This window comes from Cucumis melo, chromosome 9 (assembly GCF_025177605.1).
Source record: "Cucumis melo cultivar AY chromosome 9, USDA_Cmelo_AY_1.0, whole genome shotgun sequence".
Lineage (NCBI taxonomy): Eukaryota > Viridiplantae > Streptophyta > Magnoliopsida > Cucurbitales > Cucurbitaceae > Cucumis > Cucumis melo.
Window position 1 is genome coordinate 7,200,379 of NC_066865.1, and position 144,179 is coordinate 7,344,557.

Below are 144,179 nucleotides of genomic sequence, written 5' to 3' on the forward strand. Positions count from 1 at the left end.
TTTTCCATTTTATGCCATTTACTTTGGATGACTGTTGAATCAGTCGGAACAGAAGTTATAGATGTGGAGGAGATGGTTTCCATGTTCCTGCATATATTAGTTCATGACGTGAAGAATCGAATAATACAAAAGGAATTTGTACGGTCTGGTGAGACTGTTTCTAAACATTTCAACTCGTCTTGTTAGTGATTTTACGGTTACATGAGAAGTTGTTGAAAAAACCTAAGCTAGTAACAAACTCATGTACGGACCCGAGATGGAAATGGTTTAGGGTAAATACCAATTGTCTGGATGTTAGTTGGACCTGCCTATATATGCGTACGACTAATTGTAATTTTATTATATCATAGAATTGTCTTGGTGCGTTAGATGCCACATACATTAAGGTAAATGTCAGTGCGACTGATCGTCCAAGGTATAGGACACGGAAGGGTGAAGTTGCAATAAATGTACTAGGTGTTCGCGATACAAAACACTACAAGAAGAAGGGAGTATCCCGACACAGCTCTATGTCGATAAAATCTCAAAATGTGTCCTTAGAAGCTACGCTGACACCGAAACCAATGTCGGCAAGGGCGTCGTAAAAAAAGGGTTGGTGTCACCTCTCTCGACGTGAGAATGGGACAACATTGGTAAAGGTTACTACCGACACACTCTTCGTCGACATGGTCAATACGTCGATAAAGGTTACTACCGCCACACTCTTTACACATGCTGTTCATGTCTCTATGATCAAACTAGCTAAAATAATGTTCAACTTCCCTTACTCTGTTTGAGTTCCTCCATTGCACATAATGCTGAAATACACAACAAGTTCGATATAAAAAAATAGATACAATTCACATACAACTGAACATACATTTGTAGGAAATAAATGAATAACCATCAATATACATTCAAAAGCATCAACATACATACAACAGACAACCATCAACATACATTCAAAAGCATTAACATACACACAACAGAACAACCATCAATATACATTCAAAAGCATTAATGTACATCCAACAACATCAACATACATTCAACAACATCAACATACATTCAACAACATCAACATACATTCAACAACATCAACATACATACAACATAACCCAATGTCTAGATTTGCAATGTCCTCAATGTTCAGATTTGAAATGTCCATACAACAGCATCCCATTTCTGTCTCTCTTACACTCTTGTGCTATTTATTCTAGTGTTGGTTATTTATCTTGTTACGACATAGTGTGTGACTTGTGGTGTTCTATGTTAGATATATCGTCTAACTCTTATTATTCTCATTCAGACAATAAAATAAATATCCTTAAAAGCATTCTAAAGAAGTAAAGAATGATAGGGAAACGCCAATATATAAGAAAAGAGATAAAATTTATATATTTGAAAGGAATAAGAAAATCACCTGTTCCAACATCTAAAAGAAATTAATTGGAATAGTTTGAAATTTACCAAAAATGGAAGAACGATGACGGGGACAAGGCACGACGGGCACGACAAACGTATTCTCCTCTTCTCTTTCTTCTCCTCTCTATGAAGACGTTGAAGGGTGACAGATGGACGACACGCGCTAAAGATCGATCAAGACGCAGATCTCCAACGACAGTTGTGTACAACGAAGATAACCAAACTTGCGATATGGATCGTGAACAAAGAAGAACGATTTGAATGGAAGAATGGAGAATAACGAAGAAGGCACAGATCTTCAAAATTTCAGTTGTGTTTTAAAGAACTGAAACGAAATATATAAGAAAACTCCCGATGTCATTATCTATTCGTCGAAAATAGTTAGATAAAGTCTTGACGAATCACTAATGTCGTCGAGAGTGGGGGAACCATTCCCGATGCTCCATGCATGGCATCGAGGATCGTGCTCTGACACATAATTAATGTTCGAGTTTATCCTGACGTCTCATCCAACCCATCGGAAACTATATTCCTATTTTCGACATTATGCATGGAGCATCGAGGATCTTACTCTGACACATAATACAAGTTTGAGTTTATCCCGACGTTTCATGTAACCCGTCGGGAACTGTGTTCCTATTTCCGACTTTGTTTGATAAGCGTCGGGACTATCTTCTTTTTTCCCAACGTTTTTCATGACACGTTGGGCAAAGATGATATTAAAATAATGTTTTTGTCGTATCCCAACGTATGGATCCCGACGTTGGGAATAGTCGTTTGTCCCAACATTCCATCCTCGATGCCATTTTGTGCATTGAGAAAACCCCGATTTCATGTAGTGAAAGGTGATTTTGTGCTTGTTTTGTCTAGGTGGGAAGGATCAGCAACTGATTCCTAAATTCTTAAAGATGCAATATCAAGACATAACAGACTAAAGGTTCCGAAGGGTAAATAGCTAGATGTATTATCTCTTCATACTATTTATATTCATAGGATAGGAATCGAAATATTCGAGTTATGAATAGGGTATTATTATCTATGTGATGTTGGGTACCCAAATGCTGAGGGTTTCTTAGCCCATATAGAGGAGAAAGATATCATCTTTCAGAGTGATGTGGAGGAGGTAATGCGCCAATAACAACACGAAAGTTCTTCAACATAAAACATTCTTCCATATGGAATGTCATCAAAAGAGCGTATGGGTTGTTGAAGGGTCGTTTGGAAATTTTAAAAGGAAAGTCATTATACCCAATTGACATTCAATGTCGAATTATCATGGCACGTTGTCTTGTACACAATCTTATCGATGGAGAGCTGAGTAACATTGAAATAAATGAGGATTTGGATTAGGTTGATTCAACGTACGCTACAATTGGAGGTGTTGAGATTAATTACATTGAGGCTTCAAATGACTGGAGTCAATGGAGGGATCAATTGGCTCATATAATGTTTAGTGATTGGGAGTTACGTGACCAGTAGTGCCTTAATATTATCAACGTGTGAAATTATTTTGTCATTTTTTCTAAACTGCTAATGTGTTGTGAAGAATTTATACAATAGAAACACTCTTCATGTATGCTCTTATTGTGATGTTTACTAAATACATAATTTCGATTGTTTACAATTAATTATGTTGAATACTAACACCTCTTGTTTCACTTTATTAAATTGTGTACGTATATACGATAGAATGACAAGTTCTTCAAGAGCATCGAATCACACATGGACTAAAGAGGAAGGAGCAAAACTGGTTGAATGCTTGGTGGAATTGGTTTCATCTAGTGAATAGAGGTCGGATAATGGGACATTTCGACCTGGGTACTTGGCCCAATTACAACGGATGATGGCAGAGAAGTTTCCCAACATTAATATCCAAGGATAGCCAACTATAGATTGTCGTGTGAAATCCCTTAAAAAAAACCTACCAAACAATTGCAGAAATGGGGGGGCCATCATGTAGTGGGTTTGGATGGAACGAAGAATATCAATGCATCATTGCAAAATGAGAGTTGTTTGATAGTTGGGTCAAGATATTAATTTGACAGTATAATTTTATGTACTTTTTATAACTGTAATCATTAACTAATTTGTCTAAATTATGTTTGTACAAAGTCATCCTGCAGCTAAAGGTCTTCTACACAAATCATTTCCATATTATGATGATTTGTCCCACGTCTTCGACAAAGATTGGACAATAGGAGCACGTTTAGAGACCTTTGCTGATGTGAGATCTAATGTGCCAAATAATTTTATGACAGTGTTCCCCTTGGTGATTCACATGATCTAGACATTTTGACGATGTATAGCCAAGGAGTGGATATGTCACCAGATGAGATGTTAGGAATATGTGCAGGTTGATCAAGTGAGGGAAGAAATTGTTCAAGTGGAAGTAAGGGAAACAAGGTGGCCAACATTATGAAACAGTAGAGGTGATCAGGAATGCAATCGAATCTGCAAATGATCAATTAAAGGCAATTGCATATTGGCCAAAACAAAAGCGTGCAACAGAGGTCGAATTGCGTGCTAAAGTCGTGAAACAGTTGCAAGATATCCCTGCACTACGGAGTCGATGGAGGGTAAAGCTTATGCAAATCATATTCTGTAGTGTAGATGGCATAGAAGGATTCTTGTTGTGTCCAACAAAACTTAAATTGGAGTATTGCAATGTTCTTTTGGAAGATAATATTTGACCAATTGCGGATTTTATGACTTTCTACTTTTATTTTGTGAACTTGTTATCTTGGTTTGTATTTTCCCAAGATTGAATTACAAATGTTACGAAACTTTATATATTTATATTTCACTAAGCACATATTGAAAATTTTAATTTTGTGTTGTTTTCTTATCTTTTAAAATTCGTCCACGGTTTGTAGGGATGTATCTCTAAAATAATTTAAAACACGATCACATAAACAAATGAGAAATTTTACTTTATAGAGATTAAAGTTAAATTTATTAAATGAACAACATAATTTACAAGATTGAATAAAATAACTTTGAAAAATTATGTGTATTGTTAAAAAGAATAGTGAAAACAAAATCACTTTTGATATATTCTAGATTAAAATAATCTGCACCCCAAACACAGATTACAATAACCCAGATTATAATAATCTACATTCCAAACAAAGACTATAATAACCACATGTTATAATTATCCACTTCGCGCCCCCAAATGCTCCCTTAGTTGGAGGTGTATGGTCGGGCTTAGATCCCTTAGATCCCAATCACCCAGTGATCCACACTTCCAACAACAAGAGAGTTTAGTGTTTTGGATTTTAATATTTTGTTAAAATTTTATTTTTCCTTTTGGGAAAATCGTGAAAATAGCAAATTTATGGATAGAAAAAAGAAAAATAGCAAACTGTTAAATTATTTTGATTTATGGCAAAACTAATTGCCAGAATAATTTTTCATTTTTTTTTTTTGCTCGAGTTTACCCTCTACGGATGACAATTATCCATATACAAATATAGCGTATTTGTTGAGATAAAAAAATCAAACAAAATATCAAATATCACGAATAAAATACAATGTATTTGTAGACACACTCACTTATGATAATTCTTAACTAAATAAAAAAAAATATTATATTGTTCCAACAATCTCTAAATATATGTCATTCATTTCAATTTGCTATTTTCGTCAAAATAGCAAAATATTGAATTGCAAATAGAAAAATAGCAAATCCCAAAAATATTTTGATTTATGGCAAAACCGTCTGTTAGATATTTTTTTTCAATTTTTTTTTTTTTTTTGCCTGAGTATACTCTTACAAAGTGAAATTCCTCGCATACAAATACATTTATTTGTATAGGTAAAAAAATCAAACAAAATATCACAGAGTACGAATACAGTATATTTGTAAATATATTCACTTTTGGTAAATCTTAACTAAATTAAAAAAATATTCTCTTGCTGTCGAAGATTTCACCAACATCCCTTAAAGATATAACTTTAGTTTCAACATCCCCTAATTATTAGGATTTAAATCAATTAATTCACAATTTTTTATATTTCGTATTATTTATCAAAAATTTATTAAATAATACATATTGCAAAATTTTAATAACAATTTGCAATTTTATCATCTCCTAAAATCGTCAATTTGAATTTAAATTTTACCTTATATCCCTAAAATAACACAAAGATAAATTCAACTATTTTGCTTTTTTTATTTTCCAAACTATTTATAAAAAAAATAGACATAAATAATACATAATACATATTTGATATTTATTAACCTTTTGAGTTTAGAAATATGTACCTCACCCTAAAATAGTTAGTTTTACTCTCAATTTTTAATCTTATTTTTAAATCCAATTTTTACACTTTAATTTTAAATAGTTAGACTGAATCCCTAAAATTATGCTAAAGATACTAAACTTAAATTTAAGTTAGATTATTGTCCCTAAAATAATGCTAAAATAACAAACTTCATTTACAACATTTTCAACACCAAATTTTACTGATTTAACAATAATTTCATAAATAATACATAATACGCAATTGTTATTTTGAATTCAAATTTTATACACTATCCCTAAAATTTTGCAAATATATCTAAAAAATTCTAGGGTTTGTTATATTTTAAACAATTTATTAATAATATTGGTAATTATTACAATTTCTTAAATGACCTTAAATATGCCTCAATGGTATTTTTGTAATTAATTGAATCTTGTTTCTTTTAAATTAAATTAGAGGAAAGAAAAGAAACATGAAATAGTAAGACGGAGCAGCCACAAGTTGAAAAAGCATAGCAAAGAGAGTTTTTCTTTTACATTTATTTCTTTATATATTTATCTTTGACTTTTTTATATTTAGCATTTTTTATTTAATTGTTTTTTCTCTTCATAACATCACTTATTGTGTATTTAATATTTTCTCATTTCTATATGCTATTTAATATCATACTCTTTTTCTCCGTATTTGCTCATTTTTCTTGTTCTTATTTCTCCATTTTTCTTTTCTTATAATTATTTATTTATTATCTTATTTCTACATTTTCCCTGTTCCATATCTTGTTTATCTTTTTTTTCTTCCTCATTTATTTGTTCTCACTTTCTTTCTCTTTTTTTAGTAATTTTGCTTTATATTTTTATTTTACTTATAGATTATTGTTTCTTTTATATTTTTATTCTTGTAGATATGCTTATTTAAGCGCTTGTGTTTGCTTTATGGTCCATTTAATATATTCTTGCTAATAGTTGTTTAATTTTTTTAATATTTTAAATTAATTTTCTTTAAAAATAACATTCGACAACGGAATCTAGAAAATTTGGAAGTCAAATATTCTAAAATTCTTGGGGTGATGAAATTAATTCTTTGGAAGTCCGTGATCGATTTCCAATATGTTCTATTAAAATTTCAATATGCTATTTTATGTTTGATTAATTTATTACGATGCTTCTTTACTCTTGTTTTTACTTATCTAATTTTCCTATTAAGCCTCATTTTAATTTATATTTAAAATTTTCAATATTTTAAAATCCTTCTAATTTAAATTTTTCTAAGTTTAAAATCTTTCACAACACTGTTTTTTTAAATCATTTAGAAAATTTTTCTTTAAAAGTTATAATTTGTTATGTTTTTCAAACGTTCAAAATTAATATATGATTTCATAGGATTTCCTAATCAATTTTTTCTTATAACTTACACTGTTTTCCTTAAACAAAATTCTACGACGGAATGTAGGAAATTTGGGACTTCGATTTCCTAGAATTTTTAAGATGAGAGATCACATCTTTGAGAGTTCAAGATTTGAAAAAATGGTATTAATTAATGTTTTAAAAAAATCTCTTTATTAAAAGACTATTCCTATAACGAATTTTGAGAAATTGTACTAAAATTTCTCACTTTCTTGAGGTGAGAAAATTTTCTTCTATATAGTCTAATTGATAGAATGTTCTCCACTTAATGAATATTTTCAATTCAAGATTTGAAATTCACCCACCATTTGCTAAATGGGTGTTATGGGGTGCTAACACCTTCCTCATACACAAATGACTCCCGAACTCAAAGTCTAATTTTCGCAGACCATATTTTTTTATAATTTTATTAAAAATTGTTTATTTTATTTTGGTGTCCAATCACACCATAAGAAAAGATTGGTGGTGACTCCTTTTTTATTTTGTTTTAAAACTAACTATTTTGAGGACGTTGGTTGCTTCGCATTGTCTTGAGCACATGGCAACAGACACGTGCTGATGTTCATGATAGATTTAAACAAAGTAATAAAACAGGTCTTGATGATGATAAAACATAGGTTACTCGTTATCTAGATGAAGCTCGTATAAAAGAGGAATATTTAGATTTGCTAAATTAGTGGAAAGTGAATTTCTCTCGATTTAAGATTATTAGCCAAGTAGCCAGAGACATCTACAGTATTTCTATATCAACTCTACCATTTGAATCAGTCTTTAGCACTAGGACGGGTGTTAGATCGTTAAACTGTAGAGTCCCTCATTTGTGTGCTCAGAATTTGTTTCAATCTAAACCTTCGAATGACATGATTTAAAAATTTGACAGTGCTAAAGAAATTGTCGAAGGTAATGTTATGTATTAGACCTGACATTGCCTATTAAAAGGGATGGATTGCCATTAAGAATATCCTAAAATAGTTTAGAAAGATCAAAAGACTACGTGCTTGTGTATAGTGCTAAGGATCTGATCCTTACTGGATATATTGATTTTGATTTCTAGAGATGCTAGAAAGTCTATATTAGAATCAATATTCACTCTAAATGAAGGAGCAATAGTGTGAAGAAGCATCAAGTCAAATTGTACTATCTTATTCGGATAATTATGCATCATGATGACATTGTATTAACCAAGATACTTGTTGAGAAAATCATGGTTGTTTTATTTACAAAGTTCTTCATGACTAAAGTGTTTGAAGGTCACCTAAATAGTTTAGGTCTACGAAGTTTGTGCACTAGGGACAAGTGGGAGAATATTTGGGTGTATGTCTCTAGTTTATTGTATTCATATGTTTATTGTACTCATATGAGTAATTCTCCCATGGTTAAATTCAATGTTATTTTATCTCATTAGGAGTTTTAGTCCAAGTGGGAGTTTGTTAGTATTTATGTCCCAAAACTCGTAGTTTGTAGTTTAAATTATATTATAATCAATAAAGTGGTTATTGAGGACTTATTAGTGAAAATAGAATACTATAATCTTGAATCCAATAAACTAAGGTTCCAAGGCTATCTAGTATAGACTTAAACTTTATGTAAAGACATAAACGTGGATCAAGTTCAAGTATATAGTCCAAACAGTCTATATTGTATGAATAAGGTTGGGCGTCTTATTATAGGGACAATATGGATGTGGCTTGCTTTGTAGTTAGTACAAACGATGTGATCCTAAATCGTTCATGTATAGAAATGGAAGTGAGAGCATCCTATGTAAAGAGTTTACATAAAACTGGAACCATTAAATAATCACTTAAGTTATAACATTGGTGACTGTATAAAACTGACGAACTATGAACTTCTGTTCATATAGAATTATCCTTAGATTTGCATAGGTGAGGACAGCTCAACAACGCTGATCCAATAAACCTCCCATTTTAGGGGTAAGACTGGGTGGATAGCTAGAGACATAGGGTGCAATATGAAATTCGCTTTTACCCGCTTTAAGGTTAGTAGATAGGTTGTTCCCTTAAGGACTGAATCCAACTCTTGAACAAGGGGTCCTACCTCTCATTGCCCGAGAGGGATTCGATTTATAGGTTGGACCTTAAACCAATTGTTCAATAGTAGATCAATGGAACTTAAAGAGCAAGATGTAGTCTCAGGGGTAAAACGATATTTTTACCCAGTTGAAGTTACGAACAATCTGTGAAGGATTAACTTATTGATCATGGTTATATCATATAGACACAAATATATCTATAGTGAGGGGAGTGCAACTACGAGACTTTAGTGGAATGACCTGTTAGTTAAGAAATGTTGATTAGCTCAATCTAAAAGGATTTAGCTAGTTAATCTCGGATCGTTGAAGCCCATGATTTATAAGTCCATTAGGTTCCCCTGTTAGCTTATATGGAATTAACTTAAAACAATATGTTGCATTAATTCGAATTGTTCGAATTAGGAACAGAGAGAAACCGATGTAAATTCATATTCAGAAGCTCGTAATGCAACATGATGAAAATGGTCAAAGTGGTAAAAAATCAAAATATTGACTTTTGACTTTGACAAGTCAAACTTTAACTGACTTTATATTGAAATGTGATTTGAATTTCAAAAAAAGGAATGCGGGTTCATAATCGGGAGGTTGAAATTAGTTAAAACGGACAAAATTATAAAAATTGAAAATGTCCACTTTTGACTTGAAAATGTCAAAGTCAAGGTCAAAGTTTGACTTTGACTTGAACGGTTAAATGTGACCATGTTGCCCTTGGACTAAAGTTAGTGGAAAAATCTTACATATTTTTGGATATCCCATTAACACTTGGTGGGATAACTAACTACATAAGATGTAAACATCTAGCCACTAAGCTCCACTAATAGTTAATAGAATGTTAGGTGTCGAGATTTTGTGAACTAATTTCATGCTCTTTTTTTTTTTTTTTTTTTTTGCATGTAATTAGGTTATAAATAGGCATCATTTCAAATGAGAGAATTTGTTTTGCCAAATTTGTAATTGTGAATTACAAAATTATACCAAAATATTTTCTCTCTTTGAATTGTCAACCTAAAATTTCACCTCCAATTTCTATATCTATCTGAATTTCGTTCACTTATCGAGTGCCACAACTCGGTTCTAAGTCCAGAGAATAGAGAGTCAACACTAATGGTGGTCTTGGGTTTGTGTTCGTGAGGACATTATAAGTAACGGGAAGCTATAAAGGTATGCTATTCTTTTAAACCCTAATTTTTCATTTAATTAGGATAATTAAAGCATGTTAATTACTAAATTGTTTAGTTGCATTCAGGGTTAAATTGATCTTGTTTTTTCGCTGCGGATGTATCACTTTCCACAAAGTAATATGTAATGACACCGTAATAAGTACTTTTATTTATTTCATTATTTAGCAATTTGCATTTAAATTATCTCACTTAAACTAACTATTTTTTAATTTATTTTGATCTAGAATTCATAAACATATGAAAGGAGATCGAAACTGCATTTGATGATTTGAATTATGATTCTACGGTCTAAGTTACTACTCTCAAATCTCTATTTACATTTTTTATATTAATTGTTGACTTGCTAAATATTGAGTGCTCTTTTTTTTTATTTTTTGTTAGAGTCTTAAAGTACAATGATGGAAGCGTAAAGTGTAATGGCGTAATGATGCAATAGGTAAAATGAGATTGTATTGGTTTTAACTTTAAAAATGTAGATTGGAGACTATTTCGACGTTGCAATCATAAAGAAATTTTGATTATGTTGAAGCATGCTGTTTTTTAGTAGATTGAATTTGGCGTCGTTTGTAGTATTGATTATGTTCTGGATTTTTTATTTTCTATATTGAGATGTCATGTGAGGTAGAAAGAACAGATTGTATTGGTTGTGAATTTTTATTCGATCATCTGATTCTTGTACGAATCATCATTATTTAATAACCTTTTATATTTCCCCAAAGTTTGTATTGTTAGATCTCTATGTATAAAGTGATCAGACAGGTTTTTGAGATATAAACCAACTCACCTCCCAATTGAAATATATAGTTTTTACGTCAAAAAGTTAAGAGAAGCTTATGCTACAAATGGCTGCAAATTTATGAGCTTTTTGAGCATTTGATATGTAAATTAGGGTTTATGAATTAAGTTAATTATTTGAAAGTGTCCCCAAACAAGCTTCTTCTTCAATCAGATTGCTCCATATTCCACTAAAAAAACGACCCAACTCGAGTTGGGTCAGATCTCGTTTGTGCAGAGTTGTGCAATTTCGAGTTGAATAGGAGATTTTTTTAAGGAGAACCGACCTGACTCAGCCTAATTACACCCCTAATATTTATTAAATTTCTTTCTATAACTTTTGTATAGAAGGTCCTAACTAAATTATCAAATTTATTATCAGTCGACTAGATATTTAAATTCGATAAAAAGTGATTTTAATACTTTCAAGATTCCTATGAGCCATCGAATGGTGTCAAATTCTTGAAGGGATCAAATAATGTTTCGTTCCTCAGTAAATATGTAGTTTTCGAAATACATATTGAATCCATGAGAGTCTTTGTGTTTCTCATATAAAATGCTTATGATTCTCAAGTAATTGAATGGATGGTTTGATTTGAACTCAAAGAAAATAAAATGTGAGCAAGAGAGATTGAGACTAGGGATGTTCATAAATAATGTGAAAACCAAACCATTTTGCAAACTAAACTGAAATCGAATTCGCAGCTTGGTTTGGTTTGTTTAAATTTGAAACCGCTTCTTTTGCAGTTTGGTTTGGTTTCAAAATGGAAACCTATATTAAAACCAAATTGAACCACTTTATTTAAAATTAAATTAAAAAAATTACACACACACACACACACACACACACACACATATATATAATTAGAACTTAAGTTTTTTTTCTACAATCTCCCTCCACCATCGTGGAAATGGGTCACCCATGTCATAAGCATGCTTGTCCAAGACATTGTTTGCCTATGGCCTCATGCCCAAAAATCCTCACACTACCTTATGTTTATGCTTTTGTACTTAGCTTAGCTTCTTTCCTTTAATTTCCATGTTGCTTGCTGGTACAATTTCTCACTTTATTCATGCAGCTTGGTTTGGTTTGTTATCACACTTTTCATATGCAAGTCAGTCATATTTGAAAATGTTAAAACGTATTATAAGAGAACCCACTAGTCAATCCCCTGACCAAGCCTTATTGTACTCTTTGCAAACCAAGCTTTCTTGCAATTGTCATTCTTCGATGCTTTCTTTAATAATGTATTTAATGCTTCTCTTTCTCTCTCACGTTTTATAAAACCATTTTCTCTAAAAATAGTGAAGGGAGCCTATATCATACTACAAGTTTGCCTATGATTTTCAAATTTAGTATGGCTGACTTGTTCACCGAGTTAGAACAAGTTTCGCACAATCGCTAGCTCGTTCCATAATCGAAAGATTGTGATTGTGACAAGTGGTATCAGAGCTTTGTTAGCTCCTTAGCTAAGTGAGACACAATTATGTCGGTAACGAAACAGCTGTCAAAGTCGCAATCTCAGTGACTGACTGAGATCAAAGAGCACTTCTTGTATATGAGAGAATTGCCAAATGAAGTGATATTTCTCTAGACCTGGCTGGATGGGTTGGACGAAAAGGCTGGAGAATTAGACGCATTGAATGCCTGAATAGATGGACTACATATAAATGAATTAAAGTTTGAGGTTGATTCAATAGAACATAAAATCGCACAAGCGGGTAGTTATGAACATGGGAGTAACTCTTTAAGTTATGTCACACACATAGAAGAGCATGTCGAAGAGCTTAACTATTCTCAGAAGACCATGTCAAACGACTTTAGAGCCATGATAGAGACAATCAAGGCCAAGATGGCCGAGATGAAATTTTAAGTGAATTTAACGATGCAAGAAGTGGGAAACTAGACCCCAAATCAAGCATGTATTGTTTCGAGCAAATTCAGGATCCTGAAATATAAATCCTTCAATAGGAACTGCGATGCTAAAGAGCTTGAAAAATCCATCTTTGATATGGAACAATACTTTAAGGCTAGTGGAACCATCTCTAAGGAAACTAAGGTGACATTAGCCTCTATGCATCTGTCTGATGATACAAAGCTCTGGTGGAGGTCGAAAGTGAACGACATCCAAAATGGTCAATGTGCCATGGAAAGATCTTAAGAAAGAACTAAGGACTTACTTCTTTCCCGAGAATGTTGAATTTATTGCAAGAAGGAAACTGCTGAAACTTAGATAGATAGGAACCATTGGATATGTAACGACCCAACTCCTTATGCTGAATCGAAGTCATTACTAAATATAGAACAAGTGGTTTAAGTCTAAAAATTTTATTAAAAGCATACGGTTCAAGAAATTCATTTATAAAAACATAAACAAGGTAGTCATGCAAAAATGTAAAAACGTTCTGAAATCCTACTCGGGCCCTATCTACATAAAAGATAGTGAAAAATAAAAAGTACTCAAACTCAAATGCTAAAATCTGAAATAAGAAATAAGCGGAAGCGGTAGTCCCTATGGCCCTCCTCGGTCTCACTTCGGGTCGCTCGCCAGCTTGCCCTTGCCCTTGCCCCGTCCTCTACCTGAAAACATAAAATGGAGAGAATGAGTATAAAAATACTCAGTAAGGGACCCACTACTAGTCCCACTAGGTGCCTGTTAACTTCCTGTTAGAGTCCTGATAACTGGTACCCAATCTCTGGCACGTTCCCGAACACGTGCAATCATGCGCTCCCGTAGGAACGTAACTCTGGTCTTCGGTGCCCGGGGACACCTAGGACAGTCGGGATGCGAGGACCCCGTCGAGTCACTCGAGTCATGTCTATATCATGCTAGACTGGCGTCCCGTCGGACCACACAGTCCTCAATAGGTGGTGATCCCGAAGGACACCCATGCAGGTACGACTCTAACAGAAATCAAGCTAACAGGTACCCTAATTGCAGTAAACATACACATGGCATCAGCATATAACATGTCACATAAATCATTTCTACACTCTCCGTCCCGTCATTCGTCGTAACCATAATAGATCTTGCCACACATAACAGGCTATAGCACAACTATATCGTCATTTGCATCATACTAGCATTTATTTCAGGCATCATACTGTCAAATCCTCAATATGCAACATAGGGCATACACAGTCTCATACTTCAAACATGAAACTAGTAGTAGAATCTCTTACCTGGAGATCTACTTGTCGAGTCCTAACCGCGAGGCAGTACGTTTTCCAAGCGACGAAGTCCTAACTGTTTAATAAGTCAAAATTCGTAAATAGGTCGCCAACGACCAACGGTTCGAGACTCAATTGAATTTAACTTACCCTAGAAGGAGGTTGCAGTGCTCGAGCCCCTACTGAAGGAAATCCCGCGCTGCAGTAATTTCTTGGTCCAAGACGTCCCTTGAGGAAAATAATATAATTTAGATCCAAATTAATTTAACTAACGTCCGAGCATGGAGTCTTACCGGAAAAACCACAATAATTAATTAGCTTACCAAAATATAGGTGGATGGAGCCAATTTAGTCCTGGCGGCTCGGCTGGAAGAAGACAGGACCGGCTCGGCTTGGGCAGACGCGGCTCGGCTCGGTACAGGGATTTCGCGTGCGGCTCGGCTTGCAACAGGGGGAGACGCGGCTCGGCTTGCAACAGGGAGACGCGGCTCGGCTACACAAAAGCGCGCGGCGCGGCTTCACACGCGGGCGCGGCTTCACACGCGGGCGCGGCTCACGCACGGGTGCACGCGGGCGCGGGTCGGGTTTCCGGAGGGTGGCGCGCGTCGGTTCGGGTCGCGGGGCGGGTCTTCGGTCGGACCTTTGCGCGCGAGGCTTCGGCTTCCGGATCTCGGGTGGCGCGGCGGCTGCTGGTGGTCCGGCTACCGCGGCTTCGCTCGGCGACGGCTACGACTGGCGTTTCGGCTGCGCTTGCGTCGGATCGGAGCGGCGCGCCTCGGCTGGCTGACGGGTTGGCTGCGGACGCACGGAGGCGGCTTCGACTCGGCTTCGGCGTCCGACGGGCGCTCGGCTGCGCAGATCGGCTTGGACGATCTCCCGGCGCGGCTGGAAACTCGGCGACGGCTCGGTCGCGATTGCGGCTCGGCTGCGCTGCTGAACAGAGAAGGATGCTTGGCGGCTCGGGTTCGCGGCGGCGGCGTGCGGCGGCTAGGGTTTCAAAAGGAAAATTTTTTTTTTTTTTTCTCCCTTTTTCTTTCTTTGAAAATTTTCCTCTTCCTCTTTACGCACGAGTCCCAAGGCCTCTTTTTAAAAGAAATAAAAATAATAAAAATAATAAAAGAATCTTTAAAACCCTCTTTCCTCTCTCCTCCAATAACCACTTTTGACCCTTTCCAAGGCCATTTATTTGTTAAGCCAATAATTTATTTCACCCCCCTAACTTCATAATTAAACCATAAAAACTTTAGTTTAATACCAATAATAAACACACTTAGGATTAATATTATTAGTGGTCCAAAATAACAAAGGAAACCGAAAATGTTGGGCGTTACAGGATATTATGTTAAACAGTTTTCTGTCATTGTATTGGACATCCAAGACATGTTGGAAAAGGATAAAGTATCCTGTTTTGTAGAAGAGCTCAAACGATGGGCTAGGACTAAATTATACGAACAGAACTTGCTCCCTAAAGAATAATGTGCCTACACTAATCCTAGGAATATGATCTACAAGCTTAATCTCACAAGAAACTTCACGAATGATAAGAAATCGCAAACCCAAGCACTAGTACTCCTCAAGGAGCACATCAGTCAAATTCAAATTAGATAAGACCTATTTTCTGATTCTTATGTAAGGTCCTCTATCGAGTAGCCGAGTGTCCACAGTAGGGCTTGCTGACAGTATTATAAGCCTTCTTACAGTGTTCTAACGATTTTGAGACAAAAAAAGAAGTGGAAAAGGAGGATGAGAGAGAGACCTCTCAAATGGGTGCGTTAAAATTCTTAAAGAAGATCTTTCACCAAAAAGATGCTTTCAAAAAGGGACTCGTGTTTGTCAACCCGATCATCAACTTCAAACCCACAAAAGGCACTATGGTAGATTTAGGTGCAACTCCTAATTTCATTTTAGAAGAAGAGACACAACGGTTGGAGTTGAAAATCGAAAAAGACACAGACAAGATGAAAGATGTTTTGAAGCTTTGCTAATTGTTGGATTATTGAAAAGGGTATCTCTAAAATTAGGTGAATGGAGAGGAGACGTTGATTTAGTTGTAGTTTGCATGGTTGACTTCAATGTTGTACTCGGTATGGATTTCCTCTTGCAACATAAAGTCATTTCCATGCCACTGGCTTCTTGTCTGATAGTAATGAGCAATAATCTGACAGTGGTTCAAGCAAAGATCAAGCAATCGAGTGAGGTGAGAATGACTTCAACCTCGCAACTGAAAAAGGGGCTCAGATGAGAGGAGCCGACTTTTATGATTGTCTCGCTGGTGGATGAGCTATTAGTTTCTTATGCTTAACCAAATTAATTAGAGAAACTAATTAACCGACTTAATTAAACTAAATAGCCTAAAGTGAATAAATGAAAAACATGTGTTTATCCAAATGTCCTACTTACATTAAGATCTAGGTCAATGTTAAGTTGAACATTCAACCGAGAAAGTTTGATTAAACATTAAATTTGATTCTTTTCTAAGTGGAATAATGCTCATCATCATAGACAACAATTCACAAACTAAATTGACCTTTTGCTTCTTATAGATTCAGAAACTTAGGCAAGTATAAACCAAAATTGGTAAATCATACAATCACAAATAATTTGTCAGATAATTGCAAGATAATATGATCATAATCTTTCGAATCAAGACGGAAATCAACAAACAAACATAAATCAAGTTCCAATCCTCACGAGTTTTACATTAAAAGGGAGAAAATCCTACAAATCCAAACTAGAATGAATACCTTTCCGATAAGCGTCTTCATAATCAATGGTGAAAAGTTCTTAAGCATTAATACAAACCAAAGAAGGAAAATGGAAAAAGGAAAAGTGTAGATAAGTTGTTGGGGCAACTCTCCCCTATCCTAAAATGGAAATGAGATATATATAAAAATGTCAAGGCTCTAGGATGTAGCACTGCAAAGTTATGCCTTTAGGTTCCCAACATCATGTCACAATGCCTAGGTGGTGTTGTAATGCCTTCATGCATACATGCCTCTGTCAAAGTTTAGATTGTAGTGATGCTCAATGCATCTTTGCTCTAAAAAATTAACGATGAGCCTTTCGAGGTTTTGGTCATTCTAACTCATTCTTTTTGAGTTGAGGCATTTGAGCTATGTCTGGTCCATTTTGACACCATTTCAACTCTAATGCTTCGCCTTACCTCTTAAATGCATGATGCTATAAAATCATTAAATAAACAAATAAAACCTAAGAATGACCTTAAATTAAATAGAACGAAACAATGCTATCAATCTCTCTCAAACCATCAAGAGTTGACCTAGTGATAAAAAAAAATTAGTCTCAATAAAGGACAAAGAGGTCATGGATTTAATCTCCTACGAGTTTCATTAACACCTAAACGTTTTAGGGTTATGTGACTCATGTGAGATTAATTGAATTATTTGCGAGCTGACATGAACACTCACAAAGAAGAGAACAATCTTTAAATATACAATAAATGATAATTGATACTAGAGGTGTAAACGGGTTGGGTTGGAAACATTCACAACCCAACCCATATTTTCGGATTGTTTGGGTTGGTAACCTGAATAGTATTCCCACAACCCGGTTGGGTTGAGTTGTCGGATTGTGAAAAAAATAAGAAAAAAAAAGTATAATATAACATGTGACCTAAATTTATCTTTACTGAATTAGTAATAAAATATTATATATATATATATATATATATATATATATATATATATTATGTATATAGGGGTCTTTTCAAAAGTATCACAAAGTGGTAAAGTATGTACACTCCGAAAACAGAAAAAGCTCAAAGGTCCACCGTGTAAAATACCAAAAATGTCCCGTCAACCATGTCGTCAACAACGCACACGTAATATATTTATGATCATTTAGATTTGGTTATTATTTGGTACGCGATCGTTTAGATATGACTACAATTTATCTTTTCATTTATATATCGTCTAATTTTGTTAGACGATCGTTTAATTTGGTTACTAAACGATTTTTTTTTTCAAAATTTGGTACATGATTTTTTTAATTTTTTCGCTACACGATCGTTTAGATTTCTCTAAACATAATTTTTTTACACGATCGTTTATATTTGGCTACTCCAATCTAAATGATTTTTTTTTCAAGAATCTTTATACACGATCTTTTTTTTCTACACGATCATTTACTTTTTTTACACGATCGTTTACATTTGGCTACTTCAATCTAAATGAATTTTTTCAAGATTCTTTATACACGATCTTTTATTTTTTTTTCACGACCGTTTACTTTTTTTTACACGATCGTTTACATTTGGCTACTCCAATCTAAATGATTGTTTTTCAAGATTCTTTATGCACGACATTTTATTTTTTTTACACAATCATTTACGTTTTTTACGCTATCGTTTACATTTGGCTACGGTCGTTTAGATTTGGTTACCCAAATTTAAACGACATAGAAAAAAGGAAAAGAAGAAATACGATGGAAAGATTAAACGACATAAGAAAGACGATGAAAAGAAATCGTAGTAGAAAAAAAAGGAAAAAAAGAAATACGATGGAAAGAAATCGCAGCAAATAAAGAAGAGAGAAAGAAGAAAGACGATGGAAAAAAATTGCAGCAGAAAAAAAGAAGGAAAAGAAGAAAGATGATGAAAGAAATGGGAGGAGAAGAAGATGAAAGAGATCGCAAGAGGAACAGAGAAAGATGGAAGGGCAAACCTGAAAATTTAAAAAATGGCTAACTTGGTTTTATTGCACGGCTATAAATAGTTTGGTATTTTGTTACATTTACGAAAGTTTCCCATATATATATTATATCATTTATTCGAGTTGGGTTGAGTTGAATTGAATTTTCAACCCCCAACCCGAGATCCAATCCAACCTAAAAAAACTAAAATCTAAACTAACCCAACCCAATCCTTAAAGGTAGTCCATGTCGTCGGATTATTCGAGTTAGTCTTGCATATCTAATCGATACATCCTGACTAAACACACTCTTGGCTTAAAATTAAGAGATGGTACTTTTATAAAAATAAAAATTTAAAAAAATTAAAGAATTAAAAGATGGAAAAAAATTCAATAAAAAAATTTATTATATTATTATTTTGAAAAGTTCAGTAAATAAAGATAGTCGACAAATACAGTTTTGGAGAAAAAACAAGAAAATCAGGCAGTAAGGCACACTATTGAAATCGGTTCGAGGGACCTTCACTGACTAGACTAACTCACTGAAAGATCACCGTAGATCGCTCTGCCAGTCTCAACTTCACTACCCTTAAACAACCTGGTAATTCTCTCCTTTTCTTCTTCGCTTTTCTACTTTTGAGCTTCAAAATTCTACAGAAATTGCACTGATTTCTCAGTTTGCTATAGTAGGATTTCTTTTGCCTTCTGTTTTGTTGTTCTGTTACTCGAAAAATGTAGCGAACTGCATTTCGCGGATCGTTTTTAGGGAGGAAATGGGTGCTTCTCGTTAATTTTTATATTTTATGAGGGTTTTTAGGATGTAAACGTCGTGCAATCCTGCAAGTTTTCGTGAGTATACCATTTCTCGGTCAAATTTTGAAAATTTTGCTGAAGTTTTCTTGTTTGCATCTTGAGTTCAATGTAACGTGGAAACCTTAGTAGAGGTAGAAAACTACGATAGATCTTTTCTTATTATTTTCTTGTGAAACCAAAGATACAAGAGGGAGAAGATTAATAGGCAACAAGAACTTTAATAAAAAAGGAAAGAATAATAAACATATTGCATTGCTATTTTGCTCCTGAAGAGGCAGGTTTTGCCAAGGCTTACTTTTAGGTGTAGCTTTATCAGTGGAGGTATGTGATCTTATGTTGGAATAATGGAGGGACCTCACAAGATGCATGTGGTACTACTCCTATTATCAATTGGTTTTGAGTTGGAACCCCATGTTATCTTATATGGCATGAGAGCACATAAAACCTAGACAAGTACTTGGTTGAAAAAAAAGATCCGATCCAAGATTGATGAACCCATGAAGAGGTACCGTTTTGAGGGCATATTGAGGATCCCATATTGAAAAAATGGAGAGACTTTACAATGTTTATAAGATATATGTGATACTCCTCTTATTGCTAATTGATTTTGAGTTGAAACTCCACGTTATTTGATAGTCGGGTTTAGTCATGTGAAGTATGGGTGTAAGAATAACCCGACAACCCAGACTACCTAACTCATATTATAAGGGTTGGGTTGGGTATCGGGTTGGAGGGTTGAAAAATTTACAATCTACAATCTGACAACCTAACTGATATTTTACGGATTGAGTTGGAAAATATGGGTTGGGTTGAGAATGTCTCCTAACTCAACCCGTTTACCCACCTAATGTGAAGGTGTTAGGCCACCAATCCTGATTCAACATTGATGGAGGAGTACAAAAGCTAGTTTGGGGCTGGAGTTGGTTTTGCGTCAGGGAGGAGGGAGAAACCACCACATCAAAATGTTTTGAAAGTGAGGGTTATACATTGGTATATATGGGAGAGTATGTTGTTATTATGTTTTTATACTGTCTGTAGAGAATTCTCAGAGAAAAGGGGAGAGCTTACTACCTTCTCGAATTGGCTGGTAGCTTTGCCCTAGCTCAGGGTGTGTGGATAAGGTTTATATTCTTAAAGTGAGTTTAGAATTGAGTGCGTGATGTTGCTTAAATCAATACTGATAGAATTTTTTGATTTGATTTTTTTTACCGACCATATGATGATATTCTCGTATTGAGTTACCTAAAAATTCTTACTGTCAATGTTCAACATGTAGGTTGTATGGAGAACCCAGGTCTAAATCACCGTCCTGATGTAGATTCACTGTCAGATGGTTTTGTTGAAAGCTCTGCAGAAACTCAAACACCTTCGACACAGAATTTTGAAGAAGCAGAGCCATTAGATTGCCAACAAATTTTGTTACCAGAATCTGATCTTTCCAATGATCAAAGGCATGAGATCATGGAAAATGTTGAAACTGAGAAATGTAGTTCAGAGAATACTCAAAAGTTGGAAACTTTAACTGTTGCTTCATCTGAAACGGAAAAATTCAATAATTTGGAGAGTTTAGAAAAGATAGCTGGTAAGGGTTGTATGGAACTAGCAGAAACTGACATTCTTAATGTAAAAGAATCTTCTGATGAGGCTGCAATTGACGAGTCTGGCTGCCGAAAATTAAAAGGAGAAGCTCAAGTCGAGTCTCAAAGTTCAGACAAGGGTGCGTTTATTTACCTTGCAGCACACACTCTTTGTTATTATTATTGATCTTAATCAGAATACTGATGAACTAATATAAACATGGCCTTCCTTTGTTTCATCCTTCTTTTTGCTGGATAAGAAATAATTTTATTCAAGAATGTGGTAGGGTGCTGAAAATTGTTTGTGGTTAGGGAATGGATGTTCATGTGAATAAGACCAGAAGAAGTAGAGAAATGCAGCAATGCTGAGACTAGCATGTGGGAAAATAAAATTTGAAAAGGATGCCAAAAGAGATCATGTCCTTCATGTCTATGAGGCAGTTATCAATTAGCAAATATTAGAAAATTTATTTTTGATTTTCCAATTAACAGACTTGGAGGAGACGAAGTTTATGATTATATCTGTATTATTCTACTTAATCAGAAGAATACAGAGAACTCTCTTAAACAGAGCTTAGAAACAACTGCTTGACTGTTTATTAATACAATTGAGATTAATTAACTGACATATAAACTAAACATAGCAATTACTGGTTACAACGAAACTTTCTCTACTTTGTAGAGTTGGAGTCCCTACATTTAGGTGGACTCCTTTGTGGGTTAGTTTTTTGTATGCTTATGTATTCTTTTATTTTTATCTCAATAACATTTTCATAAAAATGAAAAAAAATGAACTCTCTAATACCAATGACATAGTAGAGCATTTATTTTGTAACATCAACCCTTGTTGGCTTCTTTCGCATGGGTGCCAAAAAGTGGCTTGAGTCTTTTGTTTCAAATACAGGAAGGGTAGGCACTATCACCTACTGTATAAAAAAATACACGGCCTTGCAATAATTAATTTGTTTAGTCTTGTTTGCCGCAATAACTGTGGACCCATTGGTCACAGGAGTAAGCAAAGTGTAAATGCTGTATTTGAGGTCACGAGTTCAAAAAGTCACCCATCTAGAATATGAAATGTTCTGGAAGTTTTTTGGATGAGTCGATTTCTGGAAGATGGTCTGAGATGTGTAAATAAGCATGGAGCTCACATTTTTGCTATACATGTTACCAAAATCTATTTATTATTATTATTATTATTATCTTTTATTACTTCTTTCAGCCACTGGTGTCGGGTTAGATGCATCGATGGCACATGAGAAGGAAATGTCTGTGACAAAGGTTGTTCAAACTACGAAAAATGTGAGTAATTTGCATTGCTTCCTTAGTTACGTTGCATTTTAGCATGTGCATTATTTGTTTTGATCTTAATTTTGCATTTGTTAGCTTTCTGCTAGATCTAGGAAATTAATGCATCCTGGTCACTTCTTTGATAAGCGATACTGATTCAATGTGCCACCCAAAGTACTATTAAATATTCACCAAAGTGAGCTTAGTTGAAGGATAATTGGCATGAACTATCATCCTTGAGGTAGTGGGAGGTTCGATCTCTCATTCCCACAATTGTTGTACTAAAAAAATTGTCAAATTAGCTCTTGAACTTGATATGAGGAGTAGCTTCTTTTTTTTTTTTTTTGTCATCTTCTTCTTATTATACATATCTCTCTCTTCCCCCTCCCCCTACCCATCAATAAATTTTCTCGTGCATCAATGTGAAAAGACCTTCGATAGTTTTATTGTTGTAGTTAAGAATGGCCTTTTCATTGGATTGAAATGTGGGTCGCTTTTCTCCCCATGTCTCCATTCTATTTAAAGGCCAGAAATTTCATTGGGTTACTAAGTTGCAATAAGTTTCAGGAAAGTGCTGAACTCAAACGAAAGAATCCAAAGCGTACATTTAAGTCAGAAAAGGAGTTTCTTGAATTTACTTTAAAGTATCAGCAAGTTCTTGCAGAAAGAGATTCAGGCAAGTAAAGAAGTGAACAAATGAAAAGTTTCACTTTTTCAATACTGTCTGTTTTTCAAGTTCTTTTTATTATTCCAGATGATGATTCATGTGGGCTATTCATTTTGTGCAAAAGGTTGGTGCATAACAACAAATTAAGCGCTACTGTCTGTTTTTCAAGTTCTTTTTATATTTATTCCAGATGATGATTCATGTGGGCTATTCATTTTGTGCAAAAGGTTGGTGTATAACAACAAATTAAGCTCTATACCTACCTGCACGCTACAAGACTAGACTAGTATGAACTTTGATTGCTATTAGATTTTCTGGATGTTTGTCAATTGTTTCAAAAAGTCAACAAGGATTTTTCATTTTTAAAAATTCTAAGCTGAGTGAGTCCTTTCCCCCCTATATCTTGAGTAAAATCTCTGGCTTCAGTTGGAATTGGAAATGAAAATTTTCTTTTTAGCCAACTGCAACGAAAAGTTGCTTCTATATTTCTTTAAAAGTGTTCACCTTTTTGTTACTTTGTTATAGTATCAAGCTGAAGATAATTCACAATGCTGCAGTTTATATCGGTCTTATGTTTGGTCACTGAACAGTTTCTTGCAATTTGTCTTTGCAGATGCTTTTTTTATAGTATTGTAATCCCTATATTCAATTATTTAGAGGTCAAGAAAACTTTGTGGGATTTAATGACTCTTTATTATATTATTATTTTATTTAGGTGAAAGATTTGAATATCCTGATAGCAAAAGAATATTCTGTCATCTGTCATCTTTCTCTCTCTCCTTAGAAAAAAATTGTGTTGTTCTTTCATATTCAAATTGGATGCATTCTGGTCGATGCTTAGTTTTTTAATTCCATGCTATGAATTTATAATGTCCTCATCTTCTATGCACAGCTATTGTTGTCCGGGACAAGCTGGAATCACTATGCAGGGAGTTGCAACGTCAAAATAAAATGCTAATGGTATGATCTACATATTTAATCCATGCAAAAGTAACTTTTAATTCCGATTCTAGCCTCAGTTTTGTGATTTGGAATGTTTTGGTATTGGCGTATTGTACTACTATTTTTTTCTATTTAGTTATCATGCCTTGATAAATTTATAAATTTGGTTTCCGCATGTTAATTATTTGGTTAATTTGCAACGAAAAACTAATGTCACTGTGGAAGTTAACGTGACACTTGTGTTGAGTATTGTAACTTGAAGTGTATGGTATTGGCCAGGCATGTACGTGGAAGTAAGCTTGTTGCCTCTTGTAGTGGGCGAACACAAAAATAGCAATCAGGAGCAGGATTTTGTTGTTTGGACATGTTCTCTTTGATTTTCTTTGATGTCATGTTATCTAAATTATCTGTTTAGTTTAACTTAAATTCAATAATTAATTTGTAGGAAACTAAATAAGGGGGCGTCTGGAACGTGGAGTGAGTTATCATAATATGTGGGTTATTATAGTCTGTGTTTGGGGTGCAGATTATTATAGTCTTGGTTATTATAACCTGTGTTTGGGGTGCAGATTATTATAATCTGGTTATTATAACCTGTGTTTGGTGCAGATTATTATAATCTGGTTATTATACTCTGTGTTTAGGATGCAGATTATTATAATCTGGGTTATTATACTCTGTGTTTGGGGTGCAGATTATTATAATCTGTGATTAGAGTGTAAGTTATTAAAATCTGTAAAATATCAAAAGGGTTTTTTTCTCTATTCTTTTTTGCAATATACATTTTTTTTCCAAAATTATTTTATTCAATCTCGTTAATTATGTAGTTTGTTTAATAAATTTAACTATAATCTCCATAATGTAATTTTCTCATTTGTTTAGGTAATCGTGTTTAAAATTATGTTACACATACATCCCTACAAATCGTCGACAAATTTCAAAAAAGATTGGTCCCACATAATTAAATTTTTGTTCTTTTTAAAAAATTATATTATATAATGTATTATAAATGATATGATGTCACAATAACCTAAATAGTATTGATTAAATAAATTTGTTTCATGGTTTATAATTATATCATAAAAACACTTTCACAAAGGCATTTCATTTATCCAAATCCAAATGGCAGAAAAAGTATATAAATTCATGTACAACCTAGAAATGTGACAAAATACCCTTCTCTCTTAAGTCCTATCATGATCTTTAATTACTGGAAACAGAATAATAATGTTGTTGATCTAAGTAAGAAATTGCAACAGCAGCATGAAGAGCAGCTCCAAGTGGAAGAACTTGTTCATCCAAGATAAGGTAGGGCGAGTGCAACGGTATTCCGGATTCCATCATCGTTCTTCGCTCTGATCATGAAAAATACTACAGGAATGTGTTGGAAGTAGAAGATGAAATCCTCTACTCCTATTGTGTTAGGAAGAAAAAGAACATTTGAAAGGCCTCCAAGCAAATGTTGTCCAACATTGTTAACATGGTCGTATAATGATTGGTCATTGATAGTTGGTGGGTAGAACCTTGCCTTTTCTTCAAATATTAGGAAACAACAGAAAAGCAAGCAAAATAATTCAGCCTCAAATGTTCAAATATTAGGAAAAAAACAGAGACCAATTCAATACAACAGATGAAATACATTGGAAAATTAATTACAATACAAGACCAAGAATCACATTGGTCACACAATACAGAGAAAAAGAAATCAAAAGAAATCAGCCTCAGATGGTCACATATTAGAAAAAACAGAAATCAATCGACTTCAACACATGGAGTAAAAAATATACCGTAGAAGACCAAGAATCACAATGATCGGAAAATACACAATTGAATCACAAAATTTCATGAACAGATTAGGAAAAACAAAAGGACCTCATCATCAACTTTTATAAAATAACAAATAAGGGATACAAACCGTGAAGGGATGGGAAATCTTCATCCTTACCATGTGCAATTCGAACCCTAACCTTGCTCATATCCTTGCAAAACCCATACCAAGCTCAAAAAAAAAAAAAAAAAATCCACAAACCCTAACAACCAAGTTCTGGATCAGTGAATGATGGCCAAAAGGAAAATATTTTGGGTAGAAGATTGGAGCGGAAAGGGGGAAGAATGAGCGGTAAGGAGAAGAATGTGCGACAAGGAGAAGAATAAATGATGAAGGAAGAATGAACGGCGAGAAGAAGAATGAGCGATAAGGAGAATAACGATAGAACAATACCCCCATAAATGATTCGGAAGAAGGGAGACGAAGTTGATCGTGAAAGAAGGCAGACGAAGTGGGGAGTTGAGAGGGAGTGGAGAACAGTGAAGGCTTAGGGTTATTTTGAAATAACCCTAATCCATGGTTATTTCTTACATCATGGGCCAAACGTCTTCACTTCACCTCACTTACCGGGCCTAACAGGCCCTAAAAGGTCATGGTTCAATCCATGGTGACTATCTACCTAGAAATTAATTTCCTATGAGTTTCCTTAACACTCAAATGTTGTAAGGTCAGACAGGTTGTCTTGAATTAGTCGAGATGGGCATAAGTTTGTTCGGACACTCACGGATATTAAAATATAAAAAAAAAATATGTAGGAGAAATAAAGAGCGCAAGATTATTAACAATTTGAGGGCTTTTATCGTTTAGTTTTTTTTTCTTGGGGGGGGGGGGGGGGGGTCGCTCAACCCCTCACCCTAGGCCGTCCTCTGTTTGTTGCTTATATATAGATATATAGATCCATTTCTTATAAAAAAAAAAAAGTACAGCAACAAAAATTATCTTTTTAATAAACTTAAGTTTTATAAGATTAGTCTATCCAAAGCAGTTTTTAAAAAACAACATTGGAAGGTCATTTCAACAATGGCTTAGTGAATTAGTTCTTTATTATCTTTAGAAAGGTTGAAGCCTTGATGGTTGGATCCGCAATCTCAAAACTAGAAAAAAGAAAGAAAATCAAAATAAATTTTGAAATATACCCTCAAATTTGGTTCATCTTGTTTGGGTTTTTGCAGTGATCTTTAGATATTTAATTCATCAATGAAATGGTTTTTTGTCCAAAAGAAATTTATGCTCAAACTGTGCCTCAATCACCGTCTCTCTTCAATTTTCTCTGAATTTTTCTTGTATACCTTTATTTTTTCCCATATTCTCCCATATCCTTCTCGATTATTACTTTCCTCTATTTCATTTAGCTTCTAATAATTAATAATAGCTACGTGAATTGAACACAGGACGAATGCAAACGGGTCTCAACTGAGGGACAAAGCCTCAGAACAGAGTTGTCAGTTAAGTTTCAAGATGCAATCAAGGTATTGTTTCCTTTAAATAACTTGATAAGGAACTCCATAAAATAGTTAGAAAATCTAATGGCCTTAACTCACCTTTCCTCCAGTAGAACTGTCTGATGAATTTGAGGCAACAATTTTAAATTCTGATTTTCAATTTTTTGCCAGCTGCAGTTGGTTACAATTTCTCTTTTGTCTAACAATTTGGAATATTTCTGCAAATACTGAAACACGTGTGTGCAAGAAAATCTTGAAAACTGTCTCTTTGATTTCTTTGATATTGAATTTTTTACTAAATACTAAGTATTTATACACTGACCATCCCTTATATTTATATTAAATGGAAAGATTTCTTCAATCTCCCCCCCTCCCCACCCCCCCCCCCCCTCCCCCACAAAGAGAGAGAGAGGAAAAAGGAGTAAAATGCTACACTGGCTTTTGATACCAATTCAGATCCTGTTCAAGAAAGGACACAGATGTAAAATGAACTCAAGGGCTTTTGATACCAAGTTAAATTTAGTGGAATAAATTATTTTGTATTCCAATGCATAAGTGTTGCTTTCATATGTTGGAAAAAGACTCAATACATGAAAGGAAAGAATAAAATAAAATTACCAAAGATTTTACAGCTAATTATCTAACTTTCAACCAACATAAACTTAAAATTATTCTTGGCCTAGTAGGGGAATGTGTTTCTTGAATTGCTTGAGATTTCAAGTCTGAGGAAAAAGTTAATATTAGTAGGATGAGTTGAGTGCTAGCAACTTTACCAGAAAATGATTTGCAAGGAAAGGAACTCAATAATGGTATTGAGCGTGTTGGGATACCATACCTTCTTTCTTCTTTCTTTATTTAGGGTTCAACCTTTCTGTTTTCCCTATCTCCTTTACACTTTGTGTTCATAAAATTGATAGTGTTTCCTCTAAAAAGAAATTTTAATGATAAACAAGCATTTAGGGTTTGTTTGATAACAATTTTGTTTCTAGTTTCCTGATCGTAATTTCTCGTGATAATTGTTACTTTTTTCTTTTTCTTATAAACCTTACAAATTTAAGGCTTCATTTGCTAACAATTTCATTTTTAATTTTTAATTTTTGAAATGTATACTTTTTTCATCTCAATTTCTTCTCAGAGATTTCACATTTATTTAAGAATCTTTTGAATTCTTAGTCAAATTCCAAATATTATATATATGAAAAATAATTTTAAATGACAAAACTCTTGAAAACTTTTACAATATATTGCAAAATATCATAGTCTATCTTGGTCTATTGTTGTCCATCGTAGATAGACTGTAATATTTTGCGATCTTTTATAAATATTTTGGTTTATTCTGCTATATTTGAAAATAGTCCTATATTTTAAACTACTTTCCTTAGTTTTCATATCTTGCTTTGGCTTTTGAAAAATTGTGAGAAAGTAGATATCAAAACAAAGAAACGTACGGGTGAGAGTAGTTTCTAAAAGTCTTATTTTTAAAAACCACATGTTTATCAAACAAGGCCTAAGTTTAAAATGCATAATAAATATAACATTAAAAAATTCATATCTAACTTTAAAAACTTATTTTCATGTAATTTTTTGCATTCTTAGTTAAAAAAAATTACAAGAAGAAAGAAAAAATGATTACCAAAGATGCTTCTTCTTAATGTTATGAAACACAGTTTCATTTTTTTCGTTAAAAGAGACTTAGGGGGAAGGAGTGATTTATGGGAGGGTTAGTGTTATGATAATCCTAGTATCATAGTAGTCCTAGTGTTATGATAGTATGTATTTGGGGGAAGGATTATGATAGGTAGTGTTATGATAGTATGCGTTTGGGAAAAGGATTATGATAGTAGTGTTATGATAGTATGTGTTTGGGGAGGATTGGGAAGGAGCGGAATAGTGAAAAAGAGAGAATGGAAGAATTATGAAAAACCTAATCCCTAGGTTTTCCATAAGTCTTCCCCTAAATGTGGAGTGGGTTAATGCCCCATAGTCTTGGGGCCAAACGTCCCTTAAGAAACAAAAGTGGAAATGTTACTGAATGGGCCCCAAGTGTGCACGTAAACTGATATTGATGAAACTTGACAGGCAAGTCTAAAGTTGGGTTAAGAGAATGACATCTTCTCTCTTTGTGCTTGTTATTATTTGTTGTTATATTGCTCCTATTGATTATATTTCTGTCCATTCCTTCGACAGGATGTTAGCAAGAAGCTAGAAGAGCAAAAGAATGAATGCCTTGCACAGCTGAAAGAGAATGAAACGTAAGGCGAAGTACATTGCTGAGAATATATTTGATGCTAAAATAATTAACATAAACGTATTTTGTCTCTTTTTATTTGTTTTTTTATAAGAAACCAGTATTGTGCTTCTTGTTTTATTATTATTATTTGCTTCTTATTTGCGCGAAGGCAAACCTAGAATAAAGTGTACAACCATCACCTGGAATTACTGCGTGTCATCTTCATCTTAGTATTTTCTAAAAGTGACAGTGGCGTTAACGTACTGGAAGAAAGTAAAACTCCGTCAATATTTTTTCCTTTTTAAAATAAGAGACTACACTCTCGGAGTAAGGAGAAAAGTATGATAATTGTTGGTGTAAAGGTATCTATAAAAGTTGAACCGCATGAGAGAATCTTTTAGGACTCAAAGGACTGAATGCCCTGGTCTGTTTGCCCATGGGAAAGGATTGGGATAACTCAATAGCTCTTATTAATTGGAAGTTGACAGAATAAAATCCACAGAATCAGGAAGTAATAAAGCAACTGAGGCATTTTTTAGGGAAAAGATGTTTAAGACTTAAGAGCGAGGCAACATTATTTGAAGAAGGCTTGAGCCTATCCAGGGGCTTCTTGAAACCCACGATGCTCGTTCCTATCCAAATTGAAAATGAGCTAGAAATCAGTTAAACAACGGAAAATGGAATTTCTAGGATTTCTTTGAGTGCACCTAGACTCCCATATTTGTACAGACCATTTTAGTATTCCCCTTTATAGTTCTATTTCTTCTTCACCCATCTCTTCTTCGGTCAGAATCAGAGATAGATCAGGGTCAAACGAAGTCCTAAAAATCAGAAAGCAGTGCGTCCTTTCATTACTTTCCCAAAGCATTTTGTTAGAAGGAGAAGGATGAAGATGGCCAAGAAGATCTCTTCTAAGACAAAGATGTTTTCAGATTCTAATCTATATGTTTTAGGAAATAATGTGCATTCTCTTTCATCATCTTATTCTAGTATCTCTAAGCTGTTTTTAGAGTTTAATCCAAATTTATTGAAAGTTAGTTGCACCCAAACTCAAGCCCCAACCTGTTCTTCTAAGTCAATTTCTCATCATCCTAACTCTACCCAATTTAAATACTCTTGAGGGTAAAATTTCTGATGGGCTCTCCGTGCAAAACCCCTCTCAATCAATCCAGCAAGAAGGGTGAGTCTTTTTTCGACTCTCATTTCAGTGTTTGTAGTGAGGAATTGGAGCATTTGGATAGGTCAACTAAGCTTGAAAGTGAAACATTTTGAGCCTCTAGAAACATATCAATGCCCTCTTTCAATGCGAGGAAGAGCTAGGTTCTGCAAATTTGCCTTTTGTTACTCGTTCTTGTCCCCAATCTTGCGAAATACCAGATCATTTTTTTTTAATTGGAGACAAAAACTTCTTCATTAATAAAAACTTAAAGTACAAGAGATTTATACAAAGAAAGTAATAAAGAAGTAGTAATCAAGGGAGTCCCAGTTTGACACACTTGGACATCTCAAATAGGTCGACACCCTATAGCTCCAAGCTTCATATCTCGAGTACAAACATAAATGAACCTACAAAGAAACAATAATAAAAGCATCCAACTTGTTACAAAGGTTCAGAAAACAATATGGGACTGGAAAAAACAGCAAGAAACAAATGGGGAGCCCAAAAAAACAATCTCAAAATGAAAGACTAAAATAGGGGCAATCTTTCAAGGCTTCAAAAAGCAATAGAGGGCTTCAAACTGTGTAATCTGCTAAAATTGAATCTGATGTAGCAACAATTAGGCAAGTTGAGAAAGAAAAGCAGCCCAGTTAAGGTAAATGTCTTAGATGATATAATTAACGAACTCCTTTTTAAGGGAACACCAAGCTGCAGCATTAAGATCTGCTGCACGCATAATTTCTACCCTTGGTCTTGCTTTATCATGGAAGATACGTTGATTTCGTTCAAACCATAATTCTGAAAGTAAGGCTTTTGACAAATTTTCCTAAATGATACTTGATTTTTTGGGCAAACTGGAACCCATCAGAAGTTGAGCCACACTAGCACTTAGTGAACGGTTAAATACCCAAGCTAAATTGAACAAGGAGAAAATGCTTACCTAGCAGAATGAAGAGACAGGACAGTTCAAGAAAATATGAGAAAGATTCTCACTAGCCTTCAAACATAGAGGATAGATCGAGGGGGAGAGACTTTTATTAGGGGCTTTCTTTTGCAAGATTTCTGAGCTATTGAGGGACCCGAAGACTATAATCCAAATGAAAATATTAATTCTCTGTAGGCTGCCTATTTTCCAAATTACTGAAAAAAGATGTTTATTCATTGGGGAGGCAGATTTTAAGTGAGCCGAAAGAGACTTACGGGAAAACCGGCCTTGAGGATCAATGGACCATGATCTATAATCATCAGAGTTACCCACTTTCATAAGAGAGGAGGGAAAGTAGTGATTGAAAATCTACAATTTCATCATCCTTCAAACTTCTTCTAAAGGCCAATGACCAGGAAGAAGTATCGTCCCAACGTGCTGCAACTGAACTAGTGGGCAAAAGAGCAATTCTAAAGAGCCTAGAATATTGCTCCTTGATGGGGGCATTATCAATCCAAGGATCTGACCCAAAGCCTCAATAGTTGCTAATTGTGGAATTATTCTAATTTGATTCTTCAGTCGTTTAATGTATTCCTCCTCAATGTTGGACCAACTTCAGTCTTTCTCGGATTGCCCTTCATGTGGATGGCAAGTAAAGCATTCACACCGATGCTGAAATAGTGGAAGACTTTTTCGAGCTTCCTCTGGATTCTGGAATAATATGGCAAGGCAGCTTCGAGGCAGCCGGTTGCATCTTCTTGCAAATTTTTAGTTTCAGATTAGCTCTTTATGAGAGAATTTTTCATTATGCTTTGTATTTAGATTTCTACGGTTATGGTTTTGTTTAGTTTGATCTCTTCTGTTTTGAGTTTGTTTTTTAGCTTTTGTTGTAGTTGTAGACTAAATTTTTCTCTTTTCTCTTGCTCTTAGTATAATACTCCTGTACTTTGAGCTTAAGGCTCTTTTATTAATAATAATTTAAGAGGTTTGTCTTCGTTTAAAAAAAATCTAGATGCTTCAGAAGAAATTTGTTCACAGATTCAAGCTACCAGCAAAAGTAGCAGATCATAGGCCTAAAAATCTCTCCCTCCACAATTTAAGTGCTCTGTTTTATCATTGTTTTATCATTCCTCAACGCAAAGGTGAAACATCAAAGAGACATTCTAGTTCACACTCCAATCCATCTGAGAAGAAAAGAAAAGCTGAATTTGTCTCCCAATTCAGTGTAAGTAGCGAGGAATTTGACCAGTTTGAGAAATCAGATGAAACAGAAAAGCAGAGATCAAAGGAACCAATAGAGGTTGATTTGAATGCTCTGTTTTAGTGTGAAGAAGAACCAGCAGTTGAAAAACAAAATTTGGATTGTTTATCTCAAGCTCAGCTTTGTGAAGTTCCAGCCCATCTGAAGTCATTGGTAGTCACTTGCAATCTGATTCTGGGCTAATATACAGCAGCATTCTTTGTTAGGGTTGTCCTGATTTGATGCCAATTTTCAAATATATTTTTCCTAAGTAATTTTTACTACGTTATTTTTGCAAATATATTTTTCCTAACAAACCATATTCCTAAGTTATTTTTGCAAAGTGATTTTTTCTAATTTGTTTTTCCTTACAAAACTCATTAGATGAATTTTTTTGTGGCATAATTAAAATTTGTGAAATATATAATAACCCTTGATGAAGTGAGGAATAGTGATAAAAGGAGAAATGAGGGAGTGAGAAATAGTGTCAGAGAAGAAAATGGAGGAGTGAGGAATAGTGACAGAAGAGAAATAGGGGAATGAGTATAATAGTTTTAGTACTAATCCTCGGGTTATAATAACCCTTGGATCAAGCGTGGAGTGGGATTTTAGCCCACTCCACTCCTTCATAATCTGAGGGCCAAACAGCCCCTTAGGCTCTAGTGAATACTAGGCAATTTGTTTTCAATATTTTTTAGAGTGGCATTTTTACAGTCCTTCGATGAATATCTCCTTGCTTAGCTTCCTTTCATCCTTATCCTTGGACCTGTCTTTGCTATCGTTCAGTAGTTAGTATACGATAGTTTCTGTAGTAATTGATCAATGCTTTAGATTCTCCCTAAACAAATGATTTAGTTAATAAGGAATTGAATTATAAATGTGGCTTTTTTTCTCTCTTTGTTTTCCAAAATTCTTGCATACCATGTCCAGCTTAAGGAATAAACTGAAGCAGCTTGTTGATCAGTTTTCTCTTTCCGAACAGCAATTTGCACAGAAGGTAAAGTTTACAGTTTTGCGGCTGGGCTATGGCTTGGATGTTTCACTATTATTTTGTACGACTGAATTGATTCATAATGTTTTGTACATTAACACACAGTTGAAGCAGAAAACGCTTGAACTTCAGCTTGCTGATCTGAAAACTAAGCAATGTGAGGAGAAATTGATTCAGGAACAAACTCAAATGAAAGTATATGCAGAGCAAATTTCACATTTATTGTCAACAGAAAAGAATCTGCGTTTACAACTAACAGCCGATGGAGAAAAATTTCAGCAATTCCAAGTAGGGCTTTAGTTAAGTAGTGTTTTTAAAAAAATTAATTTAGAAATATATATTATATAGATGACAATGACATCTTGTTATGGCATTTATAGAATGATTTACCAAGTTAACCTAATCTTAATTTATGTATTGATTAATGTTGCAGGATGCATTAGTAAAGAGCAATGACGTATTTGAAACCTTCAAACAAGAAATTGAGAAGGTATTCAACGCTCACCCCCCACCACGAACCCAACATCTTTCTTTCAGGGCATAGATCTCCAAATGTTTGGTTATTGCATGATACACTTAATGAAGCTGCTATTCTACATGTGCTCATCTCCCCTCAATTCTTATGAAAAATATATGCAGATGACGAAATCCATCAAGGAACTCAAGAAGGAAAATTCATTCCTGAAGAGCAAATGTGAGAAATCGGATGTTACTCTTATTGAGCTTCTTGATGAGGTATGTTTACATTCACTATAATTTTATCGTACGCTTCTTTGGCAACACCAAACAGTAATAATGCCTTGTTTGGAAAACAGTTGCTTGTTTCTAATTTAAATAATAGATCAAAGAATTTTGGTTAAAGCACCTGGTAAAGATTAAAGCAATTGCATTTGAAATGACTATTCATCACAAGTTCATAATTTTGGAAGAAAATGGTATTAGCTCTAAAGTACAAAACAAACAATTTAAAATGAAAGAAAAAAATTTAAAAGATAGCTATCTAAATATATGTTCGTTGGATAGCCATCCTGTAAACAAACCCTAGGAAGTCAGTCGATTCATCATATGCTTAGTTCTGTTTTCAGCTGAATTTGTACAGATATATATTTGTATTATTACCGTATTGAGTGAGTTTGATCTTATTTCCAACTAGTTGTTTTGATATTTAAACCTCTAAACTCGTTTCTTGTTTGAATGGTAACAAATTCAGTTTTGACTTCCATGGTTCATTAATTGAATAATACGCTTCATCTAACTGCCCTCCGGGCATAGTCAGATTTACGTGCACTGAATCACTATATAGACTAGTCTTTACATCAACCATATTGTTGGATTTTGAGTGAACTCTGGTTGAGCAGCGGGAGGGCTTGAAGAAACAGCTGGAGAAAACGAAGAAACAGAAAGAAAAGCTCGAATCCTTGTGTCGATCGCTTCAGGCGGAAAGGAAGCAAAGTTCCATGGGAAGCAATACCTCTGATTCAACTTCTTTGTGAAGTCTAACCTATTCTGTAAAATATGATTTGCTTGAGAGGATTTCAATACACTAACTCTTATAATTTACTGTCTTTAAGCTGAGGAATTAGTTATGTTATTATTTTAAGATTACCATGTCCATCACTGTCAGCTTTTCTAGGATTAAAAATGAATTTTATTGTAGAAAAAAAACGAAAAAGAAGAAGAAGAAAGTCTCTTGTTTCTAATGAACTTGGATTGAGTTGAAGCTGAGGAGAGTATGTTGAAAGTAACATTTTGTAAATTTCTATTTGAGGCTTGACATATTGAGCTCCTCTCTGTGTCCAAGTTTGAACTTGTGATGGCAATTTATTTTTTTTATTGAGAATAATCTCCAAATTTGAACTTTTGGAGGCTAAATTTTGATTTCTTTACCAAGGAAATAATGTGTTTATCATACTGACTCATTTCATTGATATATTTGATGGCTTTATACTATAAGATTTTCAAATTCTAGTTTAGAAGGATCTTAATTTATTGTTCTTTTAGTTTTAGAGGTGATTGAGTGTTTTTTTTTTTCCTATTTAAAATAGGAATTGAGTATATTCGTGCCTAGTGTTAAAATTGAAAATGGAGCAAATTATACAACTAAGTACTTCATAATTCTTTGGCTGTTAATTGTCGAATGAAATTTGTGAATTTTACAGTAATTTATGACACGTTATGTGGAATAGAGTAATGTAAAGATATTAAGTTTTTGCTTCCTTTAGTTTAATACAGTATCAGAACTAATAAGGCAAATATAGTTTCTTTTACTTATACACTGCTAACTTGACATATAAAAAGTGTTCTTCAACATTAAAAATTATATACATATAATTCTTTGGTTAATTGATTATGGTAATTTTTTTGTGTAAGACAATTGTGCAATTGGGGCATTTGGAGATTCTCATCTACGTGTACAAATTTTGAATTGTAATAGTACCATACCATAAAGGTACACACATTTTACATATTTCTTGGAGCGTTTGTTTTTTATAAAGGTAGATAACCAAAATTGTAGATGTCAGAAATTATAGATATGTCATAAATATAGATGTTTGACATTTTTAGATTATCATACTTGCTTTGTACAATGTTTTTATAGATATCTAGGAATATTTTGATTGTTGTGTTTATTTCATAGTATTTTTACTTGAAAGTTTCTTAAATTTATGTAATGTTTCTAGAATAACTTGAGATTATTAATGATTAATTTGATATAATTTAGACTTATATAACATATTTGCTTTTATCAATTGGATTTTTTTAAAAAAAAGTTAATACAATTATAATTATTTTATACGTTATTTTTCTCAACCAAATAATATCACGATTTAAGATTTTTTATAAAATAAATATTATTTTAAATTTAAATGTGAATACCTTGTTAAAAATAATAAGAATTGCAATATAAAAAAACAAAATGATATATATAATTAATTATTTATTTTAATTATATAATGCAAATAAAGATATATACATATATAATAAAAAAGGAAAAAAAATATAAAACGGAGATGTCCACGATCTATAAATCCATATTGTAGAAAGGACATCTAAAATTCTTTAGATGTTCTCTATTCAAGCATCCTAAAATATCTATAAATCTCCAGATTCTAGGACATATTACAATACTTCGAAACAAATATGATAGTCTAGATGTTCACCTCATAGAAATCTAGGATGTTTGAGAAATAAATGACCCTTACCATTTTTATTTACAAATTGCACCAAACAAATCCTATGTTTTTGTAACAAGTATTGGGATCACATTGTCTTATATAAAACTCATTGGATTACACTATCTTATATATAACTTATATAAGAATCTTATTCTTGTCACTGACTTGGGCTTCATCCAATTAGTTTAAATATATATCTTTTATTAAAAGGTTAAGAGTTGAAATCAACTAAAAAGAAAAAATGAAACAGAGTTTCATACCACTAAGTTAGGGTGGGATTTGCATAAGATCACTAATTTCACTGTCATGAATAAATCCTCAAAAGTTGACAAATTAAATTTTAGACTAAATTATAGAAAAAATTTTTGTGGACAATTTGCCCATTGATTGAAAAAACTGAGACAGTAATAATATAACATTCATCAAGAACGATGTAAGGATACATATTTTCTATTCCAAATTACTATGTTCCATGATAACATGAGCTAGCTAATAATCAACATTCTTATACTAATAATCGTTTTGAGAAAGATCATGTATATTATTGAAACTTTAAAAAAAAATTAGTATATCTTAATTAGCCTCAAATTTATAATTCAAAGTAGGCTAATTTACAAACTTATTCCTATTTAGTTCCTATAATTTATAATTACTTTTGAGTTCTTATAGTTAGATGGAACCATTAAGAATTTTATTAAACATTAAAATTATAAAGATAGAGATCCTAACTTTCTCTAGCTACATGAAACAAACTTACAATTTGGATGGAAATATTCTTTTGGTTAAATTGAAAATCTAATCCCTATAATTTGAAACTAGTTCATATGAATTTTTCAGAAACAAAAAAAATGTAGTTCACATTAATTAATAAAATATTATAAATAATCCACATGATTTGTAGTGGCGGCGAGAAATCTCTAATTAAGAGTTATAATAACTAAATTCTAATCATTTTCAAAGGTTAACCAAATTTACTATTTAACATGCATATATATAAAGAAAAGAGGCAGGCCAGGTGTAGCACATTGAGGTGAGCGGTGGCACCCCACTTTGAGCGCATTCTTGCATTGCAATTCGTCTATATATATAATCCAAATCTTTGAAGTTGAACACATCCACGTTATTGTTGGTTACGGAGAAAAGCCTTTCTAACAAAAACCGTTTTCTTTCATTTCTTTTCAATTTTCCCACCTCCATTCCATTCATGTAACCATTTCTTCTTCCTTCTCTCCAATGGACGTCGACGGCAAATCCATCGACCGTTCCACTTCTAGAAAACACCAAACCAATAACAACAACATCGTTGTTGGAACCGACTTCTTAGAGACTAACAAGGCGGACAGAGCAATGTGGCTCTTGAAATGTCCCCAAGTTGTTACACGCGCCCTTTCTAATTCACCCGATGCCCCTTCCCGTCCTGTCGCAAAGGTCATCGTTTCTGTTGACCCACTCCAATCCAATGACGATGATGATTCTTCCTCTACTGAGGTATATGATTACCTCCTGCTTTGGTGTTTCTGGTTTTCCATTGAGGCCTCTCTTCTTATTGCATTTTGTGATGTTTCTTACCTGCTTCTGCATGCTTTCCATTTTAGGTTCGCTTTTTTTTTTTTTTTTCCTTTTCTTTTATGTTTCGTTTTATATTCTCTTTATCTTAGGGCTTTGTGTTCGTTTTCTGTTTATGCATTTTCCGTTCTTTTTGTTTATAATCCTTTGGAGCTATTCGTTGATTACTCCGACTACATTTTTTTTTGTTGATATTTTTGTTCTTTTCTTGTTTCACTGGTAATGGAAAGTTTTGTTGTTTGTTAAAGTTTCGATGACGTGTGGTTAGACTAATTTACTTTTTCACTATTGCGTTCTTACGATGCTTTTCTATGAATATGACCCTTCTGGTTTACATTCTTGGTTTTCTAACTACTAACTCTATTTGGGTAGGATTGCAGTTTTCAGAATATGGGGGATCAGGAATTTTTGGAGATTAGAAAAAAACAAAGTAATTTAATGGTTGTGTTTTTATTCCTCTTCACTGACTAAAGGGTAGGTGCATTTCCTAACTACAAGCTGTTGTTAGTGATCACTATCAGTCCCCATTTTCTCGTCTTTAACCTGCTCTGAGCCTATGACCTAATGGTTCGGGTCTATGCTCTTGGTCGTGAATATTTCCTCACCATTTTTCCAAATAGTTTGTTTGAGCCGTGGATGGGGCACCATTTGCACATCGTTATGTTCATGATGTCTTGGACTGCGAGGCAGGGTTTCAATGTCTCAAATTTAAAACAAATGTTTCATGACCTCTACCTTCTGCTTCTAAGTCACTCATTGAGAAATTGGTGATCCATTGTGTAAAATTCTATGCAACTGAAGAGTATACTAGATTGATTCTTATTTCAACAACTAGCTTGGTGGGTTCTGCATCGCAAGGTAAAATGTCTGGTTTCTTTCTTTTAAAATGGTAGCACATATGTTAGCTGCCTCATGCACATTGAGCTAGATACTCTGAAGTTTGGTTAGAGGATTGCCCTGCTCCCCAACGGCTCATCATATTCTCCACCATGAATTAGGAACCTTGAATGTTACTGTTTTACCTTAAATTTTCTTTTATGTTTGGTGGCTATTGTTTGTTTTATGTTTTACATCCTGGGTAGGTGGGGGGTAATGGATGGAAAATCTGGGAGTAGGTCTGTTCAGCTGGGTATAAGCTCATAAGATTCTAAAGTATTTGAGGATAAGTTTGCTGAACCTGGAGTTCAGTGCGATTGAATGTAACAATGACTTGTCCTTTTTAGCTGGGGAACTATTAAAATATTTTTTTGCATCTGTATGGCTATATATGTGCTAGCACTGGCAGCCTCATGCTGACAGCAATTGTACACTGTATACCCTCTTGGAGTATAGTGATAGCCACTTTTAGTTGGTCTGGTATAAGGTTAATTTTATTTATTTATTTAAAGCAGTGGGTGGATGGTGTAAATCCACCTATTTATGTTATTTAAGTTCTACAGGTTTTCTTACAACCAAATTGTACAGGGTCATTTGATTGTCCTATAAATTTAGTTGATATCTTTTTTTGAAACAAAGACAAACTTTTTTATTAATAATAAGAACTCAAAGTATAAGAGAATTATACAATGAGCGTAATAAAGAAGTCTAAACAGCGAAAAAGTTAGGGAAATCAGATGTTGCACCCAGACATCTCAACTGGGTTGACACCCCATTGACACCAAAACATCATATCCCAATTAAGACTAGAAATAAGGAACCAAAATACAAATGCGAATGAAGTCCAGCCTAGTATAGGCGAAACTTAAAAACCAGAGGAAAACAGGAAAGAAAATAGGGTGAAAACAATATGGTACAGTACAAGGGCTGAGCCTCTATAACACAACAAAACTACTACTGTGTAAAAACATAAAGAAGGCATAAAACTAAGCTCCATGGAAGGCCGGCCGAAAAGGGAAGAGAACAAAGCTAACAAAAAGCAGTCTGGGGACACCACATCAGAAGCAGGCCTAGAGGACTGGTTGAGATAATATCTTTGTAAGTTAGCTTGGTTGCTTTGATACTCACACTATGAAGAAAAAATATCTTAAAGGAATAACAGTAGTAATCTTTAGATTGTGAAATACTATGTTTTAAACTAAGTCACTGTTTAAAATTTCTTGCTATCATCTGAAGGGAAACCAATCGTGTTTTCCATCTAGTTTATTAGCACGTTAAATAAGATGCCCTGTGGCATAGTTGTGACTTGTAAATGGTTTTAGCTAAAATTTACAAGACCTTTGGTTTGACTGCATGCAAGGAGGCTTGGGAACCTTTTAGTAAGAAAATATATGTTTATCACAATTTGACTGATGACTCATTGCCAATTTGTAGTACTATTAATGATTTTCTTGCTTTTTTCTTTTTAAATTAAACGAGCCTTTTCCTTAATATAATAAAAAAGTACAAGAGAATTATACAAAAAGCTTGAGTAAGGGACAAAGAATTTGGAATTCAAATACAAACAAGGCAGAAAAACAATCAAAACAGCAACTGAAAATACAGTCAATACAAATGAATTGCTGGAAAAGGAAACAAAAGTGCTCCAAAGAACCATAACCATGAAGAAGTAAACTTTGAAGAGCTTGAAGAAGATGCATCTCAAGAGGTTCAGTGTTTTGAAAGGCACACGTCTAGGTGCAAGGCGCAACATGGGTGCCTCACCTTGGATAGGCAAGGTGCATTGAGGAAGGCACATTCCTTTGTATGCCTTCCACAAAGTGCCAAGGCGTGCTTAAGCGAGCCTACTAGGGTTTCTTTTTTTCTACAAATCCATCTTTTTTTTCTAAAAGGAGACAACCTTCTTATATCGATAATAGAATCTCAAGGTACAAGAGAATTATACAATGAGAATAATAGAGAAGCCATAAAAAAAAGAGAGCGAGATAGGATCAGGAGACGCATCCAGAAATTTCAACTAGGTTGACACCTCCTTAGCGTCATCATCATGTCCCAAAATAAAAGAAACCGAAAACAAATACAAATCAAATATTTTGGAAACATACAACCACAGAAGAAACAAAGACAGAAACCAAAATTAAAAAAAAACAGGTACAGTGGAGGGAAAATACAGAATGCCTCCAAAGATAATCTCCTATATCTATCAAAACTGAATAAGAGGTCCTCAAAAACATCAAAGGCCATAAAGATGCAAAACCTTGGTCTTCTTAGAAGCGCAGGAAAATCAGCCCCCATTAGAGTGGTTGATGAATGAAAGCCGCCCAGTTTAAACAAACGTCCTGAATTGAGTAATCCTTGAATTCCACATTCAAAGAACACTATGCTGCAGTATTTGTCTTAACCGTGTCCATAGTGTCAAATCAGAATTCCACATTCAAAGCCTCTTGCCTTGTCGTGAAAAATGTGCCGACTGCACTCAAATCAGATTTCTGCCAAAAGTGCTGCCCAAATTAGTCTCAAGTCTCTTTGGCAACAGAGGACCCCTCAATAACTGGAAAACATTTGAGCAAAGAGATCCGTCGAAAGCCCAAACTACATTAAAAATAGAAAGGAAACTTCTCCAACATTCAGTGGAATAGGGACATAAAATAAATAAATGTAACAAAACCTCGCTGTCCTTCGTACAAAGAGGGCACACTGAGGGCAGCAAGCACTTGTCGGGGAGTTTTCTCTGAATGATCAAGGAACAATTTTGGAGACTGAAAGCCATAATCCAAATTAATATGTTGACTCTCCTTGGCTGCTGGTCTTCCAAAGAGCTTTGAATGTAGCTTTGTCCAGCGGGGAAGATGGGGGCAAGGTGAGCTGAAAGGGATTTCACTGGATCTGCCTGATGGGCCTAAAGACCATACTCTACTGTTTTCCAAATCTGTTACTCTTTTAGAAGAGAGGAGGAGTAGCTTAGATTGGAAATCTGGAATTTCCTTATATTTCAGCAGCCTATGAAGCACGATAGACCAATACTTTGTGGCAGTGTCCCAATGGGCAGTGGTCGAACCGTTGGGAAGCAAAGCGATTCTGAAAAGCTTAGGAAATTGAAGATTTAGGGGGATATCACCTGCCCAAGAGTCTGTCCAGAAGTTCAATCTTCTTCCATTTCCAAGCTTGAATGAGGCCAAAACTTCCACTTTCCTTCATGTTCTTGTGATGCTGACCCAAGGGCTTTTAGGCTGTTTCCAGACTTGCTCAGTATGCCAATCAAAAGCTTCATTACCATGAATGCTTCTTATTGCTTGTCTCTACTGCGCAGTATCCTCCTTTGTATATCTCCAGCCCCATTTATCAAGGAGAGCCGTATTTTGAGTTTTGATGCTTCCCAAACTGAGCCCCACATCAAACTGAGAAGGTGTAACCTTTTTCCATGCCGCCAGATGATTTATTTTGCTACCGGAGTTCCCTCCCCAACAAAAATTTCTCATCAGTTTTTCTAGAGGAGAAACTACATTCTCTAGAATGGCAAAGATGGATAAATAATAGGTTGGAAGGCTGGCCAAAACCGAGTTACAATAAGTTTGTCTTCCACCTCTTGAAACACTGAATTTTTTCATCTATCCAGTTTTTTGTGCACCCTATCAATTACTGGTTGCCAGAAGACTTCCTGCCTTGGGTAGCCTCCCAAAGGGGGACCTAAAGACAAGAAAGGGAGCTTTTCCAATTTGCATCCTAATTTTCTTGCCATTTGGATCAGCTCTTCTTCTCCCATGTTAACTCCACTGCAGTTTACTTTCTAGCCAGAACACCATTCAAACAAATTAATAGCTTCCTTTAACCTTAAGAAACGTTGTCTCTTCATATTTACAAACTACATATTTACAAAATAGGATTGTATCATCAGCATAATGGAGAATAGGAATGTGGATATTATCCTTTCCACCCGTGAAGACTTCAAAATTTCCATTCATTAACTCCTAGAACTTTGCTGACTAGCAGAAATAAAAAAGGAGAGAGAGGGTCTCTTTGTCGAATGCCTCTAGAAGCCTAATTCTACCTCTTGGTTATCTGTCAATGAAAATAGAGAATCGAGGGTTTTTCAGGCAGCCTATCATCCTCGTTGTCCATTTATAGCTGAATTTCTTGCAATGGAACACCTTTTCAAGAAACTCCCGGTCCACTTTATCAAAAGCTTTTTCAAGATCTAGCTTTAGAATCCAACCCTTTTTATTTTTAGCTCGATAATCTTCAACTGCCTTGTTTACTATTAAGACCAGGTCTAAAAGTTGCCTTCCTTCAACGAATGTGCTTTGAAATGGACTTATGATCGAATCCATTACCTGCTTTAGACGATCTGCTAAAACTTTTGCTACCACCTTGGAAGTGAGGGTAGTGAGGCTGATGGGTATAAATTCCTTTGCGTGAATCGGATCTTCTTTCTTTTGTATTAAACAAATGAAATTCTCTTGGACACAAGCATTTAGCCTTCCGTTTCTATGAAAATTGTCGAACAGTTTTTTGAAGCTTCCTTTTAGCTTCGGCCAGTGCTTCTCAAGGAACTCTGTAGTGAAACCATCCAGGTCTGGAGCTTTGTTTCTACCAAAAACGTTTACAAATTCATTAAAATGCTGTAGTTTAATATATAAGATAATGTATTTATATTTTTTTAACCTATTGTAAAAATAAAGTAGGCAGTGGCTTCATCTACAAGAAAAAAAGGTACATTCAACGCTCTCCCTAATCTTCTTCTTCTTCTTCTTCTCCTTCTCCTTCTCAGCTTCTCCTTCTTCTTTTTCTTCTTCAACGGAAGGAAAGTCTCGAACACCTCCTCGTCTCCTCCTTTTCTTCTTCTTCTTTTTCTTCTCCAACGGACACCTCTTTTGAGGACTCTGTTTTTTAAAGTTTCTGTTTAAACAAAAAAAAAAAAAAAAAAAAAAAAAAAAAGAAAGAAGAAGAAGAAGAAGAAGAAGAAAAGAAAAAGCACCTTGGCTCAATTTTTTGAAGTCTTTGTTTTATGAAGTCTCTATTCTTTTAGTTTCTTTAAGAAACAGAGAAGATGGGTAGAAAACAGCAACCATTCAAGGCTTCAACTTCATCTCTTCTTGATGAAAATCCTCCAAAACAGTAGCGTTCCAAGTTCAATCTTCATCAAATTTTTGGTATGTCCCAAGTTAACTCCTAGCTTTTGAGTTTTGTGATCAATTTCTTAAGTTAGTTTAATTTTTTAATAATTAGATGGTTGAGGACAGTTTAAGAAAAGACCCAGCATGGAAATATGCTCGATTGCAAAATGAGCAAGATATTAATACCTGTGTGTGGATTTTGTTCAGAAACAACTGAAGGGTGAGTTCGTAGAGTGAAACAACACCTTATTGGTGGTTATAGAAATGCCACTGCTTGAAGAAAATGCCCTGATCACGATGAAGAAATTAAAGCCTACATGTCCAAGAAAAAGGAGACTGAAGAGCTATTTAGTGAAGATGACTCAGAGATGGACGAAGAAGATATAGATGGTTATAAGTTGAATGATGGAGAGAATGAAGATGAAGATCTATTCAGTGAAAATGACTTCGATCTTTAGGATTTTAGAATTGTATTTGTGATTGTTTTTGTGTCATTTCACTTGACTTTGTGTTGACTAATATTTAACTCTTATATATCTTTTGTTTTTTGTACAAGTCTCATTTCTATCCATTTATGTTTTGGTTGTCTAAATAAACATGTATATAGTGTGTGTATATGTGTATATATATATATATATATACAATTTTTTTTATATAGTGCGCCTTACGGAAAAAAGTCCGTGCCTTTTTGTGCACCTTGGGCATTTTAAAACACCGAAGAGGACAAAAATGAAAATGCTGATCTATCTTGAAACCAACCAAATAACATCTGATCCACAAGAACTCATTAACTACACGAGCCGACAAGCTGCTATCATGACTTCTTAAACACAACTAAAGAACCAATCTTGAGGATAGTATATCTAAGCCTTAGTTGAAAGTGCAGGCCATTTGACATAACATCTTCTGATGACAAAACTTCCCGAAATAGTTTTTACCAAAGTCTAGCTCAAGGATGACTAGCGGAACGGGTTCTTCTTGTTAAAAACCCCTAAAGCACGCTCTCTTCTAACTCTTCATTGCTTACACTAATAGTAAGCACACCCATCATGGTTTATTATTATTCTCATTCCAAAATTATCTTCCTTCCAACTAGTAAGCTTCTCCAAACACTTCCCAATCTTATTGTTGAAGCTGAAAATTGCCATCATATTAGGTCAACTTAAGGTCATCTTTTTGGATACTTGTATTAACATTAGATCCATATTATGTGACTACAAGAATCTTTTGAGGGTCAATCTCTTTGATGGGTCTTCCAAACTCTCGTGCTCCACGGCACGATTTTCATTCTCAAATAATCATCACTCTAGCAAAGAATGCTGCTGGATATTAGCCCAAAATCAGATTCTAGTTGGCTACCAATGACTTCAGATGGGCTGGAACTTCACAAAGGTGAACTTGAGATAAACAATCCAAAGCTTGTTGTTCAATTTCTGGTCTTCTTCACACTGAAACAAAGCATTCAAATCAACTTCTATTGGTTCCTTTGATCTCTGCTTTTCCATTTCATCCTATTTTCTCAAATTGGTCAAATTCCTCACTGCTTACACTGAATAAGAAGCAAATCAGCCTTTCATTTCTTCTGAGATGGATATATTGGAGTGTGAACTGGAATTCCAATTTGAAGATTCACCTTTGCATTGGGGAATAATAAAACATAGTCCTTAAATTGTGGAGGGAGAGACTTTTGGGTTTATGATCTGTTGCTTTTGCTGGGAGCCTGAATCTGTGAGCAGATTTCTTCTAAAACATCTGGATTAGAATCTGAAAATATCTGTCTTGAAAAAAGTCTTCTCGGCTATCTCCATCTGTCTCCTTCTAACAAAATGCTTTGGGAAAGAAATGAAAGAATGCACTACTTTTTGCTGTTTTGGAACTTCGTTTGACCTTCAATCTACCTCTGATTCTGGCTGCTGAAGAAGAATTTGAATGAGAAGAGAAAGGATTACTTGTTCCCTTGACGGCATAGTCTTTGTTGGTCTCTGATAATGCAATTAAAGGAAGTGCTAAATGATCCGGGGACGATGACATGCTGCTGGACGAGATTCGGTTGGATGGGATGGGCCCACTTGCCTTTTGGGCTGCCTTCTTGAGAGAAACACTTAAAATAAACTTTAAATCGTGAATATCCACCTTATTAAGACTTGAATTCTCATTGGGCGAAATAAAGGACTTGGCCATACTTTTCTCTGTCATCATTGAAGGCAACTTTTTAACTTCCTCAGCGGAATTCACGGCTGGTTTGTTCCTCTTCTTTGGTTTTTTTTCCGACAATCTGATTTTTCCGATGAGAAGAAGATGAAGACTCACCCAACCCTCCACGATCATCCTTTTCTTGCAAGGCCTCGAAGGGATTCCTTTAGAAACCAGGTTTTGAAAGTGAAGTAGAAGGAAGCGCCATTTGGAATTCGAAGTATTCAAATCTTCCTCTTCATCTAAAAGAACTTGATTTAGTCTCATTAAATCAATCGGATTAGCAAAGTCTTTTAAGAACATTGCTCCTTCATTCACTTTCGGGTCTTCCAGTGCTTCGAAGTCCCCAAAATTGAAAAAAATATTGCCCTGATTTTCATCTCTTAACTCGACCATTGCTCCTTCAATCACTTTTGGGTCTTCCAGTGCTTCGAAGTCCCCAAAATTGAAAAAAATATTGCCCTGATTTTCATCTCTTAACTCAACCGTTGCGGGCAAGAAACCACACAGGTTTTGACTAACCTTGATTTTAGCCTTCGAATAGTTAATCATGTTCAAAGGACATTCATCTCAACTGACAAGTCTAGCAAAGGAGAGTTAGGCAAGGATCTGTTTTTGCCCGTTTAGATTTTTCTTGCCCGGTTTAGATTTTTCTTTTAGTCTTTTGTTCATGATAGGCTGCTGATGTAAAGTTCTTATGTTTTGGATCACTTTTACTAGCTCTATGTCATTTCACTTCTCGATTTTCGAATATGATGAGGACATTAAGGGGTGTTGACCTAGTTAAGACGTTCAGGTGCGTCTACTGATCCCTAGTTCGTTAATTGCTCATTGTATAACCCTCTTGTACCTTGAGCTCTACCTCATTTTTATACTAAATGAAATTCGTTTCCTTTTCAAAAAAAAAAAAAAAAAAAGACTGGCCCCAAGAGCAAAATTGAAAAGAAAGAAATGTTACAAAAGCCTTCTTGCATTACCTCAAGCCTTTCCCGAAGTTTTCCATCCGAAAGAAAAAATCTAAGAAGTCTTCGACTAAACGGTCCTTAAAAACCCAGATCAAGCTCCTCATTTGATAAAGGCAAACTGCGCCCACTCTCATTCCTCGGTCCAATCCAGTAAATTCAAGTTGTTTTTAGAGGCCAATCCAGATTTGTTAGAAGTTAGTTGTACGCAAATTCTAGCTCTAACCCGTCCTACTAATTCAGTTGATCATGATTCTCACCCTATGCAGTTTAAGTACTCAGAATTCTATTTGCCCAACTCGAAGGAAATTTTTTTTAGACGCTCTCCGACCAAAACTCCTTTTAATCCCTCTAGAAAAAAGGGCGAGTCTTCCTTCAACTCTCCTTTCAGCGTTAGCAGTGAGGAGTTGGAGTTTTCTGCTAAGTCATCCGAGCTTGAGAGGCAAAAACATTTTGAGCCTTTAGAAACAGACCTTAATGCATTGTTTCTCAAGGACAACCTGAAATCTGAAAATTTTCCCTCTGCTTCTCGCTCTTGTCCTCAATCTTGTGAAATACCAGATCATCCAAAGTCAATAGTTGCCGACTGTGGATTTATTCTATTTTGATTCTCAAAAGCTTGGTCCAACTTCTGGCTTTCCTTAATTTCTCTTCACGTGGGTGGGAAGTAAAACCTAACTGATTGAGGTAGTTGACTTGAAATTAGGTTTGATTTTAATCTTCGTTTCTCTGGTCTGCCAAAGGGGAGTATCTTTTGGGGTTTGGTTTTTGGTTTAGTGGCTGATGGTTTTGAAGACTTCTCTGAGCTTCCTTGGGGTTCAGTTATATTGGCAAGACAGATTTGAGGCAGCTATTTGAATCTTCTCGGCAACAATCTTTCTCCATTCATTTTGAATTTTTGGGCGTTCAAGTTTTCAGTTTCAAAGGGATTCCTTTCGAGAGAACTTTAAGTTTTGCTTTGTATTTAACTTTCTTCATTTGCTTTATCTTTGAGTTGTTTGTTTTAGTTTTGTTTATTTTCCATTGGAACTTGTTTTTAGGTTGCCATCTTTTTGTTTGCCTAAGCTAGCTTCCGTTTTAGTCTGACTGTATTCTTCTAGTTCTCTTGCTCTTAGTATAATACTCATGTACTCATGTACTTTAATACTCATGTATAATACTAAAAATATCACTAATAAAGAGGCTTGTCTCTATTTCCAAAAAGAAAAAACACATCCTAGAGGGGAGGGTCAAATACCTCAAAACACCCAGCTATCTTGCAAGTTTTTATTATTTACATTTCAATATAGATTGATTGTGTTTTGGTTCCTATCATAATTATTCTCATAGTTTCATTTTTTGCTTGATTTGAGTCCTCTTTTATTGATGGACTTCTTTTGTCTGGACTTAATTTTTTTTAATGTCCTTGCATTCTTTCATTTGTTTTTGATAAAAGCTCAGTTTTTAATTAAGAAAAATACTGTTCTATTATTATTAGTTATTTGTGCCTAAGGTACACTTGCAAATTTGAAAAAAGCTATGAGTTATTAGTTACCAAGTTGGCATGGCTTCGTACATTAGCCATTATATTAAAGAAGAAACTTGAGAATAATTATATCGACAACCAGTTTTTGCTTTCTTCAACTAACAATGGCACTGTGATTTTAGTTCACCATGGAATTGGCTAGCACTGACTCTGGAAATGCATTAAGGTCCTACACGTTGAATATGTCTACGGACTTCATTCCAATGTCTGTATTTTCCGAGTCATCACAAGGTTAGTTTATGTCACTCTGGCCTGCTTGTTAGAGAATGACCCATGAATATGATGTTTCAAATGTTTGCTTGTAGCAAGCTGGATGAACTATTACCTGATTGTGATCTGAGATTGAATTTATAGTATGTGTTCAACTGATATTGACATCGTCAATCTTGGATGTGCATAACTATTTTTATTGACTTCAGAAATCAGACCATGTGCGAATTAATAATTAATTGCACAATGTGTAGGATTCAATATTAGTTAATCATTTTATACTAGTAAAATCATGAGTTTGATCATCAATAGCCCTCATTTTGTTTCTATTATCTCTTTCGAATTGAGGTTTGGGCATATCTCTTAATGCACTTCTTGCTGGATATTTATAGAGTGTTTATTGCTTAAAAAGAAAAAAGAAAAAAAAAACTTTACGTGGGAGTTCGTATGAGAGATTGTGTTTAGTTGAACTCACACCAACCAGTTCATTAGGCTTCTGCTGTAATTTATGTTTAGCTGAGATGAAGCTTTTGTGCTTAACATTGCCTTCCAAGTTCCATCCCTTTCTGTGTTATTTCTTCGATAAGCCTCTTTAATTCCTTTTCTGTCGAACATCTGACGAGTTAAGACTCAGTCAGGTACCTTACAATTTTTGGAGTCTTTTGTAAACTAATTGCCTCTGAAAGCTATTAAAGTGGATACTGATCTCATACTGATGAATGGTATTACTATATCTAATGAAAACTAAAACATCTTTCAGCAGCTAGGGATATAGTAATTTATCTCAATGCACATAGCGCCACTTACTGATCAAATTCAGCAGAAACATTGCGTGTTTGCTTATTAGCAAGAGTTCTTAATCATTTGTTGTCATGATACATTTGCAACAACTTCTTTCCAGCATATGGTGCTGAGGTTCTATAATGTTAGTAGAGGAAATTTTCATTAAGCGAGTTATAGTATGGAGAACTCGTATTCAATTATCAGCATGATCTTTCATCTTGAAAATTTCTACTTTGTACATGGCAAACAATAAAAGCAATAAGTTCTGTGTAGTAGAGGTCAACTGCTAGAATTCTGTAGCAAAGCAGCTATAGCTTCTATTTTTCATCTTGAATTTTTCTAATTATTTACCGGATAAACATATATAACTGATAAGCTCTGTGGGTGTACTGAAAATGCTTCAGATTCTTCTTTCGTTTTAGGGAAGTTTACCGTTGAAGGGAAAATACTGAACAAATTTGACATGAAGCCACATGATCAGAATCTTGAGAGGTATGGGAAACTCTGTCGTGAAAGAACCCACAAGTCTATGACCAAAAGCAGACAGATTCAGGTCTCCTTTCTAACTTCTTATGCAGCGTACTTGGGTGTTTGGTATCTTTCTTTATTGCTGTCACGTTCTCTTGGTTAACATTTCCAAATATTCTATATAGGTGATTGATCATGTCACAGGAGGACATATGAGGCCTATGCCAGGGATGGACGTGTTGTCATTTGGAGCTGCAGTAATTATACTACCTTCATTTCTTCTTTGATAACATTATCAAGTTAAATTTTGATTTCGCCTGTGCTGTATTACATTCCCTCGTAGCCAGTCAGAAGTTTGTCCAAATGCTTTCAAGAATTTCTTTTAAGATGCTAATTTTGGTACAGGAGAAGAAGAAAGTGGTGAGCAAGGGATCGGAAACAAAGCGGTTGAGAAAGGAGCGTGGAGAATTGGAGAAGATTATTTTTAAGCTTTTCGAAAGACAGCCATATTGGACGTCAAAACAATTGATTCAAGAGACTGACCAACCTGAAGTAAGATTTATCTTTGACCTCTTTTTCTTTCTTTTATATTATTTTATTATTTTATTTTTATGAAACAAAGAAAGTGACTTATCACAAAAGGAATACAGTCTATAGAATCGAAGGGTTGGAAGGGTGAAAAACTCCTTCCCTCAGATTAAACTTTGGGCTAAGCTTAGTTACAAAATTTTTCTTGTTTTCATCTCTCTTAGGGTAGAGTTCGATTGTACACCTATCGAATACTAAGCTTGCATGTATAGTGTACCATGTAGTTACTAAACTTATGACTAGAGTCTTGCATTGTTTATAGGACCTGAACATAATTCTGGAATATAAAATAAATTGTACATTATATTCACTCCGTATTTTTCATTTAGAAAAAGGTCACACATCTCTCAAACATAAGCAATATGTATCCTTGGGAAAAATGCAAATGGACTGCTCACCTGAAACACTGCAGTTCTAGTTGATCTCTTGAATCTGCTTCTTGTTAGGCTACCACTAGGTTTGATTAAAGCCTGAAACATCCATTATTTCTTTCTTTCTTTTTTCTTTTTTGATTTGCAGCAATATATGAAGGAAATACTTAAAGACCTTTGTGTCTACAACAACAAGGGTGTTCACCAAGGAACATATGAGCTGAAGCCAGAATACAAGGAATCAAGTGAGGAAACAAAACCACGATAGGTGACGAATGTTCCAAGAACTGGGAAATGGCTTTGGTTTCGGTATTTGACTGAAGATTTGTGTGTGGAGGGAAGGGGGCTCTGCTCTTCTCTTTGGTTTAAGTGTAGGCTTAGGACTTCCCCGTTCTGGAGTCATCAGTAACCACTGAAATTTTGGAGAAATGCGAACCCATCGTTGGTTTTTTCGGGGGGGGGGGGGGGGGGGGGGGGGGGGTGGGGGGTATATTATTGTACATAGTGATTACATTTGGTTGCTGCTTTTAATCCTAATTTCTATTTAAAGTTCTTTTGTAATTTGTAAGTATTGATTGAATGCGGTCTCTACTTAAAGCTAAACTCAAGGAATATCACATAAGATATATCTCAGGAGGCTCTCTTGTTTCCAGGTTCATATGTGCATTTTCCATATGTTTGAAAAGTGGTAGCATTTTTTTTAATCCAAATCTCAACGTCTAATGGTATATTCTCGAAAATATGCATAAATTTGAAAGACTTCAATTTTTATTTTTATTTTTATTTTTAAAAAATTGTTTTGGAACTAATTCCTTTTTCAGTTTGTTAAGATGGATTGTTTTATTTTTCACCATTACCATTATTGAATTAAGAAAATGTATTCAACAAATTTTTTTGAAATTTAAAAAGAGAATTTTAATATATCACCACTCGGAAAAGGTCAACAATGTAAATTATAGTTCATTTGAACAAAGTGACATCCATTTCATCTTCTTTATGGTTAAAAGTCTGACTCATTATTTTTCCCTTTGTTGGGAAAAAAGCGAGTTAGATTGTAGATAGAATCATTTTGTAATTAGATTTGTTTGTTTTTATAATGAAAAAATTATGAAATGAACTGAAGGAGAATTATATCAAATAACACAATTTGAAAAATAGGCAAAAAAAAAAAAAAAAAGTACAATAATAAAATATTTGCAAAAATAGCAAATATTGACCTTTTAGTTGATAATTTTGTCTTAAAACATGCCAAGTATGCTCTTATTTTTATTTTCTTAATAAGGATAATTGATAAAAGTCATCACTCACAGTTGATATGATATCAATTGATAACATATTTTTAAAATTGAAAGCTATCATTGATAGCATCTGTCATCTATCAATAATAGGTGCTATATATAATAGTTACTATCAATGGTATCTTTTAATTTGAGAAATTTGGGAAAAAACGTCCAATATACTGATTGCACGAGATGTTTTAGTTTTTTACTAATTTATGTGATATTAACAATTATTTTATTATTGTACTATAACTGATAGTTTCTACTGATGATAACCATTAATTTGAGAAATATGAGAAGAAAAGTCCAATATGCTGGTTGCACGAGATGTTTTAGTCTTTTACTAATTTATGTGATATTCATGCAATTATTTTATTATTGTACTATAACTGATGGTTGCTACTAATGATAACCTTTAATTTGAAAAATTTGAGAAGAAACATCCAAAATAGAGGTTTCACGTGATGTTTTTGATCTTTTACTAATTCTTTGTGACATCCATATAATTATTTTATTCTTGTACTATATATTTTATTATTTTTTTTTTGGCTAAAATGTCATCTAGCAAATGATCCTTTGTTGAGCTATTAAGCAAGAAGGTAAAAGGATCCAACTTAGAAAGGAAGAAATAACACATCAAAAGAAATGAGGCTAGTTATCAAAAGATTTTAATTTTTTTTTTCTTTGAAACTTATCTTCCCATTTTTTAATTTCAGAAATATTCAAGTCTCAGTCAAAATCTAAGATCTAAAAACAAAAACAGAATGTTGTTTCAAAGCCTTGTGTTTTCTAAATGCTAATAAAAAATAAAAAAGCGAAATGGTTATACAAGTTTAAATTACAAGGTTTTCCATGAACTTTGAAGTTTGTTTTTGAGTCTCCAAACTTTGAAAAGTGTCCAACGGGTTCCTCAACCTTGAGTTTTGTCTTTAATAAGTCATTAAATCGAGCAAACTAAAGAATGACATTTTTCAAGTTTTCATTTGGAAAAATGGTAAACCTAAGTTTACATTGCAAAAATGGAAAAAAGAATTAAAAATAAAATAAATAGCAATTGACAAAATCCATCGTACACCTAAATATACAATATGTCAGCTACTTTCTACAACTAAGAGAATATATAATTACACATTACTACAAATTTGGGTTTTAACGACGTCAAATTCTGCATCATAAAGACTTTCAACAACACAATTTTTGCGTTATTGAAACCATTGTCAAGAAAGACTATACAACGACACTTTGTAAAACATGTCATTAAATATGCTTAGATGATACCAAAATTGTGTCATTAATACCTTTATCTTGATACAATAAATATGTTACTGTTATCTATAACTCGACACCAATATATTGTCATAAATACTCTTATATTGATGTAAATCATGTGTTACCATTATCTATACCTTGACATTAATATATTGTCATTAAAACTCTTACATTTACGCTTTAAATGTGTTACCGTTATCTATTACTCGACATCAATATATTGTCATTAATAATCTTATATTGATGTTTTAAATGTGTTACCGTTATCTATACCTTGATACGAATATATTGTCTTTAATACCCTTACATTGATACTTTAAATGTGTTACCGTAATCTATCACTCGACACGAATATATTGTCATTAATACCGTTACATTGACAATTTAAATGTGTCACCGTTATCTATCACTCGACACAGATATATTGTCATTAATACTCTTATAATGCTTTAAGTGTGTCACCTTTCAATATAACTCGACACTAATATATTGTCGTTGTAAATGTTTCATCACACAAAATTCTTGTCAATAAATGTGCTTTGACGACACTGTTTTTGTTTAATAAAGGCTTACATGTCGAGACATGTTTGGTGTCGTGATTCTTCATTTTTGCAACACATATTTTTCTTTGTCATATATTTCTTCTTTCAAAAAAATTAAATACTAAATTTCAACATTACCCACATATATTTAGAAAGATATTTATATTGATAATAAAAAATATAAATTACATTGTTGGTAAAGGTTTTACAATAATCCAAAAAATAAATTAACTGTAATATTACATGTATGTGTGACCTAATCTAATCAAACTGACGCATAAATGAGAACTTGATCAATACCATAGTCTATAGATTTTTCAACTACCTGCAAATTTGAATAAAATGAAGATTAGCCAACATTCATTACGGAAAATGCATAAGCATAAACATAAACATTAAGTACATGCCAAACAAAAATCACCTTCTTAATAAGCAGTACAATTTAATAAAAACTGATATTAGAGCCTAATCAATCACACAATCTCACTAACCGAGACATTTTAGAAACAACCAACACAAACCCTTCATTTTCAAGCACAGGATCTCCAGGTCTCCATCTTCCATCTTCAAGCTCAATATACAGTTCTTCACAAACTCACCATTCCATCTTTATAACATAAAAAGTTGTTCCTTCATCTTCGAGTTGATAGTCTGCAAACCCTAACATCCCATTTTCAAATAGAAATTTCATTTTCAAGCCACTAAAACTCCATATGTTACCTTGCATCTTCAGACCAAAATTGCCAAAATTCCATATTCAAGCTACAAAACCTCCAAACTTTAACATTCCCTCTTCATCATTTAGACGCCAACTCTCAGTTCAACATACAACATTCGAAAAATTAAAGAAGGTACAAAATTCCTTCTCAACAATTTTTATCTAAAAAACACGATATTTTGATTATCATCACCATTTTCATTCTCTTAAGGGAAATTATTTGATTAACATTAGATACTATTTGATTATTTATTTAATAATATGTAAACCCGAGAGATTCCTACTCTCTTGTTCAATCACATATTGGTAGCAAGTTTATTGTTGCTTTACTATAGGACATGGAAAAAAATATAATTTTATTCAGGGTTTTTTTTTAAAATATAACAAACCGATACAATATTTACAATGTTTAGAAGAATTTTGAAAACTAAAAAAACTCATACGCCCACAATAGAAAATACCAACAATGCCCCAGTCAACACGTGATTAATCGATCATGTGCGCACGTGTAATTCTTTTTCTAAACGAGCATGATACAAAATTATGTAGGAGTGATACACGATCATGTAGGTAGTATCAAGATCGGTTACACGCTTGTGTGATTCTTCTTTTAAACGATCATGATACGTGATTGTGTAGGAAATGATACATGATCATGTAGTTCTTTTTAACGATGGGAAAAATGCTTGGTGTAATTCTTCTTCTAAACGATCATGATACGCGATGGTGTAGAAAATGATACATGCTTGTGTAGTTCTTTTTAACGATGGAGAAAATGCTTCAAATCTAAACAATCGTGTTAACCATGCTAAACAATCATGTTAATTAGGTAAGTAATCGTAGATCATATCAAAGTGATATTTCAACGATCTTGATATTCTGGAAGAGGAGCTCTAAGAAAGAAAGAGAAGATGAAGAAAGAAAGAAAAAAAAAATATGAATAAAATTAGAAGAAAGAAAATCTTGAAGAAGAGATGAAGAAATCTAGAAGAGAAGATGAATAAATCACAAAAGAGAAGAAGAAAGAGAAGTGACGAATCAGCCGCAATATTAAAGGTAAATTTGAAATTTATGACAAATTTCTAATGGCTTCATGAGCTTTTTGATTTTGTTAAACAGATGGTAAACATTTTGGTGTTTAGTTATATTTAAGAAAATTAACCTTTTATGTAGAGTTAATTTTTTAAGTTTTAGACAAAGAATTTGAAGAAAAGAAAAGGGAAAATTAATTAAAAAGGAAAAAAGTGAAAGGACAAAAAAAAAAATAAAAGAAGTAAAGGAGAAAGTTAGGAGTTAAATATTTTTTTAGAATTACATCGCCACAATTCATTTTAGGTTCTTTTCCCATCCAATTTCTCATCCATTTTTCATCCTTTCTTCTTCAAACTTCAAAGAAAAATCGAGGGAGAGATTGAGAAGAAATAAAAGAAGAAGTTATGATGTTTTGAGGTTGAAGATGATGGAGGAAAGCTCAAGAAATGGTAACCATGGCAGTTTTTGGTTTGATCTGTGATACCTCTGGATTTTAATTCTATTCAAATTGGACAAGAAGAACTAAAAGGTGAGGTGTAATTTATTTGAAATTTAATTCATTTTCTAACAAATTTCATAAAGGAAGTTTGGACAAATTCCGATTTTAGGTAATTGATTTTTGAAGAAAAATATAGATTATAGGATTGTCAGGCAAAACTGCAAAAGCTTTGGTTTTTCGAGTAGTCCAGAGTGTACAAGTTGAATTAGAAGCTCTATATGGTATATGTGGTAAGCTTATTTAATTTCTACCACTTTCATGAAGGTCATGTGACCCAAATATGACTGGAAATTAGTTTAATTTTAGGAAGAAGATAGAGGGTTGCAGAACACGTGATTTTAGAGCAGCTTTATTTCGAGGGATTTCTTGACAAATTCATTGGGAATCTGATCTTCATTCCTTCAAGTAAGTTATAGAGGACTTTAACATGAAGAATTTAATATAAAGTACACCCATTTTGGTTAAGTATTGAGAAAGTTATGAATGTTTGAAATTTTTTGTACTGAATCTGGAAAATTATGGTAAAGAGTGAAAATGTGATTTTATTTTTTAAGATTGGAATTCATGTGTGACATCTTTAGTACGTTATCTTAATTATATTTATTTAAGCTTATCATAGAAGGACAAGAATATTTAGAATTCTGATGTTTGGTTTTGGTTTGTTTGACAAGATGAGAGGAAATAGTCCGAGTTTACAGACCAGAAAATTAGGTCAAGACTGTGAGTGACAAAACATGCAAGTTTCAAAAATGATTTCTAAAACTAGTATTCACGATTAAATGTTTTACACGTTTGGTTTCGAATTTATGAACGATACATGGTTTTATATGGTTAGTTTTCAAGCATGAGTTTTGAGCTTAGATGTCTTAATGAAATTTATATCTGAGCACATGAATATTAATTTTCTGAAAAGTAGTTGAAATGATATCGTTTTAAGTAAAGTATGTATTATCAAGTATTGTTTTAAGATTTTCAGTTTTCCACGAAAACCTTGAGTAAGCTTGAGTTTTATGCAAGATAAAGATAAGCAGACATGTTTTAATATTTTAATGTGATTTTCTAAGATTTCTATTAACTACATGACTCAGATATTGAGCCCTAGGTTCTATATGGTATCGTGTGCACATAGGTTATGTTTTGTTGTTGACATTGAGTATACTCCATGACAACGATTCTTTCGTGGGTGATGGACATGTCCACCATGATAAAGACGATGGGAGTGATGGACGTGCCCACTACTTCGTAAAGTTAGTATTACTATGAAATGTTGGTTGTACTGGGTGAGCCCTACATAACGTAGAGTTGTCACGTTAGTTAAAATGTTCACAATACGTGCAATGCCTTGCTAGAGTGACATACTTGTTGAGCATTTGAGGAAATTGTTATAATTAAATGTTCATATTTAACATTTTGCTTAAACAAATTTACATATGTTCAAAGGTTTACCATGTGCTATGATTTACAGATTAATAGTTTTAAATTTAGTCACTCATTGGGCTTTATAGCTCGCCCTTTCAAAATGTTTTCTCATTTAGTAGGTAGAGATTGAGTTCCCAGTGCTTGATACACTGTCATAGTCTGTCAGAAGCTTCTAGTTTGATTTTCAGTACGTGAGTGGAGTTGCATAATGTGTCAGTATAATCCTATATGTTTGACCTTGTAAAACATTAATAAAGTGTCATAGCAATGTCGTCTTTTAAATTATTATATGTTGTATTACAAATGCCTCTATCAGGTTTACTTTCTAGAGTAAGTTAAGTCAGGGCTGCACTTCATGTGTGTTTATGAGTTTATCATAGGTCAATTATGTTGTGTTCCATGTTAATTAAGTATTTCACATATAAGACTAGCATGTTTATTTGGTTCAAGAGTTTTGCAGGATCAACAAGTATTGTTAGAAAAACAGTGATGTCTATTGACTTCACACCATCTCTCAGTTTAAGCTAGCAGGTTAGTTCGGTGGGGGGTATGACATAATTGATATAGACATTAGGTGTGATTTTATCTTAGAAAAAAAAGATTTTGGGCTATTTTGTTGAGATAAAAAATAGAATACCTAAATCCATTTAAAAACACTTTATTCTTTGTATAATTAAAAGGGGTGAAAAGAAGATTGACGAAAACAAGAAATAGTTATTGATTAAGTATTACAAGAAGAAGGGATTCTGTCGACGTAGAGATGCGTCGGCAAATGTCAGATACACGTCGAAAAAGGTTACGCCGACGTAGAAACAAACGTCATCAAGAACATCATGAGAAAAGCATTGTGAAAGGCACTCCCGATGCACGAACGAGATGGCATCGACAAAGGGTTACTGCCAACGCACTCTTCACCGACATGGTCAACACGTCGGCAGTGGGGAACTATTGACATTTGTTAACGACGTTGTAAATATCTTACTACCGATGTCGTCAATTATGTCAACGTTGTCTAGTGGTTCCAGAAAATTGATTGGGAAGAGAGGAATAGTAAATGACAAGATCGATAACAGAACAGTAAGCCATAGAAAGTTTTCCACTTGCATATTAAGTAAATGTGATTGATAGCTTTTTTAACAATCAATCATATTTACCTAATATGCAAATGAGAAACTTTCTATGGCTTACGTGTTCAGTATAGGGATAAGGCTCGGTACCTTGTCTTGGTACACTATGGATACGACTTACATTGTATTAGATACAAACGCAATGATACAACGCGTTCTTATAGTTGACATGTGAGTGAGGGTATCCTATGCAATGAATTTGCATAAGATCGGACCATGAAATAGTAACCACTTGATGTAACTCCATTAACTAGGTAACTTAGTCTTAATCCTGAGTGTATTATGAACTCTTGCTTGCGAGGGATTGTCCTTTGATTTGTATGGGTAGGAATGGCCAGATTACCGACTTAATATGGTTATCATTTTGGGGACAAGATCGAGTAGGAAGCTGGGAACATAATCACATAAGATGGAAATTCACTCGTTCTCAACTTTATGATAAGTAGATAAGTGTTCCTTTAAAGAGTGTTACCAAGACTTGAACAAAGGGCTTTATCCTTAGAGATGTTTATTAAACTCGTAGGGTTGAGGCTTTGCGGAGACTTGTCCCGAACAGGGCAAGGAATCCACGATTACACGGGGAATGAAGGAGGGAGTGAAGGAGGGAGTGGGTAAATTTTTTCCCTTGTTGGCAACACAGGGCCAGAGAAGAATACATTCTTTGACCCCGACCAGACCTCTCGTCCCACCCCAAACATAAATATAATTAATATATATGTGTGTGTGTGTGTGTAATTAAATATAAAGATAATATTTATTTATTTACTTATTTAATAATATGTAAAAGAGTTAAAGAAAATCTATTTTGATATTATTCCTTTCCTTTTTTCTCTATTCCATTTCTTTATTCTTTTTCCTAATTTCATTTCTATGTTGTAAATTTTTCTTAAAAAGTATATATATATGTTGTGCCTTGACTTGTGGTTTGTAAACTTTTCTTTTGAAAAATATGTTGTTGTGTCTTAAAAAATATGATGTAATTGGAGGCTTTGTTGTAATACTTATGGATTGATCTTTGACTTTTTTGTATGGAATTTTCAATTTATGGATGGATTTCTAAATGTATCTTCTAATAGTTGAATTTTTATTTTTATCAACACTGAGAAGTTGACATTTTGAATTTTTTTAAAATAGAAAATTGATAATATTCTATCGAAAATAAAACAACATTGGAAACATATATACATTTCAAGTAAATGTTGATTGGAAAATGAGATTAAACTTAAAAAAAGGGGAATATTTCTCCGCAGGGAACCCGATCTTTGCGAAATCCTCACCCCGTTTCCTGTGGGGAAATTGGTGGGGATAGGGAATGGGATAGGGGGCGGGACGGAGAGTGGCATCCCCAGCCCTGCCCAGCCCCGTCCCTTGGACATCTCTACCTACCCTCTTTATGACATGAGAGGGGTTTTTGTTTAATAGTTGAACCATAAATAGGTTCTTCATTAGAGGAGCACTGGTATTTAAGAACTAGAAGTAACCCATGGATAAAATGATAATTTGACCCAGTAGGTGTTACGAACACTTGTGAAGGACTAATTTACTAATATTGGTCTATATCCGTGGACACTGAAATATATCTACAGTGATAGGAGTTCAATGTGGTTAATGAGTTTAGCAAATTAATCTCATATCGTTGTAGCTTCTGATCTATAGGTCCATTAGGTCCCCTTCCTAGCTCGTAAAAGGTAATGAGATTTATTTATATTGGTTGTAATTTGAAATGTTCAAATTTACTTTGTGAATTAATATAATGTACCATGTATGGTGATACATTATAATACAAAGTTTATATTTTAATTAAACTTTATTATGTAAATTTAAGGGGTTTTTTCAAAAATAGAACAAAGCGCGAAAATATTTATACCGTATAGAACAATTTAAAAAAAAAAAACCCACAAGCCCACTACGTGAAATAACATACCCCTACAATTAATTAGTCACACACGCGTGAAAAAATGATTTTGTACACAGCCTAAACAATCTCTAAGTAACGATCTCGTAGCAAGTCTAAACAAACTCGTAGCAAGTCTAAACAATCTCATAGAAAGTCTAAACGATTTTGTAGCAAGTCTAAATGATCTTGTACCGTTGTACCAAGTCTAAACGATCTTGTACCCTTCTACCTGGTCTAAATGTTCTTATACTCTTGTACCTTGTCTAAATGATCTTGTACCCTTCTACTTAGTCTAAACGATCTCGTAGCAAGTTTAAACGATCTTGTGCCCTTGTACTTAGTCTAAACAATTTGATCTTGTACCAAGAAGAAAAAGAAAAGAAGATGAGAAATGATGAGGAAGAAGAAATTTTAGAAGAGGAAATGAAGAAATTGGTAAATATTTACATAAATAACCATAATATTGTAAAACGAGGAAGAAGTAATAGTATGAAGAAATTAATAATATGAAGAGGAGATGAATAAATCGTAAAGAAGAAGCAGAAGAAAAGAAAGTGAAAAAATGGTCAACATTATTCAAGGGCAAACTTGAAAATTTTGAAAATATCATGGGCTTTTTCATTTTGTTACATGGGTCGGGGTGTTTTGTTATATTTATGAAAATTAACCAAAATTTAATTTTGAATATGATTCAAAATTAATTTACGAGAAAATAAAATATTTGAATGAGTTCATATATTAATTTAATGTGAATTAGATTTATATTAAAACTTTAGGTTGAAGAGAAATTTATATTTGAATATGATTTAATTTGGATTAAATAAAAAACATTGAGAAACAAACTAGCCAATTCTAATTGAATCAAGCGGGCAACCAATTCTAATTGAAACACAGCGGGCATGAGAGAAATAAGATCGATCAAGAAATTATTATTACTTAAAGTAAGTTAAACACACAAATAGAAAAAAAAAACTAAATTTAAAAATCAATATATTGAAACAAAGAGATATAAAAACATTATGATTTGATAATTACAGTAGCTATTATTGCAAATATATAAAAGGCAAGAAAATATCAAGTATTTATATAAAAAAGTTTATAAGTAGTTGTCACGAAAAATCCATAAATGTTCAAAATGAAAAATACGAGGTAAAAGTGCAAAAAAGAAATAAAAGCCAAAACTCAACCAGATTTGTACATGCTTTAGAATCGTGACCTCTACCTCAAAGAGAATATTGTACTATCTTCCTATTCTCTAAGCAAGATAGGATCATCTTTTTTCTTGATCTTCCAAATGGATGTTTGACTTGAGGAAGACATATGGGGTGTGTGATACAGATCCAAAGCTCTGAAAAGACTAAGTCCATTACGAAAAGGTGACCTCTCGTTTCTATATAATAAAATTAAATTAGAAACACGAAAAACATTATTGTGTATGATTTCAATTTAAGGCTTTGAAAAAACAAGACACTAGAAGGATGAGAGCATGGTATATCATCTAGATCCCAACGAAGACACAAACAATTGTTGTTTAGGATGTTGACCAAAAATTGTTTGGTCCGAAACTCTCAAGATTCATGGTAAATTTATCGATAGAAAATAGCAATTTTAATTGACATTATAATTAGGCTGAGATATATACCTAAACCAACTAATTAGAGCCCTTGAGCATTGTTAATATTACCTAAATCCATAATAAATAGATATGATAACTAATATAATATGTTATTTTAAAATTAAAAACAACTTTTAGAAGTCGCAGTTATAGTTTAAGATTCGAAAATTAAAAACTCCTATACTTGTTTAAATATTCGAACAAATTGTTAAATCTTGAGATCTTAGAAAAAAGATGCAATTGGAAAGTAGACGTTATAAAAATTAGAAATTAATTAGTCTCATAAATGCATAAATCAAATTAATTACATTGCAGTGATGATGTGGCACTTATCCAAACAATTAATTACAATATTATAAACGTAAATATTGAAATAATTAAACTACAGTAACAATGAGGGGATTTTAGTAAATCAGAAAGTATGATACACATGTCATACATGGATTTTGCTAAAAATCTACAGATTGCTTTGTTTTATCATATATCAAAACGAAACCTAAATTGATACTAAATACATGATTTAGTATTGAGTTTAGTAAGTACAAAAAATCGGATTAATTATATAGAGAACTGCTTTTTAGGGGCCTAAATGATATATAGACCCAAGTTAAAAAAGGGATAAATAGGAAAATGCGTAATTATTCTGAATTATAGCAAAATGAATAGGAAAATGCGTAATTATTCTGAATTATAGCAAAATGAATAGATATGTACCAAATTTTTTGAAATACTAAAATATCATTGTCTATGGACGGTAACTAATCCAACATTTTCATTTATGAGACTGTAGTTATGTGCTTGAATATGTATTTTAGTAGGGTTTCAACTTCTAATAAGATATTATTTTCAGTTGTAACCATTTCCATATATCTCGAGGTTTAATAGTTGTTTTGAATATTTAAATCAATTTAAGTAGTAGTTTTGAATTTTCGAATCTTAGACATTGACCACAATTTTTAAAAGTTGTTTTTAAGTTTAAATATCACAATATATTAATAATCACATATGAGATTTTTTTTATATCATACATTTTAGTAATAGTGAAAAGATTCACGGACTATAATTAATTGGTCAAATATATATCTTAGTAGAATTTCAACGTCAACCTAGATGACCTTTCCAATCGAAAATATATATCTTAACAGAATCTCTATATAATATCCAATATAAATTAAATATTTCCCCTTAAGAGGATGAAAATGATGAAGATAATCAAATCTTGTATTTTTTTAGATAAAAATTGTTGAGAGGAATTCTGTACCTTTGTAGTTCTTTAGATGTTGTATGTTGAACCGAGAGCTGACGTCTTAATGGAACACGAGACATGCACAGTGAAAAAAATATAATCTATTTTACCCTAGTTACATCTAAACTATTTAGAAATTTATAACATGCTATAAATTACCGTAATTAAATGAAATTAGGGTTAAAAGAAGATCATACCTTTGAAGCTTTCCGATTCTCATAATTTTCACACGAACATAAACCTGGAACCACCAATAGTGTTGGCTCGTTATTCTTTTGAAAGATCAAATTATGGGACCCGATAAGTGAAGGAATTAAGGAGAGAGATGAAATTTGGAGGTGGGATTTTGAGTTGAGAATTGAGAGAGAAATTGGTTTTAGGTTTATTTTGTAAGTCAAAATTACAAAAATGCATGTAATTAGTTCACCAAATCTCATCACCCAACATTCCACTGACCATTAGTGAAACTTAGTGGGCTAGTTGTTTGCATCCTACGTAGCTACTTATCCAACTAACACTTATCCCACTAAGTGTTGGTTGGATTTTCCACCCAACTTTAGTCCAAGGGTAATGTGTGGTCATTTAATCATTCAAGTCAAAGTCAAACTTTGACTTTTTCAAGTCAATATTTTGACTTTTTACCATTTTGTGCGTCTCGACTAATTCCAACCACTCAAGCATGAATCTCCATTAATTTTTTCAAAATTTAAATTACATTTGAATATAAAGTTAATCAAAGTTTGACTTTTCAAATTCAAAAGTCAACATTTTGATTTTTTTTTTCAATTTTGACAATTTTCATCATTTTCACGCTTCTGAATATGATTATGCATTTATATTTTTAACATTTAAATCACATTTAAATATAAAGCTCTATCTCAAACTGATAATCGACGATTATATCACATATATTCTTCAGTTTCTCTCTCTTTACCTAATTCAAACAATTCGAATTATTCCAACATATTGTTCTAAGTTAACTCCATATGAGCTAGCAGGAGAACCTAATGAACCTATAGATCATAGGCTTCAAAGATCCGAGATTAACTGGCTAAATCTTTTAGACCGAACTAATCAATTTTCGTTAACTAACGGGTCATTTCACTAAAGTCCCGTACATAGTTGCACACTCCCCTCATTATAGATATATTTGTATCCATATGATATAACCATAATTGGTAACTTAATCTTTCACAGGTTGTTCGTACCTTTGGCTAGGTCAAAATGTCATTTTACCTCAGAGATTGCATTTTGCTCCTTAAGTTCCACTGATACATTATTGAACAATTGGTTTTAGATCCAACCTATGAACTGAATCCCTCTCGAGCCAATGAGAGGGTGGGACCCCTTGTTCAAGACTTAGATTCAGTCCTTAAGAGAACAACCTATCTACTAACCCTCTATATACTAACCCTAGAGTGGGTAGGAGTGAATTCCGCCTTGTATTAAATGTCCTTAGCTATCCACCTAGTCTTACCCCTGAAAATATGGGAGGCTTATTTGGCTAGCACTATTGAGTTTCCCTCACTTATTCAAATCTAAGGATAATTCTATGTGAACAAAAGTTCATAGTTAGCTCAGGAATAAGATTAAGTTACGTAGGTCATCAGTAATCGAAATAGTTAGTTTTGTTAACGGTGTTATAACTTAAAGTGACTATTTCATGGTTCCAGAATTATGTAAACTCTTTACATAGAATGCCTCCAATTTCATATCTCCAATTGAACGATTCAAGATCACATCATTTGTATTAACTACAAAGCGGGCCACATCACATAGTGTCCCAGATTAAGGTGTCCAACCTTATTCATACACTATAGACCGTTGGGTTATATACTCGAACTTGATTCACATTTCTATCTCTACATAAAGTTTAAGTCTACACTAAATAGCCTCTAGATCTTAGTTTATTGGATTCAAGATTATAGTATTTGATTTTCACTAATACATCTTCAATAACCACTTTATTGAATAGAATATACTTTTAAACTACAACCTATGAGTTTTATGACATAAATTCCAACACGTCTAAATGTTGAAGATGGAATGTTATAGTTTGGAGATTTAGTAGCTTGAAGATGGAATTTTAGTAATTTTGGTATGAAGATGCAAGATCATATAGATAGAGTTTTGGTGGCTTGAAGGATGAAATTTCTGTTTGAAAATGGGATGTTAGGGTTTATGATTGTCAGCTCGAAGATGTACGTAGGAAAAATGAATTTTTATGTTATGGAGATGGAATGGTGAGTTTGTGAAGACCAATGTATATTGAGCTTGAAGATGGAAGATGGAGGGTTGGAGACTGCGAGCTTGAAGATTGAAGATGGAGGCTTTGGAGATCGTGTGCTTAAAGATGAAGACTCCGGTGGGTTGTTTAAAAAATGTCTTGATTAGTGAGATTGTTTTATTGATTAGGCTCTAATCTCAGTTTTTGTTTAAGTGTAATTATATATTCTTTTAGTTGTAGAAAGTAGCTAACATGCTATATATTTAGGGGTATGATGGACTTTTGCCAATTTCTATTTATTTTAGTTTTAATTATTTTTGCCATATTTTTGTAATGTAAAAATTAGGTTTGTCATTTTTCCAAATAGAACCTCGAAAATGCTATTCTTTTAGTTGACCTTTTTTTTTTTAATTTATTTAAACTAGATAATACTTATCGACAAGAATTTCTTAAAGAAAAAATTAACTTTATATATACATACAGCATACATCCATGCATCCATGCATGCATCCATACATCCATGCACACACACACGCATGCACGCGCGCGCGCGCACACACACGCGCACACACACGTACACGCGCACGCGCGCGTGCGCGCACGCACCCACCCGCATGCACGCACGCACGCACGCGCGCGCACGCACACACACGCACACACGCACACACACAAAGTTTGTTCTTCACCGTCATCAATTCAAAAAGGTTTGGCTAGAAAAACTAGAAAGCAAACCAAGTTATTTGCATAAGAAAACTCTAACGTCCCTCAAAATCATGAACAAGAAGTTTGCTGCAATGATCTTGTTCTTCACCGTCTTCAATTCAGGTAGGGAAAATCCTAGCCTAAAACACCTCCATTAGCAACACTTTTTTTTTACAATATAATGGAATAGGGAATCATGTTAAAGAAAATTAACCTATAGAAATACCACTTGATCGTTTTGTTAATTTTTGACATAAACTTTCGTAATTTTAGTTTCACCTACAATGTTTTATAAATAATTGCATGTTCTCATATGATTATTTAATCAAATGTGAAACTTTAATTGTATTTCCAACAAATTAAATCTTAAACTTCAACAACAGTAGTACAATTATTTTTTGCAACTATGCTTTGTTTAACCAAACAATTCTAAAGTTTAAGTAGTTAGTTAATTTAGTTACTAATTTGAGTATTATTTTGATGTTATATTTGTAGTGGAAAGTGCACCATTGTCTACAAAAGGAAGTTATATTCATATGACTTGCAATGATCCAGAAAGATTCCTGTGGTATAAATTCAGTTTGTGAATGAAAATTTGGGCTGTGCATTTGCAAAGCAAAGAGCCCACCACTGCCCTTCAGCTTCTATTATCAAAACATGAGTGATAAGACTGGGAGAAAATGAGGATTAATTAGGAAGTTGCCTCGTGAATTAATCCATTAAGAACACGTACTATTTAGTACATCTTCATGCTATTGATAAGACTGGGAGAAAATGAGGATTAATTATGTTATATATTTTACCTAAGCTAGTTGTTCTAGCAACTTAATTCTATTTTGTATTTTTGGATGTAAAAGTTATGAATGAATGAGACTATGATACAATTGGGTATTTAATAGATTACTCTTATTTATGGTGTATTCAAGATCACGAGAAATGAAGTCTGTGTAAACTTTTAGACAAGAACAGAGAGAGAGAGAGAGAGAGAGAGAGAGAGAGAGAGAGAGAGAGAGAGAGACGACAAGAGACTAAGAGTAAATTAAATCTTATTTCAAATATTGAGATGTCTGAGACATGATGAGGCGGGGTGTTAATTACTTAAGATGATCAGTGCACATCAGGTTCCCCTCTCAAACTAGAGCCTTCTAAAAAGTACAATTGTGTGTAATGAAAAAGTCAAACCAAACAAAAGAAAATAAAATTATTCATCAGTTTTATTATGGAGACATTGGCCTTCTTATGCCCATGGATGAACAAAGTCCAACTTATTTTGATACCCATTAAGCAAATAAAACCCATCATCTTTAACTACCCAAACACAATTTGAATTAGCGCAATGAGATTCAAGCCAATTTGTTTTCTCTGGCCAAAAAACTTCAAATGAAGCATGTTTTAGTGCGCCGGCAAAGGTGCACCAATACAACGTTCTTCCAAAAAGATCCATCTTGAATTGCCAATTGAATGACTGTCCAATGTCGAGAAGTCTCTGACCTAAAATCAGCAGCAGATTCAGAATTTTATGTTACACATATTGTTCATGTGAACAATTTTACTAAAGATATACATATACACACACTTTTTAACCCATGTTTTAAAATATCAAGCCAAGTTTTGAAAGCTAAAAAAGAAAATAGTATTTACAAACTTGTTAATTTTATTATTAGTGAATTTTGCTAAGAATTCAATCGCTATAATTTAGAAAGAAAATTGAAAGAAAACAAATAGTTGCTAAAACGGGTTAAAATAAAACAATAATTTCAATAACTAAACTAAGATTTATAAACCAAAAATGTCAAATTTAAATAAAAAATACACACAAAAGTTAAACACAACTAGTAAATATTTGTCTATAAATTATAAAGAACAGAAAAAAAAATGAACGAAGTAATAATTATGTAAATTGTTGACCTAAATCATTGTCTTTAGACTTGCAATGAACTGCCAAAGCAGTAGTTGGTTGAGAGTTCGTAATGGTCACTTGCCATGGTGACAATGGAACTATTCTTTTGGAGGCTGCAAAACAACTGTCAATGTTAAGAGATAATGCAAAAATTACAAACACAGAAAACAGACACAAACTATTCAAAGCCTTCATTTTTTTTTTTTTAAAATTGCCTTTGAATTTCGTGAGTGATTGATTTAACCCTTTAGGATATGAACCATTTATATATAATTAAAATCAATTTTGTATATAGAAAGATCTAACCACACATACCATTTTTAATTTTAATTAATACATTTTGGCGAAGATGGATAATTAATTCATGGATATTATTAATGGGGCATGTTTTTCTCTTCTGGATACTATGTTCATTTCCTTAATTATGTACATATTTGAGGAAATTTTCCTTGATTCAGTACGATACTTGTGTTGATACGTTTCAATCTTATTTTATATATGGCATGTTTGAAAGTACTTTTGGCATAAATTAATTTTTATGGTGTAAGAAAATTGTCTTTAAAAGTGAAATTTGAAGCATTAAATTATATTGATTTTGATTAATTAAGTACATATTTTGGTGTAATTCTAAAAAGGACAAAAGCAATTTATTAATCTTTTAAAACTGCTGTCTCCATAAACCTAATTATTTAAATAGATGATAGGGTGTGTTGAATGTTGATATGTTTCAATCTTATTTTATATATGGCATGTTTGAAAGTCGTACTTTAATTTTGATATAAATTAATTTTTATGGTATAAAAATTGTCTTTAAAAGTGCAATTTGAAGCATTAAATTGATTTTGATTAATTAACTACATATTTTGGTGTAATTCTAAAAAGGACAAAAGCAATTGATTATTCTTTTAAAACGGCTGTCTCCAAACATAATTAGTTAAATAGATGCTGGGGTTAATTCTAGGGAGTTGGAATATTTTAGATCACAATAAACATCGATAAACTTATACATGTATCTATTATTGATAGATTATAAAATTGTCTTATATTTTATAATTTTTTTTTTGTAGTTTTGATATTTACAATAGTTTTTTTTATAAATTTTTTAACTATATTTTTTAATTAATTAATAAACATTTCCACTCCTTGAAGGAAAATTAAAATTAAAAGTGTAAATCTTGAAACCTAGCTAGAAAACAAAACCTAAATTTCAAAGATAAAATTATAACAAATTAAAATTAAAATTTAGAAACAACAAATTAAAATTTAGAAACTAATTTAAAGTTAAACTCAAACCTTAGAGAATTTAGGATATAACATTTCAAAAGAACAACTAAAACTAGATATAAAGAATAGTACGTAAAAGACATAATTAAGACAAAACAAAACATATATTTTAAAAACAAAGTAAAAGACGAAATCATCATTAGACAGTGCGTTCATTATTGTCAATAATTTAATGAATATTATGTTGATAGCTACTCGTTAAGATGTATAGATCAACATATTAAAGCATTATATGTTAATTTTGATGTATGAATTATTTGTGGCGGATCAACAATAGTTTTTGTTAGGGAAATTTAGCAAGAGTTAAAGGTCCTTTTTGCAAATTTTTAGTGGCGGATCAACGGTATATACTTTGCTAATTTGGTGATAAGTATTAAAGTACCAACCAATAATTTTAGTTTTAAACCATGAACTATTGATAAATCGTGGAAGTGCTGTATAGATTTTTTAACGTTAGAATATCATTTTAGTCTTTATAGTTCCAACCTCATTCAATTTTAATTTACAAACTTTCAAGTGTTTTAATTATAGGTTATGCAGTTTCAATAAATATATAACACTTTAAGTTCACGAGGAATACATGAATAAACTAAAATTACCTTCGAATGAAAAGGACCATGAGAATATGAAAATATATATGGTTAAGAAGGATTTAAAAGAATTGAAAGTGTTATATATGATCTTTATATCAATAAGGTGCACCTTCTTTCCTTTACGGTGGTTTAATTAAAGGAACTAAAAGATTAGGCATGCCTAGGTTGGAAGTAATACTATGTTGAATGATCTTCTAAGTATTTTTCTAGAATGCATTACTACAAGAAGAAGGGGGTTTACCGACGCATAGGTGGAAGAGGCTACGCCAACGCAGAAACGGACGTCGGCAAGAACGTCATGAGAGACGCACCGTGAAAGGCACTCCCACACGAACGGGACGACATGTTGACAAAGGGTTACTGCCGATGCACTATTCACCGACATGGTCAACACGTCGACAGTGGAGAACTACCGATGTCTAATAACGACATCGCAAATAGGTTACTGTCGACGTCGTCATGTACATCAGCGTACATGAACCACCGAGGCAGCATCGACAGACCTTCTAACGACGTCGCGTCGATAGAATGATCATTCACTACTACAGAAACAGACTCTCTTGACAGTTCTAAACTTATTCTTGACGGTTTTAAAATCCTCATTGAAGCCAATGTCAAGAAAATCAAAGTTGTTGACAATTGGTAAAAACGTCAAGAATAGTGAACGTTGATAGTTTATAACCGTCAAGTATACAAATTTTCATAATAGTTTAAAACCTTCAAGAATATGAGTATCCATGACAAAAACTGTCGAGAATATGAATATTTATGACATTTAATAATTGTCAAGAGTATACTTTTTCATGACATTTAATAATCGTCAAGAAAGTGATTGTTTATGACATTTAAAAACCGTCAAAAATGCAATTGTTTATGACATTTTAAAACCGTCAAACATTTTTCTATTTTTTTTAAATTGTAATTCAATTATATTTTTGTTCCTATATTATGCTCCCATTGGTCCTTTATAGTGGTCTAGCAATTGTTCCTTAAATACTTATAAATGACAATATTCATCAAATATAAAACCTTTCACCATATTATTTCCAAAACTTTGCAAATATTCATATCATTAAAGAAACCAATGTAAACAATCCCATCAAATATCCAATAACTCAACTCAACATCCTCTAATTAACTAACTTAGCCCAAAAATATATCATCTATATACATAAAATTTCAAAATGGCAACCACAACAAAGTTTCAGAATGACTACCACAACAAAGTTTCAGAACAATTCAACTCTTATGAACAATTCACCTATCAACCCCTCTCCATATGAACAATTCAACTCTTGTAGTGAGCACATTCGAGCATCAAATCATCTACATAATTTTGGTTACACTTACAGACATATCTTCATGAATCCTCATTCAAAATCTTCTTTTTTTTTTTTGTTCCAATTCGATAAAGTAAGCTAGGGTTCTTATAACTTCAGATGAAATAATCAACATACAACAGAAATCTATGCCAGAAATTGCAAAAAAAAAAATCCAGAGTTAGAGAGAGAAAAAAAAACAAGAAATAAGGCGATATCATAAGAAAGAAGGTCAGTAGAATGGCCTTGCACTGAGACGGATTCGAGTCAGTGGATTGAAGAGCGCAAGGAAAGTAAAGATCTTCTTGCAATGAAAGCCTTTCTGACAAGCAATCCATGGCTTCACAACTCAATCCTTTCGCAGCCACTATTTCCGTTGTCTCTATCTTCGTTCTCTCGCTGCGAAAACAGTTGGGTGCAAACCGACGACAACTACAGAGGACTGAGTTTTCATGAACGGAGAAGACGAAATCTGGGAAGGAGATGACTGAGTTTTCGTGCGAGAGATTTAGGGCGAAGACGAACGTAACAAGGAAGACGAAGAGACTTAGGCACGCGCGATGAAGAGATTTCAAAATTTAGTCATTTTTTTATTTTTTTTAATTAATGAAAAATTTAATATTTTATTTTTTAAAATTATTTAGTAAATCTTGACATTTTTAAAACGTCAAAGAAAAGTATCTTACTTGACGTTTAAAAAACATCAAGAAATTTGAAAAATGACTCCCTTTTGCCTTTTCATAAAAATTCTTGACGTTTTAAAATGTCAAGAATTTAATCGATATTACTTGATGTTTTTAGAACGTTAAGGATAAGTACATATCATTTGATGTTTAAAAAACGTCAAGAATTTAATAGATAATACTTGATGTTTTTAAAACATCAAGAAAAAATGAATATTACTTGACGTTTTAGAAACGTCAAGAAAGTTGAAAATTGACTACCCTCTCCTTTTTCATAAAAATTCTTGTCGGTTTTTCTTCTAAATCACTCATTTCTTGACGTTTTTTCAAAAACCGTCAAGTAATTAAAAATACAACCGTCAATAAAGACTCTTTTTCTAGTAGTGATTTGTGACGCATAATGTTCGTTGCGAAATCCTTATTATAATATTTTTTAATTTTATTTTATTTAATTAATTTTATTTTGGCAAATTGGAATCAAATTCGATTTAAATTCATTCAAATAATAAAAAAATTAACGTAAATATAATAAAATCTCAAATAAAATTTATATTAAAAATAATTCAAAAATACACGTTTGTAGTTCAGAAATTACATACATAATGAAAACGAAAAATTTAAAACTAAAAATAGAAAACTAAATACATAATCTAAGAGTTGGTATCTCACGAAAGTTCCCCATGTCTTCGAACCTACAATGACACAAAATTAAGTTTAAATATATATCACCAATAATATGAAATTAAAGAACGTAAAAGTTGAAATTACGTACCTCGATGAAATCAAGGTTCTCTCGAAGCCCGGGAGAGGTTTTCCATCATTTTCCTCATTTCTTCCATCCATCGAGCCTGCGCTAGTTCCTTCAATACGGAAGGGGTTACTGCTAGTTCCTTCATGGAAAGGATCACTGCTAGTTCCTTCATCAAATCTCTCTATACCTCTCAAGTTCACTAGCTCTCCATTATACACTCATTTTGTGTAGGAGGAGCACATTCGAATGATTAATAAATGTCTCTCTACACCCCTAATGAGTCCCAATTCGAGTTCATACATTTCTTGCATGGACATCCATACTCATCGACATGATACTTCGCAACGTCTAAGAATTTGAAAACTCCCTCTCTATACTCAACCAATAACTTATTCCTAATGTTCATCTCCCTCTCTATACTTAACCAATAACTTATTCCTAATGTTCATCTAACACTTGTCCATCGTTAAAAACCTAAAACATAAATACATGTAATTATCTTGCATTAAAGGCAACTATAATTCTAACTAAACAAACACACACTTACTTCTAACAAACAACTTGTGTTCACAAATAATAAACTACAGGTTACTATAACTACAGGATAGCCACAACACATCTATAAAAAGTTTCAAATTCTTCAATTTTTCAATATCATAAATTTACAATTTTCATCAATTTCACAATTTCAATCATTGTTATCACAATTTCAATAATAGTTATTCCCTAACATATTACGATTGTTAAAATTCATTCACACGTATAATTTGATTCTTAAACAATTAAATATACATTATAACTAAAAAACTCTAACAATTTCAATTTACAAATATATTTTCTTATTCAATCTATAAAATTTTATACATTCTACACTATACATTGTTTCCTAACATACACATACGAAATTTATACAATCTACAATATACATTATTCCTTAAAATACACATACAAAATTTATACAATATACAATATACAATTTATACAATATACAATATACAATTTATACCCACAATCTAGTTTATACATACAATATACGATATACAATTTATACATACAATCTAATATATATTTTTTCGAAACGAAAAAAAAACACTATATTTACTGTTAGAGACGACGAACTAAATAGACGACGACACGAGGATGGTGGGCAACGGACTATGGCGACGAATGGTGGTGCAGCGGACCTTCCTCTCCTATCTTTTCTTTCTCTTTTCTCTTCTATTTTCTTTATGTGCTTCTGTGTTATGTGAATCACAGAACTAAAATGAGAGGGTATCTTCCGATGCAGCCTGAATACATCGAGAGGACCCCTCACTCGCGATGCTGTCACTTATGACATCGTCGGTTCTCCAAGACCTGCTGACGCAGTCACTTATGACGTCATGAGAATCTTGTCAAAAGCAGTCAAACAGTCACATATCTCACGACGTTATCTACCCCAACGTCGGTAGAGGTTCGACCTCTCATGACACCATGTAATTTAGCATCATGATATGGTTATCAAAATTTTTTAGATGTTCAACCTTTACCGACGCGATCAAAGCAACGTCAACAAAAGGTTGACTTCACAACGTCTTGCATGCAACATCGGCAGTTATTTGGGCAAGAAAATGAAGCATCGAAGAATAATGGAAAGGGTAAAAATAAGCTTTTTATGACAAACATACCCAGTGATCAAAAGACAGTGGTGTGGTTCATTGATAGCGGTTGTTCGAATCATATGACAGGTTTGAAGCCTGTATTCAAGGAGCTTAACGAAGGAGAAAAGTTGAAGTTGGAGCTCGGAAACGGTAAGGAGCTACAAGTAGAAGGCAAAGGAACGGTGGGAATTGAAACTCACCATGGAAATAGAGTTCTCACAAATGTTCAGTATGTGCTTGATATTTGATATAATTTGCTGATGTTGGACAACTAATGGAGAGTGGGCATTCTATCTTGTTTGATGATGTAGCGCTTGATAAAAAATAAGCAAACAGGACGAGTTTTGGCAAAAGTAAAGATGACTCAAAGCAAAAATGTTTCCACTGGAAGTTTCAAATTTGGAAAATTTTGCTCTTACTGCTACTGCAACTAATACAACAAAGAACAACTCGAAGTTATGGCATTTAAGGTATGAACATCTTAATATTAATATCTGTGAAGGATATCTATATGGAATACAAACTCGAAAATCTTTTCCTATTAGGAAAGCTTGGAGAGCCTCGAAGTGTCTCAAGCTAATTCATGTTGATCTGTGCAGGCCAATGCAAACAAAGTCTCTTGATGAGAGCTTTTATTTCTTGATTTTTATAGATGATTATAGCCGTATGAGTTGGATATATTTTCTAGAAAGCAAATCAGAAACATTTGAGAAGTTCAAGCATTTCAAGGCAAAGGTAGAAAAGCAAAGTGGCATGTTCATCAAATCTCTTCGCAGTGATAAAGGTGGAGAATTTTTGTCCAACAACTTCAACCATTTTTACGAGGAATATGGCATCCAACAACACTTTACACTTCGGAGCAAAATGGGGTAGCCGAGAAGAAGAATCGAACTGTGGTGGAGATGGCAAGAAGCATATTGCAAATGAAAGGCCTTTCAAATGATTTTTGGATTGAAGCAGTCTCGACTTCCATCTACCTACTGAACATCTCACCAACAAAGGCTGTCATGAATAAAACTCCATTTGAAGCTTGGTATGGCAAAAAAACCCCAATGTAAGTCATTTAAGAGTTTTTGGTTGTATTTCTTATGCTTTAGTACCTTTTGAAGTTCGTCAAAAACTTGATAAAAAATTTTGAAAATGCATTTTTGTTGGTTATTGTACTCAATCCAAAGCATATAGATTGTATAACCCTCTTAATGGCAAAATTCTCATAAGAAGAGATGTAGTGTTTGATGAGAGTGCTAGTTGGGATTGGAAAAATAATGAAGAATATGTTTCTCTCGTGGATGGTGAATTGACAAATGATGGAGAACAAAATGTGGTTGAATCCTCAATGGAAACACCTATCTCAACACCTAGTACTCCATCAACACCACAAAGTTACCACTCTCCATCAAGTAATGATGAAACATCGGATGAACTGCCATCTTAGAGGTTTCAGACCATGGAAGATATCTATAATTCTTCTCAATTTGCTCTTATGGTTTCTGACCTAGTGTGTTATGATGAGGCAGTAAGCAATGAAGGAAGAAATGACAGCTATTGAGAAGAATGGAACATGGAAAATGGTAGACTTACCGAAAGGAAAAAATGCAATTGACTTGAAGTGGGTGTATAAGACGAAATTTGCTGCAGATGGGAGTTTAGAGAAGCACAAAGTCGTCTTGTGGCAAAAGGACATGCACAACAACATGGTATTAATTTCGAGGAAACTTTCTCTCCTGTAGCTCGTTTCGAAACCGTGAGGGTTGTTCTAGCATTGGCAGCACAACAACAATGGTCGGTCTATCAATTTGATGTCAAGTCAGACTTTCTTAATGAAGAACTTGAAGAAGAAGTCTATGTTGAACAACCGAAAGGTTTTGTTAAAAAGGACAGCGAAGAAAAGGTGTATAAGTTAACAAAGACGTTGTATGGGTTAAAACAAGCTCCTCGGACATGGTATAGCAAAATCAACGGAAATTTTCAACAAAATAGATTCAAAAGGAGTGCAAATGAGCCTACCTTGTATGTGAAAAAGGGAGGTAAAAATGATTTCATCGTTGTTTGTCTTTATGTTGATGATATCATTTATACTAGTTCATATAAATCTCTTGTTGCTGAGTTCAAATCACATAAAGAATAAATTTGAGATGACAGATTTAGACTTGCTACATTTCTTTCTTGGTTTAGAAGTTTGTCAAACTGATGGTGGGATATTTATCTCACAAAAGAAGTATGCCAAGGATCTTCTCAAAAAATTTGGTATGATCAATTGCAAGCCAACAACTAAATTTGAATGAGAAGCTGCAACAAAATGATGGTGTAGAGATGGCCGATGCACAGTGGTTTAGAAGCCTTGTTGGAGGCTTAACTCATACCGTCCCGATATTTCGTATTCTATTGGTGTGATTTACAGGTTTATGCAATGTCCTTCAAGGGATCGTTTCGGAGCAGCAAAGCAGGTTATGTGATACATTGTTGGAACTATAGAATATGGCATTTCGTACACTAAATTTTCTGATTTCAAATTATGCGGGTTCACAAACAATGATTGAGCGAGCTCCTTGGATGATAGGCGAAGTTTCAATGAATGTTTTCACTTTAGGGTCAAGAGTTATTACTTGGAACTCGAAGAAACAAGCAACTATTGCTTTATCATCTTCGGAAGCAGAATAGCTGCAACAACTTCAGCAACATGTTAGGAAATTTGGTTGTGAAGAATGCTAATAGAACTCCAACATGAGCAAGAGGGAGCAACTGTGATATTATGCGACAACAAAGCAACAATCTCAATGATGAAAAATCCGACATTTCATAGTCAGACAAAGCACATTGATATTCGCTTTCATTTTATTCATGATTTAGTTGCAAATGAATAAGTTTCTCTGTCATATTGCAGGACACATGAGCAATGGCTGATATTCTCACAAAAGCTTTGTCAAAGGAAAAGTTCTGTTACTTTAGACCTATGATGGGTGTTAACAAATTTGAATCGATTCAAATTATGTGATTATTTAAATTAATGTTTTTTAATTTATTTTCTGTTAACAGGTTAAGTTTGTGGGTAAGTGGTGTAACAACGTGTTTTTTATTTTTAGTAAGTATCAGTTTTTTTGTAAGCCTTTAATAAGACATTTTAATTGATTATTCATATATGAAAAAAGAGTGCAGTTTTTTGGTCGGGCCTGCTGAATTTTTGTCTATGTATCCATAAGGTGTCTAAAATTTCTCCAACAAATCCTAATGTTTCTGAATTTTCTTGTTCATCTGTTGTGGCCAATAATGTTTTGTTATGATATATGGCACGGTCATTTTGGGCACATAAATTTCAATTCTTTAAAAAGAATGATGTACGTGGAATATTTAATTCCTATATCAACTTTCAATAATAAAGATAAATGTGAAGTTTGCATGCAAACCAAACAATCAAAAAACCTTTTAAATCAATAGAGGGAAATTCATCACTGGTATAATTAATTTATAGCGATGTTTACGATTGCAATAACACCTTCACCCGTGATAGACAAACATATTCTGTAACTTTTATCGATGATTGTTCAAAATATTGTGATGTTTATTTACTTGAGTCCAAATATTAAGTATTTAATATTTTAAAAATCTATATATCTGGGATAGGAAATCAGTTGGAAAAGAAAATTAGAGTTCTAAGATTTGATAGGAGTGGAGAGTATTGTTCATATGAGATGAATGGATTTTGTAGTACACGACTTAATTCATTAAGTTACTCCCTTTATGCACCCAATCAAATGGCGTGGCTGAAAGAAAGAATAAAACTTTATTAGATACGATAAATATTATGTTGTTAAGTTCTGACATATCTACTAATTTTTGGGAAGCTTTATATTCTGTCTGTTCTAATAAAACCCCTTATGAGGTATGAAAAGATCATAAAACTCCTAACTTAAAATTTCTTAAAATGTGGAGACTGTATGACCAAAGTGATCAATATTTCTTTTATTGAGGACCTAAAACCATTGATTGCATAGTTGTAAGATATTCTTTGAATGGTACTACCATTGTTAGCTTTTTTTAAAATATTTTTCCTATGAAAAATAATTAGAAAAAACAAATTGGTGATTCCTCGTAACAAAGTAATTTAGAACAATTAGAACCAAGAAGAGTAAAAGCAATAAAATCAGTACAAGTTTTGAGGATGATTTTTATGTATATTTAGTTGAAAATGACCCCAAACATATTCAGAAGCAATGAAATCAGTTGATTCAGATTTTGGAAAAGAAGCAATAAACAGTGAAATAGAATCAATTTTGTGTAATAACACTCGGGGACATAGGGTTTTGACTAAACTTCTGTCCGAAAAGCAATTGAGTGCAAATGTATATAGAAATCCCAGTTATTGTTTTTCTGAGAAAGATGATAGTTAATAAGAATATAAATGAGAGGATTGAAACTCTAACCTCTCCCACCCCTTTGCATATTAAAATCTCCTTTGAAAAGGGAGTAAATGACCCTTTCCCACTTTTTTTTAGAATAAAATTAAAAAATTAAAGAAAATAAATTTAAGATAAAAATAAATTTTTGAAAGGAGGTTTTTTAAAAATAGAGCAAAATGCAAAAATATTTCATCGTATAAAACAATTTTAAGAATCGAAATAACTCAGAAGCCCACAATGTGAAATAACAAAAATACTTCCAATTATCCAATCTAAACAATCTTGGTACAAGATTTGAACAATCATGTTCCAATGTTCAAATATCTAAACGATCTTGTACCAAATCTAGATGATCTTGGTATACAGATCGTCATACGGATCTAGACGATCTTGGTACACGGATCTAGACGATCTTGGTACACGGATCTAGACGATCTTGGTACACGAATCTAAACGATCTTGGTACACGAATCTAAACGATCTTGGTACACGTATCTAGACGATCTTGGTACACGTATCTAGACGATCTTGGTACAAGATCGTTTAGATATTGGTACACGGTTGTTTAAATCATATATCAATATCGTTTAGATCTTGCACCAAGAAGAAAAAAAGAAGTGAGAGATGACAAAGCAGGAATAAATTCTAAGAGAGGAAATGAATAAATCTCGAACAAGAAAAAGGAGAAATAATAATATGAAGAAATAAATAATATGAAGAGGAGACGAATAAATTACAAAGAAGAAGAAGTGAAGAATTGTCTTGCAATATTCAAAACAAAAAAAAAAACAAAAAAAAAAAAACAATGATGGTTTAATAGGCTTTAATTTTTTGTTACCCTGTCGTAAAGTTTTTTGATTTTGTTACATTTATGTAAATTATACTTTTTGAAACTTAATTAAATTATTTAACAATCTTCCATATATAAATTTATGATATTCCAAATATAAATATATATATATATATATATATATATATATAACAACAAAATGTGAGCATTTTTACTATGCAATAGATGTAGGTACCTTCCGGGTTTGAACCTCCACTTAATGAAAATAAGTATCCATTTGAGGAGTCAGTGCACGTAGTCTTGAACTAGGTCTTTTTTTATCAAACTTCTACGTACCCCACACGTAGTAAAAGTCAATTTAGAAGTTTTGGTCTATTTTAGGGTTTGGACGGTCATGTACACATATTCTATTTTCATGAGTGTTTTAAAGAGTAGTCCAACTCGTTATTGTAGCTACCTCACTACAACATCCATATATGAGACATGTCTTGGTTTAGTCTCCGATCTTATAGTGACATTCTTTTCTGTTCAGTAAACATAGGTATAGATTCAGATGCAGGATTACCAGGAACTCTCTTTGATCTTGTTCAAATCGGACTCTAGTCTTCGGCGCCTCCAACTATTTTAGTTAAGTTAAGGACAAGCCAAGCCTTAAGTGAGAATCTTTCTTTTCAGAAAGTAATGGTCGAGATCATATCGTCGGGCTAGGACGGCCTGAGGAGAAGATAGGCAGTTTGACTCCTTGCATCATATTTTATGTAGAAAGGAAAAGTACATATATGATTTTTAAACTAGGTTCAACCCGACTTGGTTACATACATACATACATACATATATATATATATATATAACCCTAAATACATTTAATACTTCACTCTTCAACTGTAGACTTCTCTTCCTAGGCTTCTCTTCATTTCTGCATTTCCTCTCCACCAGCAAAGATCCCTCGCTGCCTCTTCACTCTTCATCCATCTCCTCTGATTTCTCCGATCACACTTGTCACTGTCATGGAAACTCCTCCATCGACGATGCTCTCTCCATTACACCGCTTTAAGACTTACCTCCCTCCACTAATCCTCCATCTCTTCGACCTGTAGCAGCCAATTAACCACGTGCAATCGTCTGAGTTGATTGTTGTGACGAAGGTGGATACTGAAATACAGGGTATATGGAAAGTGGAAGGGGTTAGTGATAGTGATGTAGAGAGTGGGGATGGCAGTAAGATTGGGCGAGGACAAAAGTCGATGGAGAGTTTGTCGATTAAGAAAATTAAGAGGGAGGAATTGACAAAGAAGATCTTGTTAGGATTTAGAGGAATTTAGGAAGAAGATCTTGTTAGGATTCAGAATTTGTGGATCTGCCTTCCTGTTTGGTCTTAGTTTCGGTTATACCTTCTAATATAGTATTTAATTTGTAAAATGAAATAACTTCTTCCTACTGAAATTTCATATGCAATTTTCTTTAACTTCAATTTGGGAATTTCATTAAATTTTTATATACTATATGTATTGGATTTGTTTACTCTGCACTTTCCTGTTCTTGTCTATTTTCTCTCTACTAGAAAAACATGATCTATTACCAAGCAATACTTCCATGTCTTCATTGATCATGCAAGTTTTTGTTTTGGCTTGAAATTTGGTTTCTGAATTTCAATCTATCCATTATTAATTATGTGATAATCACAGTACTAACCAAAAACACATCAATGAACACATATTGATTGGCTAAGATTATGGAATTGAAATTCCCCTAAATTATGGAGGGATGGAAGAAAAAAAAGAGCAACCCACCAACTTAACCCGGCCTAACCTAAATTTTTTGGGTTGGATTGGTTTGGGTTGACCCTTATACATTGAATACATTTATGCATTTTAGCTACCGTCAATACATAATCGCTACCGTCGTCAATACATAATCAATCATTAATATCATGCACCGCTCTTAAATTTTAATTTGAATGTCTAGTATTAGAATCTCTTATCTAAAGGAAAATATTTAGGGGCGACAAGAAATAGCAAAATCTAAAGTTTACTTTGGATAAATGACAAATTTATTTTTAAATTGTCAAAATAACAAAACAGTTAATTTCCACGTAATAAATGTGATAACTATGCCTTAAATGCCCCTATATACTTTACAATATAGACTCCTAAATACAATAGTAAGAAAAACCACAAATATCCTGTAATTAATACATACTATGCACTCCCTTCAATTTTCTAATTTTTCCTCCCAAAAAAATAAACCATCTTCTGTAAAGCTTTCCAGCGTATTTGTTCTTCCGTTTTTTAAAGGCTTTCCGACGCATTTCCACCGTCGCTTTTCTACCGTAGCTTTCTCTTTCGTTTTTCCACCGTCGCTTTCTCTTTCGACACTTTTCCACCATCGATTTCTCTTCCGTCGCTTTTCCACCATTTGCACGCCCTTCCTTTTTTAATCGGTTTACACCACCCAAAGTATCGGTGAGTTGTTTCGTTTCACACTTTTGTTCCTTATTCAACCTTTGGATTTTTCCTCTGTTTTCTGCATGTATCGGTAAAAAATACCGAGTTCTCAAAATTTTCTTCAAATTTTCTCCGGTTCTAACATTCTTCAAATTTTCAAATGGCTTTCCACCCGCATTTGTTTTCCACCCGCACCGTCGCTTTCCACCTTCTTCTTTTAGTACAAATTTTTGTTTCCCTTAATTTCGGTTGATTGTCTTCCGCTGATTTTTCTATTTTTGTTTCCCTTAATTCCGGTTGGTTGGCAAAATTAGAGATAGATCATATTTTATTTGGCATGATTTTAGAGAGGGTTGGGATTTGATTCTAAACTTAGTATTTCCATTATATTTGCCATAATTAAATCACATTTTATTTGACATGATTTTAGGGAGGGTTGGGATTTGATTCTAAACTTAGTATTTCCATTATATTTGCCATAATTTTAGGGAATGGTTGGAATTTGAATTTTACTTTAGATTTGAAATTTGAATCTTTTAAATGATTTTTCGTTACTTTTTTAATATTTTTGTTAATAGTTAATTATTGCATCATCTTTATCATTATTTTAAGAAGTATTCATTGCATTAAAATTATAGGACATTAATAGTTAAAGTTTGAATATATAATTATTGAAGGTAAAAATCGAAATAATTAGGGGATATTGAAACCAATTGAATATGTTTAGGGATCTTTGAAAGAATATAATAATTTTTTGATTTAGTTAATAATTATCATAAGTGGGTGTGTTCACAAATACACTATAATCGAATATGTGATATTTTATTTGATTTTTCTATCTCCTTAAATATACTGTATTTGAATCTGGACAGTTCTCTTCCGTTGAGTTTTATTTGATCATTGTCGGGGAATTTCGATATAAGTAACATAATCCAAGACACATCCTTATCATCAACAATCTGAATGAGTTTCGAATTGTTGCAATCTTTCCAGTAAACGGTCAATCTAGAGACAGAAACTTCTGAATTTGGAAAAAGTCTACGTTGGATACAATTTGCAAATTCTTGAAACGAGGATGAAACTGGAATATATACATCAAGGAGGTGATAGTCAATATATCGGCAGGACTCAATCCATCTACCATCGAATACGGTCTTCACTCGTTGTAAAGCCATGGAAAAAATTCAAAGGGAACACATTTATCGAATAAAGTATTCACTACTAGATTGTATATAAGAGGGATGAATATTAAATTAAATTATTGTTTCATATATTATACGGGTACCTGTTTCATTTGTAGGGATCACGTTTTAATTTGATGTAATGGTCGGATATTACGAAAATATGGTAGACAAGGGCAAAGAAATAAAATGTATATAGCATAATCTTATGAATATAATGTTGGGAAGACAATATTAGGTATTTTTCTAAAGTAGTTTAGAATATAAAGATGTTAAAATTTCAAAAATAATATGCTTTGCTCCGTTCTTCGTTGAAATTTATGTTTTAATGGCCATGAACGTTTCGGTGAAATTTCAAAAAGATTGTCTTTCGGTGAATCTTGTGTTTTGGTTTCGATTAATTCCGGTTTGTTGGCAACATTAAAAATAGATAACAATTTTAGGGATATTCTCAATTTTAGGGATAATTCCGGTTTGTGTTTTGGCATGATTTTAGGGATAGTTGGGATTTGAATCTAAACTTATGTATTCCCATTATATTTGTCATAATTTTAGAGAATGGTTGGAATTTAAATTTGAATTTTAGAGATTTGAATTTTGAATGTTTTAAATGCTTTTCCGTTAGGTTTTTTAATGTTTTTGTATATGGTTAATTATTGCATCATGTTTATCATTATTTTAGAAAGGAAGAATTCATTGCATTAAAATTTTAGAACCTATTCATTGCGTTAATAGCTATTGAAGGAAAAAATCGATAGCTAAAGTTTGAATATATAATTATTGAAGGGAAAAATGGGAATAATTAGGGGATATTGAAATCAATTGAATATGGTTAGGGATCTTTGAAATAATATAATAATTATTTGATTTGGTTAATAATTATCATAAGTGGATGTGTTTACAGATACACTGTAATCGGCTATGTGATGTTTTGTTTGATTTTCCGGGTTCCTTAAATATACTGTATTTGATTATGGACAGTTCTCATCCGTTGAGGGGCATTTTCGGTCGAAAAAAGTTGAAAATTATTTCAAGCAGTTAGTTTTGCCATAAATAAAAATAAAATAACAGTTTGCTATTTTGACAATTTCCATTCTTACGTTTGCCATTTCCACAGATTTTCCAAATATTTAATAACCTTACTTAATAAATGGCCCACATCCAGGGGTGTAATCGGGTTGGGAGATGAGACATTCTCAACCCAACCCATATTTTCGGGTTGGGTTGGGAGACATTCTCAACCTAACCCAACCCATATTTTCGAGTTGGGTTGGGAGACATTCTCAACCCAACCTAACCCATATTTTCGGGTTGGTCACGTTGACCACCGGTCGAATAACCTAAATTTAGTTTCCAATCCAACCAGTAAAATATGGATTAGGTTGAGTTGTATTGTTTTTTTCACCCTATACCTCAACCCTCGTTTATCATACTTCTAAGCCCTCTTTGATAATTCTAATAAATCTTGTTTTTATAATGATATATCTTAATTTTGTTTAGTTTGCAATTTCTTAATTCCTATTGAATCTTTTTTTTTACTTGGATAAATTTATAGGTGAAAGTGGTTAGCAAAACAAAAACAAAATTAAGGGTTAATAAAACATAACGAAGTAAAAATCAAATTAAGTAGTTTTCCAGATTTTTTAAAAAATATTTGTCTACCCACAACTACTATTTTTTTTTTTTTTTTTTGAAAGGTTTACAAAATCTATAATCATCCAAACGGGCAAAGGCAAACAGGATCTTTATGGTATAAAATCAATTTGGACTAACTTTTTGTAACAAAATACGAAGGAACTTGAAGGCCAGCGAATATTCATGGATGAGACCGCGCGGCGTGAATGAGAATTGAGAATTGAGAAGACAAAATCAAACAGGCATGGGCGTGTGGGCTGTAGATAAAAATGATGTAAATAAATGTTTATAAAGTATTCAAATAGGATCTTTATGATATAAAATTAATTTGTACTAACCTTTTGTAACTAAAGACGAAGGAACTTGAAGACCGACGAATCTTTACAGCGAAAGATGAAGGATATTCAAGGCAAGGATGAGACCGGCGACGAGAATGACGAAATTGAATGGGCATGTGGGCAGTAGATAGAAATTAAAATCGAACTACAGAGAGACGAAGGGAAGGTTGAAAGTGAAGACGAAGGAAGAGGCGTCGCGTAGGGCTAGGCGTGTTTTTTCACTTTAGTTTAACCTAGGGTTTTAAGTTTTTAACGTTATTGTTCACACGAGATTTCCGAAGAAATTTGATTCGTGGAGTTGAACTTGTGTTGATGTTGTATTTACATTGATTTGATGCGATGTGGTTCGATCTCTAGAATTTGATCCTCTGATTTTCTCTCGGTTGGATGCTTATGCTTGATTTGAGGAAGCGAAGCACATGATGTTTTTGAAGTTGGAGTCTTGGAAGAAATATTGTATCTTCAAAGGAGCTTCAAGCTTCGAGGATGTTCTTGAAGTTGGAGACTTGGAAGAAAGTTTGTATCTTCAAAAGAGCTTCAATCTTCGAATATGTTCTTAAAGTTGGAGACTTGGAAGAAAGCTTGTATCTTCAAAGGAGCTTCAATCTTCGAGGGTATTCTTGAAGTTGGAGACTTGGAAGAAAGCTTGTATCTTCAAAGGAGCTTCAATCTTTGAGGGTATTCTTGAAGTTGGAGACTTGGAAGAAAGCTTGGAGCTTCAAAGGAGCTTCAATCTTCAAAGATATTCTTGAAATTGGAGACTTAGAAGAAAGCTTGTATTTTCAAAGGAGTTTCAATCTTCGAGGGTGTTCTTGAAGTTGGAGACTTGGAAGAAGGGTTGGATCTTCAAAGGAGCTTCAATCTTCAAAGATGTTCTTGAAATTGGAGTCTTGGAAGAAAGCTTGTATCTTCAAGAGCTTCAATCTTCGAGGGTGGTCGACTTTAGGAGTTGAAGAGGCTTCTATCTCTTGGGAGAATTCTCTCTAAACCTTCTAGAGTAAAAAATTTTTCACCCCACAAATGAAGAGAACTCCTTTATTTATATAGAGTTCTCTGGTGGGCTTTTATGGACTTGAGCCTGTTCTGGTCCATGGACCATACGCATGGACTCAATCACATGGATTTGGGTCATATTTAACTAAATAATATTTAATTGTACCAAAATAATTAATTTGATCCAATTGTCATAATAAAGACACTTGACATCATTAGAATTGTCCAATTTGTCTTTAAATTTAATTTGGGACATATGTCAATTTTTAGTTAATCTCAAATACAATTGTTTTAGTAAATGATGTGGCAATTTGTGATTGGTTCCAAAATTTCTTATTCAACAGTTATATTTTATTATAAAATAATATAGATATAAATAAATAAATATACTTATATCTATTATATTAATTCGAATTGGATTTGGTTGAATAATTGTGCAACCTCTAATCCAAAAAAATTCAAAATTTTTAATTATTGTTCTTACACTTCTACTCACATCTAATTTTTTCTAATTTATCTTTACCCAAATTTGAGATCGAAACCAATTATGAAAAATTCTATCATTGCTCCAAGAATAGCCAATTAATCTTCTAAAGAAAAACCGTTAATTTGATCCAAAATCAATTTATCTTTTAATTAAACTTTAGTGGGTAAAAACCCACAACAAAATCAACCTCTCTCACCAAAACAACAATCAGCTATGGATGAAAGCTGCAGCACAGTTGCTGCTCGACCAGACGCGAAACGGAGGCGGTGGCAGAGCTCGAAGACTAATGGCAAGGATGAGTTTGGCTCTGACTAGGATCACGTAGAGCATTTCGGCTCAGTCTCACGCGACTCAACTGGCACAAAAAACGAACGGCGGAGCTGGGCGGGCGAGCGAAGACGACAAAGACTGGGAGACGCGGTTTGGCATTCTCGTACGACTCAAACTTTGACGAAATGGCTCGCTTGGCGTGCTTCATGAGGAGGCATACAGCTCAGGCTTTGACGAAGACGGACGACGAGGCTTGTGGGGTGCTCCTCATCGGACGATGGAATCGAACGGCGGTGCTAAGGTTCATCAGGGGCAATTTTTTCTTTTTCCTTTTTTTCCTATACTATCACACTTTAGGAAGGGCTCCTTAAATAAAACAAAATAATAATAACAACAAATATCTATTATTGTTATTATTATTTCCCTAAAACCACTTTCTCTTTCTTCAATTAAATCGACCTTCTTTGTTCATTAATTATTTTAAGACAAAAGATCTCGAATTTAAATTCATATATATATATATATATATATATATATATATATATATAATATAATATCTTTAATCAATCTTTTTATCTTCCATTAATCTCTTCCATCACATCAACCTTTTCTTCCTCCATAAATTGACTCCTTGAGCTAACTTTTTATTTTTCTCTTTCCTCCAATAAAAACAAACCAATAATAATTCCATAAAAACCATATTCTTAGAAGATAATTTTTAGAGATAATTTTTTCGAGAGAATAGCAGAGGCAGAGGCAGTGCATTGGTGAAAAAAACTCTATTTCTCTTTTTTTAGTATAACTCCCTATTCTTCGGCCTATAGAAAAGGGAAGTTTGAGAGAATATGGGAGTGTGGGAATTCCCACATTTCCTATTAAATAAATTAAATTAATAATAATATTAGATTAAATTAATTAATTAAACCATATTTAATCAATACTCATTTAAATCATATTTTAATTAATATTTCATTTTAAATCATATTTAAACGAATATCTCTCAAATAACCTATAGTTTTAATTTAATTAATTAAATTACATTTAAATTAAACTAAACTATTAATTAATTCTCAAATTAATTAATTACTAAATTAAATATCTTATATTTAATTTAATTCAAATTCGAATCATATTCAAATATAAATTTCTCTCATAACCTATAGTTTTAATGTGTATCATATGCATATTAAATTTTAGCCTATTGTTTTAATATGAATCTAATTCACATTAAATTAATATTTGAACTCATTCAAATATTTTATCCTCTCATAAATTAATTTTGAATTATATCCAAAATTAAATTTATATAATAAATTTTAATTAAAATATAAACTTTATGTCATAATGTATCACTACACATTATATTATTTCCCAAAATAAATTTAAACATTTCAAATTATAGTCAATACAAATCAGCAGACTGTTAAAGCGAGGATAAGGTTGGAATACAACGACCTTATCTAAATAAATGCGATAAAATTCAAACAAATTAATTTACATGAATTTACAATATTATACATAAACTCTTGAAATTCACTTGAAATGCCACATATTTGGACTAATATGGTTGTGTGTCCAAAAATGGGTCGTTGATGTCGAGGCCTTCATATGGGTCATAGTCAAGATCATCGACATCATTAACGGAGGCTGGAGAAACGTCCTCTGGTAAATCGTCGTTATCGTCTGAGAGGTTCACGACGACGTTATTGACAACAGAATTGAATTCCTGTTGAGTGCTTGCTCCGGCAAGGGTTGACATGACTGCGTTTTTGGTGAGGAGGAAGGCTTCGTCCTCTTGCCTAGTCATATCTTGGAGATGGATATTGGCTTTAAACCAATCCTTGATCTTGTTGACTTCGAGATGGGAGTAATTGAACTTTTCCCACCATTTGATCCTGAGGGATTTACTCAGAGCTTTGAAGTTTCCTGAAGGTCCTAACTGGAAATTCCAGCAAAAGATCCAGGGAATTTGGAAATACAAAGCAAACCTAAACGTCTTTGAAAGAGGTGACGAATAGATACTTTGTTGGAAAAGGTGGTACGAACGTTGAACTTCTACCGGAAATATTTCTTTGGAGAGTCCAAAATACATCCACCAATTTTGAAACCAGTTTGGGAAGTGCATTTTGTAAGCTTGCTTGCAAAATGTCACAAACCAAGAATGATTATAAGCTTGGAGCCAAAATACAATATACCATGCCTTTGTATAGTCACGGTAATTGTATGAAGGTGGTTTGAAAGGGTGAGAGAATTTTCTTCCCACAAACATCCCCTGTTTCCAGTAAGATGGAGTGAGAACACGAAAAATTCTCAACTTTGAGTAAATGATCTTGGAGGGATCATTTTTATCTGGGACATGAGTAATTTCAGCTGATTTGGAGTCAACTAAAATGTACTCGTAGAAAGTCCTAGTTTTTGAAAGATCCTCAGGTAAGAAATTGAACCCATGAGGAAATATTTGACTACAGACTTCTTGGACAGAAGGTCCATCGAATTCTGGTTCTATAGTTAAATCAACCATTGTGGTTTTGGTGAAATAACCATTAATTGGAGGTCTGAGCTGGAAAATCTTTGGCCTAACGATTTGAGAATACGAGGAAGGATTCCTCGATATTGCAGACCTTGAGGAAGAAGCGACCGGGGAAGCGGCACGCTTATTTGGAGTTGTTGGTCTAGAGGGATGCAACAATGCGGTTGAAGGAATAGGGGGAAGACTCGAAGAGTCTGATTGAATAGTCAATGTTCTTTGAGTTAGTACGAACAAGGAATTCCTTGTTGATTAGATCTCCTTGAAACTTTTGAATAGAGAGTACTATTGCCAGAACTTCCTTCTTGACGATGGAATAGTTCTTTTGTGCTCCATTCCATATTCCCGAATGATAGCGGACAATGGAAATTTTTCCGTTAAGTTCCTGTTTGAGAATGCCCCCGTAACCAATATCGGATGCATCTGTATCAATAATGAGTTTGGCTTGTTCATCTACCAGAGATAAGCATGGGATGCTTTTGGCCAAAGATTTGATTGATTGGACTGCTCGAGTATACTTGTCCGTCCACGGCTTTGGATTCTTTTTTAGTCTGTCATATAATGGCAGACAAATTGAGCGGAGATCTCGGATGAAATCACCGATATAATTTACGCAACCAAGAAATCGTTGTAGCTGCGTTTTGTCTTGTATTATATCTGGAAATTTATCCACGAATTCCAGAGACCGTTGGATTGGCTTGATGATTCCTTGATTAATTTCATAACCTAAGAACCTGATCTTTATTTGAAACAACTTAATCTTTGGTTGGGATACCACAAGACCGTTGGATTTAATTACATTGAGAAACACTCGTAGATGCTTGAAATGTTGATCTACTGTGTTGGAAAATACCAAGACATCATCAATATAGACTATTGTTAATTCTTGATATTGGTTGAAGATGTCATTCATTATCTTCTGGAATTCGGAGGGAGCGTTCTTTAATCCGAATGGCATGACATTCTATTGAAATTGTCCGAATGGAACATTGAAGGCAGTCTTGTAACGGTCAGTAGGGTGGATCTGGATTTGCCAAAATCCAGACTTCATGTCGAACTTTGAGAAGACCTTTGCTAGAGTAATTCTCTTTAGCAGGTCTTGGCGATTAGGAATTCGGTACCTAATCCATTTGAGAACTTTGTTGAGCGGCTTGTAATTGATGACAAGCCTTGGGACGCCTCGTTCCTTTTCGGCCTGGTTGTTGACGTAAAAGGCCGAACATGACCATGGGCTTTTTTATGGGCTTATTAGTCCTTTGTTGAGAAGATCCGTAATTTCGTTCTTACAGACTTTGACCAGATCTTTATTCATTTGAATAGGTCGGGCCTTTGTAGGAATTTGGGCCTCTTCGAATCCGTCCTCATATGGCAATGTTACCATATGCTTCTTTCGATCTAAAAAGGCATTTGGGAGATTTGAGCAAACCTCCTTTTCGAGTTGCTTCTGGAAGTTTTGAATCTTCGATTGAATTAGTGGCTTCTGGATTTCAATAGCCACTTTACAGGCCTTGATGTCGTCTTGAAGGAATTCGATATGTTTTTCTTTCCTGGCAATCCTGTTGATGAATTGACGAACTTCTTCTTCTATATTTGAAATATACTTAGGAGTTACTGGATGGGTGAACTCAAAAGTAATTTCTTTATCAAATTTCTTTGAAACTATACCCTTATTAGTAACATGAAAAGGATATAATTGGGTTAGGAATGGGGTTCCTAAGATGATTCCTTCATTAAGGTTCTTAACCAAAATGAACGTATTGACTAAACACACATCTCCTTTGCAGATGTGTACTTTTGATAGTTTGAACTGAATGTTGAAAGGATTTCCACCAGCTCCAGATAAGGATTCCTTAGTTTTTTCGAAATACTTAGAAGGGACAAGTCCTTCTTGTATAACGTTTTGATCCGCTCCTGAATCGATAAGTGCTAGAGTTTCAAGCTGGAAGTCTTTGACTTTAAAGACTATTTTTGACATCCATTTTTTATTATGGATTTTGCTGATACTATTGATTTTGCCCGAATCTTCTATCAATAGTGCTTTTCCCGCGATTTTTCTTTCAAAATCGTTTGGTGAAGTTTCTGAATTTTCTTTCAAAACTTGAGATTCTTGAAAGGCTTGAAATGCATTTTCAAGGTAGATGAGTCGTTGTTTGTTTTCAGCAACTTCTCTTTTGAGAATTTTTACCTCATGATGAAGATCTTCAACTTGAATGGGTATTTTTGCTTCGCCTTTTACTCGATTTAGTATGTCTTGATACGAATACATAATCGGATTTTGAATTGTCTTTTGAGGCACTTGTTCTTCTAAACTTTGCTTTAATTTGAGGAGGCAGGTTCTTTTTCCTTCTTCATCAGGGATCTACTCGATGAGGTCAAAAATAATTTCCTGATCCTTGGTGATGACATTAATGTGGCCAGAACACTTACTAGCACATCGTCCTGTGCAGGGTATTGCTCCTTCGTCATCGCTTGAGTCACTTTGAGAGTAGAATTCTTCTTCAGAAGAGGACCCTTCTTCTTGTAGAATATTGATATAGTCTTCTTCCGATGAAGATTCCGTTTGAGAAGATGTATCATCATCCGATCTTATGGCATAAAGAAGGGATTGCTTTGTCTCTTCATCTATCGTCATGGCATTGATTTTATCCTTTAGAGGACAACGATTTGCATAGTGACCCTTTTGATTGCATTTGAAGCATATCGTATTAGTTTTTGAAGAGTATCTTTTCTTGCTTTTGCCCTTGTTGTAATGATGCCTCCTTCTTTGAGGAGACTCTTGATCTTTAGTCTTGCTTTTTCTAAAGAATTTTTTGGAGGAATATTTTTTCTTTTTCTTCTTTTCTTCCTTTGGTCCTTGAGACAGGCCATATTGCTTGCAGAAGGTGCCTAATTCTTTCCTGTAGTCGCAATCTTTGATCACCTTCGTTGTGTGTTTATTTTCTGTGCAGAGATTAACACATATCATTTGGACTGTGGATGAAATATCTCCATAGGTGAGATTTGCCCAATCTATTTGTTGATCGACAGAGTTTGCTGTCATGGTTTGATAGAATTTTTTAGAGATGTAGTGCGGTAGTCCTTCGATAAATTTTTGTTTCCAGATATCAGCTCCACATGTTGTCAGGGTATACAGTTGTGCCATGAACGTATCTTTATACCATTTGTATCGGCTCATCTTGTGACATTTTAATCCAAGGAGAGCTTCTGTTGCCAAATTCAAATGAATTTGAGTACTTCCAATGAAGTGTTTTGTCATCGTACAGAGTAATTGATTTACCATATCTGGTTCTTCAACTTGGATAGGAGTAGAAGTATTTTCCGTTTTGACAACTGTTCTCGTAGCAGTCAGGATCCGTTGTCTATCCTGCTCCGTCAGCAAATTGTGCCACCAGCTTCTTAGGTTTCCATTGAAACCTAATATGAGAATTTGAGCTGTTTCATATGTTGATTTTTTGGTGCTGTAGGCCGTGGCGGCTAGCAGCATTTCTTGAAATGTATTCATCATTTGAGCTTCAGAATATCCGTCGATATTCCAAGTGATGAGAGATTGACCATCATAAGTTCGTTTTTCATGATGTAGATCATCCCATCCTAAGTCAGGAGGAGATGGTTGAGGATAATGATTTTTCATGTCTATCCATTGAGCTACAAGAAGAATTTTTGAATTAGATGTTTGTGACAAGGAATCCTTCTTGATCATGTTGATTCCTTTTGGTTCTTGCCCTTCCATTGCTGTTTTCGAATCTTTGTTGAGGGAAATAGCAGCAAGGCGTTTATTGATTTCAGCAAGATATTCTGAAGCATCTTCCTTGATCCTGCCGATATTAAAGCTGTTTGGCTGAAAGATCGGTTGATTTGGGTTGATTTGAGGGATTTTGGGATTCTTATTTTTTAAAGGAAGTCCCGGATTTTCAATCTGTTCTACTGCCTTAGAGACTGTAGAAAGGACCTTGTTTGTGAAGTTGAGCTGATGTTGGATATTCTTGATTTCACGAACTCCAACCTTTTAGACTTTATCCTCATTGATTGTTTTGTAAGGAGATGAGACCATCTTAATAGCAGGAATTGCAGGATGAGGGAAATAAGCTTCTTCTTCAGGTGGGTAATTAGAAGCTATTTCTTTTCCACTGGCTGTAACCCAGACAGTTGATCCCTTAATCATGGCAATTTGGCCATCTGCCTGTAGTTTTTTTACAAGAGCTTCATTTTTTATTCTTTCCATCTTTAACATGCCTTCAACAAAGTCAGGCATAGTTAGAAATGGCTTCCTTGTTTCAGCGGGAGCCTTGATCCACTGATCGATATACACACTATAATGTTCTCTGAAACGTTCCTTTTCATCAGAGATAACATTAATTTGATTGTAAACGGGTTCCGATCTTCTTTCCATATCGGATTGGGTAGGAGAGAGGGATCCGTCTTCTTTTTCATAATGGACATCCGGGATTGTGTGTGAGAAATCTACTGATGCCCTGATTGATTCAGATCTTCTTAAAGTATCTTTGTAAGAAGTTTCTGTTTTGATTGAAGACGTGCTTGGACGACTACTCATTATCTCACTTATTCTAGGATAAGAGATTCCTGTATTGAATTGAACTTCGACATTTCCATCAGGAAATTCGGTAATTGAGGCTTCTGTACTGCTTCTTTTGATGGGAGTTGTTTCTCCTTGTAGCTTCCAAATGGGATTCTTTGTTAATTCGTCCCATTTTAGGTTTCTTGGGATAGTCATAGATGACTTTTCCACGTTGACTTCCATGAGCATGGTATATCCTTTGGGTGAGATACTCAGTGCTTTTGGAGAGAGATTTGTATGCATCAGTTTGAAGTAGATGCGATATGAGACTGCAAAAGGTAGTGATCCATCCTTTAGCTCAAGTCCTTGAGAGTGAACATCAAGACTTATGGTATCCATGATGTTTTTATCTTGAAGAGAGACCGTGAGGCCTGGTCTACAGTTGAAATATACTGGTCCTTGCTCCAGATTTGATTGGACGATTCCTAAGAGAGATGGAGTAAATCTAAGATGCCTCTTGTCTCTTAGAGCAAGGTAGACAGGAACATCTAACCCTTCTCTAAAGAGAGGTTTTAAGGCGACTTGGACGCATCCTATATAAAGGTACTTGAACTTTTCTTTGACTTTGAAGAGAGTTTCTTCAGGTAAGAGTTTGATAGCAGTGAATTCATTTTTCATTGCCACGTTTTCTTCAGTAATGACGATAACGTCTTGTTGAGAAAAATTGAAGGTATTGATCTTATACACTTGGTTGGCCTCTAATTTTGGGATAGACCAATTTTTGAGTCGATTTTCAACCTGAGCCAGATGGGCTTCAGCTGTATTATGCTTGACAAGAGCCGTTGAAAGATCATCTTGGGGTCTTAAATTTGAAGATGAAGAGGAGTAAGGAGAGGAAACGGTAGCATCTATGATCGTGGGGGAGTGAGGGGAGAGCTTAGAAAGTAGTTTGGAAAGCATGAGAGGGAGAAAGAGAATCCTTCGGATTATTGATGATGAACTTTGATTCCTTAGGATATTATTTCCTTTTATGAAAACTGATTCCTGCTTAAATAGTGATAAGATTTTTGATCGATCAATCAACTCTAGACTTGAATATCCTCATGGTTTTATCATGAATATTAAAAGAACTTGTTCATATCTTGAAGGTTCACCACTCCTTTATCAAGATTTCCAGAACTTATTCTTTTAAAACTCCTCACATATACCAGGGACAGAAGATTCCAACAATCGCATTTTGTGTTCAAAGTCTACAATAATAAAAGTCTTCCTACATGCATGAAATACGATATCGACTATTCTCTTATATTTTAACTTCAGATTCCTAAGTAAATGAATAAGGCACATGCAATGTAGAACGTTAGAAAATACTACCTCTATTGCTTTGCATATACTTTTATGTCTATTAGATACTATGACAACCTCATTCCGTTCACCTATAATTATCTTCAATTGGTTGCAAAACCAGATCCAAGAGGAATCATTCTCATAATCAACAACATAAAAGGCAAGTGGAAATATCTGATCATTGGCATCAGGTATTGAAGTATACAAAAGAGTACCACCTACTTGTTCTTTAGACTTGTTCCATCGATAGAAATGACTGGACCACAATGTTGCCAACTAGAAATGGAAGTAGATAATGTCATGAAGAAGTATAGAAATCTACTATCGGCATCAACTTTGTATTCAACAATAAAAACTGTGAATATGAAAAATATGTACATTAATGGTAAGGGAAGAATGATGAAAAAATAATTACATATAAGAACATGTATATTGCCAATATACATAGGTTGTTGAATTCTAATATATAAGCAAATTTGGGTATCATCTTGTAGGAGTCCTCTAGAGATCCTCGAATCTCATTCAACGCAGCCTCACGTGCACGTTATGCTTTTTGGTAAAATATGCTTAAACCATGTTCAACACGAATGTAATAAATTATATCTTTGGGAGTTGACAATTCAAAACCAACTAAACTAATTTTGTTCTTAATTAAATCCTTGATAACAGTAAAAGTTGGTATGTATATGATCTGTTAATGAAACATCTATTGAACATGTATGTTCAGAATCCAACCTAATAAGAACCTATAATGTCCTATCCTCATGAATACAACAAGAAGCACGGAAGGACCATTTGCAATCTTCAATTACGCATTGCAAAATCAAAAATTCCTTGTTTGATTTCACTGTAACGTATTGAAAATTGTCTCTAATAGCAATGACCTGCACACATTATTTGAACAAAGATTTGGTTAAAAACATGTCGTGGATTTTGAGTGGAAAGTTGGAATCTACGTTAGAGATATCTATGTTTTTTAAAAAATGACCCCCATCATCATGGATTTCAGTTTGAAAAGAACTTGACGACAATAAACCCAAACAAATCGACAAAGGGCCAACGGAATGAACAATAAGTTCAATATGTCACTCAACATTTGATGTTATTATATGGTAAACCCATTTAATGTCGTTATCATTCATTATAGCCAAATCCTTCTTAACACATTCTATAGGACCTAGGTAAAGGTATATATCAATATTGTTCATATCAATCAAACTGCCTAACTTGGACCTAAGGCTAGTGTACAATTCTTTATAAAGTATATGTTCATTAATTGTTATTTCGGACACACTAAAACTAACGTAATTGTTCGATTCATTGAAAAAACCATCGAAGTATACTACAATTTTGACCATCCTGCCAAAACATATTAGAAATATATGTCACTAAAAATTTATGTTGTAATTAAGAAGGGGTATATATATACTAAATCACTGAAAAAACATATAATCTTCTACAGTTACTATATGTCCGTTTATATGTATTATGGTAAATAAGAATGGGTATATATCAACAAAATCATAGAACACACATATCATATTCATCAATTACTGTATGTCAATTTATATATATTATTGTATATATGAAGGGGTATATATTTAAAAAAATAACAGAACACACATATTATATTCATCGGTTACTGTATGTCAATTTATATGCATTATTGTATATATGAAGGGATATATATAACTAATTCACATAACAGACAATTCATATTCCTTGGCGATTGTATGTAAAAATATATGCATTATTATATATATGAAGTGGTCTATGTCTAAAACAAATGTTCTGGAATATAAGGTTAAACGTTCTAGGAATACTACGATGTAATGGAGTACAGAAAAATATAATGAATTGAAGAAGACAACTAACCGGATGTATGAAGAGAACGAAAGGACGAAATAAATTGAGATTATGTGAAGAACAAAATCAAAATTAGTGATGGACGAAATATAAATATGTGAAGAACGAAACTGGATGTACCAAAATTTGTGAAGAAATTCGATAACTTGCCGGCGGTGGACGTATCAGAATTGGATGAATGGAGAAATTACAAGAATTAGATGACTACAGAAAGTGGATGGAGAGGAATTGGATGACTGCATTAATTAACGATGAGGAAATTGAAGAAGTTGATGGAGATATTTATGCGGCTGATGAAGAATTAAGATGAAAGATTTAGTACCGAATTAATCAAGAGCTATTTTGAAAATTATTTTCATATTAAAAAATATTATTTAATGATAAATGAAAATAAATTATATAAGTTAACGTTTTTTCATTAATAAATAAGATTTTATATTAATTAAGATAATAATTATGGAAGTTATAATTTAGATAATAATGATGAATGTAAATAAAGAAATATAAAATTTTTAATTTTGAATTACCTATATAATTAATGTTAACGATAAGGTTTAAATTATTATTTTTAGAAATCCTATTCAAATAAAAAAAAAACTTATTTTAGCAAATAAAGTCTTTTCGATGTTTTTTCTTGGGTAATTATAATAGGTATCAATTTTTAGAATAATTATTAAGTATGTAGCAATATTTAAAAAAATTACAAATATAGCAAAGTCTATCGATGATAGACTTCTATGACAGACTCTTATGGTTTATCAGTGATAGACCAACATTTACTACATGGTCTATCGGTGATAGACTCTTATCATGGATAGATACATATTTTGCTATATTTACAATTTTTTCGAAATATTGACTATCAGAGTTTTTCTTTTAGCAGCAATGGGAAGGAAGAAGAGGGGATGGGCGCGTGGGCCCAAAACGAGGGAAGTTTAGCCCATTTGGGTAGGAAGACAAAAGCATAAGAATAAGCGCTGTACAGCGTTGACCAAAGATTAGGTCGCCCGCCAACGCCATAAAATACCATAAACATACCTGCGCCCCATTTACAAATTACAATTGTTTTGTTTTTGCATACAGAAACTGGAAACCAACTAAGGGCGTGTGTCTTGCACGGTGTCGTTTCATCTCTCTTCTCTTCTGCTTTGCTCTGTTTTCGTTTGTACAATTAAAATTAAATAAAATCAAAGCATCTTCTCCTTCCTTCCTCCTTTTACTCTGTCTTTGCCTTCACCTACCCTCTTCTCCATAATTCCTTCTTCAATCATCTCCTCTTCCCCCCTTCTCTTTCTCTCTCTCGGATCTCCATCCTTCAGGTATGATCTTGCATTTTCTCTTTTTCATTTCTTCTTTCCGATCTCACCTTTTCCCCTACATTTCTAATTTCTGATTTTTATTTTCGTTTCTATGTTTCCTGTTGCAACTTTTATCTTTTTTTCTCTGCGATCTGACTTGCTTGCTTCACGTACATGCGTTTTTTTTTACGAGATTAATACGTTTTAATAGTTCTGGATTTAATGTTTTTGTTTTTGGTATTTTCTCATCTCTTACCCAAGGATTTAGCTCTGAGTTGATTATTCTTTTTTTTTCTTTTTTTTTTTTTGGAATTGTTTTAGATATATCATGAAATTTAATTGAATGATCGTTTTTCATTTTTCATTTCATCAGTATTGATCAAGTTGAAAGTTGACTTGTTAAACAACTGGGTTTTTGTCTTCTTTTCTTGTAAATTTGAGTTTTATTCTGTTACTTTTGTCTATAATTACTTGCTGTTTCTCCTGATCGTTGGTGTGCTTACAGTAAGTTTGGCCTCTAGACGAAGTAGGATAAATTCTTTGGTTGACTTTTCTGGGTTTTGGAGCTTTTAATAAAAACCTTCATTCTATGGCTACTATTTCTTTGTGTACTATATATGTGTGTGGTAAAAACCTTATGGAGACCGTTCCATTCTTGTGCAGGTTAGGTTATTGAAGGTACAAATGGATAGTTTCCTTGGAGGTTTTACAGAAGACTCTACAACCTTTAATCAGGATATTCAAAGATGTCCATTCTTAAGGAATATTAATGAGCCGACAAATTTTTCATTTTCCTCGTCCATGGCTTTCCCAATACCTGTAAGTTTCTTCTTTCTACGAATTTATAACTGAATGCACTTGTTTCCTGCCAAGGCACTAGCTTAGTTATTCTGGTGTACGTGACAGGCTGCTTCAATTTCTGGCTAGTCTGACTTAATCGATAAATTATTGGGATGCTTTTTCTAATTATCCTCTTATTGCATACTTTACTTTTACCATTTAGCTCTAGAGTTCAGGTTTTATATTTTCTTTTCACCTTACAATCTTCAATATAGGTGGTTGTTATGTCTTCCATGGAATTCTTGTAATTTAGTCTTCCATATAATTCTCATGTTTTTCTGAATTTTAGTTAATCTGATAGCTGTTCCTATTCTCTTGATTAGGTACGTGGAGCTAAAGGGCCAATTTTTGAAGATGGTCCCAATTTTGATATGGCATTTAGGCTTTTTCATGGACGAGATGGAGTTGTTCCACTCTCTGGAAGATCCATGCATCCAGGGAGTGTAGAACTCAAACCAGCCCCATCACAGTTCAATCCTTTAGCAGCGAAGGCAGCCACTATTAGCCTCTCATCCTTCGGACCTGGTGGCCCCTTCAGCTTTGGTTCATTTTCAGAGAAGTGGAAAAATCAGAAGAAGAAATTCGAATCATCAAAGAAAGAGTCTTCTTCGCAGGTGATCAGTTGTTAATCATCTATGGGTTATTACCTTTGGGTACTTTAGCTGTGAGATGAAGAATGATGAAATTTTTATGCTGAGATTCTCGTTATCTAAATTGTTGAAAATTTAGGATGAATGCAATCCGACCTTATCATTATGTTCATTTTCAGGGTGGAAATTCACAGCATGAAGCAGTGGGCAATGAGTGGCTGCAAATGGGTAACTGTCCAATTGCAAAGTCATACCGTGCTGTTAGCAGTGTTATACCGCTTGTTGCAAAAGCTCTTCAGCCCCCACCAGGCATGAAATTTAGATGCCCACCAGCAGTAGTTGCCGCAAGAGCAGCTTTAGCAAAGACTGCATTTGCAAAGAATCTCCGTCCCCAACCGTTGCCAGCAAAAGTCCTTGCAATCGGTCTTCTTGGCATGGCTGCAAATGTACCACTAGGAATATGGAGAGAACATACCGAAAAATTCTCACCCTCTTGGTTTGCTGCCGTTCATGCAGCTGTTCCATTTATAGCTATGCTAAGGAAATCTATCTTAATGCCTAAATCAGCGATGGCATTTACCATTGCAGCGTCAGTTTTAGGGCAGGTTATCGGCTCAAGGGCAGAGCGACTCCGACTCAAGGCAGTGGCTTCAAAAAAACTAACCCTACAAGATTCTCTCGCCGAATCTACCCTTTTGCCGGTGGTTAACATGAAGAATGGTCATTGTGGCGACATAGAAAGCTGGAATCCAGTTACCACTCTTCAAGTAGCAGGTCCAGCTTCACCAAATAAGGTGCCGTGCTGATCTCTTCTTCGTCATTTATCGAGTGTTTTGCTCTGTATCCTAACGAGTGTAATTCTTCGATTATACACCAGTTTGTTCATTTGTTTGGAAGCGTTTCGACAATTCAAAATATAAAACGATGAAATAAAAAGTCTATCCGTGTGTGTGAAGTAAGTCTTGGTGGGGCATTTGTGATAAATTGAATTCAATATAGTCGGCTAAAGCATTCATTGTTTTAGTTGACCCAAGAAAATTGGGAGTGATTTTCCTTCAACCTTCCGATAGTAGATGTAGAAAATGCATGGCAAATAGGCCACAATTTCTGTATTGTATCCCTAATCACTTCATCTTTATTTTATCATGTAAGACCCAAGTCATAGTAAATATCAGTAAGGTGATTAGAAGTTGCTTAGACCGTAAGTTTGTTAAGGCTTTTAGTTATAAGTAGTGGGTGTATTAAGTGGAAAGGAGTGAAGAATTTTGTGAGATTTCATTTGAGAAATTAGGGAGATAATAGCCTTTTTGAAAGGTTATGGTATATTATAGTTTCTTCATTGATATTACAGTATAAATTTATCTTTTAGTGTTCTCTATTTGTTCTTTGTGTTTTTGAGTTCTCTTGGTAGCAGATATCCTAATAGAATTCTCATGTTGCTCAAAAATTCATTGCTATCTTCTTTGCAATGAAAGGTGCCAGCGCAAGCACATGTTCCCACAAATGAGCAGCTTTAACTTGTTTGCACCTATCACAAACCAAATCCTGCACGTGATAAGCACGCTCTCTTTGCATAACAATTTGAATAAGAGCATTCTCAATTAATTCTTGGTTGTATGGTTGTCCACATTCTGCCACACCACAACGCCATTCTTGTGCTTTTAAACCTGAGTCTTGGCACAAGTCCAAATCTCGACAGTCATTGCAATGGCTGTCCTCACAACCAAAAGAAAATGGTTAAGAACTTTGGCAATTTGGAAGTCTTTGTATCTATAAAAAAACGTTGCTTATACTTTGGGATTTATCAATTTAAACTATGAAGTTTTGTACGTAGATTGTCATTTTATTTAGATAAGCATAATGTGAAACTACTAATTTTATGTCACGAAAAGTCGCACATACATCAATTCTAATAGTTTATTTTGTCAATAAAACATTATAACATTTGAAGAGTTGCATATGTAACGTAAGAATCGATCATGGGATGGTTCTCAAAGGTAGTTTTAATAAAGAGTTTTAATAGATTTATTTCTAAAGATTTGAGTTTAATTGATACAATTATAAATCTCACGTGATATTTTTCAAATGAAATGTGAAAAAGGGAGTAAGTTAATAAACTTCTGAAAGTTTAAAAGACAAATTGATACAATTATTAAACTAAGTGTTAGATAAATTACCTACAAAAGACATTGGGTAAGATGAAAGAAGTGGAGGGATTAGAAAACTGAGCTTCTGGTGCAAACTCTTTGAGGTGCATATAATTCAGTAAATTCTTCTTCATGTTCTGTACAATAAGCAACAAGAACATTTATCATAATTGGCACTAAATGGAATGAATGTTATTCTAAGCTACTTAGACTGCAGTTTACATGCAACTCAGTAAGGAAGTAAAAACCATAGTTTAAGAATATGTAATGTAAATAGAAAATAAACAACAAACTTACTTGAGGAGCTGTTTGGGAAAATTGTGTTGATTTGGACCCTAAGGTATAGGTTTAGGAAGTTTGGATTTAGGAAAATTTTACTTAGAGACATGTTTAATTGAAAGGTGGTAAAAAATTAAAAATTTCAACTTTAGAAAATTTGTGTTGGAATACGAGTTTAGGAAGCCTAGATTTGAGAAAATCGTGCATGGAAGTGCATGTTTGAAAATATGGATTAGGCTTGAAAAGCTAATAAAACCATCCCAATAAAATATCAATTTATCTCTCTAAACTTTGTGAATTATATCAATTAAAATCTTGAAGTAGTAAGTGAAAATTTAAACTTTAGACTTTTACGATTATATCTTTTTATACTCTCTTTTGTTTTAAAATGTCAATTAAACTCCTAAAATTCTCATATACTTATATCCTTTTATAAGATTAACTTTAAAAATGGTTGATGCAACAATTCTTACCTAGGTAAATTTCTTAAAATGTAGATTAACAAAATGAATTACAATAATTAAAGCAAGTGATTTCAAAGGAAATCTTGACTAATAGTTTAAATTGTAAATTTACTCATTTATGAAAATTTAAGATTTAATTAATCAAATTACAAGTCTCACAAGATGCTTATATATTCAAACACCTACAAAGGACCATGTTTTAAATCGATAAAATTATTAGTTCAAGATTTTGATAGGTATAAATGGATATTTTCTCAAATTTCAAATTAGCATTAAAGCTGAAGTAAGATGGAAATACCCAAACATCATCCCGGACATTTTGGTCAAGTTGTAAAGCAGCGCAGACGTAATTAATGAATTCCAATGGAGCATCTTCTTTATAGAGACTGCCTGAAGATGTTTTTCGTGAAATATCACCAACAATCTCAAACAGTTGGTTACTGAAGTAAGAACTCAACTGAGAATCAAGATGGACATAATAAATATTTCATAAGAATCTAAAAAAAAAAAAAAAAAGCTCATAGTTACTAGAACGAGTGTTTTATACCTTCTCTTTGAGATGTTGAGTCACACGTGATTCAAAAGATTCAACGGATGGAGTACGCACGTCGCCCCCCTCCAAAGATGTTCTTGATTTAGCTTGTTTGGTTGCATATTTCCATGGAATGTATATAAATTGAGAAACGAGCCTAATAAAATAATCCTACAATGACCGTTGTAAAATCTAGTGAATTAATCTCAAGTCTCGACTAAGTTTGTAGACTTTACATCATCTTGTTGTCAAGAAAATTCATAAAAATTTAAATACTAAGCACAAGGCCGCTACGGTTCGAACTATTTAAATTCATCGCAGGTAAGACTCAAATAGTAAGGATACCTGAATTTTCTTTGGTAGATATTCGGCAATTCCCCAGTTGTACGATATGTTAACTAGGGATTCAGCATCAGTAATTTCACCGTCTTTTGCTGAAATTCCACCATAGTTGTCCTAGAATAAAAGAGTCTTAGAAAATCAGAAAGAGAGAAAAAAGATCTAAATAGTATAACTTAGGGAGATAAGATTAAGCTTAAATTACTTGACTATTATAACATGTTAAAAGATGAAGCAACAAAATGTCAAATGTTAAGAAAGAAATGCTCATATATTTTGAAATTTTACTTCTTCCATGACACTAGCCTACCGTTTTTTCCCCTACTAGTCATGGCTAATGGTGCTTGAAAGCATTGTAACACAAGTAATTTAGTGCTTTCAACTTAAGCATAACTCAACTAGTCATGGTACATATCCTTGACCAAAAGGCCATAAGCTTATCCTCTCCTGACTTAACTATTATTATAGTTATTAAAAGATGAAACAATGAAATGTCAAATACTTGTATATTTTTTCAATTAAAATATAAATGCTCATACATTTTGAGCTTTATGTCTTCAATAGAACCAGCATATGGTTTTCTTCCACTAGCAATGGCTAATGGTGCCTTTGTCGCTACATAAGTAACTTAGTGCTCTCCTGATATTTACTAACTTGAGCATAACTCAACTAGTTAAGACATATATCCTCGATCAAGAAGTAAGTTCAAATTTCCCAACCCACACGTTGAACTAAAAGAATATATATTTTGAGTTTCTTCTTCTTTTATCAAGAGTACGCTGTTCACAACAGAAGCAATATAAATTTTCTTTACTAAAATGATTTAAAGGAGCGAAAACAACAAGAAAGTTAGACATGAGGTCATCAAACCTGATCCATGAATAATAGGGAGTGCCAGAACTCTACGGGTTCCAGCTCAATCCACTCAAATTGGTCCCTATTTAAATTGAAAAATAATAAGGCAAAACAGAAAACTAAGATCAGTTTGGTAACCATTTCATGTTTTGTTTTTGGTTTTTAAAAATTAAGCCTATTTTCCTCCTCAATTTGTATAATATTTTTCATCAATGGTTGATTTCTTCTTTAATTCTAAAGACAAACAAACAAGTTTTTAAAAGCTAATTTTTTTAGTTACAAATTTTGGCCTGATTTATTTTAAACCTTTGGTAAAATGTAGATAACAAAAGAAGAAATTTGAAGATGAAAGTAGTGTCTATTGGCTTAATTTAAAAAAAAACTAAAAGTCAAATGGTTACCAAACAGAGCCTGAATAAGAATATTTTATAAGAATGACAAAATTTTGAAGGAAAAAGAACAACCTTGTTTGCAGTGTTTTCAGCAAGCTAATAACCATATCTGAAAAAGAACAAGCAAGGAAAAAGCATGACTTGGCAAATAAGGCCTACCACAGACTCTAACCATAATCCAGAAAAAAAAGATATTATGGATATTGCACATCAATATCTCCAACTCTTATAACTCTTTTTCTCTGGCAAAATATCAATAATTCTGAAAGTTCCAGAGTCAAGGATTCAAATCACGCAATGGCTAGCTATCCTGTGGGGTCTTTAGGAGTTTGGCTAGTGATGTGTGGTCTCTTTCTTAGATTATATGTTTCTCTGTAGCCTTTGGGATGAGACTTTTTTGTTATTACCCTCTAGGTCTTATTTTACTCAACTGGGCCCATTTTTGTAGTTTGACTCCCTTTCGTGGGTTTTTTCCATTTTTTCTGTATGTTCTTGTACTTTTTCTTTCATTGTTTTCTCAATGAAAGTTCAGTTATTCAATGAAAAGAAGGGGGGAAAACGCTTAGAAGCTATAGCCGAACAGACTACCTGATATTGGTTGTGATGAGCATCACAAGGAATGTTTAAGCATGGAAAATCGTCTAATACTTTCACAGCTGACTTCAGAAGCTGCACATTTGGGGACTCAATTATAGCTACAAGAGGTCCACGGTCTATGCTTCTGTAAATCAATATTATTGCATGAGTCAGCATGAAAGAAACTAAATAGAAGGGCATAATCAGTAGAATGTAACAACAAAAATTTTTTCAACTTGAGACAAGACTAAAGCTATATCCGCAAATATTCGACATAAAAGAGCCAAAAAAAAGGATATTTATAATACTAAAGATCAAGTACATGTTGGATATATGTATGTGTGTGTGTGTATACATGTATATATTCTTCAGTAGGAAATAAATAAAGTTTGAAAACAAAATTTTGAGGTACAAGGTCCTCATAATTTCCAAAAATTCCTGAGTTTGAAAGAATTTCTATAAAGAATTGAACAATGAATGAACCTGTACTCTGTTATTGATTTTTGCAAAATCACTTCAGCTTCTTTGTTGTTTACAACATAGTCAACCTATCAGGTCAATGGAAAATGAAATTCTGGTTAGACTTCAAGATAAAAGAAAAATACTTATGAAAATGTCATCTCAAGATGAGACAGACAATTAAGGCTCCAAAAATTTAGAACCAACTTATTGCATAGAAATAGCTTTTGAATTAGATACCTAAAAGTAAGATATTAGTCTCTACTAAATACGAGTGATTTCCTAGCAACTTAAACATTTACAACTAGTAATAATTTGGCATGATATCATAAAATTTCTGAAAATATGTTTCCTCTTTCATTTTAATATAAAAACTTACCTGCTAAATTCCATCCATCAAATTAAGATCTAATGGCATACACATATGCTGAACAGAATATACTGAATACATAAATTCACACTACATATAAGTTCAGGGCTTAGACACTTGAGTTACTGAAAATTCAGCTATTTAACAATCCATAAAACAAAAGTCATATCTTATGATTTTCTTTAGATTGAATATACTTCAAGGGTTTCAAATTTAATTAATTAAAAAGCAATCAACTTTTTAGCTTCCCTATTTTCCTTGGCTGTATCTCTACCAAAACTCTGCATTTTAGGCAACTTTCTTGATGGATATCTAACAATAATATTTAACTTTTTTCCCTTTTCTCTTTTTACTACTTCTTAACTGCAGTTTCTTAATTAAAAATTAACAATTGGCTAAGTAGAAAGCAGTAGCTTTCAAAATAAATTATTTCCGAGAACTCGTTAAAACATATTGATTAAGCTAACTATATCATATCAAGATATCATATAGTTAGCTATGAAATACATACATTCCAAAGCGCATTAGTTTGCAAACTCCGTCACCTAAATATTTTATATAATCAAATTTTTTGGTTATATCAAATCAGATGGAATGTATATGTTCAGAAATACTTGTGAGTTTACCTTGTAAGCCATACCACTCTTAGAAGGTTGTGATTGTCTAGAGAGCATTTGACAAGCTTCACAAAATTTCCTTTCAAGAAAATTCGATGACAAGTCTTTGTTTTGATAAGAAGTAACCACCACCACAAGTATGAATTTTGTGGCAGGAAAATAAGTAATGTAGATAGCTCCTCCCTCAGAAATGCTAAAATTAGAGGGAAAAAATTTTCAGCAGTATTTAAGATGGACTACCTTGGCAAAATAAGAAAATCCTAATCAGAAAATAAATTTCAGCTTTGTAGTAACATAATAGTAATGCTATTTTGCTTTTCTGAATTATTGAGATGTTTTTTTGCAAACAATACTTCTTTTAAGTAAACACCTACAATCCATTGGATTTTACATCCCTAAACTACATAAATCAAATTTGAAAGAATCAAGATTTTTGAGAATTTCCATTATTTCATCTGATGCAAAATGCCTCACTTTAACCTGAAAAGGTTGAGAAGTAAATAGGAATGCTAGAGTGAGAATCTACAAATATTAGTCAATTGAGAATATGATGGGACCCAAACGTATATTCAAGTAATGTAGTTTATTAATGTAAATGAAAACTAATTACAAGAATGTAGGAATGATAGAATCGAATTGAATTGCATCGATTCAATGAACACGAACAGAACTCTCTCTGCCAACCTATCTTGCAAGGTTGAAACAGAAAGCCAATCTTCTTCTCAGATCGTAACTGGCTTTCCTTCCCAACTCAAACATTACTTATACTAACAGTACAAATGACCTATTTACTCTTACCCAAACTAAAAGCATCCTAAAGACTCATTTACCCTCACTCGAGCTATTCCTCTCTTTCTTTCCTCTTCTACTATATTGGTGTATGATAGGTGGTCTATCTTTACATTCCCTCTCCAAATTCACCTTGTCCTCAAGGTGAAACTGTTAGAACTCCCTTCTACCTGCAATAATATTAAGCAAACAGCACACACTACACACTAATACTCCAGCAGAATTCACAGAGAAATTTATATAACAGGAGAGTAAGCTGTAGTTATATTGATGTATGGATAATAGTTCAGCAGCCACAAAAGAGTAACAAAACCAACAAGACACTCAGCCAAATAAGAGGGCTGTACTCTCCACCATGAAATGTGTTCACTCCAAAAATGCCTAATGATCAAGATACCCCAACCCTAATGCAAAAGCTCCTATATATATTCCTAACATTCTTGTGCTCCTGCTGCCATGTGTCATGAGGACCACTGGCCATCCTAACTACCAAGCTGTCTGGGTGGAATTCCCCTTTTTACCCCTTCTCTTGTAAACTTGAGTGATTGGAGGCCTAGCAATACCCCCACGGAGAAGAGCCACCTTGTCCTCAAGGTGGGAATTAGGAAATTGATGTCGAAGCATCGCGTATGACTCCCACGTTGCCTCATGGCTCGGTTGGTCTTTCCATTGCACCAAATATTCCCAATCACGTTCAGCCTCGTTCCAGCGGCGTTGGAGCACGTTTTCCGGTTCCAACACTAACTCCATTTGGTCATTTATCAGTGTGACGTCCGGATAAACTGGATGTTTGTCTCCTATTGCTTTCTTAAGTTGCGATACATGGAAGACGGGATGTATTTTTGCAGTTTCCGGAAGATCCAGCAGGTAGGCGACCTCTCCTACTCGTCCCAACACAGTATAAGGTCCAAAATACCGTGGTGATAATTTTTCACAGCGTTTTTTCGCTACTGACTGCTGTCTATAAGGCTGTAATTTTAAGTATACCCTGTCCCCAATGTCAAACACCACGTCCCGACGATGGATATTGGCAAATTTCTTCATTCTTTCTTGGGCGTGCTGCAAATGTCGCTTCAACACTTTCAACATCTCATCTCGAGATTGCAACTGCTGCTCCACTGAATCATTCAGCGTTGTCCCGGTTTGACCGTACGAAATGATGGGGGGAGGAGGCTGACCATAAACTACCGCATAAGGAGTATTTTTAATGGACGATTGGTAATTTGCATTGTACCAATATTCAGCCCATGCCACCTTATCACTCCATGACTTTTGCTTTTCTTGGCACAAACATCTTAAATAGAGTTCCAAGCATTTGTTTACTACCTCCGTTTGTCCATCGGTTTGGGGATGGTATGCCGTGCTCCGCTTAAGTTGAGTCCCTTGTAAGCGGAATAACTCTTGCCAAAAGTGGCTTAAAAAGACTCGGTCACGGTCGGATACTATCGAGCGAGGATATCCATGGAGGCGCACTACCTCTTTGACGAACACCAAAGCCACTACTTTAGCCGAAAATGGGTGACCCAAGGTGATAAAATGAGCATATTTGCTTAGGCGATCAACTACCACCAATATCGTGTCAAATCCCTTGGACCGTGGGAGGCCCTCCACAAAATCCATGGAAATATCTTCCCAAATACGGTTAGGAATAGGAAGAGGTTGTAACAGTCCGGCCGGAGATAACGCTTGGGTCTTGTTTTGCTGGCAAACATGGCAGTGATCCACATACTGTTTGATGTCCTTTTTCATCCCGTCCCAAAACAATTCTGCTGCTATCCTTTTGTAAGTGCGTAGCTGTCCGGAATGTCCCCCAAGGACCGAATCATGGAAAGTGTGTAATATAGTCGGGATGAAACTCGAAGTTCTCGAAATAACTAATCTGCCCTTATAAAACAGCTTACCTTGGCGAATCGTATATCGGGGAACACAGTCCGGATCCGCCACAATTCTATCAAATATGGCCTTCAATTTTTCATCCGCTTGTACCTCTTTTTCGATCACTGTAATGTCCAGCAAAGAAGGGACAGTTATGGCATTTAACTCCGTCTCAAATGGCATACGGGACAAGGCGTCCGCAGCTTTGTTTTCGGGTCCAGCTCTATAGCGTATTTCAAAGTCAAAGCCAATCAGCTTCATCAGCCACTTTTGCACACTGGGTACTATTTCCCTTTGCTCCAGAATATGTCTCAATGCTTTCTGATCCGTATATACCACGAATCGATGCCCCAAAAGGTAATGCCGCCATTTTTCCACAGCCAATACTATGGCCATCAACTCCCTCTCGTAAACAGATTTTTCTCGGGCCGTTTCTGATAGTTTTTGGCTGAAATAAGCGATGGGCCTTTTGTTCTGCGTTAACACAGCCCCTAACCCGATACCTGATGCGTCGGTTTCCACTTCAAAGGGCAGCTGAAAGTCAGGTAATGCTAGCACGGGGAGTGTGACCATGGCTCTTTTAAGTTGTTCAAATGCTTTCGTTGCCTCTTCCGACCAACGAAAATTATTCTTCTTGGTTAGTTTCGTGAGTGGTGCAGCAATGGCGCCATAATTTGCCACAAACCGACGGTAATACCCGGTCAGCCCTAAGAAACCCCGAAGCTCCCGTATATTCTTCGGTATTGGCCACTCTATCACGGCCTTAATCTTCTCCTGATCAGCTTCCACTCCCTTTGCCGACACCCAGTGGCCTAAGTATTCGATTCGGTCTTTCGCAAAATGACATTTCTGCCGGTTAGCAAAGAGGCAATGCTGTCTCAATAGCTGAAACACCATGGTCAGATGTTCTAGATGTGTTTCCACGTCCCTGCTGTACACCAGAATATCGTCAAAAAATACCAGCAAAAACTTGCGTAAATAAGGCCGAAAAACCTGATTCATCAATGCTTGGAATGTTGCAGGTGCATTGGTGAGTCCGAAGGGCATGACTAAGAACTCGTAATGACCCTCGTGCGTTCTGAAAGCCGTCTTGCTTATATCTGCATCCCGTACCCGGATTTGATGGTACCCGGATTTCAAGTCTATTTTGGAGAAAATGCTCGCTCCACTTAACTCGTCCAACAGCTCATCGATCATGGGTATAGGGAACTTATCCGGTACCGTTGCTCGGTTTAAAGCGATAGTCGACGCAGAAACGCCATCCCCCATCCTTCTTTTTTACCAAGATAACCGGGCTGGAAAACGGGCTGGTGCTCGGTCGTATGATTCCTGAAGCCAGCATATCATTCACCAATCTTTCAATCTCGTTTTTCTGGGCATGTGGGTAGCGGTATGGTCTCACGTTAATCGGATCCGTACCTTCTTTCAACTGGATCCTATGGTCGATTCGTCGCATCGGGGGCAGACCGTCGGGCATTTCAAATACATCACCGAATTCCTGCTGTAGCTGTGCAAATTCTGATTGATAGTCCTCCACAGCATCTGTCACTACTAATTCCCGGTCTGCCTTGGGAATCCCCATGGCTCTGAAGTTAACTAGAAACCCCTGATCATCCGGTTGCCACGTTTTAACTAACACTTTCAAGGATATCTCCATTCGGGTCAGCGAAGGATCCCCTTTTAGGATTACCTTAGTATCTCCGACCACAAAGGTCATGGTGAGGGCTTTCCAATCCACTGTCATTGCTCCCTGTTTCTGCAGCCACTGCATCCCCAGCACCATATCGATGTTACCCAGTTCCAGCGGCAAGAAGTCTTCTACTATGGATATCACTGGCAGCCCCACTGTGATACCCTTACATATTCCGCGGCCTTGCACCGCCTTCCCGGACCCCATAATAACTCCGTAATTCGTTGTTTCCGCCATAGGTAATTTTAGATTCTCGACCAGCTTCAGGGAGATGAAATTATGGGTCGCCCCACAATCCACCATGATCACTATTTCTTGGTTCTCCACCGTTCCTTTTAGCTTGAACGTACCCGGTGCTGTCAACCCCACAACGGAGTTCAGGGACAACTCTACCACCGGGCTAACTTCCACCATCTCTCCCTCGTACGCACTATCCACCATTTCAACATCTTCTAGATCGTCCGCGACCACACAGAGGCGAAGTTCTCTGTTTTTGCAGCGATGGCCTTTGCTAAATGGTTCTTCGCATCGATAACACAGCCCTTTGTCCCGTCGTGCTTGCAGTTCAGAATCCGTCCACCTTCGAAAACCGGTATCCCTCGTCCGCCCATCCCTGTCGCACCGTTCTGTGAGTTGTTTGCTTGGTTCACACTCACAGGGATTCTCTCAAGGTAACTATTTTCGTCGAAGGGGTTTCAACATTTTTTGGCGCGGGTTTCTGGGCTGATTTAAAATCCTTAGCATATGGGCCGTGCGAAGCCTTAGCTATCTCTAATTTTTCTTCAGCTAATCGGGCCGCATCCATCATGTCCTCCAAGCCCACGGCCCGCATTGCAAATACTTCAGTTCTAATAACCGGGTCCAACCCATTCGTGAATGCCCCTACCAGGACGTCCTCCGCCATCTCCGGTAACGGCGCCGACAGCTCCTCAAAACGCTGCAAGTATTCTCCCACCGATCCCTCCTGTTTTATAGCCAAGAATCGCGCGCAACCCGTTCCATATTCTCTGTTACGAAAACGGGTGTACAATCTCTCTTTTAACTCTTTCCACGATCGAAAGCGTTTCCTATTCTCCGCCCAACGGAACCAGCACAATCCTTTTCCTTCCATGCTGACTATAGCTATCTTTAACTTCTCCTGCTCATTCAGAAGATGCATCTGAAAATAGTGCTCCGCCCTATAAATCCAACCATCCGGGTCTTCTCCATTAAAAACTGGCATCTCCAGTTTTTTAAACTTTATGCGATCCTGCCCTGCCCCCGGTTCTAAACTCAGAGATGTTTCCCCTTCCTCGTCTCCGTCGACCACATCTTCCGTCCGCATTTTCCGTTTACCCGTACTCACTCCGGTCAGTTCCGAACTGCCAGGCTGTCTTTGTCGATCCTCGTACATTTCGGTTAACATGGCGTGCATTTTCTCCATCGTCTTCTCTAGAACAGGTATGCGTTGAACCTCTTTTTTGATGGCTTCAATCTCCTTTTCCGACGCATCCAATCGTTCTTCGATTAATTTTTGCGTCATCTTCTTCCACCTCCCCAGGATGTCGAACGGCTCTGATACCAATGTTAGAACTCCCTTCTACCTGCAATAATATTAAGCAAACAGCACACACTACACACTAATACTCCAGCAGAATTCACAGAGAAATTTATATAACAGGAGAGTAAGCTGTAGTTATATTGATGTATGGATAATAGTTCAGCAGCCACAAAAGAGTAACAAAACCAACAAGACACTCAGCCAAATAAGAGGGCTGTACTCTCCACCATGAACTGTGTTCACTCCAAAAATGCCTAATGATCAAGATACCCCAACCCTAATGCAAAAGCTCCTATATATATTCCTAACATTCTTGTGCTCCTGCTGCCATGTGTCATGAGGACCACTGGCCATCCTAACTACCAAGCTGTCTGGGTGGAATTCCCCTTTTTACCCCTTCTCTTGTAAACTTGAGTGATTGGAGGCCTAGCAGAAACTCAGGGAATCTTTCCTTCATCTCATCATAATCTTCTCAAGTGGCCTCATGCCTTGGTAGTCCTTCTCAACTGATTAACACATCCCAGCCGCCTGCTTTATTCTTCAAGTATCAATATACCTCTTAAGGTGAAGCTTTCCACTCATGATTCTCAGTTATATAAGGCATATCCGACTGCACTGTGCTATGTTCGCCTAACATTTTCTTTAGTTGTGAAACATGGAACGCAAGATGTATGCTTGCGGTGCTCGGAAGTTCCAGCTTGTAAGCTACAGGACCTATCCTCTCAAGGATTTTGTAAGGGACAAAGTATTTAGGAGATAATTTTTCATTCCTCTTCTTCCACAACGAGATTTGTCCATACGATTTGATTTTTAAGAACATCATGTCGTATTCCACTTCCTTACGTTTCAAGTCAGCATATTTTTTCAATTTTTCTCGAGCAATCTTGAGGTGCTCCTTCAAAATTCTCAATGTTATATCCCTCTCTTTAAGTTGCTCATCAAGTGTAGAGTTAGGTGTGTCTCTATCTCCACAATAGATCAATGGAGGTGGTAAACGACCATAGACTGCTTGAAAGGGTGTTACCCCTAGGGATCTTTGGTACATTGTATTTTACCAATACTCTGCCCAATGTAACCACCTCACCCATTCCTTCAGCTTCTCTCCACAGAAACAACGCAAGTAGCTCTCGACTTCTCGATTGACAACTTCAGTTTGGCCATCCGATTGGCGATGATATGTTGAGCTTCTATTCAGTTTAGTCTCTACCATTTTAAACATATCCTTCCAGAAATTACTTAGAAATACCTTGTCTCTGTCTGAAACTATAAAGTTAGGATAGCCATGAAGCCTAACTATCTCTTGACAAATAGATCAGCCACTGTTTTTGCCGTATAAGGGTGCTTCAAAGCCAAAAGATGACCGTACTTGCTGAACCTATTAACCACCACAAGAACGACTTCAAATCCATTGGATTTAGGCAACCCTTCAATAAAATCCATAGATATGTCATTCCACACACTGGTCGGTATCTCCAGAGGCAACAGCAAACCAGCAGGTGTTAAGGCCAAGGACTTGTTCTTTGGACATACCAAACACTCTTAGCAATACTTCTTGACATCTTGTTCCATACCTTCCCAATACAACTCTCCAGCCAACTGTAGAAAGCCCGAATGACTTCCAAAAACAGAATCGTGGTAATTGTGCAAGATGGTGGAAATCAGTGTTGATGACTTAGAAATTGCCAACCTATTTTTGTACTTCAGCATTCCTTGTTGAATGGAATACTTAGTCTTTCTGGTTTCATCCCCCTTCTCTACTTCTTCCATGATTTTCTTTAAACGAGAGTCTCTCCACTTCTTCTTTGATCATCTTCAGATCAATTAAGGTTGGGGCAGCCAAATTGCAAAGATGCACAGCTGGTGGCATTCTGGACAAGGCATCAGCTGCTTCGTATTTTAATCCAGCCTTGTACACCTCTTCAAAAGAATAGCCCAATAGTTTAGCTATCCACTTTTGGTATTGAGGCTGAATTACTATTTGCTCTAATAGGAATTTCAGTGACATTTGATCAATCATTTTTACAAATTTCCGCCCAAGTAAATAAGGCCTCCACTTTTGCACAACCATGACTACTACCATCAGTTCCCTCTCATACACTGGTTTAGCCCTATCTCTCATGGCTAATGTGTGGCTGTAATAAGCAATGAGTCGCTTAGACTGAATCAAGATAGCACCTATCCTATAACCAGAGGCATCGGTCTCTATTTCAAACGATACACTGAAATCTAGTAAGGCCAACACTGGTAGAGTCATCTGTTAGGTTTCCCAAAAAGAAAACTGTAATAACCTAACTTAGTGGCAGGAAAACAGAGTATCCTCTGTAGCTTTATTTATTTATAATGCCAAATACATTCATAAGCTTAAAAACAGTAAAGAACATCAAGGAAAAGCAATAACAAATAGCATACCAACAAGTAGTCTACCCTAGGATGCCTTGGCTACAGCAGCCGCCCTCCCAAACTTTTATCAAAATTAGACCTACCTCCCCAATCCCAAAAAGATGCTATATATAGGCATTATCCAACCTTCTCTCTCTCCCCCTGGGTCCCACACGCACGATCTCCCATTTATTTTCCTTTTCCCACATTCTTGTCCAGCTGAATTACTTTTCTGTCCCTCCTCTTATATGTATGCAATATGGGAGGTCTTACAATACCCCTTGGTTCCACATTCACCTTGTCCTCAAGGTGGAAAGAAGGGAATTGTTGATTCATTTGATAAACTGATTCCCACGTAGCATCACTCTCTTGTAGGCCTTGCCATTTGATTAACCACTCGTTAGCCCCTAACTCCTTATTCCAACGGATTCCGAGGACATTTTCTGGCTGAAGCTGTAATTCAAAGTTTTCTGTCAACATGGGGTGCTGGTGCTGAACCACTTGCTGTGCCCCCAGCTTGGGTTTGAGCTGAGAGATGTGGAATACATTGTGTATTGCTGCCTCCGGAGGAAGGTCCAGCCGATAAGCCACAGCTCCAATTTCTTCAATGATCTTGTAAGGCCCATAATACCTAGGAGCCAATTTTTCTGATTTCTTCCGCGCCAAGGAGCGTTGTCTGTAAGGTTTGAGTTTGAGATATACCTCCTCTCCCACCTTTAGCTTAAGTTCCCTTCTCTTTAGATCAGCAAACTTCTTCATGCGATTTTGAGCTAATGTCAAATTTTCCTTCAAGGCACTCAGGGCTGAATCACGTTCTCTCAGCATTACTTCCACTTCATTGTTAGTAGTTTTCTTGTCCCCGTAGGATAGCAAAGGGGGAGGGGAACGACCATAAACTGCCTCAAAAGGAGTAGTTTTAGTAGATGCGTGAAAGGCAGTGTTGTACCACAATTCGGCCCACGGTATGAACTGATCCCACTTGTGCGGCTGTTCATTGCAAAAACATCTCAAGTAAGTCTCCAAGCATTGATTTACTCTCTCAGTTTGTCCATCCGTCTGTGGGTGGAAAGCTGTACTTCTTTTCAGTAAGGTCCCCATGGATGCGAATAGTTCCCTCCAAAAATTGCTGAGGAAGATCTTGTCTCTGTCAGATATGATAGAATTTGGAATTCCATGGCGCCTAACTATCTTGTCAATGAAGGTCAGCGCTACTTGTTTCGCCGAGAAGGGGTGTTTGAGAGTGATGAAGTAGGCATACTTAGTGAGGCGATCCACCACCACCATAATTACATTCATGCCTCCTGCCTTAGGTAATCCTTCAATAAAGTCCATTGTCCAATCTTCCAGGATTTTGTCCGGAATGGGTAGGGGTTGAAGAACACCAGCCGGTTTAGTAGCTTCATATTTGTTCCGCTGACATACTTCACACTGCTCCACGTATTTTTTGATATCATTCTTCATCCCCTGCCAATAAAGTTCCCCACTCATCCTTTTGTACGTTCGTAGGAATCCCAAATGGCCTCCTAGCACTGAATCATGAAATGTGTGCAGCAATCTTGGAATGAGGGAGGAAGTTTGGGGTAGTACAAGCCTTCCTTTGTAGAGTAATCTCCCATTCTTCCACTCGAATTTTCCATCCACTTCTTGTTCCTTCTTCAGCTTTGCCACAATTTTCTGTAGCCCTTCATCTTTGTCAACTTCCTCACAAACAACACTGATGTCGACAATACCCGAAGTTGTCATCTCATGAAGCTCTATCTTCGGTTCCACTCTTGAGAGAGCATCTGCTGCTTTGTTGAGTTGGCCCGGTTGGTAGAGTATTTCAAAATCATACCCTAGGAGTTTGGTTAGCCATCTCTGGAATTGGGGCTGCACTTCCCTCTGCTCCAGCAGAAACTTCAAAGCCTTCTGGTCTGAGAGTATAGAAAACTTCCTTCCCAATAGGTAGTGCCTCCACCTTTGTACAGATAATACCACAGCCATCAATTCTCTTTCATAAATGGACTTTGCCTGGGCTCTTTGCGAGAGTTTCTGACTATAAAAAGCTATGGGATGCCCTCTTTGCGATAAAACTGCTCCCAAGCCGCTGCCTGAAGCGTCAGTTTCTATGGTAAAGGGCAAACTCCAATCGGGCAGTGCCAAGACTGGTATCGTTGTCATTGCCACCTTCAGCCTGACGAATGCTGTTTCAGCGTCTTCATTCCATTTAAAAGCATTTTTCTGTAATAGTTTAGTAAGGGGGGTTGCAATGTTGCTGTAACCCTTAACAAACCTTCTGTAATATCCAGTCAGCCCCAGAAATCCTCTTAATTCAGTCACATCTGAAGGTCTTGGCCAATTTACCATACTTCTAATCTTATCTTCATCTGCCTCTACCCCTGCCTTAGATATTTGGTGTCCCAAATATTGGATTTTAGAATGAGCAAACACACATTTCTTGTGATTGGCATAGAGTTGATTATCCCTTAACACAGCAAAAACCATCCCTAGGTGTTTCTCATGTTCAGTGATGTCCCTGCTATATACTAAGATGTCATCAAAAAATACCAAAACACAACGTCTAAGGAAAGGCTTGAAAACCTGATTCATTAGTGATTGAAACGTTGCTGGTGCGTTGGTGAGACCGAAAGGCATCACTAGGAATTCATAATGGCCTTCATGGGTGCGAAACGCTGTTTTCTCTATATCTTCTTCCTTCATTCTAATTTGGTGGTAACCCGATTTGAGGTCCAGTTTAGAGAAAACTGCTGCTCCATATAACTCATCCAATAGTTCTTCAATCACCGGAATAGGAAATTTATCTGAGATTGTAGCTTGATTCAACTTCCGGTAATCAACACAAAAACGCCACCCTCCATCTTTCTTTTTAACCAGGAGAACAGGGCTGGAATATGGGCTTCGGCTTGGGCGGATGACACCATCTTGCAGCATTTCAGCCACTAACTTCTCTATCTCCCCTTTTTGGATATGTCCATATTTATATGGTCTTACATTGATCGGCTTTTGGTCTGGTAGTGTCAATATCCTGTGGTCGATATCTCTCTTTGGAGGGAGTCCCTTTGGCGTGGTAAAAATATCAGTGTACTGTTGTAGTAAAAACCGAATCATAGGGATATCCGCTTCATCTCCTTCCTCTTTCTCATCAGTCTTGTAAGTATCATCAGTTTCTACTTCCATGTTTGCCCACTCCAATAGAAATCCTTGATCCTCCTCTTGCCATGTCTTTTCCAATGTCCTTAGTGAACATTCGGCCCTGATGAGGGAAGGGTCTCCTTTCAATACGATCTGTCTACCCCCGTTCCAAAAGCTCATCGTCAAGGAAGGCCAGTGGATCTTCATAGTACCTGTGGTGTCCAGCCACTGCATTCCTAAGACAGCATCAACCGAGCCCAGTTCTACCGCTAGGAAATCTGCTATGATGGTAATTTCGTCAAGCTTCACTTCCACTCTTCGGCATATCCCCCTTCCCCTACAGCGTGTTCCATTCCCTATGGTATAACCGAACGAAGTGTGTGGATCCATTCCCAGCTCTAATTCTGCTGCCAAGGAGTGATGGATGAAATTATGGGTTGCCCCGCTATCAATTAGAACCACTACCTCCTTCTGCCTTATCCACCCCTTGAGTTTCATCGTTCCTTTTGAGGAAATCCGAGTCATGGTCTTCAGTTCAATTGCAGCCTCATCGGTAAGTTCCAAAGTCTTCAGCTCTACTGTTTCCTCAATTACTTCCTCTTGGCTGTCTCCTTCTTCATCCTCTTCTTCTTCATTCATGATGAAGAACATCAGTTCTCTTTTCTCCTTGGTTTTGCACCGGTGACCAGGAGAATACTTATCATTGCATCTGAAGCACAGTCCCCGGTCGAGTCTTGCTCTAAACTCTGCATCAGACAGCCTTTTCACCGGTGGTTCCCCTTTCTTGAAGTTACCTTTAATAGGTATGGTGATCTGTTTCATTTGGAAATCGGTCTTCCTTGGTGGTGGCTTATCCACATCTCCCAGCTTCTTGACCTTAGATGATCCTCCAACCTCCCACTCTGTCATTCCTAACTCCATCTTGGACAGCTTTAAAGCGTAGTTCCGATCATTTACTAGCTGTGCTTCCCTCATACAATCCTCAAGTGTTTGGGGATGCCTACTGATTACCTCGGCTTGTAGGGAAGGTTCTAACCCAGTGACAAACGCATCAACCAACACACTTTCTGCCATGTAGGGTAGTGGGGCTGAATAGGTCACGAATTTTTTGACATATTCATTATAGGATCCTTCTTGTTGAATCCTAATCAATCTTGCTCCCAAGCTCTTTTGTCCCGAGTCTCGAAAAAACTCAAACATTCTACTCTTCAGATCCTCCCATGACTCCACCTTCTTCCTATTATGACTCCAACGGTACCAATCCACCTCATCTTGGCCAAAACTTACCACAGCTACCTTGACTTTTTCACTCTCAGACAGGTTGTTTATCTCAAAAAAATGTTCAGCTCTGTACACCCATGACTCAGGGTTTTCTCCAAGGAACATCGGCATCTCCAGTTTTTTGTACTTGCTCCGGTCAGTTACTGTTCCATTGATCTCTGTTATCGGCTCGGTTTCATCCATCTTCCCCTTTAACTTCATCACTGAACCGTCTGATGTGGTACCTGACTCTTCTTTTTTCTTGTAACTATGATTTTCCTTCATATCGTCAGCCAAACGTTCTACAGCCTTCTTCATTTCCAGCAGCATTTCCTTCATACTCAGGAGTTCCTTTTCAGTACCCTCAACTCTTTCTTCCATCTGTCTTTGGGCCATTTGCCTCGTGATCACCCCCAGTTTCTAGAGGCTCTGATACCAATTGTTAGGTTTCCCAAAAAGAAAACTGTAATAACCTAACTTAGTGGCAGGAAAACAGAGTATCCTCTGTAGCTTTATTTATTTATAATGCCAAATACATTCATAAGCTTAAAAACAGTAAAGAACATCAAGGAAAAGCAATAACAAATAGCATACCAACAAGTAGTCTACCCTAGGATGCCTTGGCTACAGCAGCCGCCCTCCCAAACTTTTATCAAAATTAGACCTACCTCCCCAATCCCAAAAAGATGCTATATATAGGCATTATCCAACCTTCTCTCTCTCCCCCTGGGTCCCACACGCACGATCTCCCATTTATTTTCCTTTTCCCACATTCTTGTCCAGCTGAATTACTTTTCTGTCCCTCCTCTTATATGTATGCAATATGGGAGGTCTTACATCATCATTGCATTCTGTAATTTTGTAAAGGCTTCCTGAGTTTCCTCAATCCACTTGAACCCACTATTCTTCAATAATTGGCTCAACGGTGCTGCTATGGTCCCATAATGCTGAACAAACTTCCGATAATACCCTATCAAGCCCAAGAAACCCCCGACTTCTTAGGCATTGGCCATTCTTTGATAGCGTGAATTTTTTCTAGATCTAGTTCAACTCCCTGATCCGAGATAATATGCCCCAAGTAGTCTACTTGTGTTTTTGCAAAACTACATTTGTTCTTGTTGGCATACAGTTCATTCTTCCTCAACACTTCCAAAGCCAGCCCCAAGTGTCGAAGATGCTCTTCAAAATCTCTGCTGTAGATTAGGATATCATAAAAAAATATTAGTATAAACTTCCTCAAGTACGGTTTGAATATGGTGTTCATTAGCGATTGAAATGTTGAAGGAGCATTGGTCAAACCGAAGGGCATTGACCATGAGTTCATAATGTCCCTCATAAGTCCAAAATGCAGTTTTTTCTATATCATCCACACACATCCGGATTTGATGATACCCCACTTTCAAATCAATCTTCGAAAACCAGGCTGCCTCATTCAACTCATCGAATAAATCTTCAATTACTGGTATGGGAAATTTTTCTGTATGGTGACATTAATCAATGCTCAATAATCTACGCAAAAGTGCCAACTTCCATCCTTCTTCTTAACTAGTAGTACCGGGCTAGAGTAGGGACTTGTACTTGGACGTATAAGTCCTGATGACAGCTTCTCATCCACAAGTTTCTCCATCTCAACCTTTTGCAGATAAGCATATCTATAGGACTAGACATTCATTGGATTTGTCCCCTTTTTGATATGAATATGATGCTCTATATCTCTTCTTAGGGGCAAGGTTTCAAGCCACATGAAGAAATCTTCAAACTTCTTCAATACTATCGATACTGACTCCTCCACTGTTAGTACTTCTATTTCACTCTCTTCAGCTGAGGATATTCCTCCTTCTAACGCACGACATTCAACTAAGAATCCCTGATCAAAATCATCCCATAACTTCATCATATTTTTCAGACTCACCCTAGCTTTAGTTAGGCGAGGATCTTCTTTTATCACTATCTTCTTTCCCTGATATGAATATCATTATTAAATTCCTCCAATCTACCTCCGTTTTACCCAATAAGTATAACCATTGCATGCCCAATACCACATCCACTCCCCCTAACTCCAATGGCAGAAAGTTTGCTATCATCTTCAATTCATTCAACATCAATTCTACTGCCTCGCACACACCCTTCTCTTTTATTGCTGTCCCAAACCCCAGTGTAACCCTATAGTGTGAGGTATCTTTAGTGGCTAATTGCAATTCATTTACCAGCTTCTCAAAGATGAAGTTGTGGGTAGCACCACAATCAATTAGTAATATCACTTCTCTGTCTTGAACTCTTCCCTTCACCTTCATCATACCAAGGTTTGATAGACCTACAATAGAATTGATCAATAATTCCATAATTGCTCTGCCCTCCTCAGTTAACTCAACAGCATTCAGCTCTTTCTTTCAGATTCTGCCTCTTCTATGATTTCCATCTCCCCATCATTGGTTGTTGCTACAAACATTCTCAACTCTCTTTGCTCTTTGGCTTTATGCTTATGATCGAAGGAGTACTTTTCATTGCAATGGAAACATAGTCCTTTTTCTTTTCTGGCCTGAAACTCAGCATCAAAGAGTTGTTTAGATGGCCCTTCCTTCTTGTTCTCACCAGCCCCAGCCGTCAATCCCCTTGAGGTAATGGTTCTCATTGGGAACGTAGTGTTGCCTTTATTATCACTAGTATTTGCAACCACATTTGATTTAGCAATAATTGAGGAGGAAGAATAATACTTGCTCCCGCATATCCCTTCAAGTTTGCTTCATTTCGTATGATTTCCCGGTTCTCCACTCGCTGAGCCAACCGCATCATTTGAGCTAGACCAACCGGTTCACAGAACTCAACTTCAGCCTTAATCCACGGTAACAAACCATTCATAAACGTTTCCTCAATCATCCTGTCTTACAAGTCTGATAATGGCGCCATCAACTTATCAAAGAGATTTCGATATTCTTCCACGGATGATTTTTGTTTAATTCTCAAGAATCAACCGCAAATTGATCCCTCTCTAATGGATCGGAATCATACCAACAATCTTTCCTTCAAATTCAACCAATTTGTGAATCTCTCACGTTCTTCTTGAGCTCTATACCAATTCATTGCAAGTCCTTCGAAGTTGATCGTCACAACTATCATCTTCTTCGAATCGGTCAACTTATGGATTTAAAAATATCGGTCCATGCGGAAGAGCCATGAATACGGATCTTTATCGTTGAAAACTAGCATCTCAACTTTCTTAAACTTATTCTGATCGTTATTCTTCTCATCATCCTCCTTTTTGTTTGATTTCGGTTCTTCGAAGACTTCACGGACCTTAGTTTTCGCCTTACTTGATGATCCGTCTGATTCTCTCATCGGCGTCGACTGCTCCTTCATCATGCTCTCGATATAATTCAGAATCATTTGTTGCTGTTGTTGACTCTTCTCATTCTGTATATTCACTCGCTCCATGTGCTTCGTTAATTTTGCCTCAAGTTCTGGTAATCGTTGCAGATTTTCCTTAATACTTGCAATCTCCAACTCCACAACTTCAACTCGTTCTTCTACCTTCTTCGTCATCTTCTTTCGCTTGTCCAGGACGAACACGCTCTGATACCAATATGATAGGACCCGAACGTATATTCAAGTAATGTAGTTTATTAATGTAAATGAAAACTAATTACAAGAATGTAGGAATGATAGAATCGAATTGAACTACATCGGTTCGATGAACACGAACAGAACTCTCTCTGTTAACCTATCTTGCAAGGTTGAAACAGAAAAGTCAATCTTCTTCTCAGATCATAACTGACTTTCCCTCCCAACTCAAACATTATTTATACTAACAGTACGAATGACCTAAACTAAAAGCATACTAAAGACTCATTTACCCTCCCTAAAAAATATTAAAAGACTCATTCACCCTCACTTGAGCTATTCTTCTCTTGCTTTCCTCTTCTACTATATTGGTGTATGATAGGTGGTCTATCAGAATATTAAGCAGAAGACATTTAAATAAAGATAGTTTTCTAGAAGACACAAGTAGATATTATGTTAAGATTGAAAATTACCAAAAGGTTAAAAAGTTACCTATTATACACATAGATGAAAGGAATTAGCTTTTCCAGATAACTGCATTCTGTTGTAGTCTTCATTTGCAGTTCATCCAGACTCCACCCGTCTTGAATGTTCCAGCTTTTAGCAGTTTTCTTGACTTTACAGACACAACCAATCTGGAGGATGGACTTGAACTCCAAAGGTATCTTGCTTTCATAGATGCCCTGATCCAAGAACATCGTCAGAATCTACGCGGAAAAATAATCAAAATAATTTAGCAATTACCGAAAAGAAAGTTAGATATTAACCTCAACTTCTGGTTCTGCAAAGAGGGCAGCAAGTTTATTACTCTGTGTCCTAAATTGACCTTCATCAGTTACAACCTGTAATATTTTTTTCTCAAAAGTAGTAAGTAATTTTCAAACAGAACATTAACGTATAGCATAATCTAATACATTTCAAGAACAATCTTAAGATACCTCATAAAGGTTATAGATGTGCCTGCCATGGGGAAGAGTCTTGTTAACACGCCTACCGACAAATTCTTCAGTAATGGGTACTTTAGAATTAATGTAAAATACTCTAGGGATAATAACAGGAATCTTTAGCATAACTCCTTCAACAACAGCCCAAGCAAAATATTGGCCACTCTGTGAACTATGAACAAGCTGTAAAATCTGAAAATACAATTCTGAAGTCAAGTGAGTAAAAGATGATTAATATAACCAGACAAACATTAAAAATAAACAAAAACTAAAATACCTGCCAATGGCAGTGTGTTATAGATTTTTCTTGCCTCTTGAAATACGAGCCAACGCCTGTTATTCCGGGAGCCTCTTTATCATTCACAGCGCAATTTAACTCCCGTGAAACATCAGTAGCAGGAAGTGGAGTCCAGAAATCTACCGATCTGCCAAGAAAATGACGTCCTGCTTAAACACAGACTGCCACCGTATGTCTAAAATATGATAAAACTCGAAAACTGTAAGGCACACCAACATAGAGCTTTTATTTCTTATTCTCTATCAAATACAAGAACTTGATTTCATTAGGACTTACAAGAGTCAAGAAAGTTGAAGGTTATAGAAAGAGAAAAGGCCAAGAGAAAGAGATGCCTTACTAAAATGACAGACACTCGGTATCTCTCTGTAACTCATTGCATAAATCTTCCCTTTACATTGTTTGAAAGGTATTCTTCATTGATCAATATTTTAAATTTTGAAGATGGTACCATATACCAATTGCATGGAAATTCTCAGCCTCCAAAATCAGTCTGTATAGATTATCTTACTGAATATAACGTACTACATACCTTTGTTTCTTCCTCTTGTCCAAATTACTCTTCCACTTTCGTTTCTTCATTTCAAGCCATCCATGGTAATCCACATTTCTATCAACGTCTTTGAAATGAAATGGTGAAGAAGGATCACATCCAACACCCTTAAACTTTTTGTGCATCATGGAATCTACTTGGCTATCTTTTGTAACTGAATGTTTCAGGGCTCTAATGTCGTAGCTTCGAACAACCGGTTTGGAGCCATTTGTAGAACTAGCTTTCTTTTGAAAGTCTCCAATATCATAAGAATTTTTTCCGTTCATCACATGTTTGCTGCTGCTAGCACCACCATTGTTTTCTGAATACTTACATCTGCTTGACGAGGCAAACATATCAAATAGCTTCTGCTGGCAAAATTTATCATCCTTTTCCCGAACTTTTTTATGCAACCAATCAGGATGGACCACCCTAGGGACAGGATTTGAAACCTAAAAAGTATATTGTTTTAGTAAGAAAACAATCTGGATTACATTAATAGATAACAAGAAGCCAACCTTCTGCATGGCAGCTGGAATTGTTATAATTTTTTGAATGGCTGAGCTTAGGCGTTGTTTGTAGTAGGACCAGTCAATGATAGATCGAATGCCAACTTCCAAAGAAATTTTACACCATTTGCGTACATAGAATTTCATTATCTCTGTAATTTAGTAATAGTCATTTTTATAGTAAAAAAAAATTGTGCAACCATTTGATTCATTTCAAATAAATCCACTCCAAAAATTGTACAACCACTTGATTCATTTCAAATAAATTCACTTTGAATGTTTTACCTGGATCAGTCTCAAATATAGCAACAGGAACAGCACGCTCACTTACAGGTGTTCCCTGTCATATAACCACCATGAGAATGAATTATCTTTAGTGTTCCTCGTATTATATGTCATTAGTTCAATGCTACATAATTGAAGCTATTTCCAATTGTTCCCAAAACTTGGATTATTAAGATTAGAATCATACACTGTACACATACCTTGGATTCACTTGCAACTATATATTGGCAACGTAGGCCCTTTATATCTGACCATTGTATCACCAAGAAAATCAGCAAGACGTTTTGCAGTGGTAACAGCACAAGACTTTTGCTCTCCATAGTCTGCCAAAGACTTGCTCATGGTACTGGATTCAGATATATAATCAAGCAACTCACTATCAACAATGTTGTTTCCTTGACTCTGAGGCCAAAGAAAAAAAAATTGATGCAATTCATACATTAGTAATTTATGGAATTAAAAGCTGTTCGTATCCTTAACTCTTATGGTTATAGATAATTTTTCATGGAAGATCCTCATTAACTTCAGACTTGAAGGGATGTTTGGAGAAAAGAGAGGATTTAATATAGAAAATTGAATTCACTGTATTACATCTAGAAGATCAAGCCAGCGATTTGCAACAGATGCAACAACTGAATAACATTCCTCTAAGGTGGAACCATGAAGAAACTTGTCAAAAAGTTCAGCCTACAAGTTTGAAAATATACTTATTACAAAAAAAGGCTACAAATTAGAGATTGTACATTGGTGTGGTGTAGTGTGAATTGCATCAATAAAGCATAATGGTAGGTCTTTCTCAGGCCAATATTCCCAAAGCAAGTCTATTTTAGCAATTTCTCAATCTTCATACGCGGTGTGTTTCTCTAGTGGATTATTTATCATCATTTTCTCTTGCCTTCCCATCCAAAAGAAATCAAGGGGCTGTTTCAGTGCAATTTCCAACAAAACAAATTTTTGTTTTTCTGTGATAAGTTAGATTAGGCTAAACTAGGGTTAACTAAGACCTAGAAATAAAAATTAGAATAAAATCTAAATAATAACAACTTATCTCAACTATCTAGATAGGCCTAAACAAGGATACAAATAAATCTACAAACAATATATAATAAATAAATAACTAAATACACGATTATATACAGGTCAATATCAAGAAAGACCTGGAAAACTTTGCTGAGCTTTAACTCCCCCCTCCGTTTGATCTCAAAGCCTTTTAGTTCTGCAAGAGTTCCATCATCATTGAAGACAGCATATCTCTTCTTGATCAAAATGCCTTCTTACTTGGAGGCCGGAAGAATCATTGCCTAAACTATAAACAACATGAACGTCTTGACTCCAAAAGTAGTTTAATCAAATGAAAGTAGATTGCTACATTACCTTGTATGGTCCATCCACTTCAAATTCAATTGAGCATTCACTGCGCGTTTCATATATTTTCCTCACAGGATCTACAAGTGTCTGTCAAACAGTTGAAGTACTTGGAAAGTTAGCTTCACGTCACAAGTGATCCAGAAAATACCTGTGGTCTTCAAGGCTAGTTAAAAGAAATAAATAAAGAAGTCCCAAACTCACCTGGTACTGGTCATTTGTATTGTTCCTTGCTACATCAACATTAAGCATAACACATGGATATGAAATCGTCAACTTGTTTGAATCTCTGAAATATATTTTTTCATTTGACAAGGCATCATTTTTTTGATAATCATTAAAAGTAAAAAGAGTGAGGCAAAGGTCCTAATTGCAAATCATACATGTGAGCTGTGAAAGTTTAATTCTTACTTTGTTTTAAAGGTAAAGCTCTCTGGGAATGATCCCGGTAGTGCACACCAAATACCATCAGTGTCTAACTCTAGCGGTTTTCCAATTTTCTCAATTAGCAGACGAGCATTCTGAATGATCTTTGCTCCAGTATATGTAACAACCCCAGCCATTTCCATTGAATACCAACGAGCACCCCTAGAACGTAAGATTCAATTTATATATAAGGTATGACATGAGTTTCGACAACAAAATCATAAAATACACCAAAACAAACTTACTTTCGCGTCACATATCCATAAAAGGAGTTAAGGATACATTTATGAGCAAGTTGTAATGAATCATACAGAACCACCATGTCCTGCAAAAATAGTGAGAAAAAAATGTAAACCAAGACATTTGGTAATGACAAAAATAGAATGACAACGTTTTAAATCAAGAAGGTAAAATAATTTCTATACTTGGGCTTCTTGGATCTTGATTGAATTTCCACTTGCTTTAGCTTCTGATAGTTTCCCCTTCCAAACTTTATTGAGCCCTTTGTATTCATATCTTCTATCTCGAAAACTTAGACAAGTTGAAAATATGTATATCAAACTCCAATGCAATTGGACAAGAAAGTAACAGACATCCTGTCTACTAGATAATTCATCCATCTATCTTGTTAAATTATTGACGAGTGTTTTTTAATATACATTGCCTTCAACATTATCTAATATCAAGTAGAGCATTGAAAATAAACTTATTCCAGTAAGGGTTGTATATTCTTTCAACCTTGGATGAAACCACTTTAATCATCTGCACACATAGTTGTTTAAATCAATAAGAAAAGAAGCACCACATCAGAAAAAAAACTGATAATGTATTAACTTCTAACTTAGAATTCACCTACCTACGAACAGTGTCAATATAGAAGGAGTTTTCCCTCATGCAGATCCCTGCTTCTCAAACTTCAGTGACTGGCTTATCAAGTACCCGTTTGTAGGCCTAAAAGACTTAGGATTAATATATGTCAAAAAGATACTTTCAGATATTCAATAAACAGAGGACAATAAACCTTCTGACAGTATTTTTTCAAACGCTCTTTGAGTTTTGCTTGTTGCTCCAACTTTGGAAGTTCAAGAAATTGTTTTGACAATCAAACATTACCGACACCAACAAACTCGGACTCAATTTGCCTCTTCAGATGATAATAGTCGCTGAGTTGGTTAAAAGTGATAAAACACAGTTTCAATAAGTCACTTCATGATAACTAACGACAGATGAAAAAATACGAGGAGGGAGAGAGAGAAAGAGATAACCTTCTTTTAGCCATGAATACCTCTCCATGCCAAACCCAATCAAGTTTTCGTAGACAAGGTTTTCCAGGACGGTTGAAATCACAAGCAGTACAAACTTCATCTGTTACTACTGATGGCGGCAGGAATAAAACAAGTATAAGTTGTCGATCCCTTCAAGAACATGTAACTAATGCTTAGAAGATTGAGGAAAAGAATAATTTTAGGAAGTAATTTTACTGTATGTGATTATCAAAACAATAATTTATTCTTAGTTGGATAGTAATACTTAGTATAGACTAAGCTACTTGATGAAGCAAGCAAAACAATCAATTTTTCATGAACAAAATGCCACCCGATATAATCAAACACGAGGGCTTAAATTTCCCAAGAGTATCTTCAATAGACTTGTAACATGATGCCAGAGGATTTTACCCTTTTCTTTCTTTTTCTTTTTCTTTTTTTTTTTTTTTTTTTTTTTTTTTTTTTTTTTTTTTTTTTTTTTTTTTTTGCAAAACTTGAAATTGCATTTTCCATCATTACCAAATACAAACTTGATTCAAAAAAAGACAAATAAAATATTTTCAAACTAGAAGGAAAAAGAAACTTTGTGTCACCTGAAGCATATTTGTTAAAGTGATGTTAGGATACATTGCAGCTACATCAAAATGATAGATTAGAGGGCACTCTTCACGCATAGGCTCATCCCGCAATCGAATAAGCTGAGTGTCAAATGGGAGAACAAAAGGAGTAGTAAGAAGAAATGGCATCCTTGTGTATTTTAAGATGGACATAGTATTTAATTGGAAACTAAACCACCAAAACTGTATCTTGTTTCCAGGTAAAGCAAAACAGTATTTTGAGTTCGTACAAAGAAACTTCAATTATTGAGCCATTTAAAAAAAATGATGTAATATCAAAAAGATCTAGCACCTTTTCCATAATAGCATTCTTCACGTCACTATAGTTCAACACTGATTCTAAGTCCATCTTTCCTTCTACTTGAATGGCATACTGCAAGTCTCGATCTAGATTGTTTATCAATTGCTGAAAAGCCAAATAATGGAATGAGTGATTTTAAAGCACCCAAGTAGTTTTAAATTACTGAAAGAAACACATGATCAGGGGAATTTGCTTGAGATGCATGAATAAGGCATACATCATAACCAGATGAATCAAGTCTAAAACTGGTTGGTAGGTCAGATCTAAATACACCACTCTCTAGGCATTCTACATGACCACCTATGTATGTCTCACTTTCAAGAAGCCGATTGTGATGAAACTTTTCTGCACCCGATTGATGTTTGTTAGGACACACGACATTAGCCTTGAAAGCCTGTTAAAAACAAAAAATTACCAGAAAGGTAAAAAACCAATCACTGGTCTAATAAGATAATGATGAACAGACATAACCATGACAAAATAATAACTAACCTGAACCATTAAAAGCATTTCGCAAAGCGTTCCACTTCCCTTGCGCAACACTTCATCGGGTGACATAGGAATGATAGTTGCTAGCGAAAAAATGAAAGGATAAACATAGGTCATGTACAAGTAGTATGTAGCAACAGCATCTGAAACGGAATAGGAAGCCATCATCTGCAATAACATTTTCAATGACAAGGTAACATTTTCAATGACAAGGTAAACAGCTATTAGGAAGACACTCAAAAAACTTAGAATCACAACTCACAAGACTAAAAATTTTAAGAAATAAATAAAAATTAACGAGTAGAGTTGAGAGTTATGAAAAATGCAATTGTTTGGAGAAACTGGCTATAGAAACAACAGAAATCAACTCACATTTCCATACCTGAGGCTTTTCCTTTGCAAACCGAACCATATCCTCTGGATTAACTTCAAGAGGATTGTACCCCAATTTCACTTTTGTGACAGCCTAACCATAAGATTAAAACAATAAATATCTAGAAGTAGTTCTTTATCATAGAAGACACTCAGCACCTGCATTTCTTCCAACTCTCTCAAGGGAGAGAGAGATGGCAATGGGTGCTCGCAAAGGGACTATGACACCATGTATTTATTTATCATAGAAAGATAGAGGATTCTCTACATATCACTGTAACTGTATTGTCTGGAGAGAACCAAATTTTTTTTATTTCCTCATTTGTTTTCTTCGGATCATTGAATCACAATAGACCGGGAAACAAGGCAGACACAGTATCTGAGTAGGGATTTTTTTTCTTTCTTTTTCTATCTGCTTACTCTTCCATTGGTTTATTTATTTCAGAAATAAGATATGAACATAAAAGATATTGAATAAATATTGAACTTCATTATTTACAACCTAACTTCCTTTTTATTGACTCCTCGACAATAAAAACAGGAACCACAGAAAATCAGGAAGAAAGAAGGAAGCTATGAATTATAGTCATTCAGAATATAAAGTTGCAGTAGCATGGAAACCCTTTCCGGGAAAGTAATGTTCCCCAACTCATATGACATAGCATCATTAATCAGGATTACCTATAAATTCATGATCATTAAGAAATAAAAAAAGAAAGATCCAAATTTAGATTTTATACCTTCAAACCATGGCTACCCTGAGGAAGATAACTATCACGCTTTACCCAGGCAATGCAATCCAAATGACAAGCAAATTTTGAACGACATTCTCCCAGATTCTTGTCACATTGAAATCCTACTTCCTAAAAGTTCAAAGTGAAATAAATCCATTGAGAAAAGAGTCATTCTCATGTTTTGTGCATGAGAAAATTGAGAAGTTGAAATCAAAACCAAATTTAGAAAGTAACTGAAAACGCAAAAGGTGGCCTAAGAATAATCTCTGAATCAAAAGCTACCGACTTTAAACTCACCTTGATGTTGATATATGCATATACCAACTTATAATTAGCATGAAATTTCAGTGTGCAGAAGAATATATACACAAGAAGTTTAACTCCACAATGCTGAAAAAAGTCAAGAGTACTTCTAATACCAAAAAATGCAGAAAGAAACCAACAATCACAATTAGAGGTTCCAAGCAGAAACAGAATAATTCTAAACCACTCAAATATAAAATGAAGCTCCACATCCACAACTATAAGAATGCAGTTAGCTCTTTAGCATTTTTCACTAGTGAACATAACTGAAGGAAACAAGAAAGGTTTCTGAACTGATAGTACTTGATAATTGAAGCTGTTTCTCCAAATAAAGTGGTATTAAATCAAACAAAGGACTTACACAACTCATTTTAAGTCCATGATATGCTGCTCTGCTTTCAAGGAATGGCCAGTCAAAATAGTCGCCATTATAGGTGACGTAGATACCAGGCTTCACCTCTCGCATATGGCCAAACCACAGTCTGAGAAGCTCTAACTGCAAATGTGATTAAATCAACTTTCAAGTTTAAAAAAAATTAAGGTCAATAACTGAAAAGTAAACACATATTATCAAACCCCACATCATGAAAACTGGGTGGATAGCTACATGAGAACATAATCTTTACCTCATTTTTCACATTGTTCACTTTGAAGAACCCTTCATATTCTGGTTTTGGAGTGTATTCCAAATTCTCAATATCTTCTCCAACACACTGCAGATATTATAAAATAATCGTGATTAGTATCATAGCATAAGCCAGAAAAGAAAGAACTAAGCATAACCAAACCATATTTATAGTAAGTACTATGAATTGAACAAATTGCTTTCATTACATAACATACAATACCTCTCTGTTGATAATCAAGTGCCCTTGTCCATCAAACATATAGGAGATCATCATTATCATGTCATATTCAGCATCTGGAAATTTCAATGGTAGTTTTGTTGTCTCAATATCGAATGCACATATCCGAACTTCAGCACGTTGTAGAAGATCTTTTCTCTTCTCAAGAGTAATACCAGTGCTCGATACACTCACATCGTACCACTGTCCACAGCGCAAATCTGTTGAAGTGATTTGTGTCAAATGACAAAAAAAAAAAAAAAAAAAAAAAAGTTGCCCAACCCTTCCTTAGTAAAGGCCACAGATGAGGTTATGTCAAAAAGGTATATGGCAGACAAGTTTAGCAGATTCTTTATCGGTTCTTGGACTGTGAAATCCCACATGTGAAGAGGAATGGAGTAAAAGTTGATTAGGTTTGTTCATCTGGTGTTTTTCTAAGATTCTTGATGATGCTTCCCTAGGATTTGGTTTGTGGTTGAGCTGTATATATTCACTTTTGGAAGTTCTTGCAACTTCTACTATAACTTTTTTTTTAATTTAATCAATGGAAAAATATGTTTCTTGTGATGAAAAGAAAAAAAGACAAAATCAAGAAACGAATTTAGAGACATGCTTATACTGATCTAATTTAAGAAAAAAAATGAGAAATCACCATGATCGATTGCAAAGCGAACGTGGTAAGGAACGTCGTACTCTCGAAGATCAACAATACATTCTAGAAAATCTTGAGGCCTCTGTTCTCAGTAAATCAAGAGACAAATTAGTCGAAGACAGGGAAATAAAATTAACCTAATTAATGTTAACAGTTACACGTCTTGATGAGAACTAAGGATGAACGTTTATATGGTACCCCCCCCTCCCAAAAAAAAAAAAGAAAAAAGAAGAAGAAGAAGAAGAAAAAGTTAAACCTAAAAGGGCATTTCTTCAATATTTGTTCCATTATTTGTACTTTTGAGGTCCTAAACATCCAACTATGCAGGTGTATTTTTTAAATTATATTTGAACAATAGCATATATTAGAAATTAAATTACCACGCCATGATCATGAAAAAGTTTTTCTTTTTGTAAGAAACATGCTCGTTAATCAATTATCTTGCATTATCAGAATCAATTATTTACTCATAAATCTGATCACCTAATGTCAGAAACATTTAACAAAAGTGATACTAAAAGAATTACAAAACTTGTGTTCTACAATGCATATGAAACTTAAACCTCTTAAGGTTCACCTTTTCCCAAATAAAATAGAATCATATGCTTCTGCAGCATCATATATTTTACCAACTATCAACAAAAGCATTAAAACTTCTGCATATATACACACATATATAGAGTCCAAATATTTCTCAATGAAGTAATTAATGAAGCAAACATGAATTTTAGTTTAGTAAAGCAGGTCTAAAAGATATAATACTGATTTCTTACAAGTTCATACTCTGCTTGGCAGCACCACTAAAGAAGATGAGCATTAAAAGCATAAATACAGTAAGCAAAAGATGTCAGTCGGCATCCATGGCAAACTTACAAGATCAAGGTCTTCTTTTTCTAAAATCTCAATATCAGCTATTTGACCTTTATAACCTTGTCTCAAATAAGCCTCCACATCAGTTTCCATTTTTTTCTACAACATTTACATCATTATTCTCCTCATTGTCAATACATAGTACCAAAACATGATATAACCATAAAAAGCAAACAAGGCTTCTGTATGTGATTACATACTTTTGTGGCTGCATAAAAATAAGGACAAAACTTATATTTTGATTTGAAACTGCCGCCATCCTGTACCAAACAAAAAAAAAAAAATAGTTACAGTTTGAATTCATTGGTTCCATGCAATCAAAAACATTTATGTTAAGCCATTTTCACCTGTGTACAAAATAAAGATCGATGCAACTGAAGATTTTTTCAGTGTCCTCATTCTTGCAAGATGACTGCAAATTGTCAATTTTGAATAAAATATTAATGATGTATTCTGTTTGAGTATCATGGCCTGATAAATATATTCTACAATTACACAATGAACTTCAATGAAAGTTTAACTTGTATTACTTGTTTGGAAATATACATATATCCACAGAGTTAACTCTTGTGACTCAAGCTCCTCCGTTTGATAACAATTTCATTTAGTTTTCTGTTTGTCAAATTTATGTTCGTTTCATCCTAATTTTTCAATTATGATTCTCATTTTTCTCAATGAAACACTTGAATGAACATTTGAATCCCTAGTCAATGTTTTCATTTGAGTACTTCGTTAAGAAATAAAAATTTCTAACTGTCAATTTGCAGAGATTTTTGAAGGAGATATCATCCTCCTCTGGCTAGTCCACTGCTCTTCCCATCGAGATTTGGACCACGCTTTTTGTCAGGCTATTATTCTCTTGTTTTGTTCCCCAAAACTAATAGAGTAAGATAATCAATTTCTAAATGAGATCAACTTCCTCGTTTTGCTAACAATAAGAACTTTTAACGCATATTAGTCTTCTCTCATATACTTTCACCGCCCACCCCTTCACTAATGAAAAGAGGATTATGTGGATGCTTTCATATGGATTTCATGGAAGGGACATACCGGCAGTCTATTCAATGAAAAGGGAAGCTCTTTTGAAGATAAGTTTGTTTCCTTTGATTCTTTTTGGACTGTTGTTCAGCACAGAGCTTCTTGGTGGTGCATAAATTACACCAAATACTTTTGTAAAAAAATATCTATCTATGATTTATAATAATCGGAAGGCTCTTATTCACTAGCTCTTTGGGGTAGTCTCAACCCCTTCCCCTACGGTTCTCTTCTGATCATTTTTTAATATAATCTACATTACTAATCTTTTGACAAATTGGATAACTCTTTTGTAACTCCTTGATTGGGCTTATTCCCTTCATTTTAAAAATTTCATACATCAATGAAATTTGCTTCTTATAAAGAAAATATAGAAACTTATTGGTAGAAGTAATGCTTATAAACTTAATTTTTTAAAACAGAAAGTCAGTAACCAAATTGTTATGGAACGGAGCTAGTTACACAGGTCGCTTACAGGAGTGAAAGTGAGCAACCATCCCAGCCTCTTGTCGCCTTCAGAGAAGAGATTGAATCCAAACTTTGATTCAACCTCCTCTTCAACTGACTGGATTATCCTTTTCTTCTTCCACTTATAGTTGACTGTGAAGTCTCGCCTTCGGTTTACACTACTCCTCATCTGATTGGTCATCCTCTGAAAGAAAAAAAACAATAGTTTACCAAAATTAAATTATGTTTTTATATTAGCTAAAAAAGTACTAATTAATCAAAATTTGGAATTCAAACTTCTAACTTTTGATATGGATGATATATATCTTAATTATGCCCAACTTTGACTCGTTGAATTCAAACTTTTAATGCTTTTGTTGATAGTTGGTAAAATATAATAAGCTAAGTTATGCTCGGTTCTTGGAAAAGATATCGGCACCCAGCTGCAACAATTACCGTAGTTCAAATTTTATATATATATATATATATAATTGATTAAATTAATAGAAGTTTTATGTAAGCAACAAATTTTGAAATCTTCAATTTACAACAGATATATATTTAACTAATAATGCAGCTATTTAAACCTAACTTTTAAAAGTATATCGCCAAGAAGTGGAGAAACCTTACCGACCACTAACCAAAAAGAGGGAAAAAAAACGGTGAGAGAGTGGAGGAAGCGGAAGTAAAATAGAAGAAACGCTGAGTAAGTTAAGAAGCCATTGAAACAAGAATTGAGGGAGTCGAAGGATTCTGAAGCAAATGACAAAGTGGAGAAGCCATACGAAGAAGAAGAAGAAGAAGAAAGTGAAGGGAAGAATGAAGAAGAGAAAAAGTTAATATGTGGGTGTTTTGCATGGAAAGTTTCTTTTTCATGGCCTTACCTTAGATATTGGATTATAACTTTTTAAAATCCCAATAATTATTGCTTCCTTTTTCTTATTTATTTATGTTAATAAAAATCATGTGTACTATACTACTACAGCCCAATAGCAATAGGGATTCAAACATTGGAGGTCAAAACTTAAAGGCTTATTTTGTTTACTAAATAACATTCAAAATTCGCCTTAAGCGTTTGATAAAAGATCATGGCAATACTTCTCAAAACGACTCTCCAAATAATTATATATACTAGTAGTGTTTTTGCACTGTTTCATCACCTTACATATAGAAGTTGAAATAAAACTTACATTTATTTGAATGAAATTTGATTTTCTTTTTATGAGTTAAAAACCTTGCATTGATAATAAGAAAACGTTAAAATAAAAGTATTTTGTTTGTCATAATTATAAAAAGAAAAAATTAGATAAAATGTCAATACCTATCTATAAAAAAACCAAATTATTACTAACAAAGTATAAAAGAAAAGTAAGAGAGATACTTTCGACAAACTAAAATCAGACAAACAAGAAAACAATTATGTAGAGAATTTTATATTCAAATTTTAATTCATCTTAAACTAAATTCAAAAAGGAGATTTAAGAAAAAATCTTATTTATTTAAGATGAATATTTTTTATTCAATCAAATCTCAGAAATTATTAGAGATAACTAAATATTTTGCTATCTATAAGAATTTTTCTATAAATTTATATAGGGATTTTTAAAAATCTATTAATTTTTTTTAAGGAAATTTGTTCCAAAAGAAAACTATTATATATATATATATAGGAGTCTTTTCAAAAATATAAAAAAACGACAAAATAGAACAATTCCGAAAATGGAAAAAGCCCAGAGACCCACCGTGTAAAATACCAAAAATGTCCTGTCAACCACACCGTCAACAACGCGCGTCTAATATATTTGTGATTGTTTTGATTTGGTTATTGATCGTTTAGATATGGCTACAATTTATACGCGATCGTTTAGATATGGGTTTTTCAATTTCATCGTTTAATTTTGTTACAAAATCGCTTAATTTTGTTACAAAATCGTTCCAAATCTAAATGATATTTTTTTAAAATTTGGTACACGATCTTTTTAATTATTTTGGTACGCGATCGTTTAGATTTTTTTACATGATCGTTTACTTTTTTTTTTACTTTTTTTACACGATCGTTTACATTTTGCTATTCTAATTCAAATGAATTTTTTTCAAGATTTTTTATACACAATCTTTTATTTTTTTTACACAATCGTTTACTTTTTTTTAAACGATCGTTTACATTTAGCTACTCCAGTCTAAATGATTTTTTTTTATTTATTTTTTTAGAGAATCGTTTACTTTTTTTTACTACATTTGGCTACTCCAATCTAAATGATTTTTTTTCAAGATTCTTTATACACAATCTTCTAGATTTTGCTTTTTTTTTACACAGTCTTATACACATTAGATTTTGTTTTTTTTTTTACACAGTCTTATACAAAGTCGTTTAGATTTGGTTACCCAAATGCAAACGCATAAAAAAAAAAAAAAGAAAAGTAGAAAGGCAATGGAAAGAAATCGAAGCGAAAAAAAAGATGAGGAAAAGAAGAAAAATGACTGAAAGATTAAACGACGTAAATAAAGAATTAAAAAATAAGAAATATGATGGAAAGAAATGGCAGGAAAGAAAAAGAGGAAAGAAGAAAGACGAAATTGCAGGGAATAACGGAGAAGACGAAATAAAGGAGAAAGACGAATCGCGGAAGAAATAAATATGGAATGGAAAACCTGGAATATTTAAAAAATGGCTAATTTTATGGGTTTTGTTACACGGACAGTCAATAGTTTGGTGTTTTGTTGCATTTACAATAGTTTCCCGATATATATGTATTTTAATTTTGTTCATTACTTGAATATTTAAAAATTTAATTTTCTTTTTGAAAAATTTGTTCGAATATATATCAAACTACACTTTTATAAAATATGGATATTTTGTTCCCTACGTGAATATATAAAAGTGGACCTTTTATTTAAATATAGTAAATAAGAAAAATATTTAGATATATATGGTTGTTTTGAAAATATTTATTATAATATTGTAGTTTTTAAAAGGTGGGGTGATGGAAAGGACACCGTGTAAAATACCAAAAATGCCTCATCAACAATGCGCGTAATATATTTGGTAACGCGATTTGGTACAGATCGTTTAATTATTTAGGTACACGATCGTTTAGATTTGATTACCCCAAATCTAAACCCAAAATCTAAACCATTTTTTTTCAAAATTTGGTATAGAATCGTTTAAATTTGGCTACACGATCGTTCACATTTGGCTACACGATCGTTTAGATTTAAGGTTCCAAATTTAATTTTTTTTGCAAAATTTGGTATACAATCGTTTAGATATTGCTACACGATCGTTTAGATTTGGCCCCCAAATCTAAACGATTTTTTTTTCAAAATTTGGTATAAACGATTTTTTTCCAATATTCTTTATACACGATCTTTTAATTTTGGTTACTCTAATATCTAACCAATTTTTTTAAGATTCTTTATACACCATCTGCGTAGAAAAGAAAAGAAGAAAGACGATTTGTGGTTTCAAATTTAAAAAAAATCAAAATTTGGATTTTTTTTCAAATTTTGGTATAAACGATTTTTTCCCATATTTAAGAAAAAAAAACAAAACAAAACAAAGACCTACGTTGAAAAAAAAAGAATCCGAATCTCACGCTTGCTTCTTTCTGGCGCCTCTGCCTTCTTTTGCTTGCGCGAATGGTCTTTCACGGCCATTCCATCAAAAATACTACCCATATGATCATTTTTCTTTCTTTAAATCTCCTTCCAATTTTCTTCTTCTCCACATATTTTCTCATCTCTTTCCAATCTTCTTCTTTACCACATATTTTTTTTTCTTTCTTCCGGTGAATTAACCACTACTTATTTCTTCTTTTTCTTTCCAACGAAGAACGAGATCTCCCTCATCGGTGACAGAGTATGTTTTTCTTTAATTTTATTATCGTTATTATTTTAATTATTGTTAGATTTTGTTAAAGGGAATGGTTATAGATTTATGTTTATTTAATTTTTGTTAGTTTTGTCTTTAAATAATTAAAGATAATTTTGTTAAATTTTATTAGTTTTATTAAACATAATTTTGTTAGATTTTGTTGTTAAATAATTAAAGATAATTTTGTTATTATTATTTTAATTGTTATTAGATTTTGTTAAATTAAAAAGGTTTAGATTTATATTTAATTAATTAAGCTTTATTAAATTTTATTAGTTATGTTAAACATTAAATTTGGTTAGTTTTGTGGTTAAATAATTAAAGATAATTTTGTTATAATTGTTTTAATTTTTGTTAGATCTTGTTAAATTTAAGGTATTTAGATTTATGTTTAATTATTAAGCATAATTTTTTAAAACATAATTTTATTAGATTTTGTTGTAAAATAATCAAAAATTATTTTGTTATTTTATATTTTTATAATATATTGTTCATTTTTTTCTTTTCTTAGAAAATGGCGGACAAAATTTTAGGATTTATGTTGTTTATGAATGGTAATATGATTGATGGTATTGATGGAATCGATTATGACCAACCAACTTGTGGAGGTTTTACCATAAGTGTAAACAGTGGAATTGTCTTTGAACAATTTATTGAAGTCGTAGGATCATCAGTTGGTATAGATATATGCATAAGTGATATAGAAATTATATATAGACATCCAAATCTAACTCCCTCGGGACTACTAAGGTTTATGTCATTCCCTATACCAAATGAACAAGCAATGAAAACTATGTTTTCAATTGCAATGCTAATCCCGAACATGGTGCATCTATATGTCAATGTGAGTAGAGTGGGTTTGGATATAAACCTAAATTCAGAACCATTTGGTCAGCTCGAAAATCGAACTCAGGTTATTGTCCCTGATTCTGAAATAGTTGTATCGTCGGTATATGACGATGAAGAAATTGTGACTAATAATGAATATATGGACTTTCGAACAAAAACAGATGATGAGTTTGAAGAGTTTGACTTTGATGGTCGTGAACATGAATTACCATCAAATACACTCACTCAGATAGATATGGATGTAATAGATAGTATTTGTGAACACGACCCGATTGTAGTCCATGTGGTTGTTGACAATTCAGAACTGTATAAGGGAATGATATGTCAAGATAAAGAAACACTTCAACATATGGTAAAATATTTTGCCATTAAGATTCATGCACCATATGAGGTAGTGGAATCAACACCGACTATTTGGGCAATTTGATGTAAGAAGTGGGTAGAATGGTGCACGTGGAGGCTTCGTGCATCGAAGAAAAAAGCACATGGTATGTTCGAGATTACTAAATTACCTTAGCAACACACGTGTTTTTATTCCGAACTCAGTCAGAGTCATGTACAATTGGATTCTTGAATGATGGCCCGAGAGTTTTGTGATGCTGTAAAAGAAAAACTATCAATCAGTATCGCACAACTACAGTCCGACATGAAAACAAAATTTGGATATCATGCCCACTGGACTGGTTAAGAGATGGAGACCAGAGACGCATACGTTTCATATGCCCACTGGAGAGTGCACTATCACCTTACAGGACGTAGAAGTATTGTTAGGGATACTTGTCAATGGAGAACTTGTTATCAGTCAAGTGCATAAAGACTGGATAAATTTATGTTAGATGTTACTTGGTGTGGTCCCACCTGCTAATAAAATAAAGGGATCAAGATTAAATCTCTCGTGGTTGGCTTCACAATTTCCAGGACTTGATGACGATGCAGAAGAGGAATCATGATCAGATATGCAAGAGCATACATTTTACAATTAATAGTTGGAAGTCTATTTTTTGATTAATCAGGTAGTTATTTGCATCTGATGTTCCTGCCACTATTGGGTGATTTACATGAGGCGGGTCGATACTCGTGGGGTGGAGCGTGCTTGGCATGGATGTGTAGACAACTATGCAAAGCATCGAAGCGAGATGTTCGTGACATTGCTGGTCCATTGATACTTCTTCAAATATGGACTTAGGAACGATTTCCCACAATAGCTCCACAGCTTACACATGCAAATGATTATCTACTACCTGGACGAGCACTTGGTTCACGGTATGCTATTTTATTTTAATTTATATCAAACAATAGTTTAATACTAAATGAGTGATATAATTAAATCAAAGAGAAACTTACACAAATGTAACAAAATACCAAATCTAAACGATCGTAGACCAAATGTAAACGATCGTGTAGCCAAATCTAAACGATCGTATACCAAATTTTGAAAAAAAATCGTTTAGATTTGGAACCCCAAATCTAAACGATCGTGTAACCAAATCTAAACGATCTTCTAGCCAAATCTAAAAGATCGTATACCAAATTTTGAAAAAAAAAATCGTTTAGATTTGGAACCCAAAATCTAAACGATCGTGTAGCCAAATCTAAACGATCATGTAGCCAAATCGAAATGATCGTGTAGCCAAGTCTAAACGATCATATACCAAATTTGGAAAAAAAATGGTTTAGATTTGGAACCTCAAATCTAAACGATCGTGTAGCCAAATCTAAACGATTGTATACCAAATTTTGAAAAAAAAAATCGTTTAGATTTGGAACCCCAAATCTAAACGATCGTGTAGCCAAATCTAAATGATCTTCTAGCCAAATCTAAACGATCGTATACCAAATTTTGAAAAAAATCGTTTAGATTTGGAACCCTAAATCTAAATGATCGTGTAGCCAAATCTAAACGATCGTATACCAAATTTTGAAAAAAAAATGGTTTAGGTTTGGTTTAGCCAAATCTAAACAATCGTGTAATCAAATCTAAACAATCATGTAGCCAAATCTAAACGATCGTGTAACCCAATTAATTAAACGATCGAAATTGTTCTATACAGTGTAAATACTTTGCCGCTTTTTTATATTTTTGAAAAGACCCCTAAATCAAAATCTAAAATTTAATTTATTAATCCAGTTAGAGAGACCAATTTTGTGTAACTAGATCGGCTACTCATGTAGTTAGTCAGTATAGGTACATTTTCGACCTTCTTCAACGTGATCAGGTTTGTCGATACTGAAATTTTAATTTCTTTATTCATTAGTAAACATATATTTATTTATTTTTAAAGTAATGCGTGATGTTTCAGATTATTTGGGAGTCTTACAAAGATGTGATTGATAATTTGCCAAATTTTGTCAAGATATATAGCGGGCCATCAGTCCTTTCATATGTTTCCATATTGGTGAGTGGCATCATCCCGATAGGGTGCTTAGACAGTTCGGCCTTAAACAAAATATCCCATCAGTATGCAATACTGAGCCACTTCTACATAACATTGACTTGAAAGTTATAGATTGGTCCGACAGGGTTGCACATTTAGTAGTGCGATGGCGATCTCGTAGAAGATTTATGGCAATAGGAGTTTCGATTCAGCAATTTGATATGGATGTGACTCAAGAATACATCCATTGGTATAATAATATTACGAGGCTCTACATCACTCGACTAGGAGCAGTCGTGGGTCATCTAGTACATATTTAAATATTGTATAATTACTTAAATTATTTATTCAATCAAATATTTCTAATTTTTTTTTACAATTTATAGAGATTGAACAACGCAAGACTTCGTGATGTAGCAGATGATCCACAACAAGTCCTTGATATATGTAATAATAATTTGAG

General features: G+C 34.4%; 5 protein-coding genes and 2 long non-coding RNA genes across 16 annotated transcripts; 3 read left to right on the forward strand and 4 right to left on the reverse strand.

The window, feature by feature from the left end:
• Positions 1–13,370: 13,370 nt before the first annotated feature.
• On the reverse strand, positions 13,371–15,183 carry LOC127151068 (uncharacterized). Its single transcript, XR_007823809.1, has 2 exons — positions 14,556–15,183; positions 13,371–14,460 (listed from the first exon to the last, which is right to left on the reverse strand). It is a non-coding gene; the product is annotated as an uncharacterized LOC127151068 (long non-coding RNA).
• A 4,146-nt stretch (positions 15,184–19,329) lies between these two features.
• LOC103503306 (uncharacterized) lies at positions 19,330–35,785 on the forward strand. 2 transcript variants are annotated; one of them, XM_008467444.3, is made up of 12 exons: positions 19,330–19,482; positions 20,971–21,411; positions 22,494–22,573; positions 23,129–23,237; positions 24,121–24,188; positions 27,390–27,467; positions 29,628–29,692; positions 33,925–33,991; positions 34,091–34,273; positions 34,419–34,475; positions 34,625–34,720; positions 35,344–35,785. In XM_008467444.3, exons 2-12 carry the CDS (start codon positions 20,976–20,978, stop codon positions 35,476–35,478), a joined length of 1,374 nt encoding a protein of 457 aa, XP_008465666.1. In that variant the 5' UTR covers positions 19,330–19,482; positions 20,971–20,975; the 3' UTR covers positions 35,479–35,785. The 2 variants fall into 2 exon arrangements, with proteins under 2 accessions (XP_008465666.1, XP_016903468.1); XM_017047979.2 differs by having other exon boundaries at positions 19,336–19,482; positions 23,123–23,237.
• Positions 35,786–38,253: 2,468 nt separating this feature from the next.
• LOC103503304 (uncharacterized) lies at positions 38,254–52,475 on the forward strand. Of its 2 annotated transcripts, none has more exons than XM_008467442.3 (6): positions 38,254–38,649; positions 49,520–49,628; positions 50,795–50,943; positions 51,044–51,115; positions 51,264–51,410; positions 51,966–52,475. In XM_008467442.3, the coding sequence occupies exons 1-6, from the start codon at positions 38,395–38,397 to the stop codon at positions 52,083–52,085; spliced, it is 852 nt and encodes a 283-aa protein (XP_008465664.1). In that variant the 5' UTR covers positions 38,254–38,394; the 3' UTR covers positions 52,086–52,475. The 2 variants fall into 2 exon arrangements, with proteins under 2 accessions (XP_008465664.1, XP_008465665.1); XM_008467443.3 differs by having other exon boundaries at positions 38,255–38,649; positions 50,813–50,943.
• Positions 41,543–49,531, reverse strand: LOC107992196 (uncharacterized). Of its 5 annotated transcripts, none has more exons than XM_051090460.1 (2): positions 44,904–49,531; positions 41,543–44,190 (listed from the first exon to the last, which is right to left on the reverse strand). In XM_051090460.1, exon 1 carries the CDS (start codon positions 47,460–47,462, stop codon positions 46,536–46,538), a length of 927 nt encoding a protein of 308 aa, XP_050946417.1. In that variant the 5' UTR covers positions 47,463–49,531; the 3' UTR covers positions 41,543–44,190; positions 44,904–46,535. The 5 variants fall into 5 exon arrangements, with proteins under 5 accessions (XP_050946417.1, XP_050946416.1, XP_050946415.1 ...); XM_051090459.1 differs by having other exon boundaries at positions 41,543–44,499; XM_051090458.1 differs by lacking the exon at positions 41,543–44,190 and adding an exon at positions 44,579–44,737.
• On the reverse strand, positions 41,543–51,992 carry LOC127143798 (uncharacterized). 3 transcript variants are annotated; one of them, XR_007823812.1, is made up of 3 exons: positions 51,845–51,992; positions 44,579–45,005; positions 41,543–44,483 (listed from the first exon to the last, which is right to left on the reverse strand). It is a non-coding gene; the product is annotated as an uncharacterized LOC127143798 (long non-coding RNA). The 3 variants fall into 3 exon arrangements; XR_007823811.1 differs by having other exon boundaries at positions 44,579–45,053; positions 51,845–51,984; XR_007823810.1 differs by having other exon boundaries at positions 44,579–45,030; positions 51,845–51,983.
• A 46,886-nt stretch (positions 52,476–99,361) lies between the features above and the next one.
• LOC103503307 (uncharacterized) lies at positions 99,362–102,038 on the forward strand. 2 transcript variants are annotated; one of them, XM_008467445.3, is made up of 4 exons: positions 99,362–99,670; positions 100,313–100,468; positions 100,813–101,103; positions 101,259–102,038. In XM_008467445.3, exons 2-4 carry the CDS (start codon positions 100,334–100,336, stop codon positions 101,883–101,885), a joined length of 1,053 nt encoding a protein of 350 aa, XP_008465667.1. In that variant the 5' UTR covers positions 99,362–99,670; positions 100,313–100,333; the 3' UTR covers positions 101,886–102,038. The 2 variants fall into 2 exon arrangements, with proteins under 2 accessions (XP_008465667.1, XP_008465668.1); XM_008467446.3 differs by having other exon boundaries at positions 99,406–99,670; positions 100,318–100,468.
• A 345-nt stretch (positions 102,039–102,383) lies between these two features.
• On the reverse strand, positions 102,384–137,480 carry LOC103503415 (DNA polymerase epsilon catalytic subunit A-like). The gene is given in 45 exon segments (XM_051089523.1): positions 102,384–102,573; positions 102,576–102,790; positions 103,257–103,363; positions 104,268–104,426; positions 104,517–104,672; positions 104,847–104,957; positions 105,711–105,777; positions 106,160–106,242; positions 106,676–106,808; positions 107,147–107,211; positions 108,119–108,302; positions 124,825–125,015; positions 125,100–125,174; positions 125,271–125,468; positions 125,554–125,701; positions 126,104–126,555; positions 126,622–126,764; positions 126,898–126,952; positions 127,098–127,142; positions 127,144–127,299; positions 127,489–127,584; positions 128,055–128,198; positions 128,272–128,352; positions 128,467–128,551; positions 128,674–128,850; positions 128,934–129,013; positions 129,114–129,219; positions 129,545–129,639; positions 129,710–129,851; positions 129,954–130,073; positions 130,548–130,651; positions 130,863–130,976; positions 131,089–131,265; positions 131,364–131,528; positions 131,743–131,826; positions 132,473–132,595; positions 133,131–133,265; positions 133,396–133,482; positions 133,618–133,835; positions 134,267–134,348; positions 135,140–135,235; positions 135,337–135,396; positions 135,484–135,548; positions 136,647–136,823; positions 137,249–137,480. Coding segments are annotated over 41 exon segments (5,367 nt in total). The 5' UTR covers positions 135,230–135,235; positions 135,337–135,396; positions 135,484–135,548; positions 136,647–136,823; positions 137,249–137,480; the 3' UTR covers positions 102,384–102,454.
• Positions 137,481–144,179: the final 6,699 nt, after the last annotated feature.

Coding starts and splice junctions, on each gene's coding strand:
- LOC103503306 (XM_017047979.2), top strand. CDS start 20,976: ATGGAGAACCCAGGTCTAAATCACCGTCCTGATGTAGATTCACTGTCA. Junction 29,693..33,924: donor CAGCTGAAAGAGAATGAAAC/GTAAGGCGAAGT, acceptor TACCATGTCCAG/CTTAAGGAATAAACTGAAGC. Junction 34,274..34,418: donor AAAAATTTCAGCAATTCCAA/GTAGGGCTTTAG, acceptor TTAATGTTGCAG/GATGCATTAGTAAAGAGCAA.
- LOC103503304 (XM_008467442.3), top strand. CDS start 38,395: ATGGACGTCGACGGCAAATCCATCGACCGTTCCACTTCTAGAAAACAC. Junction 50,944..51,043: donor CCAAAAGCAGACAGATTCAG/GTCTCCTTTCTA, acceptor TATTCTATATAG/GTGATTGATCATGTCACAGG. Junction 51,116..51,263: donor TGTTGTCATTTGGAGCTGCA/GTAATTATACTA, acceptor ATTTTGGTACAG/GAGAAGAAGAAAGTGGTGAG.
- LOC107992196 (XM_051090460.1), bottom strand. CDS start 47,462: ATGATTAACTATTCGAAGGCTAAAATCAAGGTTAGTCAAAACCTGTGT.
- LOC103503307 (XM_008467445.3), top strand. CDS start 100,334: ATGGATAGTTTCCTTGGAGGTTTTACAGAAGACTCTACAACCTTTAAT. Junction 100,469..100,812: donor CCATGGCTTTCCCAATACCT/GTAAGTTTCTTC, acceptor TCTCTTGATTAG/GTACGTGGAGCTAAAGGGCC. Junction 101,104..101,258: donor AGAAAGAGTCTTCTTCGCAG/GTGATCAGTTGT, acceptor GTTCATTTTCAG/GGTGGAAATTCACAGCATGA.